The following is a 144,179-nucleotide window of genomic DNA, read 5'->3' on the forward strand; positions in this document are numbered from 1 at the left end:
CCAAGGCCACACAGCTGGGTCATTAAGTGTCTGAGGCCGGATTTGAACCCAGGTCCTCCTGACTCCCGGGCCGGTGCTCGCAGGGGTCCAGGGGGAGGGGGCGGGGCAAGGTCAGGGGTGGCCCGGAGGGCCTCGGGCCGGGGCGGCACGTGGGACGCGTGAGCACGTGCGCCGCCTCCCTTCCTCTCCCTCCCTCCTAGACCCCGGGCCCCGCCTCCTCCTCCATGCTCTCTGCGCACGCGCGCCCGCCCCCGGCCCCTCCCCCGGCCCCTCCCGCCCCTCCCCCTCCCCGTGCGGCGCCGCCGAAGTGGCTTCCGGCCACCAAGGGGCGGGGCCGGGCCCGGAAGTGGCGGCGGCGGCGGCGGCGGCGCTGAGCGAGGATCCGGGAGCCCAGGGGCGTCTGTGTGGCGGGCACCGGGGAGACATGGCCGTGAACCTGAGTCGGAACGGGCCGGCGCTGCAGGAGGCCTACCGGCAAGTGGTCACCGAGAAGTCACCCACTGACTGGTGAGGGGGCGCCGGGGGGCCGGGGCGGGTGCCCGCGGGGTGCGGCCCCTTCCTGGGCGCGGGCCTGGGGGAGGGGAGGGGGCGCCTGGCAGCTCGGCCCCTCCTCCTGGGCCTCTTCCCTGCCCCCACCCTCCAGCCCTCGAGGGCCCCGCACCTGCGCCCACCTGCGGGCAGGAAGGAGCCGGGGCTCCCGCCCCGGGACTTGCCTCCTCCGGCCCCGCAGACCCCCAGACCCCGGCCCGGGCAGGAGCCGCCGCGCCCTGCAGACGAACCGAGGGGGCAGCCGAGGCCGCGACCCCGGTGCCCCCCAGCCGGGACCCGGCCCAGGGTGCGCGGCCTCGGCCGGCGGCCTGTGGGGCCCGGGCGCCGGGAAAGGCCAAGGAGGCCCGCGCTGTGGCACACTTGGGCCGGCCCTGCCGCTCCGCCCAGGGCAGCCGCGGCCGCCTCCTCTCTGCCGCTGTCACTGCGGCCGTGCGACGCTTTCCGCCCCTGCCTCTTTGCCCACATTGTTTCCATTGGCCTGTCTGGAGTATTTCCTGTTGTTGGTAAGAAGCTGGGCAGAAGGGCAGCCAGGTGCCCAGTGCATAGAGCCCCGGGCCTGGAGTCAGGAGGGCCTGGGTTCAGATCTGACCTCTGACACTTAATAAGTACCTAGCAGTGTGGCCTTGGGCAAGCCACTGAACCCCATTGCCTTGAAAAGAAAAACCTAAAAAAAAGAAGCCCCTCAGAGAATATTAAGGTTGACTGCCTTGGGGGATACGAATAGGGCCTTAGTAACTGTTTAGAAGAACGCTGGGCTCAGCCGGAAAATCTGGGTTCAGCTCCTACCTGCTACCTCACCAGTTCTCTGATCTTAAAGTCCTTTAGCCTCACAGGCCCTCCCAGTTGCCTCTATCTGATGGCTTTCCAGTTCTGACTTTCTGTGATTCTGCCTCCACGCTATCCTGGCTGTATCAGCAATCAGTAAACTTTTATTAAGCTCCTTCCATAGACCTGGCACTCTCCTAAGCCTTTTGGATAGTCCCTGGCCTCAGGGAGCTCACACTTTAATGGGGTATGGTGGAGGGGAGGGGTCAGAGAAGTCTCCCAGGAGACATCTGAACTGAGACCTCCATTTTGAGGTGCAGATGATTATGGTGAGTTAAGGATTGTAGACGATCATGAGATGAACCGGGCTTGAAGGGAAGACCCCAAGTATAACACCTAAATGGAACTGAGAGTATTTGTAAGACTTGTGTGCAGACACTGGAAGGTTTACAAAGAGAAATACATGGAGGTTTTTATTTGATCCTCACAGCAAAATGCAAAATAGAGATATCCATAAATCTTTGGTTTCCCAATTTAATTCCACAGAAGAGACAAAGCATTTCTCTGCAGGATGTAGTGCTCTCTTCCAGACAGAAATGCCAGGGACTGCCTGATCTGACAGGAGCCACCAGATTGTAAGCAGAACTCATGGATAAGATATTGAGATGAGGAAACAACTAGGAAGTTTCTGAAGCAGGATTAGAACTCAGGGCTGCTTAGAGCCGGGTGTAATACCACCAAACTGCTTGTCATATTCGGACAGGCTGAGGGTTTTTTCCCTTTTTTTGTAACCCAGGCATAGTACAGTGCCTGACCCATAGTAGATGTTTAATAAAGAAATGCTTGTTAACTTGACTTGATGGGACCCAAGTCGAGGCAGAAGGTCTTGGAAGGGACATAAATAGTCTTTTTATTTGGAAAATAATTTCACAAATTACAGCACAGGTAACTATTCAGACTGAGTTCTTAAAAGGTCGTCCTGCTCTGCCCAGAGTTGAATCACTAAGGATGTAGTTGTGTTGCTAGGACACCAGTGTCTTTAGTTATTATTTCCCGCTCATCAACGTCTTGTGGTTGATGGTTTCTTAATGAATCTGAATTTCTTCAGGGCTTGTCAGAATATGATGTCAGATTGCTCAGCTCAAAGGATACTTTTTGAACCCAGAGTCCTTCCAGGGAAAAGAACAATTTTTCTCCACCTTGATGTCAGACTACTTTAGGTTGGAGCCTAAGAGAATATAGACCCCCGGAAAGCTAATATAGTTACTGAGAGTGGTAGTTAAAAAGCAGAAAATGAGCCTCCCATTCTTCCCTCACCTCCTTCCAATTTAACTTTCTCTAGGTATCTGGATTGAAACCATGGTTTGGAGATGGCATGGGGGGGGTTAAGGCAGGTATACCCACCAGCAGCTGTTGCAGTAATCTATACTTGGGGTGGTAGTGGTGTCAGAGGGGTTTGGCATGGCAGGGCATGAAAAAATCTTAATTTGGGAAGACATAGTTTAAACTTAAATGTTTCTCAGTCTGGAAGGCTTCTGTTGTTTCAGTCATGTCTAACTCACTGTGACCCTCTTTGGACTTTTCTTGGCCAAGTGGTTTCACCATTTGCTTCCCAACCCTGAGGCAAACAAGTAAAGTGACTTGCTCAGGGTCACTCAGCTAGTGTTTGACAGCTAGGTGGGACAGTGGATAGAATGAGAGACCTGAGGTCAGGAAGACATCTCTTTGTGAGTTCAAATCTGTCCTCCAAGAAGGCTGGAGAAGGAAAGGCAAACTATTCGAATAGCTTTGCTAAGAAAACCCCCCTCTATGGGGCTGCATCTGACACAGGGAGTCAGATGCACCTGAACAACAACAATTGAGGAAGGAAATTTTGCAATCTACTTTAGGGATCTTACTTTGTCTTTTATTCTCTCTCACTTCTCTGCTATTGATACAGAAGGGATTTCATCACTTTTCATATCCTGAATCTGCACATCTAGCCTTCATCTTTTTTCTGAGCTCCAGTCCAGTCTCTCAGACATGGCTGACCACCTACCTGTACATCTCTTAAGAACCTGAAACTCAGTATATCCAACAAAAATCATTTCCTTTAACCCTAGACCTGCACCTTTTTCTTAGCTTCTCATTCCTGTTGAGGACGCCACTATCTTTGAAACCTCACAGTCCTCCCTGACTCTCCACTCCAAATTCTAGTCATTTACCAAGACTTGGAGTATGACTTTCTCTTTCTACTCCCCCCCCCCCCCCACACACATCATGCTCTTTACCTTTTACTCCGTTGTGGTCCAGTAGCCTCCTCAATTGCACTCTCTCCTTCCCCTCCCTCCTCCTCCCTTCTTCCTAGCTAACATTCAGTGACTCTCTGTGGTCTCTAGGATAAAATATGAACCAGCATTTAAAACAGTTTATGGCTATGCCCTGGCTTCCTTTTCCAGATTTCTTGCACATCACTGCTCCACATGCCAGCTTTTTCTGATACCTAGTATTTCCTCTTGTGTCTCCACACCCTTACACAAACTCCCCCCACCTCCACACTGAGGTAGGAGGATCACTGCATCTGTTGCTTGCACATTCAGTCTTGAAAGCTGTTGTGCTTTGGAACTTTGTCCAAACCCCCATTTCTCTCCCCTCTTCCATCAGTCAACATTCATTCAGTCTAGGGACTGTGCCAAGGACTGGGAATATAAAGGGAGGCAATAGACAGACCCCGACCTCACAGCCTGGTGGAAGAGACAACAAGCACTCCAGGAGAAGCTGGGAAGGCACTAAAGTTAGAGGGAAACCAGGAGGGAGAACTTGGAGCAGTGTGGTGCTGAGGTTAAGGTGTGAGAAGTTGGAGGGAGTCAAGGTTATGAAAGTTTGAACACTGTTTGATCCTAGAGGCAGTAAAGAGCCACAAGAGTTTGTTGAGTAAAAAAGGTAATACGGTCAGATCTGTGCTTTAGGGAAATCACTTGAGTGGTTGAATAGAGAATGGATTGGAGTTGGGGGAAACTTGAGGCAGGTATACCCACCAGCAACTGGTCGTAATCCAGACTTGGGATGGTGGTGTCAGAGGAAAGGAGAGGAGAGGTTGTATTCTAGAGCTATTACAAAGGTGAATGGAGAGGCATCAGCAACAATTTGGATATATGGAGGATGAGAGGGTAAGGAATCCAGAATGGCTTCTGTGTTCTGAGTCTGAGGATCTGGGAGGATGGCATTGCCCTTTACAGTTAAAGGGAAGGTGATATGGGGGTGGTTTAGGAGAAAAGGTAATTAATAAAATTTTGAACATGTTGTGTTTATGATGTCTGTTGCTCATCTAGTTTGAGAAGCAGGTGGAAATGAAATTGGAAATCAGCAAAGAGGCTGGGTAGGATGGGCAGATTTGAGAATCGTTAGCGTAGAGATGTTCATTAAAATCCATGGGAGCTTATGAAATTTCCAAGTGAAGTGAAGGAAAAGAGAAGAAGATCCAGGGCAGAACCTTGAGGAACACCTGTGATTAGAGAATGTGATCTGGAGGAGGGTCCAGCAAAGGAGACTTAAGGAGAAGTCAGTCAGGTAGGAAGAAAACCAGGAGAGAGAGGGGAATCCTGTAAATGGAAAGAAAGGAAAATATCCAAGAGGAGAGTGATGGACTGGTCATAGGCCACAGAGAAGTCAAGGAGAAGGAGGATACAAAAAAGGTTACTGGCAGCTGGATTGGCAGGGCCTAGGAAGAGAGTGAGAGGAAAGTAAAGCTTGAAGTGTTTGTCCAAAAGGAAGAAGAGCTAGCAGACATTAATGATCAAGAATGTAAGGATTCATTGAGGGGCTTTTAAAGGTGAGGGAAGCAGACGGAAATAAACCAATAGAGATGAAGAGATGGAAAATAGGTGAGAGTGAAGGTGGCAGTTTTTTGGAGGAGATGGCATAGGGTTAGTGTTGGTAAGTGGTAAGATCATCTCATCATTAGACAGAGGTGAAGGGGAACAATGACAGAAGGCACCTGAGTGATAGGAGCTGGGGAAGAGGAGAACAGAGGAAATTTCAAGCAAAGGACTTCAATCTTTTTTGTTAACTATGAGACAGGGTTTCCTGCTGAGAGAGTTGGGCAGAAGGGAACCCGGGAGGTTTGAAGAGGTTTGGAAGAGCCACTGTGGAGAGTGGGACAATGAGTTGATGAGGGAGACTTAGTGGAATTGCTGAACAGCAGTGAGGATATGTAACAGTGGACTTAGTCAAAATGATTGTGATTTTTTTTTGGCACCTTTGTTCAGCAGTGCCTTTGTAGGAAAAAGTCAGTGGGATGGTAGGAGTGATCAAAGACTGAGTCTTGAGGGGGTCTATTCGGCAAAATAGACTGATTAGGGATTCAAAAGAACTGTGTAGAGTTGAATTAGTTCACAAAGGAGTCAAGATGAGAGAAGAAGAGAGGGGCTGATGCAGGAAACTTGATTTGGGAGGGCTTTGAGGGTTCATGGGTTTAGAGGTCAAGCGTGGTTTTGTAAAGGAAGGCAGAGGGAGAGGTGAAAAGTCAAAAGATTATGGCCAGATATGGGGATTTCCGGATTCTTGAAAATGGAGGTGGCAAGTGTGGGTGATAAGAGCAAAGTTATGATTTGATGTGAGAAAGTTGTATGGAAGGTACCATTCTACTTCCCAAAGGAGGCTGGAGACATGAGGAGCCTGAGATGGAGGGCAAAGATGGTTATCTCTGCTTCACCCCTCTTCCCTCTGAAGGGCTGGAGATTAGTGAGAAAAGAACTGAAGAGAAGATGGAAATTGGATCTGCCCAGCAGGAGGTAGAAGGCCCACTCCCAACTGCTGGTTCCTCCTCTTCCCTAAGGACACAGCAGGAGAAGGGAGACCTGAGGTCAGAAGGAAGGTTGGGAAACCAGGCTAGCAGCAGGAGATGGAAGGGCTGCTCAGTCCTCTTCCCTGAGGCTGAGATGAGGGGGCTCAGTGGAAGTAGAAGTCTTCCTCTGTCATCTCCCTGGGGATCCTGGTTCTCTTCCTCTCCAGTCTCTGCCACTCAGATGTACTCTGTAGTGCAAGCATCTCCATGTGGCTGGCTGTGTCCTGGCCTTCTCATTATAAGGCCTGCTTTGGCCATCCTCTTTTTTGTTGGGTGATTTCTATCCCTGACATCTCCTAACTGGACAAAATCCCTTAGGTCTGACACCTTGTTTTCAATGCCCTATCGAACATTTTCTTCTGAACAACTTTGTTTGTACCTCAACATGGTTTGTCAGCAAAGTTCACCTAAAATAGGACTTCTCAAATTAGCCCTTAGTTCCTCTTTTTGACTTCCCTGTTTCTACTGCTCTTAAGCCCTGTTACCTGCAGGTCTTGAAGTCTGGAGGCATTTTGACTTCTTTCTGTTCCCTTACTTCCCTCTGTTGTCAGTCATAAAGACTTACTGATTCTTCCTTTATAATATTTCACTGCTTCCATCCTAGTAGGAAAAGTGGGTAAAATAATGGTGAGAGCTCTGGATTTGGAGTCAGGTGAGACTTGGGTTTGATTCCTCCTCTGACACTAATTGTGAGAACATGGAAAAATTGCAAAACCTTCAAATCTATTTCCTCATCTGAAAAACAGGAACCCTACTCATAGTGCTTCTCCTCCCAGGGTTGGTAAGAGGATCTACAGTGAAGCAAATGGATGTAAGATGCTTTTCAAACCCTAACTGTAGAAGTCCTTATTCCCACTGATTTCTGCATGTCCAGATTACCATAATTGCCTCCCAATTGGTTTTCCTGCATCAAATCCCTTCCTATTTCAGTCCTGCAGGCTGCTACCAGATCTGCCTTGTTTAAAATGCTGTTTTGACCAGGTCATTCTTCTGCTCAGAACCGTCCGTTGTGTCCGAAAGCTCAGATTTAAGATGCCATAATCTGGCTTCAGTCTGTCTCTTCAGCCTCTTAAACTGGGTACCCCTCCTGCCTCCTTTCTCACACTCTTTGGTTTATCTGCTACCCTTGGGCATGACTTTGACTGTCATGTCCTCTCTGACTTCCACTTTTCTCCCTTGGTGCTTTTATTATCTCCTGATCCCAATTTACAGATCTCTCCTCCTTATAATTCCTATTCCTGCTTCAGGACTATCTGCTCTGAACTTTTCTAGATCCTTCCAGCTCACTGTGGACTGGTCATTGATTGTCAAAACTGATCAGTATATATTTGTCATGTTTAAGTTTATATGTCCTCTGTCCCCAAGCAAACGATAAGCTTCTTGAGGACTGGTATATTTTTTATATTTACATAGAATGTTCTGTTGCTGGGAGTAAGAAAAGTAGTTTAGCTGGAGCAGGAAAGTTATGGGAAGCCAGAGAGATAGTTCATAGATCTATCCTGAGCTGAAGCCTTGCTCTCTTAAGCTTTGAGAGCCCAGCTACTCCGTGGCTAGTAGACCTTTAGCCATCTGCATATTTGACTGTAGCAGCAGCGCTGAATCAGTGGTATGGTCAGTGATAGGCTGGTTAAGACAGCTTTTCATAGTTCTTTTGGGTCACTCTATTCCCATCTGTGTTTCTGAGAGTCTTTTGCATTTTGTTTCATTCCTTTCAAAAGCACTGCTTCATTCTTTGCTGTTTCCTCATTAACTTGATCCACTGCATCCTGCCTGGGTTTGCTTTCCCTCTTTCATCCTTTTCATTTCACCAATATCTCTGCTTGGTGATCTTCACATGCCTCTGATTGAAGCCTTTGAAACAATGGGATCTTGTCTTTAGCTTTGTTTCTTTATACAGCATTTACACCCCCACCCCCTTCCTATCAGACTTGGAATTCTAAGTGAATTTTATCCCAGAGTGGTAACCATGAGTTCTAAAAGGAATTTTACTTCTCATTTATTGTATGATGGAGTTCAGTTTTTCAGATCTTTTTCTAATACACAGGTTTTCAATCTGAGACCTGCTGGTGGCCATGAATTCCATGTGTAGATTTCACGGGGGGGGGGGGGTGGTGTTTGTGAATTAGTTTTAAAAATATTTTGACAGCTATTTCAGTATAACTGATTTGCTTTGTAATTTTATGTACATTTTTTTGTACATTAAAAAGATTCTTCTGAGAAGAGATTAGTACATTTTATCAGTCTGCCAAAAGAATCTGTGATACCAATGAAGGTTAAAAACTTCTGATTGGGGGCGGCTAGGTGGCGCAGTGGATAGAGCACCACCCCTGGAGTCAGGAGTACCTGAGTTCAAATCCGGCCTCAGACACTTAATAATTACCTAGCTGTGTGGCCTTGGGCAAGCCACTTAACCCCATTTGCCTTGCAAAAAAACCCTAAAAAAAACCAAAACAAAAAAAAAACCCCTTCTGATTGAATGTAAAATGTAAAATTTAAAATGATGGATGTGATTGCCAGGTTTGTCGTGGGAGTTTTCACTCAGCTTTCTGGAAAGGAAAGGAAATTGCAGTAGTTTGTTAGTTTGCTCTCTGTAAAGTGACTATCTGACAAGTCATAACTGACTTCCCCTAAGTAGCTCTGAATTCATTTATTAGCCCATATGTTTTCATGGACATTGTGGTTATTAGTTGTTTGCGTAGCATTCCCTGGAAGGAAATACAGATGTTTTTTAAAAAAGAAAAACAAAAAAATAAGGCGCTACTTTTTTTTTTTTGCAAGGCAAATGGGGTTAAGTGGCTTGCCCAAGGCCACACAGCTAGGTAATTATTAAGTGTCTGAGGCCGGATTTGAACCCAGGTACTCCTGACACCAGGGCTGGTGCTTTATCCACTACGCCACCTAGCCGCCCCTAAGGCTCTACTTTTGTGTGAAGAAACTAAAGAAATATCTGGAGACAGTAATTTGTCCCAGGCCAGCAAGAATGAAGTTAACACAATATGTTTAGCACCAGGGATGCCGGGACCAGGGAATGAGAAGTCTAAAATATCTAAATGACTACCCTCGCATCAAGACTCAGAGAGTCATCTCAGTCTAGGCAGTTATATTAGTCACAAATACCCAGGAGTCCACACAAAGGGAGTTAGATGCAACGGCCCTGTGGCTAATTTTGTATCTTTCTCCTCCCTGATCTTCTCAGCTTTGCTTAGTTTGCTTTGGAATTGGGTGCATGAAGGGATCTCTCCCTTTGTCTTTTAGCTTCATTTGTAACCTTAGTTGCTTAGTGATTCTTGCTTGTTAATATAAACAACAATGATCTTTCTGATTTTTTTTATTTTCTTGCTTGTGAATTCTTTTGCGTAACCAAGGAAGCTGTCTGTAGAATCTTAATGACCTCTGTTGAAAATTATAGTATATTATTTAAAGGTTTTTTTTTTTTGAAGAATCCTAGTATTCTGGTATTAGAGAGGCAGATGGGTATAATGAAAAGAACACTGAATTTGAAGTGATTTCCTATACCTTGGATTCAGGATCTCCTCTGCCACTGATTAGTTGTTAAAAGGCATTGGCCACCTCTCATCTTTAGTTTCCATGTCTCTGAAATGGGGATAATTATAGTCTGATCTCAGGATAGGATTTTTTTAAACTATAAAGTGTTTATACAAATTGAGCTGATATCATTTGTGAGGCCTCTGATTCATGTGGGCTTCTGTTGTACTACAGGATGAGGGGAGTACTGGAACACTTGATTGAATAGTCTGTGCTTTCTTTCAGGGCTTTGTTTACTTATGAAGGCAACAGCAATGACATTCGTGTGGCCGGCACTGGAGGTGAGTGAATGTGGGGAGAAGTAAGTGGAAGTGATTTGCTTGATGGGGGGGGACAAGGGCAGCCCTTGATGGACCATGAAAGAGACTACTCTCCACTTAAAGAAGCTGCATCCTAGGAGTTCTCCCTCTGTGGTGAAATGCCAGATGGTTTGCAGAATGCAGGACTGCCTGGGCACTTTTTTCTTCCTTTGCTCTCCGTTCCCCTCTTTTCTTGTTTATTCTTCCATTTGTTTTACTTTGACCTTTCCTGGGACAGACTTTGTTGAGATTAGTCACATACTCCCAACATAGGAACTGGTCAGTGGGTCCTCAGAGTAAGTCCTACCACCACCTCTTGCTTCCAATTTGAATTTCTTTCCTTGCCTGACTGATGCAGGGAAGTTGACCTCACAACTTTTCTAACTTCCTGTTCCCAAAGCATCCTATAGGGGTTTTTATTGCTGGTTGCTAATTGTGAGAACATGGAAAAATTGCAAAACCTTCAAATCTATTTCCTCATCTGAAAAACAGGAACCCTACTCATAGTGCTTCTCCTCCCAGGGTTGGTAAGAGGATCTACAGTGAAGCAAATGGATGTAAGATGCTTTTCAAACCCTAACTGTAGAAGTCCTTATTCCCACTGATTTCTGCATGTCCAGATTACCATAATTGCCTCCCATTGGTTTTCCTGCATCAAATCCCTTCCTATTTCAGTCCTGCAGGCTGCTACCAGATCTGCCTTGTTTAAAATGCTGTTTTGACCAGGTCATTCTTCTGCTCAGAACCGTCCGTTGTGTCCGAAAGCTCAGATTTAAGATGCCATAATCTGGCTTCAGTCTGTCTCTTCAGCCTCTTAAACTGGGTACCCCTCCTGCCTCCTTTCTCACACTCTTTGGTTTATCTGCTACCCTTGGGCATGACTTTGACTGTCATGTCCTCTCTGACTTCCACTTTTCTCCCTTGGTGCTTTTATTATCTCCTGATCCCAATTTACAGATCTCTCCTCCTTATAAATTCCTATTCCTGCTTCAGGACTATCTGCTCTGAACTTTTCTAGATCCTTCCAGCTCACTGTGGACTGGTCATTGATTGTCAAAACTGATCAGTATATATTTGTCATGTTTAAGTTTATATGTCCTCTGTCCCCAAGCAAACGATAAGCTTCTTGAGGACTGGTATATTTTTTATATTTACATAGAATGTTCTGTTGCTGGGAGTAAGAAAAGTAGTTTAGCTGGAGCAGGAAAGTTATGGGAAGCCAGAGAGATAGTTCATAGATCTATCCTGAGCTGAAGCCTTGCTCTCTTAAGCTTTGAGAGCCCAGCTACTCCGTGGCTAGTAGACCTTTAGCCATCTGCATATTTGACTGTAGCAGCAGCGCTGAATCAGTGGTATGGTCAGTGATAGGCTGGTTAAGACAGCTTTTCATAGTTCTTTTGGGTCACTCTATTCCCATCTGTGTTTCTGAGAGTCTTTTGCATTTTGTTTCATTCCTTTCAAAAGCACCCACCAGCAACTGGTCGTAATCCAGACTTGGGATGGTGGTGTCAGAGGAAAGGAGAGGAGAGGTTGTATTCTAGAGCTATTACAAAGGTGAATGGAGAGGCATCAGCAACAATTTGGATATATGGAGGATGAGAGGGTAAGGAATCCAGAATGGCTTCTGTGTTCTGAGTCTGAGGATCTGGGAGGATGGCATTGCCCTTTACAGTTAAAGGGAAGGTGATATGGGGGTGGTTTAGGAGAAAAGGTAATTAATAAAATTTTGAACATGTTGTGTTTATGATGTCTGTTGCTCATCTAGTTTGAGAAGCAGGTGGAAATGAAATTGGAAATCAGCAAAGAGGCTGGGTAGGATGGGCAGATTTGAGAATCGTTAGCGTAGAGATGTTCATTAAAATCCATGGGAGCTTATGAAATTTCCAAGTGAAGTGAAGGAAAAGAGAAGAAGATCCAGGGCAGAACCTTGAGGAACACCTGTGATTAGAGAATGTGATCTGGAGGAGGGTCCAGCAAAGGAGACTTAAGGAGAAGTCAGTCAGGTAGGAAGAAAACCAGGAGAGAGAGGGGAATCCTGTAAATGGAAAGAAAGGAAAATATCCAAGAGGAGAGTGATGGACTGGTCATAGGCCACAGAGAAGTCAAGGAGAAGGAGGATACAAAAAAGGTTACTGGCAGCTGGATTGGCAGGGCCTAGGAAGAGAGTGAGAGGAAAGTAAAGCTTGAAGTGTTTGTCCAAAAGGAAGAAGAGCTAGCAGACATTAATGATCAAGAATGTAAGGATTCATTGAGGGGCTTTTAAAGGTGAGGGAAGCAGATGGAAATAAACCAATAGAGATGAAGAGATGGAAAATAGGTGAGAGTGAAGGTGGCAGTTTTTTGGAGGAGATGGCATAGGGTTAGTGTTGGTAAGTGGTAAGATCATCTCATCATTAGACAGAGGTGAAGGGGAACAATGACAGAAGGCACCTGAGTGATAGGAGCTGGGGAAGAGGAGAACAGAGGAAATTTCAAGCAAAGGACTTCAATCTTTTTTGTTAACTATGAGACAGGGTTTCCTGCTGAGAGAGTTGGGCAGAAGGGAACCCGGGAGGTTTGAAGAGGTTTGGAAGAGCCACTGTGGAGAGTGGGACAATGAGTTGATGAGGGAGACTTAGTGGAATTGCTGAACAGCAGTGAGGATATGTAACAGTGGACTTAGTCAAAATGATTGTGATTTTTTTTTGGCACCTTTGTTCAGCAGTGCCTTTGTAGGAAAAAGTCAGTGGGATGGTAGGAGTGATCAAAGACTGAGTCTTGAGGGGGTCTATTCGGCAAAATAGACTGATTAGGGATTCAAAAGAACTGTGTAGAGTTGAATTAGTTCACAAAGGAGTCAAGATGAGAGAAGAAGAGAGGGGCTGATGCAGGAAACTTGATTTGGGAGGGCTTTGAGGGTTCATGGGTTTAGAGGTCAAGCATGGTTTTGTAAAGGAAGGCAGAGGGAGAGGTGAAAAGTCAAAAGATTATGGCCAGATATGGGGATTTCCGGATTCTTGAAAATGGAGGTGGCAAGTGTGGGTGATAAGAGCAAAGTTATGATTTGATGTGAGAAAGTTGTATGGAAGGTACCATTCTACTTCCCAAAGGAGGCTGGAGACATGAGGAGCCTGAGATGGAGGGCAAAGATGGTTATCTCTGCTTCACCCCTCTTCCCTCTGAAGGGCTGGAGATTAGTGAGAAAAGAACTGAAGAGAAGATGGAAATTGGATCTGCCCAGCAGGAGGTAGAAGGCCCACTCCCAACTGCTGGTTCCTCCTCTTCCCTAAGGACACAGCAGGAGAAGGGAGACCTGAGGTCAGAAGGAAGGTTGGGAAACCAGGCTAGCAGCAGGAGATGGAAGGGCTGCTCAGTCCTCTTCCCTGAGGCTGAGATGAGGGGGCTCAGTGGAAGTAGAAGTCTTCCTCTGTCATCTCCCTGGGGATCCTGGTTCTCTTCCTCTCCAGTCTCTGCCACTCAGATGTACTCTGTAGTGCAAGCATCTCCATGTGGCTGGCTGTGTCCTGGCCTTCTCATTATAAGGCCTGCTTTGGCCATCCTCATTTTTTGTTGGGTGATTTCTATCCCTGACATCTCCTAACTGGACAAAATCCCTTAGGTCTGACACCTTGTTTTCAATGCCCTATCGAACATTTTCTTCTGAACAACTTTGTTTGTACCTCAACATGGTTTGTCAGCAAAGTTCACCTAAAATAGGACTTCTCAAATTAGCCCTTAGTTCCTCTTTTTGACTTCCCTGTTTCTACTGCTCTTAAGCCCTGTTACCTGCAGGTCTTGAAGTCTGGAGGCATTTTGACTTCTTTCTGTTCCCTTACTTCCCTCTGTTGTCAGTCATAAAGACTTACTGATTCTTCCTTTATAATATTTCACTGCTTCCATCCTAGTAGGAAAAGTGGGTAAAATAATGGTGAGAGCTCTGGATTTGGAGTCAGGTGAGACTTGGGTTTGATTCCTCCTCTGACACTAATTGTGAGAACATGGAAAAATTGCAAAACCTTCAAATCTATTTCCTCATCTGAAAAACAGGAACCCTACTCATAGTGCTTCTCCTCCCAGGGTTGGTAAGAGGATCTACAGTGAAGCAAATGGATGTAAGATGCTTTTCAAACCCTAACTGTAGAAGTCCTTATTCCCACTGATTTCTGCATGTCCAGATTACCATAATTGCCTCCCGATTGGTTTTCCTGCATCAAATCCCTTCCTATTTCAGTCCTGCAGGCTGCTACCAGATCTGCCTTGTTTAAAATGCTGTTTTGACCAGGTCATTCTTCTGCTCAGAACCGTCCGTTGTGTCCGAAAGCTCAGATTTAAGATGCCATAATCTGGCTTCAGTCTGTCTCTTCAGCCTCTTAAACTGGGTACCCCTCCTGCCTCCTTTCTCACACTCTTTGGTTTATCTGCTACCCTTGGGCATGACTTTGACTGTCATGTCCTCTCTGACTTCCACTTTTCTCCCTTGGTGCTTTTATTATCTCCTGATCCCAATTTACAGATCTCTCCTCCTTATAAATCCTATTCCTGCTTCAGGACTATCTGCTCTGAACTTTTCTAGATCCTTCCAGCTCACTGTGGACTGGTCATTGATTGTCAAAACTGATCAGTATATATTTGTCATGTTTAAGTTTATATGTCCTCTGTCCCCAAGCAAACGATAAGCTTCTTGAGGACTGGTATATTTTTTATATTTACATAGAATGTTCTGTTGCTGGGAGTAAGAAAAGTAGTTTAGCTGGAGCAGGAAAGTTATGGGAAGCCAGAGAGATAGTTCATAGATCTATCCTGAGCTGAAGCCTTGCTCTCTTAAGCTTTGAGAGCCCAGCTACTCCGTGGCTAGTAGACCTTTAGCCATCTGCATATTTGACTGTAGCAGCAGCGCTGAATCAGTGGTATGGTCAGTGATAGGCTGGTTAAGACAGCTTTTCATAGTTCTTTTGGGTCACTCTATTCCCATCTGTGTTTCTGAGAGTCTTTTGCATTTTGTTTCATTCCTTTCAAAAGCACTGCTTCATTCTTTGCTGTTTCCTCATTAACTTGATCCACTGCATCCTGCCTGGGTTTGCTTTCCCTCTTTCATCCTTTTCATTTCACCAATATCTCTGCTTGGTGATCTCCACATGCCTCTGATTGAAGCCTTTGAAACAATGGGATCTTGTCTTTAGCTTTGTTTCTTTATACAGCATTTACACCCCCACCCCCTTCCTATCAGACTTGGAATTCTAAGTGAATTTTATCCCAGAGTGGTAACCATGAGTTCTAAAAGGAATTTTACTTCTCATTTATTGTATGATGGAGTTCAGTTTTTCAGATCTTTTTCTAATACACAGGTTTTCAATCTGAGACCTGCTGGTGGCCATGAATTCCATGTGTAGATTTCACGGGGGGGGGGGGGGGGTGGTGTTTGTGAATTAGTTTTAAAAATATTTTGACAGCTATTTCAGTATAACTGATTTGCTTTGTAATTTTATGTACATTTTTTTTGTACATTAAAAAGATTCTTCTGAGAAGAGATTAGTACATTTTATCAGTCTGCCAAAAGAATCTGTGATACCAATGAAGGTTAAAAACTTCTGATTGGGGGCGGCTAGGTGGCGCAGTGGATAGAGCACCACCCCTGGAGTCAGGAGTACCTGAGTTCAAATCCGGCCTCAGACACTTAATAATTACCTAGCTGTGTGGCCTTGGGCAAGCCACTTAACCCCATTTGCCTTGCAAAAAAACCCTAAAAAAAAACCAAAACAAAAAAAAAAACCCCTTCTGATTGAATGTAAAATGTAAAATTTAAAATGATGGATGTGATTGCCAGGTTTGTCGTGGGAGTTTTCACTCAGCTTTCTGGAAAGGAAAGGAAATTGCAGTAGTTTGTTAGTTTGCTCTCTGTAAAGTGACTGTCTGACAAGTCATAACTGTGACTTCCCCTAAGTAGCTCTGAATTCATTTATTAGCCCATATGTTTTCATGGACATTGTAGTTATTAGTTGTTTGCGTAGCATTCCCTGGAAGGAAATACAGATGTTTTTAAAAAAGAAAAACAAAAAAATAAGGCTCTACTTTTTTTTTTTGCAAGCCACTTAACCCCATTTGCCTTGCAAAATAACCCTAAAAAAAAACCAAAACAAAAAAAAACCCCTTCTGATTGAATGTAAAATGTAAAATTTAAAATGATGGATGTGATTGCCAGGTTTGTCGTGGGAGTTTTCACTCAGCTTTCTGGAAAGCAAAGGAAATTGCAGTAGTTTGTTAGTTTGCTCTCTGTAAAGTGACTATCTGACAAGTCATAACTGACTTCCCCTAAGTAGCTCTGAATTCATTTATTAGCCCATATGTTTTCATGGACATTGTGGTTATTAGTTGTTTGCGTAGCATTCCCTGGAAGGAAATACAGATGTTTTTAAAAAAGAAAAACAAAAAAATAAGGCGCTACTTTTTTTTTTTTTGCAAGGCAAATGGGGTTAAGTGGCTTGCCCAAGGCCACACAGCTAGGTAATTATTAAGTGTCTGAGGCCGGATTTGAACCCAGGTACTCCTGACACCAGGGCTGGTGCTTTATCCACTACGCCACCTAGCCGCCCCTAAGGCTCTACTTTTGTGTGAAGAAACTAAAGAAATATCTGGAGACAGTAATTTGTCCCAGGCCAGCAAGAATGAAGTTAACACAATATGTTTAGCACCAGGGATGCCGGGACCAGGGAATGAGAAGTCTAAAATATCTAAATGACTACCCTCGCATCAAGACTCAGAGAGTCATCTCAGTCTAGGCAGTTATATTAGTCACAAATACCCAGGAGTCCACACAAAGGGAGTTAGATGCAACGGCCCTGTGGCTAATTTTGTATCTTTCTCCTCCCTGATCTTCTCAGCTTTGCTTAGTTTGCTTTGGAATTGGGTGCATGAAGGGATCTCTCCCTTTGTCTTTTAGCTTCATTTGTAACCTTAGTTGCTTAGTGATTCTTGCTTGTTAATATAAACAACAATGATCTTTCTGATTTTTTTTATTTTCTTGCTTGTGAATTCTTTTGCGTAACCAAGGAAGCTGTCTGTAGAATCTTAATGACCTCTGTTGAAAATTATAGTATATTATTTAAAGGTTTTTTTTTTTTGAAGAATCCTAGTATTCTGGTATTAGAGAGGCAGATGGGTATAATGAAAAGAACACTGAATTTGAAGTGATTTCCTATACCTTGGATTCAGGATCTCCTCTGCCACTGATTAGTTGTTAAAAGGCATTGGCCACCTCTCATCTTTAGTTTCCATGTCTCTGAAATGGGGATAATTATAGTCTGATCTCAGGATAGGATTTTTTTAAACTATAAAGTGTTTATACAAATTGAGCTGATATCATTTGTGAGGCCTCTGATTCATGTGGGCTTCTGTTGTACTACAGGATGAGGGGAGTACTGGAACACTTGATTGAATAGTCTGTGGTTTCTTTCAGGGCTTTGTTTACTTATGAAGGCAACAGCAATGACATTCGTGTGGCCGGCACTGGAGGTAAGTGAATGTGGGGAGAAGTAAGTGGAAGTGATTTGCTTGATGGGGGGGGACAAGGGCAGCCCTTGATGGACCATGAAAGAGACTACTCTCCACTTAAGGAAGCTGCATCCTAGGAGTTCTCCCTCTGTGGTGAAATGCCAGATGGTTTGCAGAATGCAGGACTGCCTGGGCACTTTTTTCTTCCTTTGCTCTCCGTTCCCCTCTTTTCTTGTTTATTCTTCCATTTGTTTTACTTTGACCTTTCCTGGGACAGACTTTGTTGAGATTAGTCACATACTCCCAACATAGGAACTGGTCAGTGGGTCCTCAGAGTAAGTCCTACCACCACCTCTTGCTTCCAATTTGAATTTCTTTCCTTGCCTGACTGATGCAGGGAAGTTGACCTCACAACTTTTCTAACTTCCTGTTCCCAAAGCATCCTATAGGGGTTTTTATTGCTGGTTGCAACAGGAAATTGGGATGAGAGTCCCTTCCGTGGCCCTGTTCTTTTCCCATTTAGACTTTTTAAGGTAAGAAAGTGATACCTAGGGTCTTTGGGCCCACAAAAGTGTGAAATAATAACCCTCAGAGTTTCACAGAAATGAGTCCAGAGCTTCATTGAGTCTTCTGGGTGTTGACTTGAGTAACTGAATTTGTAGAGGGAGCCTGAAGGATGAGGAGATGCTGTTCACCCTTGCTAGAGCAGTGTTGAGGTGTGGCATGGCAGTGGTTGTTGAGATAGTCCAGCCTTCCACCAGGGACTGCTTAGAATGGGTACAGGGGAGACACTGCTCCAGGCAAGTGTCTAACTTGTAGTAGGTTCCTACCCTAATTAATGTTTCTTGACTTATCTTGGTGATTGTATTGCCAACAACTTGAGAAATTGGAGACATTCCTTCATTTACTTCATGTTTCTTTGTCTATCCCCTGATGTGTCAGCCTGGGTCCACCTGCTGTTGCCTCAGCAGCGACACTTGTGAAGATGTTGTTCCTCTCTGGTTCTTTACTGTCTTGCCCTGCTGCATTCTGTTAAGCCATCTGGATGCTGTGACTACTCTTGGGGCGTGTGGTCTGACAAAGGCCTAAGTTGGAGGGTTCTTTCTGGAGAAGGAAAGAGCAGCCACCCCAGGGAAGTAACATGTCTTTTAAACTTTTGAAAGAACTACTAAATAAATTCCCCTGAAGCACTCATATGGTCTGGGTAGGAGTTCTAACTCCACACTGCTCATCTAACCACTTAAACTTGTGCTGTCCTGCTGTATCTTTTTCATGGGCTGATCACACATACATCCACATAGTGGCATTGGTGACATACTTGGTACCAGCACAGGACTGATTTCAGTGATGGCTGAAAATAATGGGACTTAGACTGAATATGGAATTTATTTTGTCTTTAATGGAGTTCTCCCCAGCCTATTTCAATAAGGATTAAAAACTCAATGATATAGATCTTTTGTCTGCCTTGTTCCTTCTAGGGACATGACTGGTGCTCCAGCCCTATCTTAAGGACAAGGAAGCAGAGCTTGAGAATGAGGGGGCTCCCCTCCCCTAGATCATAGGAGGTAGAGCTGGGAAGGACCTTGGAAGTCATCTAGTTTAAAATCCCTTTTTGCAAATGAGAAAACTGAGGCCAGAGAGTAATTTTTTCCAAGATCATATAAGCTAGGAAGTAATAGAACTGAGCATTGGGATGTTGGGGGTATTTTGACCAAATCATGGTGTTTTTTCTGCTTGGATCTAATTCTTTCAAGCCCATACCAAATACTAATGCTTAATTCCTTAGTCCCTTTGAGAGACGGAGGGTAATAAATGTGTGGGTGAGGATATACGTCAGAACATCTATTCTGCACCATGTAGGCCCACTGGTGCAAGAGAGAGGTGAAACTCCCAGCTCTGGTTATGGGATAGTTCTCTTTTTAAAGAATTCTTTTTATCATTATTTTTATATCAACTATATTTCTCAAAATGCCCCTTTACCCCTACTTGAGTTATGCCTTATAAAAAGAGGAAAAACTATTTTAGCCAAATTAACCATTCCTTTGAAAAAATCTGATGTGAGAGTCACCTCCTGGTTCTGCTCACTTCACTTTGCATCAGTTCATATAAGTCTTCCAGATTCTTCTGAAACCATCCTGATCTTTATTTCTTATGGCATGATAACATTCCATTACAATCATTTGCCACAACTTGTTCAGCCATTCTCCAGTCTGTGGGGAATTCCATAGACTCAATTCCAGTTCTTTGCCAGCACAAAAAGTTACTAAAAATATTTTTGTATGACTACGTCCTTTTCTGTTTTTCTTTGATCTCTTTGGAATATAACCCTTATAGTGTGATGTTGTTGGTCAGAGAGTAGGCACGGTTTTGTTACCCTTTGGGCATAGTGAGGAGGAAAATTTGTAACTTAGAAGTTATTTACAATAACATTTGTAAAGAAAAACTATCTTAAGACTCTGGTCATTAGTGTCCAGTTGGAAGTGATGGACTGGAGGCAGTTGGAAACAAGGGGTTTTTAATCCATAGCCATTTGGATTTATTTTGCTTGATTGTTATAAGGGAAGACTTTTTTTTGAATTGGAAGGGGAATCTAGAGTTAGTAATGCCCCAAAAAGAAGGAGGAAAATATCACTGAAGCACTTTTTGTAATAATGCAAATTTAAAGAACACAAATGAGAACAACTTTGAAACCATTGGACTGAATTTTTCCTGTATTAGGATAAAACAAGTTATATGGAATAGTAGTCACAGGGAGTCTTTTTAGTTCTTTGCTTATGAAAATGTTCATGGTCATTTGTGGTGGTGCTTGTCTCATTCAGGATAACATAAAGTAAATTTAAAAAAAACCCAAAGCTTGCTTTTATTGTTATTATTTGTTGTCTTAAGTTCACCTCAGTTTCTCTAGGGTTTTTCCTTATGCTTTCCTGACTTCCTTTCTTGCTACTTTGTACTACAGAGGGTGGCCTGGAAGAGATGGTGGAGGAGCTAAATAGTGGCAAGGTGATGTACGCTTTCTGTAGAGTGAAGGACCCGAACTCTGGCCTACCCAAATTTGTCCTTGTCAACTGGGTACGTAGAGCTTTTCTTTCTAGTTTCCCTTCAGAATTAACTCTTGCTTGACTTCCAGGATTGACGCATTTTTTTTAAAATGCAGATTTTAAAAAGAAACTGGCTTTTGTATAATCCCTAAGATTGATAATTTGAGGATTTTTCAATTTCTTTTTTTTTTTAGTATTTTATTTTTTCCCAGATACATGTAAAACAATTTAACATTCATTTCTAAAATTTTGAGTTTCAAATTTTTTCCCATTCTTCCACCCCACTCACCCTTATTGAGAAAGCAAGCAATTCGATATAGGTTACAAATAATGTTGTTATGAAGGACATTTCCATAATAGTCATGTTGTGAAAAAAACATAATCTCTTCCCCTCCCAAGAAAAAAGAAAGCTCAAGAAAAAGTAAAGTTAAAAAAAAAATATGCTTCAGTCTGTGTTCAGTCAACATGAGTTTTACCCTGGGCTTGGATAGCATTCTTCATCATAAGTTCCTTAAGAGTTGTCGAGGGAGGATTCTAGTTACTAGAGGTGTTGAGCCAGAGCCTGGATGCCTACTCATCAGACATGTTGGGGAGGGCCTTCACCTGATGGATAGAATTGGGCCAGATACTTCCTGAAGTCCTTTAAAGCTCTTGGATTTTTTAGAAGGGCAGAGGTGTGGTGGGGGGCACATTTCCATTGAATCCCACTCCTTTCCTGTACAGATGAGGAAAAAGGAAACTCCCAGGTCACTAGGTAAAAAGGAGCAGAGCAAGGACTCCTGCCCTTTTTCACTCTGCTCCAATTGATGAGAAATTTCCCTTTGAGCTTTTACAGAGAAGAACCAAGAGAACGGTGGCTCATTTGATTTTTGTCCTTTTCTGCTTCTGCTTTGGGACTCCACCCTGTGGTGGGATCACTCTGGGAGCAGGCAGAGGTCAGATCCAAAGATGAAGCCATTGCTCCTTGTGTTGCAGACAGGTGAAGGTGTGAATGATGTCCGGAAGGGGGCCTGCGCCAACCACGTCAGCACGATGGCCAGCTTCTTGAAGGTAAAGGGATCCCACTAGAGGGTGCTTGGAAGGAATCTCCCTTTCCTGTCAGCCTCCTGGGCTCACCAAACACCTCCCTCCCTTATGCCTTCACAGCACCAATTGCTGCTAGGGTCTTTCAGCTCTAACTCTGAAATGATTCTTACATCTTTTCCTTATTTCAAGTCAAGTCAAGAAGTGTTTTTAAAGTGCTTTCTCTGAGCCAGGTTGGTGCTGAACTCTGTCCCTTTTCTCCAGGAGCTTGGTCCTTGTAGGGAGACAGCAGGCAGATAGCTCTGTACCACTAAGATAAGCTTGGAGGGCAGGCCCTACCCTGGCTGAGGGTTAGCAAAGCTTGGGACAGTCCGAAGAACTGCTTGGCACTGGAAGAAGGAGGAACAGTCAGAGGCCAGTGTCACCAGGTCACTGAGTGCCAGTAGGAGGAGGGAGGTCATTTCTGTTTTCACTTTCAAAAATCGCATGGCAAGCCTACTCCCCATTAACTAATGACTAACCTCCAGGCACCATTGCCTCATCTTGTCTAACTCTCCCAATACCCTCCTGTGTTAACATCCATGATGACTCTCACATGCACTGGGAGACTTTGGAAGCTGTATTTGCAGATAAGAAAATTGATAAACTGTTTTGTTTACCTTAAATGGTAAGTAAGGAATTGTAAAAGGAAGTTTGGTATGATGTATGGAGAGTTGGCCTTGGCTGAACAAACACAGGCTTCAGACTTTGGGACCCATGCAGATGATTGGTAGAGTTGGTCCTCATTGTCAGTGACACTTAGCTGGCATCCATACCATAATCCACAGAGCATTTGTAAACTATGTTTATTTTAACTTGTCTATTATATTTGCTACATATGAGACCTTGAGTTCTCAAAAAATTCAACAAAACCAATGGTTGGGAGTCTCCCAGCATTCTTCATGCATTATTAACTTAAACATGGATGTGTCACCATGCTGAGAACACTCTGACCAGGTCAGCACTTGGCTTGCCATTCCCCAGATTCCTCCTGTGCTTCAATTCTGCCCTGCTTGTGCTGTCCTCAATCTTTCCTCTCTGAAGACTTCTATTAATGCCTTCCTTCTGGTAATCCCTTCCTTCCCCTCCCTCCTTTTTCTGGCTAGTTTTGGTACTTCTCTGCTGCTTATTCTTCCTGCTGTCATCAGCCCTTTGGGGGCTGGGATTGACCTCTTCTTTGGGGCCCTGCACCCAGAGGCCCAAGTAGTGTTGAGTGAATAGAGAGGCCATGTGGTGGGGTTGGAGATACAAGGAGAGGCAGATAGGAACTATCTGACACCCCCCCCCCAGCTCCCAGTCTGATGGGGGAGACATATAAATCAGCTGCACAGAAGCATAAATAGGGATGACCTTAAGAGGAATTGAGAGACTTTCTGTAGAATGGATAACGGGGACCCAAAGGAAGACAGGTGGAGATGAGGGAGAGTGGACCAGGCATGGGGTCCAGAAAAAAAGCCTGCATTTGGGGTATGGAGTCTTAGTGGATAGATCCCGGCCTTGAAACTAAGAAGTCTGAGGATCAAATCAAATCCTGACAATGGCCTATACTGGTTGAGTGACCCTGGATAAATTCCTGCAGTCAGGGTCTTAGGTAGCTCAGCAGATTATCACATGGAGATAGACTTGACTAAACTAGGAGAAAGAGAGTTTCCTTCCCAGCCCTGGTGTTCTCTTCAGTTTCCCATCAGCCACAGGCTTTTTGTTGACCATATTCTAACAAAGACACCCTCTGGAAAAGCCCCTGCCAAGCCTTGTTAACTGGTCAGTTGTTTATGAATTCATGGTAATGTTGGCATAGCTGCACAGAGCTCAAGAGGGCAGATGTCCTTGATTGTGTTGCCAGCAAGGCTTGTCCTTCACCTTCACTCTGTCCCTTAGTGGTACTATCTCTGAGGGGGGGAAAACAGTAAGAAAGTAGACACAGGAAGGGGGATGTAAGTGGTTCACTTTAATTCTCCAGGACATCTTTTAGAGTTAATTTCCTTATATTGGAAGGCCTTTGAGCATGTTTGTTGTCATCTGCTCTCCTACATCCTATCCTGGGACATCATTGCAGTACCTATCCCAGTGTTCTAGAGGCAGGAAAATGAGGGCACTCCTCCCTCAGAGTGCCATCGATGCAGTTTTCACTGGAATCGTGGAGCATCTTGGTAGGTGGAAGGATTGGCTGTCAACTGGCAAGCTTTTCTGAATTTATGGAAACATCTAAGAGATACCAGGATTGGGCCAGTTGTTTGGGGGAGAGGCCACAAAGGCTAGAGATAAGGCAGGAGAAAGGGAGAGAAGTGGTTACATGTGAGAGATTTTAGTGTTAAAAATGAAGGAATTAGTAGCTGTTGGGATTGTGGTGTACAAGGTCAAAGAGAAGGCTGCATTTGCCTGGTAACCAAGAGGGATACCTTGAAAACCCCCTCTTTCCCATCCATTGCCCAATCATATAGTCTTGTCATGTGTCTTTGTTGTATAAAATTGGATTCTTCTCTGGGAAATAGGTGGAGCAGCATTGGCTGTTAGATCTGTATATTGTGAGATGGGGTGAATAAATGCCCTCTGTCCACTTGGTGGCTTGGCATTTGTTTCTCCAAGTTGTGCATTTGCCTGCAGGGGGCTCATGTCACCATCAATGCTCGGGCCGAGGAGGATGTTGAACCAGAATCCATCATGCAGAAGGTTGCCAAAGCTTCAGGGGCAAACTACAACTTCCACAAGGAGAGTAGCCGCTTCCAAGATTCGGGTCCCCAGGCCCCAGTGGTGAGTTCTTGCTCCAGGGCCAGAACTTGGTATTATCCTTGCCAGGGGATTTACTGCATGAAGAGAAGCAAGGAGGAGGAGGGATACCAGATGATTAGCTGTCCTGGTTCCTGCTTTTGGATGTCTTTTGTTCAGAAGTAGCAGGATTGAACCTTCAAGCCCCATTTAGGACAGACCTTGTTCAGCTCTTCTTGAAGGCTGATTTGATGTTAGAACCTTAAAGACTGATGAGATCTGCTGCTTCAGGGGTTCTAGATGTTAAGGTCTTGGCCTTCATAACCACAACGTGGTACAGGATTTCCAAACTGAGGAAATAGTGACCTTGTCAGTGTGACAGATTCTAAGATGAAAGTCAGGGAGAGTTAGGATGATAGGGGTCCCTGCTATATCTCCTGAATGAGGTTACTTGTTTTTGGAGGCTTTATTCTGGATTTGCTAGGGTTTCCAAACCCCAGAGAATACTTGGAATTTACTATAGCATTTGAGTCAGATGCTTGCTGGCAATAATTTTTCCATTGCTGAGCAACTGAAACTTCTGTAGTAGTTGCTTTGGGTGGAGATAAGGTATGGGCTAAGATGCTCTGAAGAAGCCCTACCTCCTGGAAGCAAATGATACCTCAAGATCCAGCTGGCTCTGCTATGTGGATAAGCCCCAGGTGTCCCTTGTACTCTGACTATTGTGGAGCCCCCCTGTTCTGCTGCATACAGTTTTGACTGTTAGTGGTCACCACGTGGTTGTGGTAAGCTTGGCTTATAGAGCTAACTGAGGAGTAGCCTGGTAAGGACGCCATCTGATGATCCTTTGACAGAACTGAGCCAAAGGGTGACTTTGTATAGGACTAAAATCACAGTGGGCACGTCAGAAGGTCTGCTCTCCTTTAGAAGTACAAAAGAGCTTGGTGTACCGAGTAAGACCCGGACCTATTGATTGACGGAGTTTCTAGAAGTGAGGACATTAGGATTTTTGTCTGCTGTCAGTTCCCATGTCCAACAGGCCTTGGAGGCCTAGTTTTCTTCAAGGTTCAGGTCATCAGTGAAAATTGTATCTTTCTCTCCATAGGGCTCTGTGTACCAAAAAACCAATGCTGTGTCTGAAATCAAAAGGGTTGGTAAAGACAGCTTCTGGGCCAAAGCAGAGGTGAGCATTTGGAGTAAGGATTGGGATAGCAGCACTCTTTCTGTTCTGCATGATAGTGAGCAGGAAAATGGAGGGATTGGTTGATAAGTCTTATCTGAGGGTGGTTGGGTATATCTGTGAGCTTGCTGTTGCTGGTGACCTTTGTGTGGAGAGAGGACAATGAGACAGGGAGCGGGAACTGACAGACACCTAAAGAACATCTGCATCTGCAGAAAGATGAGGAGAATCGGCGGCTGGAGGAGAAGCGACGGGCTGAGGAGGAGCGCCAGCGATTGGAGCAGGAGCGCAGGGAGCGTGAGCTGCAGGAGGCAGCCAACCGAGAGCGTCGCTATCAGGAGCAGGCCCATGAGATTGAAGCCCAGAGGTGAAGGCCCAAAGTCTTCTTTTTTATTTTTCAATTGAGTCCTTCCTTTAGTTAACAAAAGTTTTTTTCCCTTTTTTCCTCCTCACCTTTTCCCACCACCTCCATCACTGGGAAACTAGAAAAACAAAACCTTTGTAACAAATAAACTTAGTGAGATAGAGTACATCCCCACATTGGCGGTATCCAGAAAGTCTGTGTCCCTGTCTGCACCTGAGGCCATCTTGGCTAGGAGGTGGACAGCATGTTCCATCCTGGAACTCCTTGCTCATGTGTCCTGTCACCACAGTAGCATTCTGTGACATTCACAGCCCATCTCTCTTCTGTCTTCAGAGAGGATGGCAGGCCCTCTACTTGAAACCCAGTTCTCTCAGGGTCATCACCAGCTCCTTAGTGTTTTGACAGTACATTTGAGCAAAGAGGTAGCTTCAGAGAAACTTGGGGAGAACTGCAGCAACCGAGGACTAGTGAAGGAAGCAGAACCAGGAGAACAAAGCTGAGGGGAGTTTCTCAAACAAGGCCGTCTTGTTGGGAGGGTGGGTAGGGTTAGACACAAGTATTAGATCTGACACTAACATTACTTATTCCTCTCACTCAATTCACCTGATAGGAAGTATGAGCAGGAACAAGAAAAGCTCTCAAAGGAACAACAGGTGAGGATGAGCCTGCCTTTGGCATTTGGACCATTTCTGCCACCTTGAGCTTGAATGAGTGGGGTGGAAGGCCCTGAGTGAGGTACTCAGGCCTTGGAACTTGAGGAGCATCCATCGAGAGGCAGAATGTTGGGCTATGTTCTCCTAGGCAGACCCTTGATCTTGCTCTTGTTTAGTTTCCTCATTCATAAATGGGTGATATTTGTATGCCTCAAAGAGTCGGGTTCCGTAATCCAACCCAGTCTAACCCCAGTACCATGATAGAGATCAGGTAGAGATGAGGGACAAATAGCCCCTGCCCAGAAGCCACTGACCCTTTCCTGGGGCTAGGGAAGGAGTTGGGACCCCAGGCACCTCCCAGAGGGTAAAGGGGGCTTGCAAGTAGGGATGGCAGGAGAAACTTGAATAGGAGAGCCAGACTGGAAGCAAATGAGGAGATGGGGGTGGAGTGGCCAGTGGCACTTGAGCTGCACAGAAGCACCGAGGGAGCGGGGCACCTAGGTCAGACTCTGAATGAAGGCCAGCGCTTCTTCAGTTATGGCCTAGAGTCGTTGATCTCTTTTCTTCCTCCTCTGAGGAAGAGACTGTTGATCCAGAGGCTCCAGGGACCCCTCTGTTTTCTCGGTTGAGAGTCCAAAACTACAAGGGGGTTGTAATGAGCCTTGGCAGCTTTGGGGAGTTGTGATGCCTGGAGAGATCCCTTGACATCAGACAAAAGAGTTTAAGCTTGGGGCCCAGCATCATGGTTACTGACTTTGTTGAAGGAGCCCTATCACCTCACTGTTAAATGGGGGTGATAGAATATGGATTGGCCACTCCTCAGGAGCCTTGTGGGAAGGCACATGGTGAATTAGACAGGGCTATGCAAATGTGCCAGGCAGTTTGTGTCTCATGGACATTCTCTCCTTCCCAGGAAGCAACATCTCCCCGACCGATAAACCCACGGGATATTTTTAAGCAGAAGGAGAGAGCAATGTCCACGACCTCCATCCTGGGCTCTCAGCCAGGTAAGAAGGGCCTGACCGGGTATTTTAGTCTGAATGTTGTCAGGGAAGGTCTCCAGGCCCAAGTTCATGTCATGGCGGGGTCAGAGAGGAGCTTGGGGTGGCTCATCCTCCTCTAGACCAGGGCCGTCAGAACCCTGGGAGAAATGGGGCTCACACGGGCTCATCTTCTGTGACCTGTCTTACTGTTTCGTTAAATATTTCCTAAATCATGATCTGGTTCAATCTGTACTCAGGAGTGTTGGGCCCAGTAGGCCATGGAGCTAGGTGTTTGACACCCCTGTTTTAGAACTGACACTATGAAGCTGCTCTAGGGATAATTGACTCTGCCACAGTCCTTCCTGGCTTCCATGCAGCCAAATCTTGATGAGATGAGAAGAGTTCGACCCCACAGAGAGCCCCTAGACTTGACAAACTGGTGCTTTTTAGCTGCCTCCTGGGGTAGTAAGTTCCCCAGCACTGAAGGTGTTCAAGCAGAGGCTTAGTGACCACTTATTTTGTTTGTTGTGGGAAGAATTAATGACATTAATGAGGGGATCAGATCAGATCTAAGATCCCATCCAACTCTGAGGATTTCTTGTTACAAGTAGGGATGTGCCTGAGTGTCTTCAGAGACCCTTCTGTCTGTGCTGTGCTGTTCCCCTTTCTCTGGGCTCCTCGCCCCATCCCCTGAGCCCGTCACACCTTTCCAGACTGCGGGGGTGGGGTGGGGTGTTGGTAACAATGTGCTTGGGTAGACTTGGGAATCGATGCTCCCTGTTGTTAGATCAGGATAGAGGGGACCCCCAAGTCTCACTTTTCTGTGGCATAATTCTTCAGCAGTGTGCAGGGTAGGGCCTTGGGCCTGCAACCTCTTTCATCCTCCAATTCTCCACTCCCTTCTCCCACCCCAAACCACATTTGCTGACCCTGATGGGACTTTCAGGAAACTACAGGGAGAAGGGAGTGAGATCTCATCTCAGAATGAGAGTTTGACCACGGATCCAGGGCCCTGGGCTTCTTCTGGTCCTGACCATCACTTCCTGGTGTCTGTGTACATGCATAAAACTGTTCATTCAGCAAACTTTTATTTGTACCTGCTGGTGCAGACCCTGGTTGAGGGAGAGGCAGTTTAGGTGAGATGTAACCCCTGTCCCTGAAATTCATAGGCTGATGAGGGACGTAATTTGGATTCAGACAAGACAGATGTGCTAGACGAATCCATTGTGGCTTGAAAAGGGCCTGAGAGAGGACAAAAGAAAGGTCTGAGAGGAAAGTCCATTGCTAACTGGGGGTTCAGGACAGTATTCCTGGAGGAGGGTTTCATTTGAGTTGAACTATAAAGGAAGGATAAGAATTTCATATGTGGGCAGGGTCCCAGGATGAGTTCAGGACACATCCAGGAGGCCAAGAGGAGACTGGCTTGAGAGTGGTGATTGTTTGGAGGGAAGAATATGAGAAAAGAATGGCACTGGGTTGTGGAGGTCCTCAAAGCCAGCAGGAGAGTCTGCTCTTTGGAAACAGTGATGTCCTAGTGGAGGAATGATACATTCATATCTTCAACTTGTATGAGAATAGAAGTTTGTTTGAAGGTGGTGGACCATGGTAAGTGAAAAGAGAGAACAGACCCCCCAAAATGGGATGTTGACTCATTCTTCCTCTTCCATCTCGCCCTTCTAAAGATAACCTTAGGACTTTCACTATGGGAGTTGGTCATTGTGGTGTCACAAACATAAATTGTGATATCAGAAGAGAGTAGATTTAGGAGGAAAGCTGAGTGTGTGACTGGAGAAGCGACCTGACCCTCAGAAAAGAGGACAGATGTGGAAGTCAAAAGCTGATCAAGGCCAAGTGAAAGACTGCCACAGGGGAGAATCTAGAGAAGCACATGAAGAGTTTGGGAGGAGGAGTCTTCCAAGAAGCTAAGGAGAAGAGTGTTCAAGATGGAATAAGGGACTCCCAAAGCTTGCAACCTGGGCCAAGGCTTGTGGAGTCTGTGGTTAGGAGGTCTGTCACTGGTGGCCTCTTAAGAGGCCAAGGAGAGAGGGAAGGATAGATGAATGAACGGATTAGGAGGGGGAAGAAGGGCAGGAAGATGACCTTAGAGGCAGTGAGGAAGCTGGAAAGGATTAATTAAGGAGAGTGGGAGAAATGTGCTTTAGAAAGGAGTAAGAATAGGTCTTGAATGGTTCTACTGAAGGAGCTAGATGGCACAGTGGATAGAGCACTGACTTTGGAGTCAGGACAGGAGTTTGAATCCAGCCTCAGACACTTGACTCTTACTAGCTCTGTGATATTGGGCAAGTCACTTAACCCTGATTGCCCTGTATCCAGGTCCATCTCTAGTCATCCTACTTCATATCTGGTCACTGTACCTAGATGATCTTGGAGGAGAAAGTGAGGCTCCTCTCACTCAAATCCAATTCATGAGCTTGTCATGGCATCAGCTCCCTGATGTCATGTTCTACTTTGAGAATGAAGGACAAACATTAGTGAAGGAGGAGAGAATGAGGGATGATCCAGAGAGGCTCTCCTGGAGGAGAGCTGCTGATTGTGGACAGGATCGTCCCAGTGGAGTTTGGAATGGGAACATGGGGGCAAGAGGACAATGAAGAGCTGGCCGGGCAGCATCAGCATTAATTAGCAGTGACCTGGGCATGTGAACTGCTGTATGTGCAGTAGTAGCTAATAGGATCATCTGTTTAGAACTGGATCCCTCCTTTTACAGAGGAAGAAACTGGGCCACAGGGTTGATTTGCTTAGGGTCACCCAATCGGGTTTTGGAGGTAGGATCTGAACCTAGGACTTCCTTTCTTTTGAGTCAGCTTCCTGTTGGTTTTGCCACCCTGCTTTCTAAAAAAAAAAAAAAGAAGAAGAGATAATGAGGCCTCAGGCTATTTGAGCTTCCTTTCCAAATACTCATTTGATCTGATGTGTCTCTCCTAGGCAAGGTTCGGAGCCCTTTCCTGCAGAGGCAGCACACCCAGCCAGAAGTTTCTTTCACCAGAGAAGCCAGCCCAGTTTCCCCAGCACCTGCAACAAGTAACTCCCTTGGTTTTTTGTGGAAGGGTGGTTGGGGATTGGGGGAGAGAGGGGGAGAAGCAGCTCCTGGGTGAAAATGGCCTCACACACATACTTTGTTCTCAGATCTCCAAATGCAGCAGGGAGGGCAGGTGGAAGAAGAAAGCCTGTATGAGAAGCCTCCAGAGCAAGATAATCTCTATGAGGAGCCCCCACAGGTCGATGCTTCAGCATTTTCCTTTGGGAATCACTGTCAAAACTTGTGTACAATTGTAACCCCACCGAGACTGTCAGAGCTGTCAGCATTGCTTTGCTAGTCTGACCTCAAGGAACTTAGCAGGCAGGGGGATGGCAGTGGGAGTGATCTAGGATCTGACATTTGGGGTGGGCTGCAGAGGAAGGAAGGGGGGGGGAGAACAGCAGCTCCCCAACCCTTGGAAGACTTGTTCTGTTAACCTGGACCTTTCCTTATATGTGGATGCTGCTCCCCCTCCAACTTAGAAGTCTTTCTTGGGACAGCCACTAGGAGAGAGGTGAGGGTGGGCAGGTAATGGGCCCAAAGAAGAAGACAACAGAAGAGAAATCATCCTTCTCTTTTCTCCTTCCCTGGACAGGTAGAGGAAGAGGCTACTTATGAATATACTGATCACTACAAGCCAGGACCAGAGCTGGGCCAGAAGGGACTTTGTGCCAGGGCCCTGTATGACTACCAGGCTGGTAAGGCCTGCATGGGGGCTGACTGCCTGGCTGGGCAGGGCAGGAGCACAGTGAGAGCCCCCTGCAGCTCCCAGAAGAGAGCTCTGGGGTAGGGGCAGGAGGAGGAATGGCAACCTTTGCCATCTATGACTACTTTTGAGGCAGGCTGGGGTCAGTGTGAATATGTGGGCTTTGCAAAGGAGAACCTGAGACTCCTAGCACTGAGCTGCTCATTGTCACTTGGTGTCAGGCAGGATTCCAATTCCACTTTCCCTGACTCCATTGGAGAAAATCCAGGGCCTGGTGTTGGGCAGAGACAGTGGTTCTGTCGAGGATCTTAGACTGGCCCTTTGTCCCTTCTTTAAAGGTCTTTGATTTCACTTTGGTGGGTTCCCCCCATGAACATCATGGGAGCCTCTCAGTTCTGCCATCTTTGGAACCCCCTCAGTACCCTGGTCTTCAGCTTGACTGAGCTTCTCAGTGGAGCTTCCCTGGGACCTAGAGGACAGTCTGCTGCCAACGCTGGGCTCGGTGTTTCCCCAACTTGGTCAGAGTCCCAGTGAGACCCAGGGGACAGCCAGCCCTAGCGGCAGGGGGCTTGCAGATCCTTCTGTCTCTCAGTCTGCCATCCCAGGACCTGAAAATCACCCCAGGAACCAGGCAGTTGCAGAGGAGGGGCCAGCTCTTGAGGTGTCCCCTAAGTTTTTCCTCATGAGTGTTTTTGCTCTGCTCTCTTCTTCAGCTGATGACACAGAGATCTCCTTTGACCCTGAAAACCTCATCACAGGAATTGAAGTGATCGACGAGGGCTGGTGGCGTGGCTACGGCCCCGACGGCCACTTTGGCATGTTTCCTGCCAACTATGTGGAGCTTATTGAGTGAGGGCTTCCCAGCACTGGGGTTCTGGGTTTTTCAGGTCATTCCTTCCCTCACTGATGCAGCTTGTTACTTGCCCTGGAGGTTGGGGGCTAGGGTGGCCCTGCTGCTTGCCTGAGACCCATTGGGCTGGGGGGAGTGGGAGGCCTGTGAACCCCCACCCCTGCAAGACTTTTTTTTTTCCTAAAGTGGTGAAGGACCCTTTTCAGTGCTTTTCCAGGCTTTGGGGGTCCCTTCTGCTGGCCTCTAAGTTTGTCTCCTCAATCACAGCAATAACCTGGTGATTCCACACCCTCAGAGGGATGCCTGGGCCCTTCTGATCTGCCAGTGTTCCCTAAACTTCTAGCCTGTTGGTGATTAAGCAAAGCCCCCTTCCCCTTCCCAGCCTCAGCCTTCCTGGCTTTGTAGGCACCGGGGAGCCCTGGGGAGATTGGACTCCACGGGGCACAACCGCATCTGGGCCCCTCTTCATTCTCCTCTTGCTTTGAAGGGGTGATGGCTGCAGCGCTTACTAGAGACCTTTGGGTTGAATGAATTGAGGGAGTATTTTTATTTTTGTATGTGACCAAAACCAGCCTGGGTTACCATGGTTTGGAGGCAGATTGGGATTTTGTTTTGGGCTTGTTTTTTTTTTCCCATCTGCCACTCTCTCCATTCCACTCCTATTCCCTTGGCCCCAGTGTGTGTGGGCCGGGGCTGATGACCTGCACGATGGAGCACACGCATTAGACGTGTGACAGTGTCTGCAAACATGATGCGCCCTTCAATGTGATTATGTCTCTGTGTCTTGTCCCAAGGACCTCTTCTCCAGGGAAGCTCTGGCTGCTCTCCTCTCCCTATTAGCTTTTTGTAACAATGCTGGGGTCCCTGCTAGGGAAAGGGAGCAGTGGGATGGCCTGCATGAGGTTCTAGAACCACACCCTTGGGGGTGGGCACATCCCTGGGCACCCCTCAGATGGGGAGCAGAGTGTCACCACTTTTTGGGATCTTGCTGTATTCAGCTATCAGATGATAGAGGAGCCAACCAATCCCAAGGTGGGGGAGGGGTCCAGGGAGGGCTGGGTCAAAGAAGGGCAAGAGAATCATGAGCAGGGATGGTTTTAGTATGTAGGGATTTACCAGGAGCAGAATGGAGAGTTACATCTTAGCATCCTTTCTACCACCTAACTCCTGAGAGCCTTGTCCTCATGCACCAGCCTCCTAGTGCACAGGACTGTTCCACAAGTGTCATGGGTCAGACACCTGTCAGTCAACAGTGGAGTGGGTGAAGGTGACTTTATTGCACAGTTTGCTTCCAGGCTATTACTTGGCTTTGCCCTGGGCAGCCACAGCCTCCATGGCCTTCCGGACGGTTTCCTCATCCCCGAGGAACTGCATGGGCTTGATGGGCTTCAGGTGGTCATCTAGTTCATACACGATGGGGATTCCAGTGGGCAAGTTGAGTTCCATAATGGCCTCATCTGACATGCCTGTGAATAGCAGAAGAATCAACAGTGAGCCCAGTGCTTTGTCCTCAACTTCCTCCTGGAAATTGCCCAGGAAGTAGAACTGCGGGTCAAGTCAGGAGCAGTGATTGGGCCCCGTGGAGTGGGACAGTGATAACCTCCTTGGCATTCCAGTGACCTTTATAGCCTGGGCCAATTGGCCCTAAAGCAAATCCCTGCTCAACAGCAAATTCCAAAAAGTCAGTGAAGAAAGGTCATGCTGAAGGCTAGCACCAAGTACTACATGTGTTGGGGGCAGGGGTGACATGGGTCCTCGCTACCTGTGCAGCCCTCTCTGAGCTGGTCTGAAAATCCAGGAGAGGCCTCTTGCCTCTCCCTATGTGAGTCCCAGCAGTAGAGTTGGAGGGGACATGAGGAAACTGAGGGGGCTTGGAGCCCAGTTCAGAAGGGATGAGACTGGGAGGAGAGTGGCTTCTCCCCCGGCATGGGAAGGGCAAGAAACTGCTGGTGGAAACCTGACCCTATCTGGGCTCAGGCTCTCGTGGTGCCTGGAATAGCAACATGACCTTTAGCATCCTCCCCAGCTGTGGGCATCCCTTAGTGTGTTCAACTGGACACAGTTCTTGGGTGGAAAAATACAAGGTTGGAATCCCAAGACACCTGAAACTGTCAGGCATCAAGCACAAAATGTGCAGGATACTCATCCCCAGCCATAACCCCTTTTGAGTTTAGACCCTGGAAATACAAAACATCATCATGGCGGGGTGTCTCAGTGGTAAAGTCAAGAGTCAATCTTGGTCCCTGTGATGTCAAGTTAATGAATGGGATCTCCAGGCTAAGATATCCAAACACTCCATACAAAGGACAAGGGAATGAGAGGAAAAGCTCAGAAAAATGGAGATCAAGTGGGGCTGGAGTGTGGAAGGGCTTAGATGTGGGGTGAAGGCTAGAATGGCTATGAATCGGTGACCAAGCATACTGGAATTGTCCCTAGCCTTATTAACATGTTTATTGTTGCCTTTTGGTGACAGGAGCCTGAAGTTTGGGGAAATATGGGTTCCCTGCACAAACCTCCATAGGCTTAAGCACCAAGAGCACATTTTGACCAGGGTTCTTGTTCCAGCATTTTCCCTACCACACCCCTCTGGACACATTGGTGTGTGAAACAACTATTTGTATTGAAATGCCCCCAAGCTCCTTACCAGCGACTGGGACCTTTTTATAACTCTGGGCCTGAAATGTGGTACTCATTTGTTCAGAACCTGTGTTTCTCATCATCGAAAGCTTCAGGAATTGTTTCGTACAAGCTTCTTTGCTATCTGCCTCGTATTCCCAGAGCAAAAAAGAAGCAATTCACACTATTTAACCATGAAAAGTTAAAAACATTAACTTGGGGTATTCTTCACTAGAAGGGTTCATTTCCCACTCCTCATAGTTGCTTCTGATTCTTTTAATAGTTTACCAACTCCAAGTGTAAAGGTGGCATGACAATTGCAGTCTTAGGGGTATTGATAGTGTAGTGCAGTTTGGCTGTTGGGAAGGATTTGCTGTGTTCATACACTATCCATAAAATTGCTTGCAGTGCATTTTCAGGAAACTAGCCAGATATATACACCTTACCTTCCGAAAGGCTTACTGGAATTCACCTGGTTAAGTTCTGAGTTACTATACACTGCTTTGCTGGGACCCCACTTTGGGTTCTCAGACACTTGGATTTGAACACAATAAGGAAAAAGGCCAACATGCCGCCTTATTTGCTCCATTCTGATGGTCCTAGGAGCAATGGGAAAGACTCATCTTGAGGTGTGGAACAAGAAACCTTGCTGGAGAAAGGAAAGCAACACTTCAGGGTACAAATAACTTGGAGAACAGAATGATCCTAAAAAACCCGAATTTCTAATGGCAGCATTGTTTCTCTATTTCCTCAACCTTTCACCAGAGTAACCACCCAAGTCTTTTCCTGTGCTGTTCTCGGCATCTTTTTTTTCCTTTCCTTCAGTGTCTTAGCTTATCAAAATTACCTTTTCAGTTCTTAGTTTGCTTCATCTATAAAGCCTTATTGATTTGAAGTTGGAGGCAAGGAGCCTTCGTGGCTCTAGACTAGAGGGTTTCAGAGGTCTGTTTCCTGGGAGCTTATACCTGGAATTAGTTGAAAAATTTATGAAAAGTGACAGCTGGAGAGTAGTGTTGCTTCACATTATTGTCCATCCCCACTGCTGTAGGGACAGAAGATTGTCATCTTCCTTTCGAAGTGCACTTACGGCTTATTGCTATTATAAGCTCCAGTCGGTCTTGCCTGCTGCCCCCTATGTTTTATTTGCCAAGTGAAGTCTTGAACTGGAATGCCAGTCTGTTAACCCCCTAAAAGGGTTGTTTTTTTTTTTGGCCCAGAGGGTGAACGAACTACCCATGGATTTGTAAACTCATCGAATCAAAGGGAAGTGTGCATAAAGACCACAGCTGACCAGAGCTGGGGCTGCCCGCAGACTGGCCACAGGGTAACCTGAGCTGCCTTGATTTTGCCCTATCAGCTTTTCCTACAGCTCGCCAGCTGCTTCTATATTTCATCTGTTTTATTTGCGGGTTTAAAACCCCACCCTGCAAGAAGGACCACAACCCACTTTTTTGGGGGGGGAGGCTGGAACATTTATGCCAGTCTCCAATTCTGACACGCCCATGGAATTCTTTGACTTTGAACTTGAAAATCCCCATCCTACTAATAGATGTCGCCACTCAGGAACCTCAGTTATCCCGCTTTGAATAAACTTATTTACCTGGGGGGGGGGGGGGCGACCAATAAGATTCCACCTGGAAGGTTTTCCATTTTTTTCAGAAGTTGGCTGGAAGGGACTGAGAAGTCCTAAATCCATCACCGCTCATTTCCCAGGTGAGGAATCCAAGAAGCAAACAAAGCAGAGCTACCTCAGAGCTCTCACTAAAATGGCAAATCAAAATATACCACCTATTGTTTCAATTAAAACTTAAAAGTGAGGTTCAACAGCCCTGATGGAGGATTTGCCTGAGGTCACACAAGTATTAAAAGCACCAGACTGGACTCAACCAGGTGCTTTGATTCCAAGTGTAGCCCCCTTCTCAATGTACCACACTGCCTCAGAAGATGGTCCGTTTTAGCAGACCTTTAGACTTTGTCGCACATGTACTGATTACTTTTTTTTAAGTGATAAAACCCACCCAGCAGGGTGGCCATATTGACAAATCGGTGAAAGTCTTTTAAGTATTTAGAATGGATCAGATTAGCATTTCAGAAAAAAAAGGCAAAGGTCATAGGACCCTAGATTTAGGGCTGGAATAAACACCTAAAGCCACCTCCTTCAGCTGGCTAGGGACTGGGGAAGCTGCTTTTTAGAGGATCCTCTAAGCCACAGGTCGTTTTTGTGCAATCCACTCCTCTCCTGCACCTATCTCAAACCCAGCGCCAAGAGCAGCAGCCGCCTCTGCCTACCTGTGGGTTTTTCCATCTAAAAAATGAGAAAATTGTACTGTTTTGCTCAGTTACATAAACATTAGAGCTGGAGGACACCTGAGTTTGTAAGAGACCAAGAGAAGCTAGCTACAGCTAGGAATCAGGAGAGTCTCCTCCTTGGTCACCTACTTAAGAAGTGGCCTCCCCTTGTGGTCACTTGATGAATTGGCTGGACAACAGGATCCAGTCTGGCTTTGGCCCCCCATATCCTAACTGGGGAGGGGCCTGGTGGGGAGCATATAAGAAAATATAATTCCTTGGGGGGTTGTGAATGGGAATCTCCTGGGAGTCCACCCAAGTCTCCTTGTCTTGAGATTTCTTTGCCTCTGGGTGGGGCTATGGAAATAAATGTCACCAAAGTTGCTTGCTTGCTTCTCTTCTTCCCCAAAGGTCATGGAGTAGGTGACAGCTGGACCCTGAGGCTCCTTGCTGAAGAGTTAGGGCAGGGCAAAACTGGTGTGCTCTGTCATCGTGAGCATCCCTACGTGAGGAACATGGGGGCACCGGAGAAGGCAATGGAGGGCTGTGGGGAACAGTCTGTTTTTAGTCCCTGCGCTGGATATATTTAGCAAGTGTGCCTGCCATTTAGGCTTCTCTTAGGTCTTTACCCTTCCCCACACGCCATCTTAAATCCTTTTTCTTTTCCCAAACCCCTCCTTGGGAACTAGTTACTGCCCAGTTTGGTGGTGGTCTGCAAATGGGTTCCATGAGGCAGGAAGTCTTGAGAAACCCAGGAAGGAAGACAATGAAAGGCCTACCTCCTGGTTTCCAGGCTGGCGGCCCCCAATCTGTTAAAGCAAAATAAACCGCCCATCCTACAGCTGGCCCTGCCACCCCCACCTCTCAAGCCAGACCACAACCTAATGTGCTCCCAAGGGGACCAGACTTCCTAGGCACTTGCTCCTTTTAGTCCCATTTAGGGGCTCTGGGGCAAACCAGGCTTTTGCAGTCTAGGGCACTAGATGCCTGTCCCTGGCTGCTGGTTTCTGATACCAGCAGCTGGTGCTTGCTTCAGTGACCAACCACCATCCAACCGACCTTCTGCTCTCCCCTCTTCTCAGGAGACTGGGTTCTGATCGTCATCTTTGAAGCTTTAGGTAGGGCCTAGAGGCAAGCTGTTCTTATTCCTTATTTACACCAACCACTCTGGGTCATTTCCATTTTGGTGTTACTGCCCTGTCCTCTTTCTTCCACGTATATGGACATGTCCATTGCTTCCCTCCCCACTCCTCTCGTGGAGGTGAGCTCAGCTCAGCTTGGGTGATGGTCACCGAAGGCTGGCCTGGGGGGACTAGTGACTGTTGGCTCTGGCAAAATCTTTATTGGAGTGTTGAGAAGAGAAATAAGGAAGCAGAGAGCCTCAGAATTCCGGAGCAAAGGAATGCTCACCCTAGGAGAAACTTGCAGGATTATTTAAGAATAGCCAGTATTTAGAAAGCATTGTAAAGTTTGCTTTATACTTTTCAAACTCACAATAATCATAGTATTTGTATGGACTTTGCAAAGTGCTTTGCAAATATCTCTTGATCCATACATCCTCCCGGGGAGATGGCTCCTATTCTCTCCAATTTATTGATGAAGAAACTGAGACAGGAGGAATTTAAGTGATGTCCCCAGAGTCCCAGCTAGATTGGTGCTCAGATCTTCCTAACTGCAAGCTTGGCATTCTGTCCACTGTGTCATCTAGTCTAAACCTCACATTTCACACAAGAGGAAGCGGGGCTTGTTCCAGTATGGAACATCTGCTGATAGAATTAGGGGATAAAACTGAATCCTAAGTCAGGGGTTTTCCCTCTATATCACTCCCTTAGGAGGCTAGGGTGTCCCAGCCTGAAGCGAAAGGGACTTTGGAGCCCAACCCCATCATTTCATAATTGGAGTCATCTCCCAGTCTAGTCATCCATTCTCTCCCTCCTTGAGGGGGACCTTCCCTGAACCTTGAGGTCCCGGTTCGGCTGACTTAAGGAAAAGTGTCACAAGGAGTATTTAGCAGCAACAGGTGCTGATGACTCCTCTAGTCTGCTATGAACTTTTCGGTCTCCTAGCCAGGGCAGGAGCCCCATCAAGCTGGACTGTCTGAGAGGGGGAGACCCAAGTCCAGTTATCCCAACCCCCCTGTAACTGCTTATATGGGATCCTGGCTTTGGTGTATCACCCCAAAGCTAGCTGGTGCAGGTGAAGGCATTCCCCCCAGAGGGACACATTACATCCTGGCTAATCTCCAAGAGAGATCAAGAGAAATCTGGAAGACTGATTCAAAATTGAGGATTTGGAGCGGGGACTAAGTTCTCTGCATGGCCCTAGCTCTATGGCAGTGATCCTATTTGGGAGGGGGTGGCAATCAGATCAGAGCCCTGCACGGTTTGGGATGAGTGGAAATGGCAGGGGTACCATGGGATGCAGCCACAAGAGAGCTTACCTTCTAGGTGCTTGACTATGCCTCGTAAGCTGTTACCGTGGGCAGCAATGAGCACTCTCTTCCCTGCCTTGATCTGGGGAGCAATCTGCTCATTCCAGAAGGGCAGAGCCCGGGCAATGGTATCCTTCAGGCTTTCACAGGTGGGCAGCTCCCCAGGTTTCAGACCAGCATAGCGCCGCGCCTGTCAAGGGCAGTAGAGATGATGCCCAGTGTGGATCTCTAACCAGGGACCGATGTTTTCTTTTCCCAAACCATTCTCCACCCTACCTCATGCTCCAGCCCTCCCTCCATTCCCTGGACCAGAGGAAGTCCATGTATTCCCCCCCTCACCTTGCTGATGACTGCATGGTAAGGGTGTGCCTCATCCATGGGTGGGGGTGGGATGTCAAAGGAACGTCTCCAGATCTTGACCTGTGCCTCCCCGTGCTTGGCAGCTGTCTCTGCTTTGTTGAGGCCCGTGAGACCCCCATAGTGACGCTCGTTCAGGCGCCAAGTCCGCACCACAGGTACCCACATCTGGTCCACACCATCCAGGATGAACCAGAGGGTGCGGATGGCCCGCTTCAACACTGAGGTGTAGCAGATGTCAAACTCCAGGCCAGCTTCCTTGATGGCCTGGGCCCCACGTTTGGCCTCTTCCATCCCCTTCTCGCTCAGTTCTGCGTCGAACCAGCCACAGAAACGGTTTTCCTGGTTCCAGGTGCTCTCGCCATGGCGGACAATCACCAGTCGGTGGGTGGGCATGATGATGGCAGTGGCAGGCAGAACCGGGGGGGATGTGAGCAGCAGAGAAGACCCGGAACTGCAGCGGAGCACAGCCCATCGGCCAGGGGTTCCTGGCTTTATGATGCTCTGATGTCACCCCTCCCCCCCAACTAATTGCCAGCTGGCATTCTGGACCCGAGGGAGGAGGATGGACTGTGGCAGGTGGTTCGTCGCCTTGTGGAAAGGCGGAGCCCCAGACTGGCAGAAGGGAGTCAACCTCAAAATAACTCTTGGCAGTCAACTCCAGGGACTGATTGTCCAAAATAAGTCCTGGGCTTGGTCTCTTGCCCAGGGACACTCTTAGCAGGGGCCAGGATCTGGGGACCTGGGGCCTGGTGCTGTGCGGCAGGATGATCCAAGTTTGGGCATAAAGATGAGAGGGGCCATCTGAGGGAATGATGGATCCCAGGGGGCCATCTTGTCTCCTACCCCCAGAGCCCTAAAGTGTTGGGGGAATGCCAGGAGGTCTGATCAAAGAGTAACTTAGGGGTTCTAGGTGTATCAAGCTTTCCAGGGCCGAAGCTGCTCACTTGGGACTGACATGTACCGTGATGGAAAGTAGTGTGAGCCTTCTAGGGGGTCTGGAAAAGCAGAGATCTCCCCCACCAGGGCACCCAGGAGGCTGGGTTGGGGAAGGGGTTCTGGAGAACACAGGTGGAGATGGATAAAGAGATGGTACTGTTACCATGGTAACTCCCAGTTGTGGGGGAGGGGTAGTTGGAGTGAGAAGCCCCCCCTCCTTGGTTTGTAGAAAAGGGCCTTAGGTTTTGGAGATCTCACCTGCCTCAAAGCTCTGCCAGCTCAAATGGAAGAGCTTGAGGAGTTAGTACTTGAAAGCTGAATTTTGCCTCTCCCCTCCATGCCTCCCCCATTATGGCCAGTGGCCATGCCTCAGCAGTCTCTCTTTTCTCATACTAGCCCTGGCCCAGTCCTACCAACCAGTCCTGCGCATGTGCTCCCTAAATCACTCGGTGATCTCATCAGCTCCCATGGAGTTAATGACCCAATTTTGTGCTGATGATTCTTAAATCTATTGATCCTGTCCCAGGTTCCCTTCTGATCTCCAACAGCTTTCCAGATAGCTTGAGCTGGATGTCCAATAGACACCTTATACTCAATATACCTGAGACAGAAGTCATTCTTTCCCTCTCAACCCTCTGCCTGGTTTCCTCATCTGCCTTGTTACTGTAGAGGGTAACACCATCCTACCACTTCCCTCAGGCTTAGAACCCGGGTGTCATCCTGGCCTCCTTACTCTCTCACCTCCCTCATCCTCCATATCCCAAATGGCACCTTTGTAGCATCTCCAAATAGTCCTCCTCTCTCCTCTGCCTCTGACATCATCCTGCTGCAGGCCTGCAGCCCCTGGACTGATGTTAAAAGCTCTCCCAGAGGTGGGGGGCAGTCTGCCTACCTCCCTCCAGTTCCTCCCCACTTCAAAATCCATCCTCCGTTCAGTCACCAAAGGGATGTGGCTGACATGCAGGTGTGAGCAGATCACTCTCCTACTCAAACTCCAGTGCCTCCCTATTACTTTGGAAATCAAATATAAAATCCTTTGGCATTCGTAACCCTCCAACCTACACTTGTTCTGAAAATAGGGAGGAGAGAGCACCAAGGAGACAACTGATGGGTGGCAAAGCTGGGATTTGAACCCAGAACTCCCTGACTGAAGCCAGCCATCCTCCACACCTTTCTAATCCTTTCTTACATGTGAAAATCATCCCATTCCCATTCTTTCCCACTTGGGTTGCAAGCTCTTTGAAGGTATGAATCTTGACCTTCCCACCAGGCCTTGCAATTCCTACTATGCACAAGCACCTACTATGTTCAAGGCCTGGTGTTGAGAAATGAAGACAGGAGCTACATCCTTCCTTTGAGGCAGAGAAGTGCATTTACAAGGTAGTCTGAAGAAGGTGGGTGGACCACCAATATGGGTTTGTGGGAGTGGCAGTGGAGGGGGAGGGGAGGAGGAGGAGGGGAGGGGGAGAGGAGGAGGGGAGGGGGAGGAGGAGGAGGGCAGAAAGCTTGCTGTAGGTGCTGACTTCATTCTTGAGGGAAGCAGCAGATTCTAGGAGGCAAGGATGAAGAGGAGGTTCACCCCTCAGGAAGGGGGTGAAGTTGGGAGATGCGACTGAGTCTGGGGGAGCACCAGCCAGCTAGTGGGTGGGGGGCAGGGAAGGGGAGCAGCATGGCACAGGGGAGGGGCACTCTCAAAGAAGACCTGTGTTTGAGTCCCACTAGATACTTTCTGTGTGACCCTGGGCAAGTCACTTCATTTCTTTGCCTCAGTTTCCTCAACTGTAAAATGGGGATAATAACAGTCCCAGTTGTTGTGAAGATTAAATGAGACAAGATTTATAAAGTACTTGGCATGGTGTCTGAATCTTTTGTACTAAATAAAGGCTTTTTCATCCATTCATTCCAATGTTTTCCCATAGTTGCAAGAGAAGTTCTTAGAAGGTGAGGACTCCTCATTTTGGGCCTGTCAGCCCTGGGGCAATGCACTGTAAATCCCAGGAGGCTCAGTTAGCCCCTTTACTTGCACCAGGCACCAGAAGAAAGCAAAAAAAAGCCAGAGGTTCCTTGCAAAAAATAGACAGCACTTTAATCATATACATATATATATATATGTATACACACACACACACACACACACACACACATATATTTTTTGCATTTACCCAGAGACCCAGGCCAAGAGGGTGAAAAAAGGCTCTAAATTTCTAAAGGGCCTTTACCGACTCAACATTCTATTCTCCCCAAAGCTTCATCTGGGTAAGAGTATGGGGCTGGAAACCCATTCTCTGTCACACAGGGCGAGATCCTAGGACTTTCACATTCTCTGGACTCCTCTTAAATACTTTGACCTTGTCAGGACTCAGGATGGGGAAGGCTGGACACAAGGAAGCCCAGGCTTCTCCCAGATGAGCTTCCCAGGGCCAGTGCTCTGGGGAGGGGAGCCAGGTGGAAGTCACCCGACAAATCTGTGGCAGGGGTAGGCCCCTCCTGCCCTACCCAGTCCCTGCCTGAGGCAGCGGGCATCATGGCTGTCCACAAATAGACCACGGTGGTCAAGCATTCCTCTGTTCTGGTGTGATGTACTGCAGGCCCAGGTGAGAGAAGATGTCTTCCTCTGATGTTGCTGGTAAGGATTCCTTCTGAAAGAGGCAAATGGGGACAAAAAGGAGCCATCAGGGTCTGAGGACTGACTTTATCCCCACAGGGGAGGAAGATGATGATGATGATGTTTGTTCTTTGTTCTCAAAGAAGACCATAACATCAGGGAGGTGACACCAAGACAAGCATATGAATTGGATTTAAGTGAGGGGGGGGGCTATGCTAAGTCACCAGTCTTACTTTCTCCTCCAAAGCCAACTGGGTCCAATGGCTAGATATGAATCAGGACAACTAGAGACGGGCCCTGGATGTGAGGCAGGCAGGGTTAAGTGATTTGTCCAAGGTCACATTGCTAACAAGCGTCTGAGGCGGATTTGACTCCAGGGCTGGTGCTCTATCCACTGTGCCACCTAACTGCCTGAAGCAGAACATTTAAAATTTTTCTTGTATAGGATTGTTTTCCAACTACTACAAGATAGAAAAGAGATAGATAGACAGATGATAGAATAGAAGGAAGGAGCCAGACAGACAGACGGCTAAGTAGGAAGATAGGTGATAGGACAGAGAGAGAGATGGCTGGATTGTTGGAAAGATACCTAGGACAGTCAGAGATGGATATTGGGACGGATAGAAGGAGATAGATAAATGAATGGATCCACAGATAAGACAGAAGGAGGGAGAGAGATGGGTAGATGCAGAGGAAGGAAACAGATAGACGGATATATGACAGTTATCTTCCAGATTAAATACCCAGAATTCCTTCACCTGCCTCTCCCTATCCCAGCTGAAATCCTCTCTGCTGTCCTGGATGCCCAGGGCCCGGCTTAAGACTGGTTCTTGCTTCAATGCAGGATTGGAGAGGGCATGGATGCCATAAAGGGAAAGGGCTCGCGGAGGATTAGGCACCCTAGCTAAAGCCCTATACTCTGAGGACGAGGACCAGAGGCCCTTCCCTCCCTCTGCCTTGGCTCCTACCTTTTCTGGGTCGTAGAGCCCATGGCTATTCAGCAGCAGCTTCTTCTCTGCCCGGCTGAACCTTCGAAGCTCCCTCTCAAAATGCTGTGGAAGGGGGTGAGATGCCAGTCAGTGGACACGCAATTATTAAGCACTCACTGTGCTAGTGGGCAGTGTGCTGGTAGCAGGGATAGAAATAAAAAAAGCCAAAGATGGTTCCTGCTCTCAAGGAGCTTTCAGTCTAAGGGGGAAGGCAACGTGCCAATAACTCTGTGCCAATGAACCAAGCCCAGGGTAAGGAGGAAGGACCCAACAGGGTAGGCTTGAACATAAAGAGGGCTGGAGAAGCCTTCCAGAAAAAGATGGAATTTTTAGTTGGAACTTAAAGGAAGCTGAGGAGTTCAGGAGGTGTTGCAGAGGAGGGAGAGTGTCCTGGTATGGGCATTGGTCAGGCCAAGACATGGAGGGTCTTATTGGAAGAACAGCCAGGGGGTCAGGGTAGGGGGGTGGTGGTGGACCTCAGAGCAAAATGGAGGGAATAAGCATTTATTAAGCACGTTCAAATTCAGCTTTAGATAATTGCTAGCTGTGTGACCTTGGGAAAGTCACTTCATCCCAGTTGCCTCAGTTTCCATGGGAAGTCTAGACTCCATGGCCTCTGAGGTCCCTTTCAGCTCCAAAACTATGACTCCATGATATTTAAGCACAATCTATGTCCAGGAAGGAAGATGTCACAAAAATCACACACATTCCCAGCCACCAAGTTCAGGGCAGCTAAGTGGCTTCAGTCCTGGAGTCAAGAAGACTCATCTTCTCGAGTTCAAATCTGGTCTCAGACTCTGAGAAGCTGTGCCTCAATTCACCCTGTGTGCCCAGTTTCCTCATTTGTAACATGAGCTGGAGAAGGGAATGAAAAACAGGTGTCTTTGCCTAGAAAACTCCCAATGGGCTCACAGCAAGTCAGATGTGACTGAAATGACTGAACAAAAGGATAGTTTATGTACCAGGTCCCAGCTCTTTGAAAATATTATTTGATCCAAAAACCACCCTGAAAGGTTAATAAGTATATTGAGGCAGAGTATAAGTATAATGAGGCAGAAATGAACTGATCCACCCAGGGTCACATGGCTAATAAGTTTTAGAGGCTGAATCTGAACTCAGTCCATCCTGATGTGGGTCCAGGGCTCCTGGCTGCCTTGGATTATGTGATGGGGAGATGGTAGAGGAGTCTGGAAAGGCTAGAGAAGTCCTGATTCCTGAAGTGGACTTCAATGTCAGAGGATTTTCTCTTTGTTCCTGAAGGCCATAGGGAGCAGTTGATTGGAAAGGGGTGAAGGACATGGTCAGACTTTGGTGCTGCTGAGGTGAGAACAGCTTGGTTATGGGAGCCAAGGCCATGGAGAGGGATCCAGGATTGCTCTGAGGCTGTGAGACTAAGAATGGTGTTGCCTTCCACAGTAATAGAGAAGTATGGTGTTGGGGGAAGGCTTAGGGAAAAGCTAATGACTTCTGTTTTGGACCTTTGGAGGTTAAGATGTCTCCTGAATATCCTCTGTGAGATGTGTGAAAGGCAGTTGGAATGTAAAACCTGTAGTTCAGTCAGGAGTGAGGTCAGGGCTGGATAAATCAATCAGAATCATCAGCACAGAGATCTTGGCAATTGAATCCAATGGAGTTAATGAGATCTCCAAAGAAAGTCATATAGTGGGAGAAGAGAAGAGGTCCCAGGACAGGACCCTGAGGGACACTTATGGTTAAGAGGAAGGGGCTGGATAAGGGTCTAGCACTGGACACAGAGAAGGAGTGATAAGAGAGGGAGAAGGAGAACCAGCAGAGAGGGGTGTCCTGAAAAACCTGAAGAGAAGAAAGTATCAAGGAGAGAGTAATCAGAGAGGTAAAAAAGGAGGAGGATTATTAGAAATGACTACCAATGATTGGTCATTTTGGGGGTAAGGAGACACAATCATTTGCCCCAGAATCCTAGGTTTAGAGACAGAAAGGACTGCAGAGGCCAGTTAGTCCAGACTTCTCATTTTAAGATGAAGAAACTGAGGTCCAGGGACTGAAGTGACCTCCCTGAAGTCCTTTAGTGTCTTCTTGCCAATACTTCCAAAAACTCATTATTACCTGGGAGCCAGTCCAGCCAAGTAGGGCAAAGGCAAACTGACTGATAGGGGCTACCACAAGGTCCACTCTCACTGCTTTGCCATCCCTGATGGGTTCTTTGGGACCCTCTCCAGACTTCTGATAGAAGGATGGAGATGGCTTTGGGAGCCAGAGAATGGAGAAGCAGCTCTCGTAGGCATCCATGCAAGTATTCCGGGAAGCCATGTGGTCAAGGTCCTTGGTGTCTTGGTAATGGTTGTTTCTAGTGTGTTGGTACCGAACGAGACCCTGGGAGGAGTGGGCATCAGAGTCTTAGTAATTCTCTAGTCAGAGGAATCAGAGCCCAGAGAGAGGATACTCAAGGTCCCACCAAATCCAGGGCTCAACCCAACCAAGCAGACCGTGCAGGCAATGGTCCCTCAGGGGCCTAGGGAAGGAGGGAGACTCCACAGTGTTTACAGGGTCCATTCACACCCGGACAGCTGCCATGTCTGTCTGCAGGTCTCAAGTCATCTTGGGAACTGGAAATAATTCCATTTACTATTCCAAAAGGGCTTTCACATCAAAAGGGTCTAACTTGGGGCCTGGCTCATAGCTTAATCAGAACTTAATCAGTTCTCATTGAATGTCTGATAATAGTCCCATTTCACAGATGTGGAAGTTCCATGAGGTCAAGTGACTTACTAAAGTCATACAACCAGTCTGCAGCAGAGATAGAATCTGAATCCAGACTTTTTGACCCCAAGATCTTTGCTCTTTGTACTAAATCATAGCCACCTCTCCATCCTGCTGCCCTAGGCCCCAGGAGAGGTCTTTTGGCAGGTGGGTGGGGGAGTGAGAGAGAGACTGGCAAGTCCAGATGACTGGTTAATCCTTCTCCCCCCCTCCCCCATAAAACAAACACACCCAGTTACGTGTGGTGGGTACTCCAGGGATCACTTTCTGTAGGAAAAGTCTAAGAAAACCAGAGCTGATCAAAGGGAGACAATGGAGGGTCTTTGGACCCTTCCTCTTACCTGAAAAAAATCTCAGTTTGAGGAAGGGGTCCTTACAAGGAGGAGGAGGATACCCCAGCCTCTCTCACCTGGCTCTCCAGATGGCCCATCACCTTGGGTAGCAGTCCTGCTTCCTGTCCTTCAACAGGGTGAGTGATAAGGAAGTCGACATCATGACCTTGCAGCTTTCCTCTAAAGAGAAAGGCAGATGGAATCTTCTTCCAATTCAAAGATCCTCCCTGGATTGGACCCACAGTTGTAGCTTCCTAATAATTTAGGGGAAGGAAGCACTACTCCCAATTTTGGCCTACAGAGTAGTGGGGACAACTACTGAGGTGGTTGCCCCGGGGTTCACTTTCACCGAGGAAAAGTCTGGGAACTCCTGAGCTAGTCAAAGGGAGGAAGGGCAGAATACTGGAATGGGGCCTGGAGACACTTCCTCTTACCTGCGAAAGCCGCCAGTCATGGTCACGGTGGCACCAGGAAGCACTTGCCAAACGGCCTCCTCCACGATCCGTTGGATGGCATCTGCCTCATGACGCCAGACTGGGGTGCTAAGATCCTCAAAATGGCGGATCCCTGCAGATCCAAGCCCGGATCATCATGGAGCCCTTTCCAGCAGAGGCCACCCAAAGTATGTGTGTCCCATCTCAGGGGCTAGAGAGCCCCCTTCCTCAGAAACTATCAACAAAGATACTTGGACTTAGGGAGTATGATTAGCTTTGAGCCCAGACTCATTGAGGCTCTGGGCAAATTATTAATGCTGTATGCCTCTTTTCTATAAAAAGACCAAAGGGTCCTGGGCCCCTCAGTGGAGGAGAGTGGGGTGTTTAGGTTACTAAACCATCAATGATGCCTTTTGGTACCATTTGTTTTTCTCATTTTCTCTTGACCAGCCATGAAATCAGCTACCATTCTCCACTGACCTAGGTGGGGTGAGTAAGGGCCATCCAGGTGGACTCCCTTCCCCTTTGTCTTGCTCAGCCACCAAGGAAAGGCCTTTGAAATAAACACCTGCCACTCACTGTCTACTCACCACCCTCAGGAGCTCAGAGAGACGGTAGTGGGCACTCAAGCCATGACAAAGGACAAGAGTCCTCTTCACAGGAGAGGGAATAGGAAAAGATAGTTAGGAGGGGAAGGATGGAAGAGGGAGGTCACAGGGTAAGACGCACTGCCACAGTTGGACCACCACCCAACAGAATGGAAGTCTCCTCCAGAACCAGGCCCTCTGTGGTCACTGCCCTCATCCTTCTGTACAGAGATCCTTTCTGCTAAGGGAGCAAAAGTTTCCTGGATGCAGTGGATAGACCTTTGGATTTGGGGTCAAATCCTGTCTCTCTGACTTATTATCTGTGAGACTTGGGACAAGTCCCTGAACCTCTCTGGGCCTCAGTTTATTCATTTGTAAAATGGGAAGTCTGGATTCATGGCCTCTGAGGTCCTTTCCAACTATGATTTTATGCTATCCAGAACCTATGCCCAGGACTGAAGATGTCACAAAAATCACACACATTCTCAGTCATTCAGTCCAGGGTAGTTAGGTAGCAACAAGACTGAAGTCAAGAAGACTCATCCTTCCAAGTTCAAATCCAGCCTCAGGCACTTCCTAGTCATGTGACTCCAGGCAAGTCACTTCGCCTGTTTGCCTCATTTTCCTCATCTGTAAAATGAGCTGGAGAAGGAAATGTGTCCACTCCAGTCTCTCTGCCAAGAGAACCCCAAATAGGGTTCATGAAGAGTTGGACACAACTGAAATGACTGGACAATGATAATGATAATAATAACAGATAGCAGATTATATTGTACCTTAAGGTTTGCAAAGCAAACATCTCATTTAGTCCTCACCTATGCGACGCAGGTGTTAGTAATCCCCATTTTACAGATGAAGAAAATGAGGGTTGGGAGAAGTGACTTCCTTCTGCCCATACCAAGCTCTCCTTTCCCTTTTCCCTTGTGCATCCAGCCATGCTGAAACAGAGTAGAAGCTGCTCATTTTTTCTTTGTTGGGTGGTTCCTGTTGGTCTCCCCAGGTAGATCAGGTCCCCCCGCCCCCATGTCTGTAGCCTAGGCCTGGGCTTATGCTCTCCTATATCCTGGAGATAGCATTTAGCTTGTGATTAATAAACCAACAAGAAATGTTACAGGATATTGACTGTTGGATTCCCCTCTCTCTGAACGCCTCCCCCCCCCCCCCCCCCCCCCCCCCCCCCGGTAGCCCGGTAATTAGGAATTCTAAATTGAAGTCTTCCTCTGGCAAGTAGCTAAGGACCCTCTCTGTCCCTTCTCAGTGCCATCCTCAGGTCCTAGGGCTTCAATGACCTCTCTGCGGAGGATTCCCTTTCCCATCTCCCCATCCCTAGTTTCTGTCCAGGCGCCAGGCCTAGCACCAACTGCCCATCAGACATTTCCTAGTGGATTTCTCAGAAACAACCCCCATATACATCACACAGTCACTGCCCACTGTCCTCCCCCGACAGCTGCAAACTCTTTGCCTAGCTCCCTTGTTTCTGTCAAAGGTCCCAGCATCTTTTGGGTCATCCAGGTGTGCAATCTTGGAGTCCTGCTCCTGCCCACCCTCTCCCCCCCACCCCCAGATCCAACAGGATGGGGACACCTTGGAGGCAGAAGCACCTTTGTTTTGGGTTTATGTCTCCAATGATAGGCACCCACCAAGGCCAGTCAGGAGAGATAGACTGACTTTCTGAGAAAAATCTGGATATTGCAGGTGAAGATTCTGAGGGCAAGTCACTAGGACCTCTCTGTCTAAGGGAAAGGCCAGCACCCCCTCAAGAAGTGCTGAAGCATAGACAAGTGGAAGGAAGGAAATTATATATATATATATATATATATATATATATATATCTTACTGTGCTAAGCACTTTACAACTGTTATCTCATTTAATCTGCACAGCCACCCTGAGAGACAGGGTCTGTAATTTTACAAAAGAGGAAACTGAGGCAAATTTGTTAAATGACTTGCTCAATCACCCAGCTTCCTGATCCAGGCTCCTGGTTTTGGAGCCAGAGAAATTGAATCCCACCTGTCTATCATTATCTAGCTGTGTGTCCTTGATGTGGTGGGGGGAAGGTTTGGACTAGATGTTTTTAGATTCCTGGTGACACTAACTTTATAATCCCACGATCCTCACCTGCCTCCTGCTGCCTGCTCAGTTTTCTGGTCTGTCCTTGGAGATCATCCAGGGTCCAGAGACCCTCACGGTACCACCTGTCAGCAGTCTTCACCCCAACTCCAAAGATCTGAGTGAAAAGCTAATGGGAGAACAAAGAAGATCTTAGAAAATAAACAGAACAGTTCACTGGATATGTATGCTTGTATATTATATAAACACATATAAACACATGTATGTAGCTTGGTGGTACATTGGAGCACCAGTACTGGAGTCAGGAGGAACTGAGTTCAAGTCCATCCTTAGCACTAACTAGCCATGTGACCTTGGGCAAATCATTTAATCCTGATTGCTTTCCCTCCAGGGTCATATCTGACCACTAGACCCACATAGCTCCAGAGGAGAAAGGGAGACTAGGACCTTAGCACAGTCCCCCCACCCCCATCAAATCCAGTTCATTTGCTTGTCATGATATCATCTCCCTAATGTCATGGTCCATATTTATGTATATGTAGATTATGTATATGTATATTTATCTACATACACACACATGCAGGGTATCCCAAAAAATCTTTGCAAATTTTTAAGCTTTCCTAAGTTTAAGTAATATCTAATAATAATGAATAGCTATTAGAGCTTAGATTTTGTTTTTAAGTTACTAAAGTGTTAAAAGTACAGTATGACTTTTGGGACACCATGGGGTGTTTGTGAATGAGTGGGACTTATGTATATGGCATAAAGAACAGATGAGGAAGCCTGCTATTTGGAAAGGGGCAGTGCTTTTGTCCCTGGGAGCTCCCTCCTCCACAGTTAACTAAGTAGATCAGTCCCAGGTAGACAAAGGGAGGGTGAGTCACCTGGTTCAGAAACAAGTTGGCCAACATAGATTCGGAGCTTAATCTATATAGGGAGGGAAAAGTGCAAAGCAGTGGAGATAAAATAAAAGGGCAAAACCAGCCCCAGCCCAAAGAGCTCACACTCAAAGGCAGAGGTCACATGCAAGCAGCCAGCTTTATACACATAAATCTCAGCAGGTGAGTTCAGAGACAGGTACTAACTGGCATTGGCAGGGAAAGAGAAAAGACTTCCTGCAGTCAGGAAGTCTCAGAGGGGGAAGAATTTGAATCCAGGTTTTCTCTGTCCCATAGTCCAGCATTTGATTCACTATATCATCTACCCTGTCTTTGTGAATTTATCAAAAATTATCAAATTATTAAAATGAATTCATTTGTTAAAGGAGTTTTAGTTCATAACAACTGAGAAGAAAAGAGAAACTATTAGGTAAGTGCTAGTAGAATGGAAGTAAAATACAGGATAAGATCTGCTGACCTGGAAAAGTATTCAAAGTAGGATGTGGTCCTTAAAGAATAAAGTCCAGAGGGCAGCTAGGTGGCACAGTGGATAGAACTAGCTGTGTGACCTTGGGCAAGTCACTTAACCCCATTGCCAAAAAATCCAATAAATACATATATACTTAGAGTCTAGAAGCTCACTCAATGAAAAGCTGTAGGACAGTAAACTGGGGTGATTTATAAAAATATCAGGGCAAGAGGCAAGTCAGTTGATAAATCTCTAGGAAGTACCTACTCTGTGTCTTAACTGGGTTAAGCTCTAGGGGATACAAGAGCCAGTGGGAAGATGATGGCAAAGGAAAGGCACTGTCTACTTTATTTGGATCACACTTTTTTTCTCTGCCAAGATCAGTGAGTTATTTCAACTGATGGGACTCACCTAACGGCTCAAGACCCATCATAAAAGCTCAAAGGAAACATGACATCTGTAACTTTACAGTACCCACCCTAGGGGTTCACATGGACTATTTGTGTCCAACCTGTGGTAGAGCATTCCAAGCTCCTATTGGTCTGATCAGCCAGTCGGAAACACTGTGATTTGTCTCAAAAATAGTGATGGCATTTTGGTCTTCTTCAATAATGAAGGACAAGAACCAGTCAATGGCTCAAGATACTACTGATGTATGAATTATGAAAAGTGAGGCTATGGGATGACCTAAGTCATCCCATTGTTGTTATCAATATTGTCATCTTGAATTCATTTTTTTGATGGGGTTCAGTAGAAGTGGTCCCAGGATGAGTCATCATCAACATTATTATTATATAAGTATTATTCCTTTATATTTTCCATGCATGATTGCCTTAGTGGATGAAATAACCATTTTTTTTGTAGTTGGACAACAATATTAGGAGAGAGGTTAATTCTCTGCCTAATTTCTTTCTTTCTTCCCACTCTCTTACTCTCCCTCTCTCCCTCCCTCCTTTCCTTCCCTTGAAGGCAAGTTTGGAAAAGAAGCACATGATGTTGTTGATCTCAAACTGGAGAAAGCCATTCAGGAAGCCAATGGTTAGAATCCCACCTTAGTGAAATACTAGTTAGGTGACTTTGGGCAAGTCCCTCTCTGGGTCTCAGTTTCCTCATCTGTAAAATGAAGAGTTTGGATTCAGTGACATCCAAAGTCCCTTCTGACTCTAAAGCTGTGATAGTAACAAGTCAAGATTATTCTCATGAAAATTATTACCATCCAAGCTGAACAAATGCTAACCACCACATCTCAAGATCATCACATGTATATCATTCTTCAGTTGGTTAACTGAGAGAATCAAACCATCACAGATTGCCCTCCAGTAAACAAGACTATGTATCTAAGCTGGCTAAGGGTCTTGGATGTAGCCTAAGGCCAAGTTACCCCAAAGACCAATCATGGGCATGTGTACCAAACAACCCATGGACTCAGACATGTGAATTCTGGCCAATCAGTGTCCTTCATATCCAAGGACTCTTGAAAAGTGGAACTGAGAAGCTCAGTTTTTTCTCTATAGGAGAACAATCCAGTCTCAGATTGCATTGTTGCCATGAGAATAAATTCTATAAATAATTCAGGAAGAATAATCACTGATCTGAAGAGGATAGGGGAAAAGTGGTTAATAGGGAGATAGGAGATGAGATATTAAGAAAGCACACTACTGACCCCAGGATAAGATGAACATATCCTAGGATATGAGAAGAGCTGGCAGATATGGTTACTGAGACCCTGCCAATGTTCTTTGAAAGCTCATGGAGACCAGAGGTGCCACAGGGACAAATGCCCAAATTAAAAAAAAAAGTAGAATCTGTAAACTTAAAATTCTGGGAACTTGACTTTGAGTGCTGGCAAAATTCTAGAATGTATCAATAAAGGGAGGATTTGCTATCATCCAGAAAAGGATGTCGTAATCAGAAATAGTCATTATGGTTTCATCAAGAATAGATCTTTTGTTCATTTCTTCCTTCCATCCTTCCTCTCTTCCTCCCTCTCTTTCCTTGTTCCTTTGTGGCTTCCTTTTTTCCTTCTTTCATTTCTTTCTCCCTCCTTCCCTTCCTTCTTTTCTTTCCTCCTCAGGGTTATTAGACTAGCAGTTCAGGGAAATACTCTCCTAGAATATTTAATAACTTCTTTCATGTTATTTTTTTTTTTTTTAGGTTTTTGCAAGGCAAATGGGGTTAAGTGGCTTGCCCAAGGCCACACGGCTAGGTAATTATTAAGTGTCCAAGGCCAGATTTGAACTCCGGTCCTCCGGATTCCAGGGCCAATGCTCTATCCACGGCACCACCTAGCCGCCCCCTTGCATGTTATTCTTGAGGAAAAGTTGGGAAATATGGGATTGCTAGCACTGAGTTGTCTCAAGAATTGGTTGAATGAGCAGATCCAAAGTGCCGTCACTATTAATGGGTTGATGTTTGTGTGGAGAATTGCAGCAGAGAACTCTAGGGTTCTGTCCTTGCCTGTGTTTTAAGAAATTCTTATCAATTATTTATTTAAAGACCCAGATGGTTTGCAAATGAAAATAGGTGGCATAGTTAATCTGTTGGATACTAGAATCAGGTGCCAGAAATATCTTGCTAGACTAGAATGGTATGCTAATTTAAGAATAAATTTATACATGTTTAATAAATAAAATTTACAAATAAAAATAAAATCCTATGCTTGAGTTAATAATAATAGACAGCATTTATATAGCATTTTATAAATATTACCCCATTTGGTCATCAAAGCAACCCTGAGAGGTAGGTGATATTATTTTCCATATTATAAAGATGAAGAAATGAAGGCACACAGAGTTTCCAGTATTTCATTGCTGGAAAGTATCTGAGGCTTGATTTGAATTCAGGTTTTCCTGACTCAACTTCAATACTTTATCTACTGCACCATTTAAAAAGTTAAAAAAAAAATCAATCTCCCAAGTGTAAATTGCAGGGGATGGTGGGTAGGAGGTGGGTAGATATGTTTGTCTGAAAAAGAGCAGAGGATTTTAATGAACAGCATTTGTTGCTTCAAGAAGTCAACAAACAAAAATAGTTAGGACCTTAAGGAGATTACATTCTAAGGAACTGCTGCCTCAATCCCAGTTAATGGCATAACAAAACAGCCAAGAAAGGAATGCCTTCCTCATCTAGAAGAGGCTTGGAGCCAGAAAGGAAAGGGGATGGTCCCACTCTCCTCTGCCATGGTCTCAACAAGACTGCAATCTTATAAGGAATTCTAGGCATCTTATATATTGATAAACCAGAACACTTGTCTTTTGTCTGTCTTTGTATCCCAGAGCTTCACACAGTGCTTGCCTGAAACAAATGGTTAAATAAATGTTTATTGGTTGTGAGACCTTCAGATGATAGTAAAGGGCCCGAAGACCTGAGCTCTCTCTTCACTCTCCTTACCTTCATTGTCTGGTACCTCTCTGATTGCTTCACTCTTTCAACTTCTCTAGAAACTCCATGTTCCAACACTTCCTGTTGAAATGAAAAGGACCAACTAGTGAGAGGCTGCTAACTGAAAAGTTGGATGACAAACGATGGGATCAGGAAATGAGTTCAGTCCTCTCATTTCACAGATAAGGAAACCGAGGCAGAGGTACAATCAGTCATTTGCCTGGGGTCACACAGCTAGTAAGCGTATGAGGCAGAATTAGAATTAGGGTCTTCCTGACTTCATATCTAGGGCTGATACCTCTCAGGAGCCTGAGAATGCTCAGAACACAAGCTAAGGGGGGTCCATTAGCCAGGAGATCTATCCTTCCTCTCCCCATATTTCTAGAAGTTGGACCTAGGTTCAGGTGCCATCTTCTAATAATACATTTTTTTGGATTTTTGCAAGGCAATAGGGTTAAGTGACTTGCCCAAGGTCACATAGCTAAGTACATATTAAATGTCTTGAGGCCGGATTTGAACTGAGGACCTCCTGACTTCAGGGTTGATGCTCTATCCACTGAGTCATCCAGCTGCCCCTTTGGGTACCATCTAGACTGATGCCTCTGGGTTCCCTAAAACCCACATCTCTTCCTTCTACTTCTGCAGCCTAGGTGTACCTCTGATTTGTCCAATGTTTCAGAATCCTGGGGGATAACTTAGGAAATAAAGACAGGTAAGAATGGTGAATAATAGCTCAAAGGTGTGTGTGTGGGAGTCAAGATTACCTGGACAATTCTGGAAGAATGGTCTCCAAAATGGGGAAGCCCTTGCAACTGGCTCATGCTGGTGATGGGGCCAGGCAGGGCTCTAAGAACAGAGGCAGCCCGGCGGAAGGAGAGGGAACGGCCCTGGCTCTCCTCAAAACCTGCAGCCTCTGCCAGAGTCTCCAGGGCCTCCTGAAAGGATGACACCCATGTCAAAGAGGGTCAGCAGTCTTGTGGTCTCTCAAGGATTATATCAATCCAAACAACCATGGGAGCTAGCCAAACACAGAATGGACAGCTTGAGGAGAAGTAGATTTCTGGTCATTTTTGTTGTTCAGTCATTTCTGTTGTGTTTGACTCTTCAGGACCCCATTTGAAGTTTTCTTGGCAAAGATTCTGGAGTGGTTTACATTTCCATTTCATTTTACAGATGAGGAAACTGAGGCAAACAGGGTTAAGTAACTTGCCAAGGATCACACAGCTAGTCTGAGGCTAGATTTGAAATCATGAAATAGTGGCTAAGTAGCCACACATCTATAACGAGAAACCTCTCTAGAGTATGGGTTGTACTACAAGGATGTTATAGTTATAGGTTCCTAAATTTGGGGTAAAAAGGGAACCTCTAAGGCCATTTAGTATCCCCTACAACTTTTATTTTCAGTTCCAAATTCTCTCCCTCCTCCCTAGGAAGAAGACATCCCCTTTGTAAAATTGGGAAAACAGAAAGTGAGACAAGGGGAGTAGCCTGTCCCATGAATAGAGGATCTGAACACAAATCTACTGAAGGTGTGAACATTGGGTTGCTGCCTCTTAACCTCTCCTTCAAAAACTCTTAATTCTGACTCTAATTTTGAAATCTTATAAATACCAGGAGATATTTTAGATTGTGAGCTCCTTGAGGGCAGGGATTATCTTTGGTCTTTCTTTTTATCCCCAGTGTTGAGCACAGTGCAGGGATACAGCAGGCACTTAACAAATAATATTTATTGACTATTGATTATTCCTAAACCTAAGCAACCAGCCACCAAGGCAGAGAAAATCAAATCAGGGGAGCAATAACATTTGCATGGGAAGCAATTCCTGCCTTCAGTATGCTTAGGGTCTAGCAGAAATGTGTGACAACAGGTCAGAAGACTTGGATGCACAATAACCCAAAGTCATATAAGAAAAGTTCTAATGTAAGTGCTAAGAAAGGTCTGGGCACTGGTTTTTGTGGGAAATGGGGTACAGAAATCGAAATTTTCATGGAAGAAAATTTGAATTGTTCCTCAAAGGACTTATCACCAAACAAACAAAAAGGGGGGGGAAGGGAGGGTACTTCTGGCATGGGGAATAGCATGGACAAAGGCTGGGGGGGGTAGCAGAGTCAAAGTCATCTTTCAGAATTTGTCTGGGGAGTACAGAATGTCTTGAGAGGGATAATCTGAGATATAAAGCTGTTGGAATAAGGTAGGGGCTGTTAGTTATTGAAGTAGTGGCAGAAAGGTAGTGTGGTAGCAGATGGTAGAGAGCCAGGAAAGGATCATAATCATAGATCCTGGAAGAGACCTAGAAAGTCAGGTCCATTGGTCTCATCAGATCAATGAGGAAACTGAGGGACAGACGTGACTTTGGAACTGGAAGAAACCTCTGAGGTCAAGTCCAACCCTCTTATCATAACAGGGTCAGAAAGGTCCAGGTCTGAGGGCCTTATCATTGGGTCTGCCACTGCCATGGCAGCTGCATGTTGGAGACTCAACATTCAATAAATCTAGGAGATTTTAAGGGTGAATTAATAAAATGTTTGACCAAACAGAGCAGGTTAATTTTTAAGTTGCTAATTCTATATGACCCTCAAATGAGGTGATAAATATCCAAATGACGTTTGGCAGAAAAAATGATTCTCCACCCTTGCATTATACCAATGGAGGAGGAAGAAATTGAGGCACAGAGAAGTTGTGTGACCCTGAGCAAGTCATTTAATTTCTGTTTGCCTCAGTTTCCTTAATTGCAAAACAGGAATACCAACAGCACCTACCCAACAGTTGTTGTGAAGATTGTAGAGCACTGTATGTAGTAGGTGCTAAATAAATGCTTATTCCCAAGTTGGGTCACTCAGTTAATAAGTATTTGAAGCAGGATTTGAACTTGTATCTTTCTGATTGCAGGTGCAGCAATTTATCAGCTGCCTTATTTAGCAGGTTCACATGAGGGAGTTTAGTTTGGCAGCAGCACCAAGGATGGATTGGAGGGGATGTGTCCATACTGTGAGCCTGGTCTCGGCCCTCTATGGCCCTAGTCTTTACCGTAAAGCACAGATTGTGATGGTCAAGGGGAGTGTGTCGTTGACATGCGTAGGTTGGCAAAGATGCCGAATCTACCTGGCTTTTCGTGGCTAAGGGGACCTGTGAAAAGACAGAGGAAGGGTGACTGAAGGTAAGCAGAATCATCTTCCTTTGCTCCAAGTTCATTCCCATCCAAGAAGACCCTGAAAACAAAGTCAGAAACATCATCTTCATGTCTGTGGCTCCCCCAGATCCTGTGATTCCTTCTCTTCCTTCTGCCAGCCCCCTACCCTGGCCACAGCCAGGCTGGATTTGTTCCCTAAAAACATCAAAGAAAGAGGGAAAAGATCCATGTGCATAGAACTATTCATAGCAGCTCTTTCTGGGGTAGCAAAAAATTCAAAACAAAGGGAGATACCCAACCATTGGGGAATGAATGGCTGGATACACATGAATGTGGTAGAATGCTATTGGGCTGTAAGAAATGATGGATGAACAGAACCAGAAACATGGGGGTGATGATCAACCTCAATGAACCTGCTCATTCCATCAATGCAATCATCCAGGACAATTTTAGGGCATCTGCGATAGAGAATACCATCTGTATCCAAAGAAAGAACTGTGGAGTTTGAACAAAGACCAAACATTATTACCTTCAATTTGAAAGGAAAAACAGTTGTCTTATATATTATGTAATTTTGCTAGCTCTTATGTTCTATTTTTTCCTTAAGGATATGATTTTTCTCTCAGCACATTCAATTTTGATTAACATATAGAATGGAAACAAAGTAAAGATTATCAGACTTCCTTTTGTGGGGGGGCAGGGGGAAGGAAGGGACTATGGGGAAAAATTGTAAAATTCAAAACATTACAAAAATGATATGTAGAAACTACTATTGTATATAATTGGAAAACAAATAAAATATTTATATTAAAAAACCAAATGATGAATGGAGGGTTTCTGAGAAAATTGAGAACTCATATGAACTGATGCATGAAGAAGTGAGCAGAACTGGAAGAACAATTTATATAACATTTTAAAGACAAATAACCTTGAAAGACAAGCACTCTGATTGATATGATGACCAATACAATATGACGACCAATCCAGAGGATTAATGATAAACTCTGATCCTCCCCCATGGTCAGTCTCCCCCACCCCTCAAGGAGTGACAATGAGACCTCCATTTTGAACACGGTCAATGTTTGACTAGTCCAGGTATACATACACAATACATACATGCACACACACGTACATATATGTGTATATACATGTATATATGCACATATATGCATATATGTACACACACACATATATATAAATATATCTGTTTTGTTTTTGTGAGGTTAAGTGACTTGCTTGAGGTCACAAGGCTAGTAAGTATCAAGTGTCTGAATCTGGAGTTGGAATTCAGGTCCTCCTGACTCCTGGGCAGCCACCTAGCTGCCCACTCAATACATTCTTGATGGATTGAATAAATTATAACCACTAAGATCCATTTTGATTTTAAGGAAGGTGCCAGTTGATTATTTCTTATTTATCTTGAATATGTCTTATTTTTACATAGCTATTTCCACATTGTTTGCTCTAATACATTGTGAGCTCCTTGAGGGTAGAGGACTGTCTTTTTGTCTTTCTTTAACTCTCCCAGCACTTAATGTTTATTGATCAAATAAATTCAATTTACACTTATTAAATACATAAAAATAGTAATTACATAGTTTTTGGCCTCAAGGAGCTTCCATTCTACCAAAGGGAAAAAATGCAGATATGTAAATAGATACTAAAGAAATGGAAAAAGCAGTGAGGGTTTGAAGTGAGACAAGAGACCTCTCAGAGGTAGAGGCTTTTAAGATGAGTTTTTGAAGCCTGGTGGCTAGATGGTGCAGTGGATAGAGCACTGGCCCTGGAGTCAGGAGGACCAGAGTTCAAATCTGGCCTCAGACACTTAATAATGAATGACCTAGCTGTGTGGCCTTGGGCAAGCCACTTAACCCTATTGCCTTGCCAAAAAAAAAAACAAACAAAAAACGAGTTTGTGAAGAGAGCTGGGGGTTCCAGAAAGAGGGTGAGCATTCCAGGGTGGGAGGGGGCAGACAGACTGTTCCTTGAGATGGGGAAGGGCAAGGAGATTCCTTTGGCTGCGGTGTTCTGGGTTGGGAACATGGGCTGGATGGAAGGGCTTTATATGACAGAGATGTGTGTTTTGTGCTCATTCTTCCTGGGCTTCTGCTAGCCATGGGCTCTCCAGCCCAGGCCAAAGCCCACAGTCCCACGTCCCCTTCTCTAAGGAAGGTCCTTATTCTGAAGGGGCTTCGGCAGCCCTCCCCATCCTCTCCCAGGGCCCGGCTCACCCCCAGGCAGTGTCGACCCTCCACGGGCACAGGTTCCCCTCGGCCCATGCTCTCCGTGAACCAGCTGATGTCCAACAGCAGAGGCCTCTGAGGGGCCCCCGAGGGCCCCAGCACGCGGTCCAGCCAGCTAGAAGCTTCTGCGGCCGAGCACCCCTCCATCACCACATGGGTCACCTCTGGGCTGGGCTCCCGGAAAACGAGAGAGAGAAGCCGGTCATTAGGGGTCCCCCCCACCAAACCAGCTCCAAGTGCGGCCGGGCAAGCCGCTGTACCCCGGGGAACCGGCACCCTTGCCCCCTCCTCCCACGGCCCCCTCTGCTATTTTTTTCTGGGTTTTCTGCCAGCAAAACGGGGCTCCGAGGAACTCCCCGAGCAGGATGCCGGCCAGACCCCCCCCCCCAGGCCCCCTGCCCCAGCCCGGCCCCGCAGGATTCCGTCTCGGCCCTCCTGCGGGCATTTCCCACCCTCGGGGGACGGGGTCAGTTAGGAGTCAGTGATGGGGGACACGGGGGGCAGGGGCAGGTCACGGGGGGTAGGGGCAGGGCACGAGGGCAGGGCAGGGCCTCCTTTCCCCTCTGCGCCCCCGGCCCCCGGCCCCGGGCCCCGCGGCCGTCACCTGTAGGCCTGGTCCACGCGGAAGCCCTTGGCCCGGGCCAGGCCGGTGAGGAAGGCGCGGCGGCTCCGGCCCAGGCGCCGCTCGGCCAGGTAGAGGATGAGCCCGGGGAAGCGCAGCGGGGCCGGGGCCGGGCCCGGGGCGCCCCCCGCCGCCTCCTCCGCCCGGCCCGGGCCCCGCCGCCTCCTGGGGACCCCCGAGGCCATGCCGGCGGCGGGGCGGGGCGGAGGGAAGGGGGAAAGGCGGGAGGAAGCGGGAGCCGGGCTGCGGGGAGGGAGGAAGCCCGGGAGGCCCCGCCCCGCCCGGCCCCGCCCCTCCGAGGCCACGCCCCCTCCCGGGACCGCCCCCGAGCAGAGGGGGGCGGTGGGCAGGGCCCCCAGAGCCCGGACCCGAGTGGACCGTGGACCTCGGGGCGGGGGGGGTGGAGCGGCCCACTCCCCGCGTGTCTGCGCCCCGGGCCTCAGCGCCCCGAGCCTCAGCTCCAGCCCCGCCCGCTCCTGATGCACCCTCCCCCTCCTGATTGGAAGAGCCTCCGGGCCTCGCGGCCTATCAGGGGCCGGAGCGCCGGCCCCGCCCCCGCCCCGCCCCCTCCCCGCCCCGCCCGGCTCCCCATTCCGCGCTCTGCATCCTCGCATAGCGGATCCTGCACGGGGCGGGGCGGGGCGGGGCGGGGCGGGGGCGGGGCCTCAGCTTCCAGCCCGACACTGCCCTCCCCGGGGCCAGCGCCTGCTTCCTCTCGTAGTAACAAGGGGGGGGGGGGTGTTGCCAAGACACCTTTCAAGTCCTGGGTGCGGGGGGGCCCCGGACCCCATCGCAAAAGCGAGGGTGAGCGGCCGCACCTTTCTCTTGTTCGGCGGGGACGACTTTACTCTCACTTCTTCCCCCTGGATCATCCCCCAAGCCAACGTGACCCTCCCTCCCTGCCTGCCTTTCCTCCTTCCTCCCTTCCTCTTCTCCTTCTTTCCTCCTCCTCCTCCTCCTTCTCCTCCTTCTTCTCCTCCTCCTCCTCCTCCTTCTTCTCCTTCTCCTCCTCCTCCTCCTCCTTCTTCTTCTTCTCCTCCTCCTCCTCCTTCTTCTTCTTCTTCCCTCCTCCCTTCCTCCCTGCTCTCTCCCTCTCTGTCTCCATCTCTTACTTTCTCTACTACAGTGGGGAGGAGATGACTTGCCCTGAATTGAAAATGAGGTTAACAGTCAAACCAAGGGGAAGCATGGCAGGGATCCCTGGAATGTAGGAAGGGTGAGGATGAAGGGGGCATTAGGATCCAGAATGTTAGAATGAAAAACACAAACGCCCAAAGTTAGGGGGAACTTTAACAAAAACAACACCAAAGCTGGTGAGGATCTTAGAACATAGGCTAGGAAATGGCATGACTATTGTTGGTCCTTTTTGCAAAGCAATGGGATTAAGTGACTTGCCAAAAGTCACACAGCTAGGCAATTATTAAGTGTCTGAGGTCATTTTTGAAGTCGGATCTTCCCGACTCAGGGCTGGTGCTCTAGCCACTGAGTCGCTTAGCTGCCCCTGCTGGTCTTTTCTTTTCGAAGATGATCAGTGACATCACTCGGGATGTCTTGCCTTGCGAATAAATTAGATTTAATGAGGCAGAATTGCACAGAATTGTTAGCCTCACCTCCTTTTAGAGTCATTGAGGTCAAGAGATGAAGACAAAAGTCAAGACATCTGGTGAGACCCCAGGGTGCTTGGAATGACCTTGGTGTCTTTGATGCTTGATTTAAGTGTTCCCCAGCATCTGCCTTGACCATTGGAGCAAATTGTTCTCACCTGATCATTTCATTGAAGAAAAGTCTTCTCAGGCTCATGTATACACCCCCTAACTCACCAATTGTTTTGTGGCCCACTAATTAATCTCAACCTGGTTTAACCCATCAGCTGATCTGGTTTATATGGGCGGGGCACATACTACAGACCTTGGAGCCACAGGTAAGTGTTGGGTGAAGGTGAATGAATAGCTCTGAATTAGTTTTAGCAAGCTCTGTCACTGGAAGGGCTAGTCCTGGAATACTGATACATATACATGATCCTTGCTAACACATTTCTAACAGGTGGCCACTAAGCCTCTGCTTAACTTCTGGCAATGGTGAACTGATTACTTCTTTTTTGAGGGGGGACAATTTATTATTTATTAGTTTAAAATTTGTTGAGTTCCAAGTTATCTTTCCCCTCCCATTGAGAAGGCAAGCAACATGAAATCAAATATATATGTGAAATCATTCAAAACTTATTTCCATATTATTCATGTTGCAAAAAAGAAGTTTTAAAAAGTGTTCTTCCATTTGCATTTAGCCTCCATCAGTTTGAGGAACATAGTATTCTTTTATCATGGGTTCTTTGGAATTACCTTGGATGGACTGCTTACATCTTGAAGGTTAACACATCTAGTTCATTGTTAGACAGACATGAGTTTTAGAAAGTTCTTTATTGTGATCAATTATCTACTTCCTAAAACTTTCACCTATTGGTTCTACTTTTATGATCAAGGAAAAATGGGAGGATAAAATCAATTGATAGAAGGGATTAGTAGGTGGGACAAATTTATAAAATGTTGGTGGAAGTTATGATATGGCTATGGAGTTGTCGAGAACAAGAAAAAAAGATGAATAGGGCTAATTATCATTTGAAAAATTTTAACAAAGAGCTTAGGGTTATGGTTCAAATGTTTACAAGTAATTAAAAATCAAAAACCAAGACTGAAAATTCTTTGTTTTTTGTCAAGGGTTAAGTGACTTGCCCAAGGTCACATAGCTAGGTAATTATATTAAGTGTCTGAGGTTGCATTTGAACTCAAGTCCTCCTGACTCCAGCCTGGTGCTCTAGCCACTGAGCCACCTAGCTGTCCCCCAAGACTGAAAATTCTTAACCAATGGAGGAGAGCTGGGGAAAATGTGCAATGATTTGCATTGAACATTTGATGTTTGTATTTCTGTAGCAATTGAGCTCCTAGTGTAGGCTGATTTCTCTCTAGGAGGGAACAGATTTGAGGAATGCTTCTTTATAATCCACCTTATTAAGGACCTGGAAGTATTCCTAAAGGAACCAAATCTGATTTTAATGCTTGGTTGGACAATCAACATTTCTTAATCCCCATACTGTACTAAACAATTATGAAAAAAGAAAGATAGACCCCACCTTTAGGAGTTTAGGAGCTCCTTATAACAGTATGGTGTGAGAATCAAAAAAATGATTGCAATGTTGAAGCAGAACATCTAGGAATGTGAAGGTCCCATTGTCCTCTGTCCTGGTCAACCTATAGCTGGAGATTTAAGAAGCACATTGATAAGATGGAGATGTCCAGAGGAGGCATCCAGAGGATGATGAAGGCCTTGAAGTCATGGTCCATGAGGATGGGTTGAAGAATGATTACCCTGGAGAAAACTGTGGGGGAGGGATATGATAACTATCTTTAGATATTTTAAGAGATATCATGTGAAGTCAGTCAGTCAAAAAGTATGCATTAAGCTCTTACTATGTGCTATGCAATGTGCAAAGCACTGGGCAAAAAGATAGTCCCTGTCCACAGGAGCTTGCAATCTAATGGAAAAAGGGATAGACTTGTTTTTGTTCCAGAGGAAAGAATACGGAGCTATGGATGGAATATAATTCAGGTTCTGACATCAGGAAAAACCCTACAATCAGAGAAGACCTAAATGAGAATGGATTGCCCTGAGAGGTGGTGAGGTCCCTTTCCTTGAAAGTTTTCAGGTAAAGACTAGATGGCTTCTAGTTGAGGATATCATAGTGGGTGTTGCTTTGTGTTAAAACCTGATGACTTCTGATGTCCCTTCTAGTTCTCCAATTCTGCAATCCCTTTTGGAGATTTATAGAATAATTGTACCTTCTTTTCTATGGAAGACTTTGACTTATGTGAAAGCAGGTATTTCCTATGTCTGTCCAATCCCCTCATCAGCCTCAGTCTCTTCTCACATCTTTTTATGGGATGGCTTTCAGTTTCTTCACTATCATAGTCTCTCTTGCATGTGATCCAATGGGCCAATATTTCTATTGAAATATGACACAGAACTGGACACAGGGTTCCAGAGGGGGTCTGACTGTATCTATTAAAATAATGTTGTTTTTAAAATGGAAGCCCACTTTCCCTTCTGTGGTTCTCGACTCTCTTCTTCTCTCTGACACTCATTGCCTACAGGGTCCTGGTCTTTTCTCTTTTCCCTGAAGCACCAGAAGAGAGGTCTCAATTTTATCCTACCCAGTTTGGTTCTACAGGAGACACAGAATAGTCTTTTTGCTCTCAGTGTTTCAGGGACTACATTTTTGATACCTTCTGCTTGAACCACAATGTGTTCTGTTATGGACTGAGAAGACGGGATCCTGGAGCTAACTAGCTAACTACGTTCCAAGGGGATCTTAACTGGCATAGAATGACCATGGCGGAGAAGCTATTGGTGTAGATGACAGACTGTACAGTTCCATGGGGAGGTGGACACTTTATTTCAGGGACTTGAAAGGAAGATTAATACCAGGTGGAGAATATAGGACTGAGAATTTGTGGAGAGAGACAAAGAGAGTACAGATAGGAGGAGGAGAGGTAATAGTTTCTGCAGTGAGCACAAGGTAGAGGCATGGAGAATCAGGGACTGGTGTGGAAGGCTGCAGGTTAAACCCTCTGGAAGTCAGGCAAGACTGGGTTCTGACTGACAGTAGATGGTTTCTTCTCTTTAGCCTAGAAAACAAAGAATCCCATCTTTTTCTCATCATCAGATTTGCTCACCTTTCTTCCCATACACCTTTCCTAGAAGACCACCTCTCTCCACAGTATCCCTCCACCTCAGGGGGTAAACCAGACAAAAAGATTTGAGGGAGTGAATTCCCTTCCTTTCCTGGGACCTCTGGATCTCTCTAGTTAGGGAGAAGGATATGTGGACTCAAGTATCACATGGACAGTCCCTAGAGAAGACCCACTCTGACCTTTGCCCCTTCCAAAGAGTCCCCATTCTCAAGATCTATGAGTATTATTGGCCCATTCTGGGGTTCCAGATTTTCTCTCATCACCTGGAGAGAAGACAGTCATGAAGTCCAAGGTGAAGTCAAACCATATGGAAGAGAACTCTGAGTTGGGGAATAGGGAATTCTCCCCAGCCCTGAACATAGAGTCATTTATATAAATGGCAACCCCATACACATCCCCTCACCATTCCCAAGGTCAGCAAAGAAAAAAAATAGTTGATGTTGCTAAAGTTTGTGGTTCCCTCCTTCCTGTCCCCTTTCCCCTGCCCAGTTCCTGACTTGCCCCTTGAGCTTAGTGACCTCAGTCAACCCTCTGGCTGCCTAAAACTTCTGCTTCCTCAGTGTACTGCCCTAGGCTCTCCATCTAGCATCTTGATTTCCACTTTTTAACCCCAGCTCCTCAGTGGATCTATGAATGCATGGAACCAGAGGCAGTGGAGAGTGTGGCTGCCCTGAACCCTGGAAGTCTTACCCCAGGAGATGCATTTTCCAACACACTGAATCTTAGAGTAGAAGTTGTTGCTGTTGCCCCCGCAGCCTCCATAGATGAAGGGTTCACACTTTTGGGATTTGTTATTATAGAACCAACGCAGGAAGTAGCCCCGACAGTAGCCTTGATCCTCCTCCCCTCTGCATACATCTGATGGGAGACCAGGGAGGGAAGGGGACCATGGAGATGGCAGATGAAGCATCTTTAGATGACACTTCATATGACTTAGAGCTGGAAGTGATCATCTAACTTAACCTACTAATTTTGAGAGATAAAGAAATAGAGGCTCAGAAAGGATAAGAGTTTTCAAGACCATCTAGCTTCCAAGTGACAGGGCCAGATGGGATTGGAACCCAAGTGCTCTGTTTCCCCAATCAGAGGGTCTCAAGTCTTCTATTTCAAGTATTTACCCAGCCTCAACCTGGTCACTTCAGGTGCCCCTCTTCTATAAGGAATACATATTTATGGGATTGGCCTACAATTCCCACAAGCCATTGATCCCTGATGACTGGTTGCTAATTCCTACTAAGGGATAAGAGTCCATTCTTAGCAGGTTGCATTTTTGGTGAACTTTGGGAAATGGAAATTTTGTAGATACGGAGGTTGTTACCATGAGATGGGAAGGATGAACATAGAATGTCAAAAAAAGAGGAAAAAGGAATGTTAGAGCTGGAAGGAATCTTAGAAGTCAAGTAGTCAAAAATTGATTTTACAGATTAGGATAACTGTGGCCCAGGCTACAAAAGTTAGGTCCAGAGCTGGGACTTAAATTCCATTCCTTGGCAGCTTCTCGTCCAGAGCTCTTTTTCTGGCATTTTGCTATCCTGGGGTGACCCTCCAAAGGACACACTTCAGACTGCATGACAAGCATTGGGGGGGATTACTTGGGCTTAAGGCTCAGCATCCCTTATATCAGAAGCATTAACTGGATGAGCCCTGTTCTCTTGAGTGCAGCCAAAAAGTAGATCAAATTTTAAAAAAGCAAACAAATATATTCATAATATATAATCAATATACAATATAAATACAATAATATAAATATTATGCAATAAAGAAATATAATATAAATATATTTATATATGTCACATAGAATACAGAAAATAAGTAAATAAAAATGTAATACTGTATAGATCCTTTGTGATTTTTCCAAATCACTTTGTGACCTGCAGGGATATGTTCTATTTAGCTTACATAATACTAATAATAATAAATGCCATTTACATAGCAGTTAAAGGTTTACAAATGACATTAAATATATAATCTCAGGTAACTCTCAAAATAGTACTGAGGGAGATTATAGAAATTATTGTATCCATGGATATTATATTCTTTTCAAAGGAAGAAACTGAGTTCAGGTTAAATAACTTACCTGTGGTCAAAACAACTCACAAATCTCAGAAGTGGCATTTAAATTGAGGTGTTTCTGGACTCTAAGGTCATCATTCTTACATGCTAAGATTCTGCATCTTTTGTTAAGATTGAGTGATTTTTTTTTGGAGAGGGTTTGGGTTGAGAAGATGGAATGTGGAAAGGGGGGGTGCAGGGAAGGAATATTTGGAGAAATACCAATTCTTTATAGATTACTGGAAAGTCAGAACTGACAAAACAGAACTTTTGGAAATCATTTGGTCTAACTCATTCATTGTATAAAGGGGGAAACTGAGGTACAAAGAGAAGTGACATGCCTGCCAAAGACACATAGGAACCACAATCTGGATTTTGAATCTAGGTTGTCTGCGTCTTTTTCTGCAGAACCACAAGTTCATTAGGGAAGTAGATGAGGTTTGAAACTTTTTTCTTTTTTGTCTTCTTATAGACAATTTCATTCCTAAGGCCCCAGAAATTATAGCTGTCCATGCATGTTACATATGTCATACAATGGTTCTTTAGTGTGTGAACCAAGGGCCCTGGAACCAAGCTACTTATTATTCATGATGCCTTGGATATAGCCCTGCTCCTCAAGTCCAAGGTTTGGTGGGCATGGTCCAATATGGAGATCCTAGAGCTCCCAGGAGGGTGGGAAGGGGCAGAGGTCAAGAATGAGAGGTTTTTTTTTTTTGTCAGAGGAATGAAAGCTAATCAGGATCCACAATATCTCTCTTGTCCTTGGACCGTGGTCCTTCCTGAGTCCCTAGACAGTTCTTTTAGGAGAATTACTCTTGAGATTTCAGTATTACACAGAGGCCAAAAGACCACCCATCCTACCTCTTCCAAGATATCAAATTAGAGCCAATATGAAGATAGCTTGGAGATGGATCCAGTTTCCACTGGAAAATAACTCAATGACTTTTTTTTTAAGTTTTGGCAAGGCAAATGGGGTTAAGTGGCTTGCCCAAGGCCACACAGACATTATTAAGTGTCTGAGCCCAGATTTGAACCCAGTTACTCCTAACTCCAGGGCGGTGCTTTATCCACTGCACCACCTAGCCATCCCTTATTGTGACCTTTTCTTGATTTTTTCCAATATAGCCCATTTTGGGTTTTTAAATTGCAGAGGAGGCATATTGGGTGAACTGGGCAAAAATGTTGACCCTCATTCCACTCTCTTGACTGCCTTGCTCTAAGGGACTTGGGTGTGGGAAAGGATTATTTTTGGTGATGCTGGTGAGGAAGGTGATAACTCCTTCCTTTCACTCATTCCTTACTCACTTTGCTTCCCTTAGGCAAAGATTTTAAGATTCAGTCTGTGAAGATGGGCTGCCTGGATTGCTCAGTTCTAGGATGGGGTGGGGAGAAAGAGTTTGATGGGGTGATTGAATCCCCTGATGGGAGTCCAACCTCTAGAATCACTCAGGTCCCCACCCTTGTCCAATCTCATCAGGTGTATATTTCCCACACTCACCTGATAAAGCCTTCAGCTCTGACCAGAGGATGAAGAGCAGCACCAGGAGGGTGAGAGATGTCCAGGGTTTCATGATGTCACTTTATGGGAAAGTATAACCTGGGGAGGGTATTTATACCCTCCCATGAGGCTTATGAAGATGAGGCTGGGAGAGAGGAGGATCTCAGAAGAACATGGGGGTCTTGACTCATAGCCAACCCCACAATGATCTATCTCCCTGACACTGCCCCAGGGTCGGAACCTCCAGGGAGCACATGAAGAAACACTGAGTTCTCTGGAACAGGCTGTTTATCTATCAGAGTCATGCTCTTGTTTATCCCCTTTGGAGCTTTATCTGATCTTGGATCCCAGCCTTGGCTACCATAAGGATCTGGGACTCCCACCCTGGACCCTAAACATACTAATTCAATAAATATCAATTGAATTAATAGATCAACAATGGCAATATTTTCACAACTCCATTATCTTCATAATAAATGAAAAGAAATGAAAAAGCGTTTATTAATCGCTCACATATTCTAGGAACTATGTTACACATGGAAGAAACAAAGAGAAATGAGTGAGGCTCTCTTTGATCCTGAAGAGAGTATAAAGCATTCTTATAGGGTAAGACAACCCCGTGGGGGGGGGGGGGGAAGGCGGTGATTTCAAGGAGGAGGATTGAAGTCACCAGACAAAATGATTGACTTAGTCTTTTTTACAAAGGATAGTCATGATTTGGCTGTGATCTCTGAACTAGAATCAGAAAGGAGAATGAGAGAGATGAGGGGAAGTAGTGACTGGTTTGAGATGGGCAAGATAATAATAATAATCATACTGATAGATCAGGGCCCAGAGGCACAGGAATGTGAACTTTACTAAAGATTTAATTTGAGTTCCATCCCATCCCCTTCCCTTCTCTTCCATTTTGTTTATCCCCATTCCATTCTGTTGCTATTGTTCAAGAAATAACACATGCAGGTTAATTCTAAAAAGGGGATGGATGCACCTCAAACTGTTGGAGGGGTCAGAGAAAACTGTTGACTCTTCCAAAACTACTATAACTTTAAAGACAGTTCAGCTGAGTCCACAGGAAGAAGCTGAAATGGGAACATGCATTCAGTTTATTCACCAAATATTTATTAGACTCCCATTGATTGCAGAAGCAGTCATTATTTTAAAATAGATTTAAAAAAATCACTATAGCTTCTAAGTAACTTTCTCTCATAGATTTCTCCCTTGGATATGTAAAAGGCTTGCCTTTTTGTGTCCAGATCTCCTATTATGGAAATGCCTGGCGTCCCTGAGTTCTTTACTATATAGAGAGGAGTGGCCTATTGTTATTATGAAGCCAATTGTCTATTCTCTTTTATATGATATAGGAACTCAGGGACACCAGGTACCTCGATAGTCAGAGAACTAGGAATGAATAGGCAAGTTCCCTTACTTATATGAGAAATTAAACTGAGCAAAACAAACCTTGCAGTCAACATATATTGACATGTTGACAACCCATATCTGATTCAGTACATGTGGTCCCCTACTTCTCTCCTGGGGTGGGGCAAGGGTGTCATCAATCCTCTGGAATTAAGATTTGCCATTGTATTCATCTGAGTTTTGATGCCTTTTAGTGACAGTTTCCTTTCTCTTTTTAAGATCCATTGTGTATATTGTCCTGCTTCTGCATCAGTTCCTACAAATCATCTCAGGTTTCTCTGAATTTCTCTATCATTTCTTGCATTCATGTAAAACAATTTGTTCACTCATTCCTGAACTGATAGGTATTCTTGCTTTGCTTCCAACTCATTAAAGATCTTATAAAACAGATCAAGAAGGATGGAGAAGAGGAAAAATTCAGGTTGCAAAGGTGGTGGACTTGGCTATGGTTTTTAGATGAAGGAGTATTTTCTATGTAGAGATGATCTAAGTTGGGCCAGCTTGGATTCTGACTCTGCTATATACCTATCATTTCCCTTTTGACCTGGTGATGACTACAGTGAAATATAGACTAAACTTATAATGAATTCAATTATTCCATTTCAGGGTAACTGAGTCAAGAATGTGATGTTTCTGGTTCATTAAGATAAACTGAGGGTGGGTGTGTGTCTTTTAGGTCTAGTCTTCCATGAAGGAGGCTCAAGCCCTTGGTCAGTCAAGACCCTAAGGGGCAAAAGCAGGAGCATGACCTATGATGGATGACTGCCCTGTTCCCCGGGGACTTTTTGTCTCTTTTTATGTGCTACCTTGGACTGTCCCCCTTAGGCAATTGCAGAAGTCAAGTACTTTGCCAAGAAAGCAGGCCTTCAAGGGGTTGTGAGGCAAGATGTCTTCCTCTACCTTTGCTCTTCTTTTCCCTATCCCAAGTAGATCTACATGGACTAAGGGTATAACTATCTTCTCCAGGCTGGCCCTTTCTATAGAAAGGCATCCATCATGATATTTGGGAATTTCCTCATCTTCTTGGTGCTCTTCCTTCTCAGAGATGAAGGGGTTTTCATTAAAGAAAGGTGGATACAGAGAATATGTGTTTTAGGAGGAGGCTGGGCACCAAGGGGGAGAGGAATGGTTGGGTAAACCTAGAGGCTGGACTACTAGGACGACAAGAGGACCTGATTTTCCAGAAGAGTCCATTATCCCCAGAAAATTCTCTTTCACTCTCTGCCCTGTTACTGATCAGACAACTCCCTGAGGATGCTGGACTTTAGATTCTTTGGGGGCAGGTGGTGCCCCATGGGAGGAAAGAGAAAATGATTCTATCACCTTTGCCAATTAACCCATCTCAGAAGAACTCTTTCTGTGCCTAAGTTCCTTAGATCCAGACATTAGTGGATTATCTGCATTCCTGTATGGAGTTTCTAATCTACAATCACAATATGTAACTGGGCCTATCACAATATTGGCTTTATGGAGAGATACTTAATATCTTCTTGTGTAATAGAATAAAAAGAACCGAATGAACTGGGATAAAATTAATGCTAATGGAATGTTGTTCAGTTTTGTTTGACTTTTCATGATACTGTATACCCTATTGTCCATGGGGTTTTCTTTGCAAAGGTACAGAAGTGGATTGCCATTCCCTTTCCATCCTTGCCACATTGCTCTGACTTCTAGAATCAAACAGGATACTTCAGATGTGAGCTTTCCTAGGACCAAATATAATATTACTGCTACTTCCCTCATTCTTAAGTCAACATGGTCTCAACACTGCCCTGGAAGACTTGTTTACTCAGAGCTCCAAATGATCTTGTCGTCTAAGTCCAGAGATCCTTCCTACCACCCCTCCTAATTCTGGGTCTTAGGAAAGATACTACTTGATTCCTTTCATGATCATCACTTTTCTTTTAACATTTTATTTGTTTTCCAATTATATACAATAGTAATATGTACCCATCATTTTTTTTAGGTTTTTGCAAGGCAATGGGGTTAAGTGGCTTATCTAAGGCCACACAGTTAGGTCATTATTAAATGTCTGAGGCCGGATTTGAAATCAGGTACTCCTGACTCCAGGGCTGGTGCTCTATTCACTGCTCCACCTAGCTGCCCCCTGTACCCATAATTTTTTTGCAAGGCTCTGAATTCTACAATTTCTCCCCCTCCTCCCTTCCCTCCTCCCCCAGAAGGCTGTCTGACAGTCTCTACATTGTTTCCATGCCATACATTGATGTAAATTGAATGTTATAAGAGTAAACATAAGAATAAACATAAACTCCCCTTCCCCGCAAGAAGATGAGGAACCTCAAGAATAGAGAGAGAGAGAAAAAAAATATCCTTCAGTCTGTGTTCAGATTCCAATGGCTCTGTCTCTGGGGTGAGTTGTCTTCCCCACCATAAATCCTCCAGAGAAGCCGCCCCAACACTCTTCTCTCAGTTGCTATTACTAGCTGTATCTCCACTCTATTTCTCCCCACTCTCATTTATTCCATCCTCTCCTTTCATCCTGGCCCTGTCCAAAAGTGTGTTGAATCTGAGTACCCTCTCCCTTGATCTTTCCTCTCTTCTATCACCCATTCCCCCTTCCCTCCCCCCATTCCCACTCATCCTGTCCCCCTTCCTCCCATCCCTCTCCAGGGCTGGACAGACTTCCTCACCCTATTAAATGTGTGTCATTCTTTCTGAATCTTGCTAACCAAGACTATGGACTTTTTTGACCACATCTTACCCTGTTGATTCATAAAGAGCTTGCAGTCCATTAAAACTCTTAGATTTTTTTTTTAAATAGAAACACTTAAGAAGTTGATTTATTTTTGCCTACGTTACTCTTTACATTTAGTCCTATTAAATTCCTTCCGATTCGATTCGATCCTTCATTCTATTTTGTAGAAATATTTTGGCTCCTAGATGTTATTTTGTTAGTTGTCTCTTTTGGATTCACATCATCAGGAAATTTGGTAATCATACCATCTCTATTGACGTCTATATTGATAAGAAATTCGAGCCATCCAGGGCCAAAGGACTGATTTCCTGGAACATTCCACTAAAGACTTTCAAAGACCACTGAGAGAGAATCAGAGCACTGGGAAGCTTGATGGCCCTATCCTCAGGAGTGGCCAACACAGGCAAGGGATATTATGCCTAACTTAGGTGATACATTGGGCAGCTAGGTGGCACAATTGATAGAGCACTGAACTTGGAATTAGGAAGACTCATCTAGGTGAGTTCAAATCTGACTTTGGATATGTACTAGCTGTGTGATCCTGGGCAAGTCACTTAATCCTATTTGTCATAGATATCTATCTAGATAGAGATCAAAAATAGGACACAAATATTTGTTGGAAATTCTTTTTCTAATTCAAGTGAGTGCCCAAATCTTCCCCTTTTTAACATGGAGATGACAATCCACTGGGGATGAATACATCTATCATAAAGAATTCACCAAGTCATATCAGAAAATAAACTTTTTCAATAGAAACTTGCTCTTGGGTTATGAATATATCATCAATAATGTTGTCAGCACAGAACCTATCATTAAACAGGAAATAAAGACACCTTCTCTGGGTAGCATGGGCTATTGATCAGCAATATCTCCTAATTTTCATTTGGCTTGTAACCCTATCTCCTCCACAACCTAAAGACAGTCTCCTTAATAGTGTCTTTAAAATCAAACCCATATAATGTTCATAAACCTAAATGTGGCTTGCAATATTTCCCTCATTTACTTAGGTAAGTAGGATCCTATGGTCCTCAGCAATGCAGGACCCAGACCTCTACTCTATGTTCAAACATTATATCGTGGGTTAGTTGGGGGTCACAATATTCTAGGAAAAATGTAGCAAGCCTGTTATTAAAGTGCTCACTACACTCTCAATTTATGCCCTGGAAGACCTGTTTACTCAGCTTTCCTGCCTCCATCCCGCCATCTTGGCTCTGCCTTTTTTACTCAGATTTCCAAATGATATTGTTGTCTAAGAGCAGAGATCCTTCCTCTCACAATCCGATCTGGATCTTGGGGAAGATGCTACTTGATACCTTCCATGAATATCACTTCTTTCTGAATCTTGCTAATCCAAACCTTTATCTTTGTCACATAGTTGGGGGTGGTGTTATGCCCTACCCAAACTACTTAATGTTTTGCTAAACTTGACTTGTTTTTGGTTGGGTCACACTATCCAATGGGGAAATAAAATTTGAAGATGGTTATTATTTCCTGGCAAACTTTGGGGCAGTCTACCCTTGTACCTCTCAATATGATGGCTTCCAGAGAGGAAAAAAAAACCAGTGTACTTATCTATTGAAATTATTCATTGGACTGTCAATGAACTGTACTTCCTCTAGCAATTTTGCTGCTTCATTTGGGGGTTATCATTCAACAATCTTTGGAATGGTGTTCCCCCACAGTCAACCCAGTGGTCTAGGGTTCAGGACACACATCAGGTTCACCCACGTCAACAAATGACTCTCAAAGCTTTCAGTTGTCTGTGGTGTGTAGCAGAGGGCCCGAAGATAACAGATAACCTGCAAATTAAAACAGAAGACAGCAGAATTTTCTACCCTTGTACACCATTACTGTGGGCTCAGGGATGTTTGTTATAGTAGCAGTATGATTCATCATAAAACATCGTCGGTACTTCATGGACAGAAAGGAGGAAGAGAGATGGGGGTCTAATAATGGCAAAACTCTTGCGTCTCTCATCAATTGGACAAAACTCCTTCAGGTCTCTTTGGCTGCAGGTAAAAGATATAAATACTTCTTGGAATAGCCAACTGATGGATCAAAACTATACATATTCAAAGGTTATCATAGCAGGGTGTGTGATTGAAACTGTAAATTAAGTACAATGGGAAAACAAAGGCACTTTTCATTACCATGATAAAGCCAATCTCAATTTTTCCCAGTAACTACATTCACCTGGCTGGTTAGATAATATATTGGTTCATCTGGGTGGCACAATGAGTAGAGTATAAGACTTAGAGTCAGGAAAATCTGACTTTGTATCCTGTCCTAAAACACTTATTAACTCTGTGACCCTGCATTCCCCAATTGATAAATGGTCAAAGGATATAAACAAACAGTTTTCAAATGAAGAAATTAAAGCTATATATATATATATATATATTCATATGAAAAATGTTCCAAATTACTATTGATTAGAGAAATGCAAATTAAAACAACAATTAGGTATCATCTCACAACTATTTGATTAGCCAAGATGAGAAAAAGGGAAAATGATAAATGTTGGAGAGGTTGTGGGAGGATTGGGACACTGATGCATTGCTGGTGGAATTGTGAACAGATCCAACCATTCTGAAGAGCAATAGGGAACTATGTCCAAAGAGCAAAAAAACTGTTCATACCCTTTGACCCAGTAATTCCAATTCTAGGTCTATATTCAGAAGAAATTATAAAATATAGAAAAAAGTCCTACATGTTCCAGTTCTTTTTGTAGTGGCAAAGAATTGGAAATTGAGTGGATGCCCATCAATTGGGGTATGGCTAAACAAGTTATGGTACATGAATACTATGGAATACTATTGTTCTGTAAGAAACCATAAATGGTTGGACTCTAAAGAGGCATGGAATGACTTAAGGGATCTAATGCTGAATGCAGGGAGTAGAACCAAGAGATCAATGTACACATGAACAACAACATTATGAGATGAACAGCCTTGATGGAAGCGGCTCCTCTCTGAAGTCCAGAGAGCTAGGACAACTGTATTGGACTGGCTATGGACTATATTATCCCCATCCAAAGAAAGAACAATAAAACGAAACAAAACATACACAAATAAAAAAAAGAGCCATTCTGAATCTGTTGAACACTTTATAAGAATTATCTCATGTATCTCTTTTGCTTAATCCTAATTCCTCATGCTGAAAGTTATTAATTTGGAAACATGCTTAAGAAAATATGTATGTAAAATGTTAACCTGACTATTCCCTGCTGAGGGGAGGGGGGTGGAAAGGGAGTATGGAGGGAAATTTTGTCACTTGGAAATATATATGTATGCACATGAATGAAAATAAATAAATTTGAAAAAATAAATAAAAAACTCTGTGACTCTGGCAAATCACTTAAACTCTCCACCCTAGTTTCTTCAACTGTAAAATGGGGGCCACAATAGTCCCTACTTCTCAGGATTCTTGTGAGGCTCATATTTTAAGGTACTCTATGAATACTAACTATTGTTGTCATCATCATCTGGAGGAATAAAGAAAGATGGAAAGGTCTTATCTTCCACCTGTATGATGGATTATTGAAACTCTTTTATGTAGATTCAAACTCAGATCAATTCTGTCAGTCTCATCTGGTTCTATGTCAACCAGGAGGTGATCCTGCTTGTAATTTTAAGTATTAAACAGTTAGTTGTTATGTTAACAGTAATATAAATCCTTTCACTGTTGAGGACTTGATTATATATGACAGTAATTTGAAATATCCATATTTCATATCCATTAAGTTAATGACGATCTTTAAAAATTTTCAGTTTTTCTTTTTGTCTTTCTAGTGTAACAAGCACAATAGGAAGTTATACTCCCACAGAGAACAGCATGTGAAGAATGCAAGATCTGGGATCTGGCCATATTCACTTATAGGCCACTTAATCTCAGCCTGCCATTTCTCTTGTTTTGTTTTTTTGTTTTATTTTTAGGTTGCAAGGCAATGGGGTTAAGTGGCTTGCCCAGGACCACACAGCTAGGTAATTATTTAGTGTCTGAGCTCAGATTTGAACTCAGGTACTCCTGACTCCAGGACTGGTGCTCTATCCACTGTGCCACCTAACTGCCCCACCTGACATTTCTCTTATTGCTATTTCCTTTATTTGCATTCTTCCAACCTCTATAGCAATGTGGGAGGTGTGAAGTAGTGATTTATTTCCTATTCATATACTTTCACTTTCTTATTAAAAGATTAATCAATGAACTGGGGAAGCCTCCTATAATAGTTCATCATGAGCTCTCTCTTCCTCATTTCTTATCATTCTGGAGCCCTCTGCCACTCTCTGCTCTTTCACCCCTGTCTCCCATGATGAGGTGGCCTTACTTCTCACCAAGGCTAATCTTTCTACTTGTTCAAGTGATCCCACTCACATCCTCCAACAGATTGTTTCCTCTGGCATTCTCACTCTTTCACTTATTTTCAATCTCTCTCCATTGGCTCTTTCCCTATTGTCTACAAGCATGCTATCTCCCCCATCCTGAAAAAACTCCTTCCTTGATCCCTGCTAACTCATCTTGTGTCACTTCTGTCTTTTGTATCTAAGTTCCTCAAAAAGGCTATCCACAATAGGTACCTCTTCTCTTTTTCTTCTCTCACTCTATTATGAACGCCTTACAATCCTGCTTTCAGTCTTATCATTCCAAAATTACCAGTGATCTTTAATTACCAAATCCAGTGGTCCTTTTTGGCCTTTATTCCCCTTGACTTCTCTGCAGTCTCTGACATTATTGATCATCCTTCTCTTTGATCCTCTTTTTTCTGACTAGGTTTTGAGGACACCACTCTATTTATCTCTTGGTTCTCTTCCTACCTATGTGATTGCTCCTTTTATATCTGCTTTGCTGGATCCTTCTCCAGATTGCATCTTCTTACCACAGGTATCCCTCAGGGATATATCCTAGGCCCTCCTCTTCTCTTCACTTTATACTTTTTTACTTAGCAGTCTCAACAGCTCCATGAATTTAATGATCATCTCTCTGCTAGTGGTTGTCAAATCTACTTATCCTGCCCCAGTGTCTCCACTTATCTCTAATATTGCATCTCTAACCACCTTTTAGATATCTTTGTTTTTCATGGGTGGATCGCATTCTTTATGGTAAGTGCATTGCAAAAGTTACTTCCATATTTTTCCAACATTGCTGTTGCTGATCGCAAATCCCTCCTTTCTTATTTCTCCACTACTATGTACTATATTTTCTCTCTCCTTTCACTCTGACTCTGATGTAGGGTTGCTGAGTGGCACAGCAGACAGATCCCTGGTCCTGGGGCCAAGAAGCCCTGAGCCCCCATACCACTCCTTAGGCCCAGAATCCACCTGGCCCTATGGTCCTGGACAGGCCTTCCAATCCCAGCCCCTTGCAAGAAGTAAAAAAGAAAATGTGTTATATCTGACCACTCTCCCCCCCATGGTCCATCATCTCCTCCTTTATTCACATCTCCTCCCCTTCCCCCTGCTTCCCCCTCCTTCTTACTCCAGATGTCTATACCCCATTGAGTATATTTGCTGTTCCCTCTCCTAGACACCTCTGATGAGAGCAAAGGTTCCCTCATTCCCCCTTGCCTCCCCCTTCCATATCATTGCAATAGCTCATTGTAATAAAAAAATCTTATTATATGAAATATCTTGGCTTATTCTCCCTCTCCTTTTTCTTTCTCCCATTACATTTCCCTTTTTTTCTACCGACTCCATTTTTACACCATATTTTATCTTCAAATTCAGCTTTCTCCTGTGCTTCAACTATAAAAGCTCCCTCTACCTGCTCTATTAACTAAGAAGGTTCATATGAGTATTATCAGTGTCATTTTTCTATGCAGGAATACATGCAGTTCATCATCATTAAGTCCCTCATATTTCCCCCCTTTCCTCCAATCTCCATGCTTCACCTGAGTCCTGGATCTGAAGATCAAACCTTCTGTTCAGCTCTGGCCATTCCAACAGGAACATTTAAAATTCCCCTGGTTCATTGAAAGTCCATCTTTTTCCCTAGAAGAGGACAGCCTTGCTGCATAGTTCATTCTTGGCTGCATTCTAAGCTCTTTTGCCTTCCAGAATATTATATTCCAAGCCCTATGAGTTTCCAATGTAGTTGCTGCTAAGTCCTGTGTGATCCTGATTGCAGCTCCGTTATATTTGAACTGTGTCCTTCTGGCTGCTTGTAATATTTTCTCTTTGACTTGGGAGTTCTGGAACTTGGCTATAATATTCCTAGGGGTTGGTTTTGGGATCTCTTTCTTGGGGGGATCTGTGGATTCTCTCCATTTCTATTTTGCCCTCTGCTTCTAGAATATCAGGTCAATTTTCCTGTAGTAATTCTTTGAAAATGATGTCAAGGCTCTTTTCCTGATCATGACTTTCAGGTATTCCAATAATTTTTAAATTATCTTTCCTAAGTCTGTTTTCCATATCAGTTGTTTTTTCAATGAGATATTTCACATTTTCTTCTAATTTTTCATTTTTTTGTTTTGAAGTATTGATTCTTGATTTCTGGCAAATTCATCAATCTCCCTGAATTCTATTCTTTGTCAGAAGGATTTGTTCTCCTCAGAGAGTTTTCTTATCTCTTTTTCCATCTGGCCAATTTTGCTTTTTAAAGCATTCTTCTCCTCAATAACTTTTTGAACTGTTTTATCCATTTGACCTAAGCTGGTTTTTAGCATGCTATTTTCTTCAGCATTTTTTTGGATTTCCTTGGCTAAGTTGCTGACTTCATTTTCATGTTTTTCCTGCATTTCTCTCCTTTCTTTTCCCAGTTTTTCCTTCCAACTCCCTCATTTGATTTTCAAAGTCTTTTTTGAGCTCTGTCATGGCCTGAGTCCAATTTCTGTTTTTCTTGGAGTCTTTAGATGCAGGAGCTTGTGCTTCCTCATCTTCAGACTGAGTGTTTTGATCCTTCTTGGGCTCATATGCAAAATATTTCTCAATGGTCTTCCTCTTGTTTCTCTGCTTGCTCATTTTCCCAGCCTGAGCCTGGTTTTGGGGTGCTTCCTGAGCTTTTGGGGCACTCCCACAAGGGTCTCAGTGTGTGAGGCTCTGTCCTCCCTCCTGGTCTGTGAATGATCATGTGTGCCCCCCTCTGCCACGGGGCTGAGGTGGGGGGGCCCTTCTGTTCTATGGGGGGGCCTAGACTGTGATCAGGATCTGAATGTGGTCAGAGCCCCAGAGTCCTGTTCCAGGGACAGAGGACAGAGCTCGGCAGTCTCTCTCCCTCAGCTCAATGGGCTCATGCCCTGGGGGCTCCTGCTTACCGGCTCTGCCTGCTTCTGTTCCTGGCTCTGGGCTGCTGAAAGACCATGCTGCTCACTGTGTGCCCTGAGGGCTGGGCTCCACATGCTCGCTCTGGCAGAGTTCCTCCGCTGTTCCCCCACTTTGTGCCCGGTGCTCCCTGGGGTGCAGCTCAGGAGACTCCCCCACTGCTGCTGTGAGCTGGCTCCCAGTGCCCTGGGGCTGCCTCCGGGAGGCTGAAGTTCTTTCTCTCTGGTGGGCCACCCCTCAGGTGGGCCACCCCTCTGACCCTGGGGAGCAGAGCCTTTCTGCTCTTTTCCAGGTTACCTTGAGTAGGAGAACTGCCTCACTGGGTCCCTTTGTGGGTTCTGTCTCTCGAAAGTTTAGAGTCCTTAGTTTCGAAGTTTTATCAGAGAGCGCCTAAGACAGGATCCCTTCTTGTCGGCCATCTTGGCTCCGCCCCCACCTTTTAGATATCTTGAACTGAATATACAGCATACACCTTAAAAATCAATATGTCCAAAAGAGAACTCATTATTTCCTACTCCCCCACAAATCTCCCTCCACACCTAACTTCTCTATGACTGTAGAGGATACATTCCCTGTCCCTCAGATTTACAACCTAGGAGTAATCCTGGACCTCCTCATTATCTCTCATCCCTTATGTCTAAACTGTTTGTCAAGGTGTTGATTCACCTTTGCAGCATCTCCCCCAAATGTCCCCTTCTCCCCTCTGATACTCCCCCCTCTCTATTGCAGACCTTCATCATCTCATGCCTGGATTATTGCAGTAATACTGGTGAGTCTACCTGTTTCAAGTCTCTACTCCATTCCATCCTCCATTCACTCACTAAAGTGAGTTTCCTAATATCCATTCCTGGAAAATGGTCTGAATCTGGGAAGACCAGAAATAGATTCTCAGCTTCTCCCTGACCCTGTGAACTTGTCTGGTGGAGGGAGGAAATTTGAGTTCAGACCCATACACTAACGATCCAGGGAGGTTCTTTTCTTCTTGCTTCTGTTCCATGACTTTCAGATGCTTGGGGAATTGGGGGTTTGGGTTTGGAAAATATTTACTTTGGAATCTCTATCTCATATTCCAACCTCTTTCTGGGCAAAAGGTCTCCCTTTGGCTCTATGTCCATTCTGCCAAAGAAAAAGGTGATTGCCTAATTGGATGGTATTATAATGGAATGACCCCGCAATGTGAGGTGTTTCTCTATGGGTCTGTGGAACAGACTGGCAACTGGTAAACTGTGATAACAGACCAGTAACAATTTTGCCAGCAAGAAACAAAGTCAACAGATGTTCAAGAAGAATGCTAAGGATGTGAACTAAAGCTATAATCAGTACTCACCAATCCTGGGACAATCCTGTCACATCATTAGGAGACAAGATCCCTCATGCCTTTGTGGGACCTTCCTTTCAGATCCACATCCTTCTAGGTTGAGCAAGCCTATGGGGTTAATTGGAGGTTCCAGGGTGAGAAAGTATCAGGTGCTGAAGGAATTCTAGAACCAGATTGCAACTGATACTTGTTTTTTTAGTCCAGAAGTCAGGAACAGGACAGTGAAGGTAATGCAGAGCAGCCTGGCTCCCCTCCCTTTCTCAAATGACTCTGGAATAAAGTGGAGCTGGTCAGAAAAACCAGTGGAGTCAGATTTATTAAGAAAGCAGGGCAGAACCAGACCAGATTGTAGCTCACTTTACCCTAGATTTGAGACCTTGAGATCCCACTTCCAAAGTCTTAACTTTCATTGAAAATGAGTAGATTTTTCTGTCAATCCCTTGTGATTAGTGGTTGGATGTATTCATGCTGGAGAAGGCATAGCTGGTCCCTAATGAAGTATGGGTCACTCTCCAACCTCCAACACTATCAACAACCATACATGAGTAACAACCAGCAACCCCATCCATGGAGGTGGAGATAGGGGAAAGACATGAATGTCTACTCTTATCCAGTATATATCACTAGACTGTGCAGAACACAGGTTAAGGAGTGAACCACTGGATATAGGATAGGGATGGTAGCCGGGTTCAATGAAGACTCTGGGGAAGTTGTTACAGATGCTGATCAGTGACCCAGAGGATGATTTGTGGGTGATAGTAAGGCAGTCCCCTTGGTTTGTGGCCCCAATCCTCAATGCTCCTCTTTGAACTCCAGTTTCTTTTGCTGCAAGATTTGTGTATAAGTAAGAATGTTTTTTGAAATGTTCTACCAGAATCAGTATGGTAGAGAAAGTAGTATGAGGGGTGTTTAATGAAGTTAGGACCAAGCAGGAAGAAACCCTACTTATATTAGATGAATTGTTTTAGAAATAGAAAGTCAATTCTTTTGAGGATCTGGCAGTTTTTATACCTGAGGTCAGTAACTGTATTATCTGACCATCATCTGAGCTTACAAGTGGCACTCATAACTTTCCATACGTGGGTCAAAGCTTTGCTTGCCTTGCCCTAGTTCTAGCTCTGCTGATATACATTATACCATCCTAGCCACAGCCCTCTTCAGGACTAGCATCAACCCCACCTCGCTCCTTTTGTATGCTTCTTTTTGTCACAGTTTTTTGGGATTCCACTGATAGTCCAGATTTTCTTGGTTTTACAAGATCTCTTTTGAAAATAAAAATACTGTGGAAAAGATCAGGTTTATCAAAACATTCTCCCTTGGAGTTTTGATGAGGGAAAGGGGAAGATGTATATAATCTGGGAGTCTGGGGGTATTCTGGAACATCAACTGTATTTCTTTGGAGTTTCCAAGGTATCCTTAAGGGTACCGCAAGGGAACAATTTGGAAGAGGAATAGTATAGAAAGGTCTGAGATATGAGGGAGTTTTGAGGCTATTTTGTATTCACAAAATAAAGGGTTATCTCAATACTGGATGCATTAACAAGAAACAAGGTCCCTCATGCCTCTGGGGACCTTTTCTGGGAGATTCACATCCTTCTAGGATGAAAAAGCCTACAGAAGTGATTGGAGGTTCTAGGTGCTGAAGGAACTTCCAAGATGATATGGCAGCAGACACCACCTTCTGTCTTGCAGAAGAATCAAGAACTATTTGAATTGAGCTGATTTATAGGAGAAGGGGGAATTTCACACGTGGTTAAAAATCTGTTGCATCTATCTTGAACTTAATTTGGGTCCTTTGTGTATGATTATGTTTTCTGGGGAGCGAAAGAATGAGTCTTGTTCCCTTTCTAGGAGATGGGTCTTCATATACTTTCATGCAGAGTGAGTCAATTGGCCAAAGAAGGGGCTCCAGTGGAATGAGCTCTTATTGACTGCTGTGGGACATTCACCCCTAAAAGTCTCCTTTTCTCCCTATCCCAGACAAATGGCTTGAAATTTAACCATTCAATATTCATTTCTTTGAGTTAATATTAATATTGCCACGTGTTATTTTCCTGTTCTAAGGTCAATAGTTATTAGTCATTAGACCCACTTCACAGGTACCAGAGTAATTGTGTTGCCCGATCTGGGGGGAGGTAGTTCAGGCAACACGAGAGGCGTGATCAGGACTGGAGAAGGTAGTCAGGAATTCAGTGTCTTCTGGAAAAAGCTAGTTTCCCATCAGCAAAAGAAGATGTCTAGGACAAAGAGAAGTTTCCAGAGGTCATAATAGAAAGGGAGAGTAGAGGGGGCTAGAGATTGGGGAGATGGAGGAATAATGGGTAGAGATGAGAGAGTGAGGAGTGGAAGTTAAGGAAGGGAGTCTTCTCCTTTTTAGGCTTTTCTATTCTCTGCTTCACATATTCCCCCCCCCCCCCCTTGGTGGAATGAAAATGCTCCATGTCTTTTATGGACAATTTTTGTGTCCTGCTATCCAGCTTCTATTCTTAAGGGTGGTTCATTATCCTGAGACTTTCTCTTTTTCTGAAAGAATTCAATATTATTTTATCCCCACCAATCCCAAATGGATACAGTAAATAGCCTTAGCTGTTCTCTACCAGAGGGTTTTAAGCAGAAAATCAAGTAAGCAAGCTTGGTATGGTAAGCAAGCTTGCCATAGTGAGGGTAAGTATTGTTACCTCTTCTGACTCAGGGGGTCTGGGTGGGAATTAAGGAGGCCCTGTCTCCCGGATCTGGTCTTAGGCAAGAACCCCAGGTCCTGGGACTGTGGCAACAAAAGCACAAGTTGAGATCAGATAAAGATCCCCAGAAGATAGAGAGAATCTGGCCTGTGATGCATAGCCTGTTCTAGGGAACTTGCTGTGCCTTCCTGAATGTGCTCCTGTGGAATCTTGTATCTAAGAAAGTAATGGGGGGGGTAGGGCCCCTCCCAAAAAGGGAAAATCCTCAAGGGAACTTGGTGAGGCAAAGTCCCATTCTTGGTCTTTATTCTTCTTAGAGCCTGTCCTATCCCCACATTACCAGGCTAATTCTCCTGGAACTCTGAGGCTATCTGTCCCTTCTCTAGTCTGGCCTCTCTTGCTGAGCATTACCACGAGAAGCTGGGCTCCATTCCCCATCTTGTTGCTGCTCATTCTCTGCTCAGAGAAGAAGGCTGTGGCAAAAAAAGGTGGGTACAAGGGATTGGTGTCTGAGGAAGAGATTGAACCAGGGGGAAAGGCCTGGTTTCACCTTAAAGCTGGAATCCCGGAAGAATTCTCTTCCTAGATAGGGAATTCTCCTTCCCACCCAGCCTTGATTCTGACCTGACCCAATCCTATGGCTATGGTCTGGGCGAGGGGGAGGGGAGTAAGGAGTTCTAGGGATAACAATCTCCAGATGATATTTCATCTCTGAAGAGTAGGATCAGATTGCCCCATCCCAGTCTTATATCACTATCATTGATTTCTTTCCTTGTATTCATCTTTATTTTCTTTGGAAGGAGCAGATGAATATTCAAGAGAGGAATCATAGTGGGATACTTGGCAAGGGAAACCAAGCCTCAGTGTGAATGTGAACAGGATGACCTAAGCCTCAGAGGGGAGGTCACAGAATTGAATAAGAAGCTCAATCTGACAAAATGTTGGCAAGAAACATGTGAAACACAAAGATTGTAGAATTAAAATGAAGACTTGGAGTAGAATTGCTTAAATTGCAGGTGAAGGGTGACTTGGAAGTCAATAGATGATAGCAGTAAGGACCTAGAAAGGAGATTTCTGAGTGATGGTGGTAGGGGCAGATGCTTACTCTTTCTCTTTCCCGATCTGGGGGGAGGTAGTTCAGGCAACACGAGAGGCGTGATCAGGACTGGAGAAGGTAGTCAGGAATTCAGTGTCTTCTGGAAAGAGCTAGTTTCCCATCAGCAAAAGAAGATGTCTAGGACAAAGAGAAGTTTCCAGAGGTCATAATAGAAAGGGAGAGTAGAGGGGGCTAGAGACTGGGGAGATGGAGGAGTAAGGGGTAGAGATGAGAGAGTGAGGAGTGGAAGTTAAGGAAGGGAGTCTTCTCCTTTTTAGGCTTTTCTATTCTCTCTGCTTCACATATCCCCCCCCCCCCCCTTGGTGGAATGAAAATGCTCCATGTCTTTTATGGACAATTTTTGTGTCCTGCTATCCAGCTTCTTTTCTTAAGGGTGGTTCATTATCCTGAGCCTTTCTCTTTTTTCTGAAAGAATTCAATATTATTTTATCCCCACTAATCCCAAATGGATACAGTAAATAGCCTTAGCTGTTCTCTACCAGAGGGTTTTAAGCAGAAAATCAAAGATTTTCAAATGAATTATATCAAAATTTTACTTTGTTCTTTTCTCTATCTCACCTTGCTCCTGCTTAATGGGCTCTCTGTCCTCAATAAGGAAGGAGCTTCATTTTTTATCAGTCCCCTGTAGGGTTACCATGTTGTTCATTGTTGGACCTAGAACCCAAGGCTAAAGCTTCACATCTGGTCCAGAAATCATAAATTGCCAGCCAGTGTGTTCATTGGATCCTTTCACTCAGATCCATTGCAAGAGATCCTCAGCAGGATATTTATCACACAGGTACTATAGCTACAATATTTAGGATGCTGAAAATGAAGCAAATCATATTTGGGAAGACTGGATATGGATTCCTATCTGACCACCAATCCCACCCTTCCACTCCTCACTTTGATCAATAAACCTGGCTCCTAAAATGATCTCTGTCACTATTGGACTCTGAACTCAAGGACAGGAGTGTCCAACCTTTTGGCTCTTCTGGGCTGCATCACTCAATAAAAACATGTCAAGGACCATATATAGAATTTAATATTTCTTTATGAAGCCTTCAAGTTATTCATGAAGTCATTGTTGGGTGATGAGTCCCAGAAGAGCTAAAAGTTTTGGCACCCTTGCTCTAGGAGTTCACTCTCCTTTTCTGAGTCTCCCTTCCATAGCTTTCAGGGCTTTGGTGAATATTTGCTCTGGGAATCCTTGTTTCTCTTGTGTTTCTCTTTAGAATTTTGTAAGGAGGCTGAAGAACAAGGCCCCTGCCGAGCTCTTGTCCCTAGGTGGCATTATGACTTTAAGACTAATATATGCCAGCTGTTTAGCTATGGGGGTTGTGGCGGAAACAACAACAACTTCAGAAGCAAAAATGATTGTTTGCGGACCTGCGTGGAATAAAGTAAGACTGAGAAGTTCCTTTCTAACTGGACCCAGCCCTCCCCAAACCAAGGGGCAATTTGACCTATTACCCAAGGGAAATCTTTGTTACTTTGTCCAACATCCCTCACATATTCCCATTTTGTTAGACTTCTCAAGCTACCTTTAAAAACTGCAGATGCCCTAGGAAGGCCAAAGCTGCTCCTGGAGTTCACGTGTTAGAGTGTAAAATTCTTTTCATCAGAGATTCTTCTCCTCCCCAAAAGACAAAGGTGGATGAAGGTGGGGAGAAGGGGGTGATTTACATCTCTGGATGTAAGGCTTTAGTCCCGAGTGTAGATTTATAGTGAAGCCTTTGAGGAGCCAGAAATGTTCCAGAGAGCAACAAGAGAGGGCAACACTAGAAGGTTGAATAGAGTCATAGAAACAGATCCTGGATCAATTTTGAAGACCTCAGCTCTGAAAGGATTTGTTGATACTTTCTGTGTATTAGTTATTCCATGAGAGCCCCTCAGGAGTAGAGCTATAGATGGCTTCCATATGGATCACAGGAACTGGATGGGGGCTATAGGGGAAGTTTCTGAGTGAAGATGAAAGAGAATATACCTATTTTTCTTTTTATTTCCCCAGTGTCAGAGGTAGAGAATAGGGACAGTGATACAGCATGAGAGGAGAAGTCAGTCCTAGATAAGGTGGTCAAGGATTTAGTGCTGTCTAGAGGGAGATAGTTGCCTACTGACTTAAGAAGAATTCTACTTGGCTTAGGGACCGTGGGAGGTCCCTGTTTTCCCAGTCAAGGATGTTCCCTTACATTTTGACCCATTGTCTCTTTTTTGTCTTTTGTTTTTTTTTTCTCCCCAATGTGGACCCTGTCTGATGACAGGGTTGAAGTCATCAGCAATACCCAGGGACCTTGGAGTAGGAGCTATTTGGGGTGGTGCTGGTGGACCAGAGGTCTAAGGAGTGGACTTCTGGGTTGCTTTGTGCCATTTCAATGGGCAGAGACAAAATAAAGGACATCTTACTCTTCCTTGGGATTTGTCCATACTATGGAGTCTTCTGTTTGTTTTCCAGGTTAAGGAGAAGAAATGGAATTCACTCAATTCCATGACTTCCCAATGCCATCCATGGGCAATGATTTCCCCAACCTGTGGTTCTTACTGGACATTATTTCCTCCCAGCTTCTGATCCTGTCGATCTCCCTTTGTCTGCTCCCTCTCTCTACAAGGCTTCCTGAAATAAAGTGATTTCTTGCTTGTCATGTATCTTGTGAGTTAATTCATCAGTAATAATTCACCAGACTCTGAATCTATGGAGGATCCCACAATGAGTGCTGGCAAGTCCATCTCTCACCTGAACAAGAAAAACTACTTACCACATTGCCATCCAGTTTTTGCTTGAAGAACTCTGATAAGAGAAAACTCACAAATAATAGAGAACATTTATATAATAATAGATCACACTGTGTTAAACCCTTTATAATTATTATCTCATTTCATCTTCACAATAACCTTGGGGGGGGCAGGTGCAATTTTTATTTCCACTCAGGGTTACACAGCTAGTAAATGTCTGAGGTCATATTTGAACTTAGGTCATTCTGACTCCAGAGTCAGAGTTCTATCCACTACTCCACTTAGCTGATTCTACTTTTGGATAACCATAATTGTCCTGAAGTTTTCCCTTAGTACTTTATGTAACCTTTGATGAGCCTTTGTCTAATTCCTCCTCTCATAGATGAGTCTAGAGCAAACCTCAAGGATCTAGAATTACCCAGGAAAGGTTACTTAAAATATTTTTTTTTTTAGGAAAGATTATTTCCTAATGCCCTTGGTTTGAGCCCCCAGCAGTGTGCTTCCTTCCAAGATTATCACTAGACAAACGATTTAGCCTGCCAGACTTAAGTAACCTTTAGAAAGGAATATAAGCTAAGGTATATGGCAAGAACAATTGGTAAGAAGTCACTTCTATCCTGTTACACACTTTCCCCCAAGTACATATAAAATCCAAGGAAAAGTGGGCTCAAGTTTAGAGAGCTTATGTGGAAACTCATAGTTCTTGCTCACTAGAAGTCTTTTTTTCCCCCTATTTGCATAGCGCTTAGTAAGATCTGGTAGACTTGGTGTTTAAGGCTTCCAAATGGTGAGTTGAGAACTCTCCCTAGTTAATCTATCTAGGTTGATGTGGTATGAAGTAATTTTGATTCCATTCTTACATACACATCAAATTAAATCTGAATCTTTGCAACTTCTTCCCATTCCTTCTAGATTTGCTTTCAGGGTCCAATCAAAACAAGTCTATTCTTCCTTCCATAACACAGGACCTCAAATACTTGTAGATTTAAATATTGACCCCAAATTCATAATGCAAAGTAGTCATGATGATGATGTCAGTTAGGTGGCCCCAATCGGATGGCAATGTGGTAAGCCAAAGGTGGGCTCTCTGACTAAAATTTTCTCCTTGCCTCAATTCAGGCATAGACTTGAAATTCAACTATTCAACATTCATTTCTTTGAATTAATGTTACTTTATCTGTCAGCAGTCAATAGGACAAATGTTATTACACAAAACATAGTTGAGAAAATGAAGGTTTAGAGAAAGAAATAGGCATCACTTTACAGATGGACAAATTGATACCACAAAGGTGACTTGTCCTTGGTAGACTGTAACCCAAGTCTTAAGACTCTAGGGCCAATGTTCTTGCTCATTGCTCTAGGCTGCTTCTCATAACAGTTGGGAATAAAAACAAAAGAAATTGCCATTGGAATATCCTCTTTTAAAATGCAAATATTCCTAGAAGAATTCTATATTAAGCTTTAATCAGTCATTAACTGATTAGTGTGATTTCTACCTTTTTTGTGCTAATTTAAACATATGTGACTGTTGATAAGTTTCCTTTACTTACAGGTGCACACGAAAAGAAAGGGCTAACAAAAATATTCCAAACTATGAAAACTGACTTTTCAAAATTGATTCCAGCCTGCTTCCCTGGGCTCATCACACTAGGCCTGGTGACTTGATTTCTACTTTTGTTTTCTAACTGGTATCTGGAGATCTAATTCAATGTAATTGAATTCAGCAAGGATTCATTAAATACTTATTCTATGAAAGGCACTGGACTAAACACTGGCGATCTGGAAAATAAACTGAAATAAGCCCAGCCCTCAAGGAGCTTATGTTTTATTGGGGAAATCAACATAAATAGACTGGATAAGGGTATGAGTACTCATCAATAAAAGTGTAAGAGGAGCTAGGATTTACCAAGGAAAACTCAATCTCTGTGAGTAAGTACAGCATACTTGGTTGATGTAATTCCAGAATTGTTTTCAGAGCAAAAATATAGTTATTTTTTCTGGTTTAGAATGAAGAAAACAGACCTTTGGTTGAACTTTTGTGGAGAGAAGTCTCAGGCCTTCATCCCCACCAGGGTAACCAAACCATGGCTATGACTATGGTACCTGTTTATTTATTTGCCTTTGTTCTTTACTGATTTTAAGTGAGTCTGAGACTTGGGAACTTTGAGAAGTTGGAGGAAAAGAAGGAGAGAAGGAGAAGGAGAGAACAGTGAGCTGCCATACCAGCCTTGGGAAACAGCTGAACCCAGGAAGCTTTCCTTTTCTAGTATAGAAGTGGATCAAAGATAGGGGTGGGGGTATGGGTATGCAAAAGCTACTTTAAGTTTGAGCCCACTCTGTCACCAAGTTCACCTGTGAATGGTGGAAGTTGAACCTACTTCTCCTGATTCACAGTTCTGTTCACTACAATAACCTCTATTGGATTGAATTATGAAAGGAGGAGGTGGGGGTTGCTACACCCTCAGAAGCAGTTAACAGGTCACATCTTTGAGGGGGTGGGGTTTCCAGACATGCTAGCTGGAAGCAGGACCTGTGATCTGATGGGGGTAGGGAATCCGGTCATTGGTGACGAATGATTAGCGTTTTGTGGAGGTGGTGTATTTGACTCAATCCTGCACGTCCCCCCTCCCCAACCCCCTTCCAAGTGTCTTCCTACTTTTAGATATCAGTGACTCATGTCCCAGTTCCATATGACAACTTAACCTCAAATAGCTTTCACAAAAGGATGTTGGCTTTGAGATAAAGCAATAACAAATAAAAGGGCTTCTATAAGTGATGCTGTGGATAGAGCACTGGGCTCAGGATCAGGAAAACTCATCTTCCTGAGTTCAGATCTGACCTCAGATACTTAAACTAGTGTACTACACTTAGATTTACTAGCTGTGTGATCCCATTTCCTCAGTTTCCTTATCTGTATATGAACTAAAAAAGGAAATGGAAAACCACTCCAGTATCTTTGCCAAGAAAACCTCAATTGGGATCATAAAGGGCTGGAGACAAATGAAAAATGACTTATTATACATAGCAATAACAAAAATACAAACATTTCTCAATAACATCTTGAGGGTACAGGCTTACCTTTTCCCCCTTGGCTTCTAGAGTGGTCCAAGGTTTAGTACAGTTTCTACAAAGCATTGGTCCCACCAAGTTTATGTCCAAATGTAGCATTATGTCCTTGTCTCAGCTACCATTGGGCTGAATCTCAAAGATCACTCCCAACTCTTTTTATTTCTCAAAACATTGATGATGGCTGTTTCCAACTCTGAGATTTCTGGATTCTTGGAGTATTAAACACCAGATTCTTAGATTTCTAGACTCTTGGATTTCTGGAGGCTCACTCTTCTTTCGAAATTCATAAGGTCAGAACTTCCATATTCATCTCCCTCACCTAAAATAGAAGAAATGACAAGGCCAAGGACCAAGGTCCATTTTTGTGGGGCTCCATGTTGGCTTTTGAGGATAAAAGACCCAACACCTCTCCCCCTTTATTATCTTTGAACAAATGCCATTACTGAAGGTTTTTAACCAACAGGGGGAGAACAACTGAAGATTATGGTAAGGCTCTAGTTGGTTGATGCTTTTTGAAGTCACTCCTCATTCTAGGGATGTAGCCATCCAACAGCCTTCCATTCATCATATGGTTAGTCTTCTGGAACTAGGTACAGAAAGGCATATGTCATCACAACTCTCCAAAGCAGAGTTAGATGTATTCTGCATGTTTCAGACCCTCATGAATGAGCCTCAGTTTCCTTAACTGTAAAATGAGGATGATTATAGCAGTTATCTAATAACAACCTAATAGCATTGTTTGAATATCAACTACCCAAAAAAACACTTTTCACATAGTTGGCATTTAATAAAAACTTATTCTGTCTCTCTTCCCTTCATTAAGTTTGTAGAAATGATCTTTTTAAAAACTTAATTTATTTTTTAAAGTTCAGCCTTATTATTATTTTTTAGTTCCAAATTCTCTCTTCCCCTCCCTTACTCAATGAGATGATGAGAAAACAAAACCCATTACAAATATGCACAGTCATGCAAAGCAAATTTACATGTAAGTCAAGTTCCCCAAAAAGAAAAAAAAGAAAAAGAAAAAAAGATTCTTCATTTTGCACTTTGAATCCATTAACTTTCTGTCCAAAGTTGGATGGCATGTTTCATTATGAGTCCTTTGAAATTATTGGGTACATCACTGATCAGAGTTAATAAGTCTTTCACAACTGATTTTTTAAAAAAAATGCTATATTGCTGTTCCCCTGCATCTACCCACTTCATTTTGCATCAGTTCATACAGGTCTTTCCAGATTTTTCTGAAATATTCCCTTCATCATTTCTTATAGTTCAATAGTATTCCATCACAATCATATACTGCAACTTATTCAGCCATTCAGTTGAGGGATATTCCCTTGGTTTCTAATTATTTGACACCTTAATTATAATTGTGTCATAGGATGCCTTTGTGTGTCTTGGTAGGTAAATTTCCAAGTTAATATACTGTTTGTAGTTATTTTAAATGGAATTTCTCTTTCTATTTCTTTTGGTTGGATTTGGTTGGTAAATAAATATCAATGATGTGTGAAGATTATCATTTTGAACCCATGTAACATTTTTCCATTTAATTAGATCCAGGACAATGTTCTCAGCTGTCAAGATGTTTTAGGCTCACAGGCTTATTTCATATTTTATCTATTCTTTTTTTTAAGGCTTTTGCAAGGCAAATAGGGTTAAGTGGCTTGCCCAAAGTCACACAGCTAGGTAATTATTAAGTGTCTGAGGCCGGATTTGAACTCAGGTACTCCTGACTCCAGGGCTGGTGCTCTATCCACTGCACCACCTAGGTGCCCCCATAATTTATCTATCCTCATTCTATTTTTTCCCATTTCATTCTGGTTCATTCTACCCCATATTTCCTTTCCAATCCAACCTGTTCTACAACATATTTCATTTTAATAATTTTATTCTTGAACCATTGATTAGGCTATATCAGACACTGGTGGTCACTGAACAGGGAGATGATTAAAGTTTAACCTGAGGGCAGGAGTAAGGACTGGTGAATTCTTCTCTGGAAGGTAGTTGATTCTTCCTAAATAAAAAGCAGAAGCAGCAGACTTAAGGAATTCATTGTTTAATAAGTATTTTTCAACCCAAGTTCAAAAATTTGTTTAATTTAATATTATTTGCTTTGGTCTATTAAAGTTTTGGATTCTGACTTTTTCATTCATATCTCTGTGTTATTCCAATTATGAGAAGGTTTGGAGAGGAGCTATTCAGAAATTGGGCATTATGGATCCAGCAGAGGCACTGGAAATTTGTAGTTTAATCCTGTAGAACCTTGAATAACTCCTTACCTTAAGCCATGTGACACTATGTTGTTGGCTAATTGGAAAAAGGCAATGCGGTGCAGTGGATAACTCACTAGACTTGGGGTCAAGGAATACATGGATTTGGATATTTACTATGTCATTATGTGATCCACTTGGGCTCTCTTTGCCTCAGTTTCCTGTTCTATAAAATGAGGAGTTTGGACTTTCTCCAAAGTCCCTTCTGGCTTTAAATCAATGATCCTATAATTATTTTTGCTTTAGGATGGAAAGGCATGTTTCCATTATGCCAGACTATATAGAATAAGAGAAGAAAAGGATCCGCCTCCCCTCTCCAAAAAAGCCTACCAGAAAAATGGATTTCTACGTGGACCTCACCCAAATTGGCTTCATCTAGACCCTGAAACTGTTCTAGACTCCTTACTTAGCTATGCCGCCATATTCTATGGGAATATGGACTTAATCTGTGGAAAAATAATGTTATTGCTCTAAAGGTAACTGAGCCAAGAGTATGTTGCCAGAGGACCTGGATGGAGATTCAGATTTTGTCTCCCAGATCTAACTCCATGCAGGAGTCCCAAGCTCTTGGAATGTGGCAACAAATGCATAATTTTGGATCAGATAAATACCCCAAGGAGGTAGATAGATAATGTCCTCTGATACTTGACCTGTTCCAAGGGACTGTATGTTCTCTTTCATGCACTTCTGGGTAGGGAGGGGAGGGTCTTGTTCTCTGGGAATCAGTAAGGGAACAAGGCCCTTTGCCAAGAAGGAAAGTGATGGTTGATGACACAAAGTCTCATTTTTTGTCTTCACTTCTAAAGTCTCTCCCTTCCCCTGACTGCCTGTCAGATTACTCGTTGGACTGAAGATATAAGTATTTTCTCAGACTAGGCTCTTACTGAGAAGCACCATGAGACTCTGGGCTTCCTTTACCTTCTCCTTGGTGTTTCTCATCCACTGCTCAAGACTGAGAGCTGCTACAACAAATACAGGTAGGTATAGGAAACTGGTGTCTGAGAAGGAGATTGGGTAGGGGAGCCTGGGATTATAGAAGGACCCTTAGAAGGATTTCTCTCTCTATATGAAGCATTGAGGACAGCTGGGTGGCACAGTAAATCGAGTATCTGATCTGGAGTCAGGGAGACTGATCTTCCTGAGTACTAATTTGACCTTAGACACTTGCTAGCTATATGACCCAGGACTTAATCCTATTTACCTCAGTTTCCTTATCTGTAAAGAAATGGAAAACAACCAGAGAACCTTTGCCAAGAAAACCCCAGATGGGGTCACAAAGACCCCATGACTGAAAATGATTGAGCAACAACAAAGAATTCTCCAGTCACCCTGCTCAAGTGCTACACTGATTAGTCAGCTCTGTATAGAAGTAGCAGAGGAGTAGGGATGAGGGAAAAGAGAAGAAGAAAAAACATTTCTCATCTTGAGCATCTTTAGCATCAACCACTGGAAGAAAGTCCTTCCCATGCCCGAAGTCTTCAGGTCTGTATATTAGACATAGGACTGCCTGACTTTGGTTGATGAAGTCTTTGGTTTCTAACAGTTGGGAGGCTGAGCACTCATCTACTGTCCAAGATGAGTATTATTACAGTTGCAGTACTGTATTACATGAAAGATCCTCAATATTTCCTGTGGCATAAAGGAGAAGGTGGAATAGAATAAATGCTATGGAATAGAACAACTCAGCAATTAACACTGATAGTCGCCCTCTTGTGGTCCTAGGTTACCATCCTTTGGCTCTAGTTAGGTCTATATGAAAAGATGAATGTGGTTCGTGGTCAACCCATTGATGAGTCTGGGATATCATATGGGGAGGGAAGGAGGGATAGAATAAGATTTTATTTGACATCAGTATGTGACAAGTTCCATACTAAGCATTTTTTTCTTTACAAATATTATCTCATTTAATCTTTGCAATGACCTTACAACAACAACCTTGCTATTATTATCATCACCATTTTACAGTTGAGGAAACTGAGGCAGACATAAGTGGCTTGCCTTGGGTCATGAAGCTTATAACTGTCTAAGGTCAAATTTGAACTCAAGTCTTCCTGACTCCAGGTCCAGGGTCTTATCCACTGTCTACCAGTTATACCCCATTATATGACTATGGGAGAATTTTTCCTTTAGGTCTCTGATACCGTCCTCTTCTTATCATTCATTCCTTGTTGGGTCTGAACATGACTTGGTTATTCCCCACCCCATAGAATCAGAGTGTCTGAACTGGAAGGACATCACTAAGTCAATGGGGATTTAGTTAATGATTACTAAATTATAGAAGGACTCTTAGAAGGATTTCCTCTCTATATGAAGCATTGAGTACAACTAGGTGGCACAGTAAATCGAGTATCTGATTTGGAGTCAGGAAGACTGACCTTCCTGAATACAAATTTGATATAAATAGATATAATAAAATATAAATAGATATAATAAATAATAGATATAATAAAAATAAATATAATATAATAATAAAATATAATATATAGATATAATAATAAGTAGATATAATAAAAAGCTACTAAAACCATGTGCTAAAATACATATAGAAACTTTGGAAATACATATAGAAGCAGGAAGGCAATTCTTACCCTCAAGGAACTTATATTTTAAAAAGGGGAAGATAGCTTATAAGAGGAAGACTAGAGGAGGTGAAGGGAAGACTTCAGGATGGGGCACTGAATAGAAAATCTGGAGTCAGGAGCATAGGCTGGAGAGAAAAGAAGACATGTATAACCTGGGCATCCTCCTTAAAAAGGAAATTGAGAGAGGAACCAGTTAATCATAAGGGGAGGTCATAGGACTAGAGGGTATGAGAAGCCCAAGGAGGAAGTGATCTTCCAGGGTGAAGAGACTTCAGTGGCATAGAGAATATTCAGTATTCTTCTTGTGTAACTGATCCTGGGACAAGAATGATTTCTGTGACTTCCCTGGACTAATGACCATTTATTTTCCTCTGGAAGACCTCTGTGGAGGGGGTAATTCACAATCTCCTCAGGAAGCTCATAGTAAGAACTATACTGATGTCATTATTATATTAATATTATTTACTATTATTATTCTATTCCAGAACCAATGTAGTCAGCACTCTACCAAACTGTCTTTGGGTTTGCTCTTTTGCACTAATTTGTTGGGATTTTTCTTTTTCATCCTTACTATCTGTGTCAGTTATCCCTCCTAGACTCACATCATCTCACAATTTGTCAAGCATGACAATTATGTTACTGTTCATGTAAGTGATTAAAATATTTTTTTTTGTTTACAAAGACCTTATGTTTATTAGAATTGTTTTTTGACAATTTCTGTACATTATTCAGAAGTTCCCCAATTTATGTGAAAATGTATTTCCATGTTTGTACTTACTTTTATAAAGAAATAAAACACATTCAGTGACACACAGTTATTTGTTCACAATTATGATTTTGTGTCACATTTTCTTATTTTATCCACTGGTCAGAAATATATTTTCAGATCAAAAATATTAAGACAATAACCACAGCATAATAACAACCCTCAAATCTTTAGCAGTTGAAGTTCTGCTAGGCTTCAGTCTTTCTCTAAGCCAGATATGGTCTCACAAAACCACCAACAAAGTTGGGTGCCTGAAAAGTCAAGGAAGACACACAGTGCCGCCTTATTTACAGCACGCCATCCAATAAACATGGGCCTAATGTTCTCTATTCCCTCCTTCTCCTTCAGACACTGGAGTCAAGAAATGGGAGATAGGGAAACCAGAGTTTTTTTGTTGTTGAGTAAAAAGAAAATCCAAACAATTTTGTTAAGAAAATTTTTTTTTCTGAAGAATTTGAATTATTGTGGGCTCTTTAGAATAGCACTCTGGTCTACACTGTCCTTTCCAGGAGGTGTTGACTGTTTTGTGTTAATAGGCCGGGAGCAAGGCTCCTAATTCAATCTATGTTGCTATCACTGAGCACAACTATTATAAACATGGAAATTAGCTCTGGTGGGCGTGGCTGTTAGAACAGGAAAGAGATAGGAGGAGGGATAGGGAAAAATGGAGATTTAAAAAAAAAAAACCCTCTTAAAAATAAAAAAAAATACAAAAGCATTCAAAATCAGTGACCAGAACTGCTAGCTTAAATGACCATATCCTAGTTTAAACATTTTTCTTTGGAAAAAAATGTACTTCTCCTAACGGAGTAATTGCTTCCCTACATCTTCCTCAGTGATTAAAATATTGAACAAAATGAGGACAGAGTCCTTTGGCTCTTGAATACAGATTTCCCATCAAGTCAATATCAATTCAATAATGACTAGTCATTGAGCCCACAAGTTCAACCAATTCCAATTTCACATAAATATTTGTATCACTTATTCATCTAATAATAACATTTATATGGTATTTTAAAGATTGCAACGAACTTTATGAATTCTTTTTCTTTGGTCCTCATAACAACCCTGTGAAGTAATTATTATTATTATGATTATTATGATTATTTTCATTTTGCAAATGAGGAAATTGAGGTAGTTATTAGTATTCCCATTTTGCTAATGAGGAAACTGAGGCACAAAGGGGTTAAATGACTTGACTGGGACCATACAACTAGGAAGGATCTGAGGGTAGATTTGAATTCCAGACTTGCTGATTCCAAGTCTAGTATTATCCACGGAGCCTGTCTGAAAGAATAGGCATTATGAAATACTTGATTTTAATTTTTCAATCTAGTAGCTGTCTACAAGGGAAATCAAGTCAGCCTGGTATAATGGATTCCCAATGAAACTATACTGTCTCTAAGAGATCATCATCATCTTTTCCAAGTGCTCCAGGATTTTGCCAGAAATTGAAGGCAAACCCAGTGACTTGATGGTGTATAGAATGAACCCTTTTATCTGTTTTGAAAACCATGACCTTTGTACTTCCTTAGTCTTGCAGCACCTCTGATACTTCCTCCATTCTTGGGGATATTTCAATGATAGTAGACAATGTCTTGATAAATTACAAGCCAATTCCTGAGCACTTGGAAATGTTGTCTTTCTATATCTGATGATTGAAACTTATAATTACTTTGTGGCATTTAAAAAGGTTTCGGAGACATAATTTTGGGGTAATTTAATCATTTTATTAATAACGTCAGCGTTTTAGTAAAAGAATGATCTCTCTCTTAGAACAAAAGGTGATCATGGTGATGGCTCAGGACTCATATAACCTTTGGAAGAGGGAGCTTCCCAAGAGTGGCAATCAATTCTGATTGATTAGCAATTAATGAAAGAATGAATATTACAATGAGGGCTAAACTTGAACTTTGATTATGTCATTTGCTTCTTAAGTTCTGCCAGCACTGGGAAAAAACTATTCAGTTATCTCCACTCAAACTTGAGTTTCCCTCCTGGGTCAGGTCTGGATAAAGGAGAAGGTCAGCTTAATCTTCAGAGGGTCTTACAATGAGGATAAAAGAAATAGGAGGAAATCTGAATGTTTCCATATCATTGGTCATTAGTGATAATTACTCTTAGTTTATTATTGATTGAGGGCAGTTAGTAGTTCTATTAATCCATTTCCTTATTTCTTTGAGATGCCAATTCATTGATGTTTGTTTTTATTCAATTATTCCCTGTCCTTAGACAACCTGTAGGTTCTTGCTCTGATACAGGTTGATCTAGAATAACCTAGAGGTTATTCTAAATGTTATATTCTATGGTCCTGATTAAATTAAAAATCAAGAGGGAAATTTCAGAGTTTGGAGTCTTCATCTTCAGGAGGCACAGTTATGTTGATGAGATCAAAGACATTGTCATTTCTGTGGCTGTCTGAGAAGGAGCCATGGTAAAACTCAAGGGATAATCAAAATTCTCAGTGTGTGGTACCTACAATTTCAAAGGAAACAAACTATATTGAAATGTTCAAATATAATCAAAATATTAAAAACAAATTTTCAGATCTCAGATTAAGAATCCATGTTCTAGTGGGAAAAAATCAGCAAATCACTCTATCTAAGCTCAATCACTGTTGGATTCTGGGATTCTGATCCTCCTCAATGGCTCTCAGGTTCTAGAGAATGTAAATTTGGCTTTGGCCATTATTTACCTTGAGGTCTCTTATTTTGGAGGTTGCCAGGGGACAAAGTATATAGAGTATTGGACTGGAGTCAGGATAGAACTGAGTTTAAATTTGGCTTTAGACACCTGCTTGTTGCAAGTCACTTAACTTTTGTCTTTCTTGAGTTCAACATCTATAAAATGGGGACAATATTAGCCATCACCTCTCAAAATTGTTTTGAGGATTAAATGAGATATTTATAAAGTGTCGTGCAAATAAATGCTAGTGATTATTATTAACTACAATTCCCATATTCCCTATATCTCTCTTTAGCCAAATGCCAGTGGCCTGAAGAACATGGTCCCTGCAGATCTTATTTCACTAGGTGGTATTTCAACATGATCTCCCTCAAGTGTGAGCCTTTTATCTATGGAGGCTGCAAAGGCAATGAGAACAACTTCAAAACCAAATTCCAATGTATGCAAGTCTGCGGTACTCTAGGTAAGGCTGAGAAGAATTTTGGCATCTGGATCTAGTCCTCCCCAGGGCTAGGGGCAACCTTAGAGATTTCTCTAGTAATATTTTGTTTTGCCTCAAATTCTTCCAAAGTCCCCAGTTCACTGGATTTCCCAAACTATGTTTTGAGAATGCAAGTGCCTAGGGGTAGAGAAATGAGTTGGTGGTAGTGAAGCTAGTAGTCATTCACACCTTAGTGTGAATTTCTTTCAGAGATTGTCCCCTACCAGTCTAATAGAATTGGTCTCCTTACAAAAGATCTTTGTGTGGAAGCAGGAGAGAAGGGTGTGTATGTGCAATTTTAAAATCTGGGGAGCTTTAGCTTTTAAGTGAAAGTTCATCATATGACTTTAAAAGAACCAGAGTTGTCCAGGAGGGACAGGCCTGAGGGAACAGGGTAGGTAATAGGAGGTGGTGATAGGATGATGCTTGGTTGGCTCTTGTCCTTTAATATCAAAGAAGACCAAAAAAGACATCATTCTGTTTGAGACAAATTATAGTGAGGCTGACCAGACCAGTAGGAGCTTGGAAGGTTCTCCCAGAAGTTGGGCACAAATAGTAGATAGAATGATAGAAAGGAAAGTGAGAGTGGGCTCAAGACAATTTTTGTCTCCCTCACATCGGAAAGGACTTGTTGATACAAGGCAGTGGGTGTCCCACTTTGTTCCAGAGAACAGAACTGTGAATGACTTCCATGCTGGACATAGGAATGCCATGTTGTGTCCTGTTGACAACTGACTTGGGTGCCGTGATAGGCTCCTAAGCAGCACCCCCACTTTCCAGATCTGAGATATCCTCTTGCCTATTGTCCATCCAACTTTTTAGCTAGGGCAGTTTTAGGTTTGACTATTCTCGAATCTGTTTATCTAACCCTAAGATCTCTGCTAACCTCCAGTCTCACCTCTCCAAATGCCTATTGGTTACTTCAGACTGAAATTCCCATAGACATCTTAAATATGACATGTTCAAAAGTGAACTCACTATCTCTCCCCCCCACCCACAACCTCCTTTCTTCCCAACTTTCCCTTTATTGTCCAAGGTACCACCATCCTTCAGTCATACTTGCAACCTAGATGTAGTTCTCAACTCTTTATTCTGTTTCCTCACCATGAGGGAAGATTTGTAGGCCCTATTATGGCAAGCAATAGCCTATTTCCCCTGGAGTAGATTTTGGAAGGATCTGCAGGGCTATAGAGGGATCTGTCTTGTCTCATATGAAAGTGAACCTTCTGAGTTTGCTTCTTCTTAGGACTGGATAGAGAGAGCAGGTGGTATTTGACAGGGACTTCTGTGTTTCCAATCTTATACCAGCAGGCAAAGCATTACAAGGCAGGATATCCATCACCTTTCTTGGATCTACCAGAGAGAAATCCATCCATTTAGACTGGGGAGTCCCACTATCTACAAACATGATCATGTCTCCCCCATCCCCTTCACTTGCTCCAGCTAGTCTTACTAGTTATTCTCTCATGTCTCTTGTTTGACTAATCTCCTTGACAAGTCCTTCTACCATACTGTTTCCTCTCACTCTCTTCTTAATTCTCTATAGTCTGGCTTCTGTCTTCGCCATTCAACCCGAAGTGCTCTCTCCAAGGTTACTAATGAGCTTATAATTGTCAAATCTAATAGTCTATCATTAATCCTCATCCTTCCTGATCTCTACTCTCCTTAATATTCTCTCCTCTCTAAATTTTGGTGAAGATACTCTCTCTTGGCTTATATCCTGCCTATTTAACCACTCTTTAGTTTTCTTTGTTTGGATCTTCATCCACATCATGCCTGCTAACTATGGGTGTTCCTAAGTTTTTCTCTCTTCTTCCTTGATGCTATTTACCTGGGATTCAGTTATTTCTACTCTGACTATTCTCGTATTTATTTATCTAACCCTAAGATCTCTGTTAACCTCCAGTCTCACATCTCCAAATGCTTATTGGTTACCTCAAATTGAAATTCACATAGACATCTTAAACATAACATGTTCAAAAGTGAACTCACCATCTTCCCGCCCCCTTCTTCCCAACTTTCCCTTTATTGTCCAAGGTACCACCATCCTTCAGTCATACTTGCAACCTAGATGTAGTTCTCAAGTCTTCATTCTCTTGTCTCCCCACCTTGTACCCCAATCTACCTGCCATATTGCCAGTGCTGTTTATTTTACCTTTGTAGTATCTCTTACATACATCTCTTTCTCTCTTCTGACATTGCCACCATCTTTGTATAAGTTTTTATCATCTTATCTTTGGGTAATTGCAATGGCCTTCTAATTGGGCCCTTTGCCCCAAGTCTCTCCCCATTCCAGTCTGTCCTCTCCTTGGCTACCACTCTACTCATAAATTTTAGTGATTAGTGATTTAGATTCCATATAAAATGCTCTATTTGGTGTTCATATACCTCAATAGCTTGCTCTTCCTTCTCCTTTGCAGTCTCTTATAACTTAGGCCCACCCTTTACATGAGGAGGCCAGCTGTGGATTTCATGCTCTTAAAGGGCACTCAGGCTCCCTATGGCCTTTGCTTCTGATATGATTGATCATTCTGTTTTGATTTAAACTTGATCACCTTTTTTGGAAGTGCTAGTACACCTGGATTGAACCATAAAAGTAGGCTTTTAAGAAATTGGGGAGGGGTGGTTAGGTGGCTCAATGGATAGAGCACCGGCCCTGGAGTCAGGAGGACCTGAGTTCAAATCCAACCTCAGACACTTAATGATTACCTAGCTGTGTGGCCTTGGGCAAGTCACTTAACCCCATTGGCTTGAAAAAAACCTAAACCCCCCCCCCCCAAAACAAAAAGAAATTGGGGAAGCCCTGGGACTGAGCAAGAAGAAGCTCTCCAAAAGACTTCAGTCTTCCAAAATATGATCATGCTGTGTTTATCAGGATTGGTACTTTTACTATGGAGCTCCCAGTCTCCTGCCTTGGGATTCTCTCCTTTTCTTTCTTCTTTATTATTATATATTTTAAATGATAATTGTCTCTGGTTGGAGCAGATGTTTTCAAGTACTAAGGTAGATGGAAACCTATGAGAATTTTGTAAATGTGATTATATTGGATTTGTATAGGGTTAAGAATAATCTCCAAACCACTGAGGTACATTTGGACTCACAAGAGACTGCTGATTTTCAGATTGTCCAAGAACTATGTGACAGACTTTGTTGAAGACTTTTTAGTACACATCCTGAGAAGGCATTCAAAAGGACAGTATTCGAACCTCCTCATGACATCCTTAGTTAGGAATATGAACAAATATGCCCAACACACACTAGTTAATTTGCTGGGGACAATACATATTTAATTGGAGGTGGAGGGGTAGGAAATTGTAAAAGAACTTTGAAGAATTTTCCTATGATTCTTTAACAAGGTGTGAAGAGCCTGGGGTACTACTCTTAGATAATAATTGTAGCATAAATTATATGGGAGGGAAGAAGGATTAGAGAATCTGGTAAAATCATTGTTAGATGGAACAGGAAAACCCAGGAAACTTGGTTGGCTTTATTGTTTCTCTAGTATTCAATGTTTTCCTTGGAAAGTCTGAAATATTAGTCTATACTATGTTATCTGATGTATTAATTGTATAATACACAAAGGGCTAAGGTGTTATGTCATTAAGTCAGCAGTAGATGTGGCCTTGAGATAACCTTAGCACTTATTCTTTTGAGTTTGCTTGGGGCAAAGACTTAGAACCGGTAGTTACTGAATCCTGACTGAAGGTGAGTCTTCTTATAAACCCTGTTTGTGATTTGCTGTGTATCTCTGTTACTCTTGGGTGATGTTACTTATAGAACCAATATTTTCCTTTTTACTCATTATTCTATCTTTTCCCATTTGACATGACTAATGAGGAAGGAGCCCATACCTAGGGTCAGAAGTTGTGTGTAGGGTGGTGTGGTGAGGAGGAGAGACTGATAATTTGCCAATTCCTGATTCTTTTGTGAGAGATAGGGAAATGGCAAAAAAGATTTCACTCTCAAAGTGGGAAGCTCTTGGAACTGACCTTAAGGAAATATTTGTCAATAGCAGTATCCATGAGTCCTGAGGAGTAATGCTCACAAGAATCCCATTGCATTTCCCATTTGAATAAGTCAAATGGGTACCAAGTGACTTTCCTCAAATAGAGGAATGCTGCTCTCTCTAGACCAACTTGTAGTCTAGAGGAAAGATCACTAAATCATACTATCATGAATTTAGAACTGGAAGAACTTTCTACAGTGATGGAACCCAATCCTCTCATCTTAAAAATAAAGAAAATAAGGTTCTAGAAATTGACATGATCTCCAAATGGTGTTCCTGACACATTTTAAAGCTTAATCTATGTTATTATATATTCCCCATCCTTTTCTAGACTTTAACAAAGTAATAAATAAAGCTTTTATTTGTAGCACTGGCCAGATTTCAAGGTCTTTTGTTCTGTTGTTCATACTAAAAATTTAACAGATATCTTTTTTTTTTTTTTGCAGGGCAAATGGGGTTAAGTGGCATGCCCAAGGCCACACAGCTAGGTAATTATCAAGTGTCTGAGACCGGATTTGAACCCAGGTACTCCTGACTCCAGGGCCGGTGCTTTATCTACTACGCCACCTAGCTGCCACCTAGCTGCCCCCTACAGATATCTTTTGCAAGTAGGTTAGACATAGTTCTAGTACACTTCTGCCTCTAAGGCTCCTGGTCTCTCCCTGCTTCTTCTTCCTTTTCCTAATCTGCCCTCTAACACCACCACTGTTACTGCTAATCCTTCAGTATTGAAGAGGACCACACCAAACTACCAAGTGATTGGTGGTGTGAGGTGCAAAATTATGTCACCTCTTCTCTATGCCCCAGGCTATGGTTCTCTTAGGACCCAACTACAGTTTCTTTTCACCATCTCTGAGAGCCTTAGTCTGTCTCCCCATTAAACCAAATTCTGCTTTATCTTGACCATACATTGAACTTCCTGAGTGACTTGCACCTGTTATGTTGTAGACAACCTACAAAGACAGAAGATCCCTTTCTCTTCTCCCCTACTTACTCTAAGTACTTCTTTCCCCAAGAAATTCAGCTTGTTCAGGGACTTTTCACAGAATTGTTAGATGAGACTTGTTTTCAACTCCCTAAGGAATCAGATCATCTTCTTGATTACTTTAAAAGGGAGGGGGACTTGATTGATTAATTGGAGAAAGAATTCGAGGGACACAATGATCCTTCTGAGGTCAGAAGACAGAAAAATCCTTAATGATTAGAAGAATCAGTGAAAGGTTCCTGGAAGACATAGGAGTTGGGGAATGGTAGAACTTTTCAAAAAAGAGTAGAAATTCAAAAGTCTATGGGGAGGGGGCAGCTAGGTGGCGTAGTGGATAAAGCACCAGCCTTAGAGTCAGGAGTACCTGGGTTCAAATCCGGTCTCAGACACTTAATAATTACCTAGCTGTGTGGCCTTGGGCAAGCAACTTAACCCCATTTGTCTTGCAAAAAAAACCCAAAAAAAAAGTCTATGGGGAAGGAGATATACCATTCTAGGCATAGGGGAGAGGGATAGCTATGGGTGTGTTGGGGATGTTGGAGCAAATAGCTATCCAGTTTATCTGATGCATATAATACATGGGCAGCTAGGTGGCACATTGGAGAAAGTGCCAGATCTGGACTCAGGAAGATCTGAGTTCAAATCCAGTCTCAGTCACTTATTAGCTGGGTGACCCTGATTCACTTAATCCAGTTCCCTCAACTGGGAGAAGGAAATGCCAAATCATTTCAATAGCTTTGCAAAAAAAAAAATCCCAAGTGGGGTCAGAAAGAGCTAGACTTTACTGAAGTGACTCAGAAACAATATGATACATGGAGGGGAATGATGTGATAAATGCTGGAAGACAAGGAAGAAGCAGTCTCAAAGAGTCTTGAAGGCCAGGAAGAATTATTGGTATTTTACTTAGCAGATACGAATGAGTCATTGAAGGGTTTTGAGCAAAGGAGGATGGTGATCAAATCTGTGAATAAGAAAGATCATTTAGATACTGGCATGAAGGTCAGATTAGGAGAGACCAAGAGTAGAGGTGGGTAAACTATCTTTGGCAATCATCTCAACTTGGACTTAAGGGATGGCAGTGAGAAAAAAAAGGAAGACAGATATGAGAAGTGTTGTGCATTTGGGAAACCAAATTGATATGCCAGGCAAAGAAGAGGGAAAAGATAATGCCAAAGTCACAAATTTGGAAGAATTAATGGTGGTACCATAGGTAATAAGTAAAGTTAGAGGCAAGAATAGGTTTAGGGGAGAATCCAAGTCTGAGATATGACGAGTTTGAGGAGCTAGTGGAACTTCATGTGGAAATGTTCTATAGGCAGTTGGGTATATGGGTCCAGAGCTTAGAAGGGAGTCAGAAATTGAAATAAAGATTCCAATGTCATCTACATAGAGGTGGAGTTGAAGGCATGAAGGTGAGAAGTCTAATAGAGGAAGGAGAGAGAAGATGACAAAGGAGAGATTCTTTGAAATGTGAATAATTGTTTGCATTAAGGAGTCAGGAAGAGGACAAAGAAACAATAAAGAGAATCCTTAAAGATATAGGAAGAGAACAGGGGAAGGATAGTGTTTAGGAAGCCAAAGAAGGAGAGAATTTCTTAAAGATAGAGTAGTATCACATTCTTCAGTGAAGTCAAAGGGGATAGAGACAGAGAATAGATCATTGGATTTCTTCATCAGGAAATCATTGTTGGATTTCAAAGACACTTATATAGATTAATGAAAGTGATGGCTGAGTAGGCACCTAGCTGTTGTGGGTAATGGTTTTAAGAAATGTGAAAATTAGAGGGAAGAGAGTGATAGAAATTGGAATTTCTTGTTTCACCTAATGGGAGTGAGACTTATTGGCATACTCACACACATCCCACATGCATGCACAGATGACTCTCTTTGGATCTTACTTCTATAGTAACTTTGCATTAAGAAAATTTTTATGTTTTTTTGTTTTTTTTTGTGGATTGGGAGGAAGGAAGAGGTAATTTGGGACCCTTGGTGCTGCCTGCAATGGGATCAAACCTGGGACATTATGTTGAGGTCTTTGGAAAGACTAAGAGTATTAGGCTGGAGCTAGGATGAGGAATATTGTACAATGGGAAGTAGGGAGGGTATATTTGAATGATCTGGATTTGAGTTTAGTGAACATTGATGTTGGGCTCAGACACCTGCCATAACTGAGGTCTCCTTTTAGTTCCATGCACTCACCCCAAAGATGGCGGCTCATGCAAGACCTTTCGACAGCGATGGTTTTACAACTCAACCTCCAAAAGCTGTGAATCATTTAAATATGGAGGCTGTGGAGGCAACATTAACAACTTCCACTCCAAGAAAGAGTGTGTGTCAATTTGTAATGGCCAAGGTAAGATGGAGAATTCTTACAGGGTCTAACCACAGTTCTTGATCCTCTCCAATGACTGGTACTAGTCTTAAATGATTGAATTTTTCTGAATTTTCCTAGTAACTATTTTTTCCATGATTAAAAAATCCATCAGTATTCCATTTTAATTGAGTTTCATAAGTTTCCCAATGAAAATGCAAACAGGGTGGGAGAGTTAGATCTCTCAGACATGCATGTGATTTCCAGGAATTTATTTAATCACCTGCTTCCTAAAGTGAGGAATTGGGATTTTGGTAGGGGTTGGAGGTGATAAGATTTTATGAACTCATTTGGAATTCTATGTTATACCTTGTGAAATCCTGTCTGGGACCCTGTAGTGAGGTTTTTGGAAGACCAGAGAGCTTTCTAATGTTACCACATTTGAGAGGCAGGGTGGATAGGGAAATAGAAACACATATCCTGTTTCCTCCCTCAGGGTACAGAAAGGAAAATGGGAGAATCTCAAAGAGGACTTAGTTGCTCCATCTTTGAAAACATTTGTTAATGCCATTGTGAGTGTCCCAATTTTGCAATTGTTTGTCCCTACAAATGACAAAAATATGACCTCCACACTAGACCCTGGAGTGTAGGGTCTGTGACCCCTATCATTTCAATTTGGATCCTTTGTGTATTCAGGGATAGGGCTTTGGGGATACCTTTCATCCAGGAGTTCCAAATCACTATCATTGATCCCCCATCTGGTAATGTTTCCTAATACCTAGATCCATTACATCATTAGTCTTTTCCCATATGGACTGTCTCAGTCCTCAGGTTTCAATTTTGTCTCCTTACTCTAGAGCAGCAAAGTCAGATATATGGCTCTGATTAGGTCCAACAATTTCCCAGGACTGCCAGGGCACCACAGGGTTGGAAGTCCTGTGGAGGGACTGAGTCTTTGCTGACATATTCTCATTTGAATATTCTAGATGTATGTGTAGACACATTCTTCCTCTTTGGGTGGGATTAAAGACCCCAGAAAGGAGATCCTAAGGACTCATAGTTCTTTTTTTGGATATGTCTAAAATAGATGATCCATAACCACACCAACTGGGAGGAATGAAGTATGAATGGAAAGTGAAAGGGGAAATTGCAAAATCTCAGTAACTTATAAAAGGATTGAAACTTTTGCTTTTTTTTCCAGACTGAAGAAGAGAAATTGTACACCTTGCCCTACCAAAGCCTGCTCTTCGAAGGGCTCAGCTTGAGGACCTGCTTGGCAGCTTCTGGGTCCTCATTTCCCCAACCATTGACTAGTTCTAAACACTTTGTTTCCCACTTCTCCCCTCCCCATTTATTGATTGCAGAAATTATTATAGCATTACATGCATGATTATATGCAGAAAAAAACTTTCACAAAGTACATTTATTTATGATAAAAAACCCTATAAATATAGACTTAGAAGGGGTTCTTTTAATATAGCAAAGAGATAAACCCAAAGATTCCAGCTTGTGGTATAAGAACTCATTCTTTGATAAAAGCTGCTGGGAAAACTGGAAGACCAAGATCTCACACCCCACACAAGGTCGAAACGGGTACAAAAGTTAGATGTAAAAGATGATATCATAAGACAGTTAGGAAAACAAGGAATAGTTTATCTGTCAGATCTATATGGTAGTACTTTATGACCAAAGAAAAGAAAGAGAATATTATAAAAGACAAAATGGATAATTTATTGAAACCTTTTTTTGCACAATTAAAACCAATGCAACCAAGATGAAAAAGAATGCAATAAGTTGGGAAACAAGTTTTACAACTAGTGTTTCTGATAAAGGACTCATTCCTAAGATATATAAAGAATTGAGTTAAATATATAAGAATAAAACTCATTCCCCAATTGATAACTGTAAAAAGTTCTGAAAAGGCAATTGTCAGATAAAGAAATTAAAGTTATCTATGGTCATATGAAAAAATAATCTGAATCATTATTGATTAGAGAAATGCAAATTAAAACAACTCTGAGGTACCACCTCACTAAAAAGGAAAATGACCAATGACTAGTATAGCATTTAAAGCCAGCTAGATGGTACAATGGATAGAATACTGGACTTGGAGTCAGGAAGACTCATCTTTGTGAGTCCAGGCTCAATCACTTAGTGTGTTTTCCTCAGTTTCCTCAACTGTAGAATGAATTGGAGTAGGAAATGGCAAGCCATTTCAATTTTTTTTTTTGCCAGAAAAATCAAAACAAAACCCAAAACTCAACTGGTATTACAAAGAATTGAACATCACTGAAATGACTGAACAACAAAACCCCAAAAATATATCTAAAATCAATAACTAGTTTTATATAAAATGGGAAAACATTACTTTTCTAATTAATACATGTAAATATACATGAGTTAAGCAAGGATATGTCTTCCCCCCACTATTATTTGACACATTTAAAGAATAGTTAGTGATAGCAATGACAAAAGAAAGGAATTAAGGATAATGGCACAAATATTTGTAATTAAGAGATGATCTATGTGCTAATGAACATGAGTTTATATAGAAAACCCTTGAGAATTAATAAGAAACTAATTGAGACAATTCTTTTATCAAAGTGATGGGATCAAAATAAATCCACAAAATGAATATTTTTAATAGCAATAAAAAAACAGGAGAAAAATGATGAAAAGGGAAATTACATTCAAATAAATATAAAACGCATAAAATTTCTGTAAGTCACCCTCTCAAGACACATTCAAGATTTACAAAAAATTTACTTACAAAACACTCTTTAAAGAAATAAAGAATGCCAAATAACTGGAAGGAAATTCTCTACTCCTAGTGAATGAGACATAGTATTATCATATCAAAGATGATATACTACCTAAATTGATTTATAGATTTACTCATACTAATCAAAGTAGGGGGTACTTTGGACAGTTCAATCATTCATTTGGAGAGACAAAAGGTCTCGAATCTCAAGGGAAATAATGAAAAAAATAGGCCTGAAAGTGAAGTATTACTTTCATATCTCGTATTATAAAGCAGTAAGGAGCAAAAATATATTTGATTTTGATTTAAACAATTGATGTAGAAACATTAGGAACAAGGGTCAGTCCTTGTTAGCAGTGTTTGATAAACATGAAAACCTAAATATTTTTTTTTGGGGGGAAGAACTCCCTATTTTGGGAAAACTGAAAAGCAGTTTGTTGGAAATTACATTTAGACCAGCATCTTATTCACTGTCCCATAATAAGAACACATCATAAACAAATGAGAAGTTATTGAAATAGGCAGAGGTCTTTGACTTGGGAGGTGGGGTGGCAAGTAGAAAGAAGGGGACAAATATGAGAATCCAAAATACTAAGCAGCTCACCCACCAAATAAGATGATATTTTTGAAATGCCCTGTACAATCTATGACACATAATAGGTAATTATTCCCTCCCTGGATTGGATGTAGAGTCTGAGATCCAAGTTGACTGTTACATTATAAACCTGTGTGATTGGAAGGATAAGTTTTTCAGGACAGGGATAGCTAGAGATAATATTTAATTTGAAATATATTGACTTTTAGATGTCTTTGAGACATCCAATAGAGATGGCTAATAGACAGTTGACAATCTAATTAAATTAGAATCAAACCTGTAAGTCATCTTCCAAGAGATAATTGGAGCTGATAAGATCATCAAAAAAGATGTGATATATATATATATATATATATGTAAACACACACACACACACACAGAGAGAGAGAGAGAGAGAGAGAGAGAGAGAGAGAGAGAGAGAGAGAGAGAGAGAGAGAGAGAAGTGAGCCAGAACAGAGCTTTGGGGCACTCATATTTGGGACTTGGGCCATGGATGATGATTTATATTGAAAAGCATACAAGAGCTAGCAAGTTTATGAAAAATTATGGAGAAAAGATCTATGGAGGAGGGGAAATAGTTCAAAATCAAAAGGGCAGTGAGTTCTAGAAGGATGAGGTTTGAGTTTATCAATAAAAGAATTCTTTGTAACATGGGAAAGAGCAATTTCAGTTGAAAGATCTGTTTGAAGCCAGATTTCAAGAGATTGAGAAGAAAGTGAGAAAAAAAGTGAAGGCAATACATTTAATTTTACAGTACATAGCTGAAAAGGGAAATATATAGGACCAGTTTCCCATTTTAATTACTTTTACTAAAGAGTTGAAAATAAATACAGATTATGGAGATCTGGAAGTGTCTGCACCTTCCTTTGCTCTCTACATACAGATACCACCTTGACATCCTGGGGTATCCATCTTCTGTCTTGGTCCAATAGTGGGTGAGTCTTGGCTTCATAAAGAGGTGCCTGTGTTTTTGTGTTTATGGAGGGGGTGAATAAAAAATCCCCTATACGCTGATCAGATAAGAGTTTTGGTAAGTCTTCCTCTACCCTCCTCCTTCTTTTGTTCCCCCTTCCCACCATGCATCTGTACCCATGGTGCTGGGTACTTGTCTCTTCCTGACCTTGGTACATACAGCCACAGGGTAGAGTCAGAGAGGGTGGGTCCCTCTAAAGCTGATAAGATCCATCACAAAAGGAAGGCAGATGGGTTCTCTGGTCTCATCCTAATGGCAATAGGTACTGGGTGTTTTGCTTTCTGGCCCTTATACCCTTACCAATGCCTACCAAGAGATTCCGAGTCCCTCATCTGACTTGGCAGAAGGGCTTTCTGCTTCTCCCCTGTACCCATCTTGTCTCTGACACAGATATTTAAAGATTGGGACATGCCACCCTAAACTCCATGCCAACCCCCCACAATATGTACTCTGAGTTGAATTTCAGGTACTAGAACTGGGTCCTCCTTCCTAGACTTTTGTGGACAAATGAAATTTGTTGAAGGATTCCTAGGGTTGGTGCTTCCTCCTCCCTCAATGTATGGACCTATAGTTCCTCTCTTCCCATTCATACTCTCAGTTTGACCATTTGGGGCATTCTAATTATAGCTCTGTGGGTCAAAGATAATCCAAGACTTGGAGATATTGAGGGTCATGCCAGTAGAACATAAAGTTCTACAGGTTCTATAGTTCAAGAGAAACCTCCTTAATTTCTTCATCCATAAGAAAAGGGGCTCAGACTCACTGGCCTCTGAGGTTTCTTTCAGTCCACAGAGGTTCATTTCTGGCTTGGCTGTAAGGTGGTAGTTGTTTTAACCAAAGAGGATTCCTGAGGCATGGAAGGGGTTTGCTCTGTGCCACTGGAGGTGAGGTGGGCAATAAACAAACTTTGGCATTAAGAAATCCTAGATCCTTGAAGTGTGGAAGTATGAATTTGAGTTGATCAGAGGCAGAATTTAATCCAGATCTTCTAGACTCCAGGGTCAATACTTTTCCCACTATCTTGTAGATAAGTCCCAAGACCTACAAGTCCATCTATTGAATAGTAGATTTATAAGAAAATATGGATAGTAATCATACAAGAAAAAGAAAAACTAAGTAAAAGTCTTTGTATATATATATATATACATATATATATATATATGTATATATATGTCTGTGTATGTGTATAAAATTGCCCCTATTTCACAATTGAGGAAACAGACACTAAGAGATTTAAACTGATCATGTCACTCAGGAAATGGGAACCTGAAGCAGTAAAGATCACTTTGGAGTCTGGATGACTATGAAGGTCATTGGGCAATGGAAGCAGAAGAAAGGCCCTTGCATCCAGTGAGAAAGGTGTGAGGGGAGCCAGGTCCCTCGAAAAGGAAGGAAAGTCAGGCTGTGCTTCATTATTTGGTGAATCTGAGATTTCACCACCAGCATGTACCCTCCACTGATATAGATACAGTCCTCCACATATCTGTTTGTGATTTCTGCCCAGGCTTTCTCATAAATCCTTTATGGAGCATTTCTCACATATAGACCCTAAACTCTAGCTTGAAAGGGCTACTACTTTCTCAGTCCCAGAAGATCTGGGTTCAAATATCGCCTTTGATCAGCTCAAATTTATATTTCCACATTTCAAGTATGTAGAATTTTAGTGTGAAAGTTTATTGTCTTTCTCTCCAGTGGCATATATTATGTATTACTTTAAGGTTTTCTTCATAAGAAGTCTCTGGGGTAGGTAATGCAGAGATTTTTGCCCCCATTTCCTAGGTGAGGAAAACTGAGGTCCAGAGACTTTAAATGATTTGTTTACAACCAGCTTGTTTGTGGAGGAGTCTGGAGCAGGATAGAGGGACTCAGAAATTGAGTTTCAAAGAAGTAGATTTTGACTGCATATTTGAACTGTATATTCAAGAACACACTATGCATCTTGTAAGGCCATAGATATTTTTGTATTTGCCTATCCCATTAGAATGTGAATTCTCTGAGTGTGGGGTCCATGTTTTTGCCTTTATGACTATCCTTAGCATGCACATATAAGCAGTGAACAAATGCTTGCTGATGAGCAACTGACCAATGAATAGGATGGAAATTTTGTAAGCTTATGAATTCTTTGTCCTGGAGATACTTAACAGGCTGGGTAAACCTCTGGTGTGGAAGATAATTTTTTTTCATCACATTGTATTCACTCTAACTAAATTTCAAATCCATGTCTTTGAACCTGGGAACCTGTTTTATAAAAGTCAGATGACAGAATAAGTTACCATGCTCTTCTCTTTGACGTATCCTCTTCCTGTTCATGTCCCATTGAACTTTTCAAGGGGAAATGGCTTTTTAAAGGAGGAGGCTTGAATCCCCAAGCAATCTCCAGTAATGCATACTGAATCTTAATAATGTGATGGATGAATTTTAGTCTGCAGGAGAGACCATTGAAGTCAACATTTTCATTTTTTGAGATGAGAAACCCTGGATCCAGAGAAGTAAGCGATGGAGCTGGGTATTCTTGATTGTAATCCTACCCTTTTAATATGGGCCGAGAAAGGCAGTAGGTGTAATGGGAGGGGGGAGAAATGGAGGCTCTGCTGTGCTATTTCTTCATTCATGAAGACCCTAGCAACTGGAATGGGGTTCAGGGCATGGGAATGACTTAATGAATGCTGATTAAGTGATCAGACTTTTTGATAGTAGGAACTGAGTTCATAATCTAGGAGATTGGAGTCGGATGGCAAAGAAATGGGGATGGAGAAGATCCTTCTGTAGGAGGGAAGGGAAATGGCTCAGTTGGTGGCATAATCTTATTCGGAAACAACAAAACATAAGAATGTGGATCATAATAGATTCTGTAAGGATTACTCCAACCCTTCCCAAATTCAGTCTGGTAGATCTCATAGATTACCCAGCTCATCTGCCTCCCAGTCCTTTGTTACTCTCCCTGACTCACCCACTCAATGAAGTTGTTTGACAGTCTTGCCCCATTATTCTATGTGGCTCTGAGGAGTGTTGGCCTTATTAGGAGCCATGGTATTCCAAAAGGTCCATCTAATGATGAATGTTCAGTTCAGACTCAGTCTTCAATATTCCTTCTCTCTTTGATCATTCTTGCAGTGAAAGCTTTGAGGAGTAGCCTGTATTCCTGGGGAGACCTCAGAGAAGAATGGAGAAGCCATTTTGGTTATCATCATCATCATCATCATCATCATCATCATCATCATTTTCATCATTATTTTTATTATTTTTGTGGAGGCAATCAATTAAGTGACTTGCCCAGGATCACAAAGCTAGTATTTGAGACCAAATTTGAACTCAGGTTCTCCTTACCATGGTGCCACCTTGTTGCCCTGATTACCATTATTATTATTTTGGATTTTTCAACAGCTTCTTACAGACCATTATTTTTCTTCTACCCCTACTCCTCACTCCCAAATACCAGCCTTCATTTTGCTGTCACAATAACTTTCTTTCTGCATCATCACTGATAATCACTCTTACTCATAAGTCTTCAGTGGATCCCTATTTTCTACTGAATACATGTCAAACTTCTTGAAATAGTAGCAATATAATATTACTCTATATTACTCTACCTTTCTATCTTTAGTCTATAATATTCCCTTTTTCCTCTTCCTAAATTTGCTTTGTGCTTTCCCAATTCTGTATCTTTCTCTGTATTTTCTTATGTCTGGGTGATCTCTTTTTTTCACCTGTCTTTCATCTTTCAATAATAGTATTATTGAGCATTATATGATATGATGATATATTATACTGAACATTATATACATTCAATATAACATATAATTGAATATTATATAATAATAATAATGTTCATTAGTATTTATGTAGCAAGTTAAAGTTGGCAAAGTGCTTCACAAATTCATTTACTTCTCATAACAATTCTAGGTGCCATTATTATTCCCATTTTAAAGATGAGGATCCTGAGATCAAAAGCAGTTAAAGGATTTGCTTAGGGTCACACAGTTCTGAAGTGTCTAAGGCAGAAAAAGCCAGATTCAAGACTCTAACCACTGTACAACCCTGCTGTCTATGAACTCATCCTGTCTATGAACTTAATCCTGCTCAAATGTTTGTTCCTACAGGAAGCCTTTCTTGATTTGCTCTGTTGGTAATAACCACCGCTCCATCCTTGGACTCCACATGGTTTTACCTCTAATGCCCTTATAATATTATATTGCCTATTATAGTTATTTGTGTTTGTATCTTATCAACTTATTAGAAATTTCAGGAGGGCATGGACTATTGCTTATTTATTTTGTATATTTCTAGGGCAAAATAACCCACTTAGTTTGCTAAATTGATTCTAATAATCATGTCATATTATGTATAATGGGAGATGAGAACTGGACCTGTAATATCATTAGTACCTGGAATTCTCACATGAGGAAATTCCTTCTTACCAATGTAGCTTATCACCTTCCCTCTTACAGTCTTAGAAAGCAGTCTGGGACTCTTACTCAGTAAGTGAGTTGCCCAGGGTCATATAGTCAGTATGCAACAGAGACAAGACTTGAACTCAGGTCTTCTTGGCTCCACCCACTATACCATGCTGCCTCTACTATAAAAGCTATCTTCTTTTGGTCTTATCCCTTTATTAGACAGCAAATGTCTTGAGGATAACCTCCCCAGTCCTTAACATCAGGTTCTATACATAAGAGATGATTTTGAAATTGATGTTGGCTGACTAGAATGGAGGAGAAAAGACCTCCCAGAGATGCCACTGGCATCTATCCACTGCTTACCCAACATGCAACTTCTCTGACACTGACTCATTTCTATGAAGTTGTTAAGGTTCCCATCGCAACCTGAGTAGAGGAACTCCCTGCGTTTTTTTTTAATACTTGTCATAATACCATCTCTTCTTTGGGGTGTCACAGGGTCCCACCTTGACAGGGAGCTTGCACAGATCTGAGGAAAGAGTTTGAGTCAGGTCTGTTCAGTTCAAGTCAACAAATATTTATTAAATGCCTATTGTCTACAAGTCACTTTACTAAGCACAGGGAGTTTTTAAGATATGGTCCCTGCCCATAGGGAGCAGAGAGTCAAGTAAGGCTAAGGGCACAAATTTCACTTATGATAAAATGTAAAATATATTAGAGAAAAAGAGATACACAGACAAAGGACTTTAGGATTTTGAATCTGCAGTCTGTGGACTGATTTTTTAAAAAAAAAATTATAGGGGCAGCTAGGTGGTACAGTGGTTAGAGTACTGGCCCTGGAATCAGAAGTACCTGAGTTCAAATCTGGCCTCAGACACTTAATAATTACCTAGCTGTGTGGCCTTGGGCAAGCCACTTAACTCCATTTGCCTTACCAAAAAAACCTACAAAAATTTATAATTACATTTCAATATAATTGTTTTTTGTAATCTTATATATTTTATTTTATGTGAACCAGGGCTTGTTCTTGGCATGCTCCAAAGGTTCCTTAGGATGCCTTCATATTAGGTAACTTCCAAAGACTCCTCAGGTCACCTTCATAGTCAGTGATCTCCACAAACCCCTCCAGGTGATCTGGACATGCTGAGAATATAGCCATTTTTTAAAATTTATTTTATGTTTTTTGTTTTGTTTTGCAAGGTAATGATGTTAAATGACTTGCCCAAAGTCACACAGTTAAGTAAGTATTAAGTGTCTGAGACTTCATTTGAATTCAGTCCTCCGGACTCCAGGGTCAGTGCTCTATCCACTGTGCCAACTTACTGCCCCAGGACTTAGGCATTTAAGGGATATGATAAAGGCAGAATCAACAGGACTTGGCAACAAGTTTATCACCTTTATCAACAAAAATTGATACCCATGATGTATACCTGTGTAACTGTTTGACAATCAGCTCTCAAAAATGTATCCATGATATGCTTTTAAATTTAATATGAATTTTAAACATTTTCTTTATCATATTCTTAAGTCTAGATAATAAAAAATCAGGGCTTGATTTGTAGCATCTGCACACTTCCAAGACATATATGCTTCTACTAAAAATTGAAAAAAATTGGTTCCTACAATTATGAGAGATGTTTCCAGTATATTCTTCGTTAGTAGGGTGGGGAGAAAGGGAAGGATTTTTGGACATGTTGAGTTTAAGATTCAGATCCTTTCCTGAGACAGAAGGGATTGAATTAGAGGGATTTGAGATGAGATGAGAAAGTTTGGAATTGCCAATATCGGGAAGGTGATAGAGTTAATCAAGTAAGAATAAAAAATTGCCATGCAGTAGTGAGGGCACAGTAAAAGAGAGATAATATAAATTTGTAGTGGAATTAGAATAGTAACATACTTTTAACCATTCAGAAGTGCATAAGTTGTGGTAAAGGCTCTTGGTAAGAATAATCCAGGGTTGGGAGTTAGTAAGGCATGAGCAGATATAGGACAAGAGAGCAAAGGATTCAAGGAATGGTAGAATTGGTCAAATATCTAGTCAAAACCAAATAGAGGAAAGTATAAATAAAGCAAAGGGGATGAAATGGGAGAATTAAAAAAAAGATGGAGTCACTAAAGGTTATGGTAAGAAGGAAGAGTGTGTTTAGGAGGAGTTACAGAGAAAAATGGAAGGATAGGAGACTTTAATCAGGGAGATGAACTTCAGAGTTTAAGATCATAGAAGACAGTTTTAAGTGATGTTTATAATTCAAGATTTGGCCATCCCTCTGGATTTCTGAGTTAGTGTCATGGGAGGCTGATTAACTGGGAGTTCATAAAATTCTAGGGCATATTATTTTGTCTATTGAATTTGTTGACTATGAGAGCTTGTAAGCATTGAGGTTGGTAGAAAGACTAGGAGCCAGTTAATGAATTTCTTGAGAAAGGAGAATGCTCTAGAGGTTTGTAGATTGACTACATTAAGAATGTAGACACAGTTTCCATAGATACAGTGGGTGGGGTGGATTGATGGGTAGTGAAGTAGATGGATGGAATGAACCTTAAAGAAGATGATGGTACTGCAGATGATGGTAGGCTGATGGTGTAGAAATAGTAATGAAATTCAAGGGATATCTCAACTCTTCCTCTATGTCCAGTGGGTTTGGGAGCATTGGAAAAGAAGCATCTATTCCTGGATAAGTTGACTCGGGGATCCAGTATTTTCTAGAGGAAACCAGATTGCTAATTCTAGTTGGAGATATTGAAGAAGAAAGGGAGTTTATTTCCAATAGTGCAAGAGTTCCAGGGAGCACAGTGAAACTGCTAGAGAAGGATACAAACTATGGGGATGCCAGACTGATGTGTATAGTAGTGAGACCACCAGGAAAGTTCTCATTTTTGCCCCTGTAAAGGGATACTCTGAATTATAAAGATAAAGGGAATCTTGAAGTTTGTTATTCATGGGACGAGGGAAAAAAACATTTGGATGCCACCTTTCAGGGTCCTTTGCTGATTGATCCCTCCAAACACAAGGACCTGACTGGGAAGAGGGCAGTGGAAGATGAAGTTAATAGAGAATTTTGCCTGCATACCTGAGTTTATCTAGGTACTTGAGTCTCAAGCTGGACTGAACTTCCACTACAGCTAGGTCAATATGGTGGGGAGGGGGTTGAAAGCACAAGCAGAAAATATCCTCCATGGGAACTTGGTTTCCAATTTCAGAGTCTGCATTTACACAAACCCTCTAGTACCAGGATTTCTTATGAGTCTGATTAGGATGGTGGAGGACTGAGAGGTCTTCCATTGCCTCTAACTCCCTGGAGCTTAGAATCTTATAGCTCTGAGACCTAAATAGCAATAGATGAAGACCACAGATGGTGAATAGGTCCCTGTGGGACTTGACCTTTTCAGTAACCTTATTCTAAGAGGGTGAAGGTTGAGTACCGAGAAGTCATTCCAGTTAGCATTAAGCTTCCAATCTCTGAGGCCCTCAATCAACCCTCTCTTTTTTGGTGCTCTGAGGCCTAGAATTCTGAGGGATTCATTCAGGATCTAAGATAGGTGGTCTAATGTGGTTTAATGGCTCCCAACTTGTGAGTTATAGACTCCCAAAGCATCTCCATATTATGATAAGAATTCACTAGGCAGTCAAACATTGTTATTGTATCATTATATATTTTTTCATGTGGCAAGACAGATGGAATAACCAAAGTGCAGCCCATGTGTTCCATTATTACAATTATAATATCAAGAGATGGAATAGGAGGACCCTTGATTGAATGTTGGATAGACTCCATTTGGAGCATTTTGGGGACAACCAAGTCATATGGGATAAGAAGGTATAGAAGGATCATGATCAACACCATTGAAGGGAGTACCTACATTGATGAAGTCACAGATTCATAGGTTGAAATATGTATTTTTTCAATCAATGGATGCTGATAGTATAAGTCCCCTCACTTAGGAGCATAATAAAACAAGACATTAATAAAATGTCCCCTTATTTTGAAAAGTCTTAGAGTGTGCTACCCCCATATTGCCCTCCTTACCTCTGATCCCTTCCAATAACCCATAGATTCAGAAGCACTCAATGTCCCCAATGCCTTTTTTTAGCTTTTATTTTTTGCAAGGCAAATGGAGTTAAGTGGCTTGCCCAAGGCCACACAGCTAGGTAATTATTAAGTGTCTGAGGCTGGATTTGAACTCAGGTACTCCTGACTCCAGAGCAGGTGCTCTATTCACTGCATCACCTAGTCACCCCCCACCAATGCCTTTCAATCCTACATGGAGCTTCACAGGTTTTTTAGCACTGCCTTCTGGTGTTAAACCTGTTGCTACTGTCTCCACATCCTCCATAGATAAACATCTTACATGTTCCAGACTCGGGGTGGTAATACCCCTGGGTATATAGGTGAGACATTCTCCTTGATCCTGAGCCAAGTAACAGATATCTGGAAAAGCTAAGTAAAATGGATTCAGAAAGAGAGACCCTGAACTGGACCAATAGAGAAATATTGGATCTTAAGCAGCCCTGAACCTAGTCAATTCCATCTAAATTTCTGAATAACATCATTTGTCTCAGCTGCTGTGGCTTTAAGGAAATTTCCTCTCTGCTCATATCCAACTTGGATTCTTCTAGTTACCCCAACCAAGGAGGTATCTCTGAAGGTTTCCAGATAAAGAGAGGTTGATAAACTGAGAACAATGAACCTTCCTTCATTCAAATTTCCTCCCTTCTTTGCTCCCTAAAGGCCTTCTTGGAACATTCAACTTTTAGCTAAGGTTGAATTAGGGGAAGGCAGATTTTAGACTATATATAGGCCAGGAAATTCTGAGGGAATCTGGGGAAAAGTGAGAGTCATCAATTCAGTTAGCAGAATTCCAATGAGAAGGTAAAGGATGAACTTGACATGAGTGTTCAAAGATGAGGGGTTACAAAAATGCAATATGTATCTACCTACTATCCCCAGGACTACCTGAGAATCCTAGGTAACCATTAATATTTGTGTGTGTGTGTGTGTGTGTGTGTGTGTGTGTGTGTGTGTGTGTGTGTACTGTTTTGTTTTTTGCCTCAGTAGAAAATTAGCTACTAATGTTTGTAGCCATCTTTGCCTCAAAGTTTTCAGAGACCCAGGGCCTCTCTGAGGGAAGCTTTGTTGTCAATAGAGAACTATAGCCTAGTGGATTCTTTTGAATGGTGTTTTATGACTCCAGTTTACACCAAATTTGGGCCCTATTCATCATTCTCAAGACCTCGAGTGACTTAGAATGTATAATGTCAGAGCTGGAATGGATCTTAGAACACAATTATTTAATACCTTCTCTAGTGTCCTGGGGTATCCAATTCACTATTGGAAGGCAGCTACTAGCCTCAGGTTCAAAGTCATCTTTAGGTCTATACTCTGAAAACTATAGATGATGAGCCCCTAAGGGAGAACTTACCTTCTTTGACTGTCCCTAGGACTATAAAGCCATCAGAGACGTGGCCAAATTTTGTCCAGACAATGGAAACATGCCCTTCTGATTCTATCAGGGAAATTTCTCCATCTTCCACAAAGGAATGAAAAGTTCTAGAGTTTGTCTTGTTCTTTGGCTCCCTTAACACTCGTTCCCTCTATTTTCTTGCCCTTATTTTCTGTGATTATATCACCTAGACTATGGGTGTATCTAAATCAAAGTTCCCTCATTATGTTTTCCACCCAGTTAAAAATTTGCAGTCCCCAGCAAACAAATAAGGGATGTTTTTCGCACATTTATTCATATTACATGTTCTAAATAGTCTCTCATGACTTGAAGAGGTCAAGCACTGTTCTTTGAAGTGTTTTCTTCAGTGCCTTGTGATGAGGAGTCTCAGCAAAGCCCATTTGGTTGAGCTCTTAATTAATTCAGAAATTAATATTCTTTCATGAAGATCTGGGCTTATTATAGTTAGGAGTTCTGGAAATTAACTTTCACCCTTCAATTTTATGGTTTTATACAACTTGATAGACATCATTCTACAAAATTTTCATAGAGTATTACTCATTTTAGTGCTTGCAAACCTGCCCCAAATCAAAGACAGTAAAGAAAAGAAGCAGGGGGTGGGTGCAAAGAAAACCAAAAGTTTCTAATAGGGATAAACGTTGACTCAAGTTCACCAAAGGGTTCAAATTGTTCTAGGTCCCCAAATTTCTCCAAGGATGAAACACAAAGGACATTCCAAATGGAGGTCCAAATTCATTCTACTCCAGGATAGGAAAGACAATGCAGAAAGATCCCCCAAAGTATAAGGCTCTCAAAAAGGGATTTAGCACTTGGTGTTCATCACACACTCAGAGTGTCTAAATCTTCAGGCAAGGTTTTGTCTTATGATCTGAAGTCCATAATGATCACAGACAAGATGAATTCATGTCATAGGAAGGCAAGTAGCCTAGATATGTTCACAAGTAAAATTTTAAAAAATGAACAAAGATGAGGTACCACAGTATGAACAAGGGGCATTGTTGAGCATCAATATCCTAAGGAGACAATATCTTATTCTATTCATATCACCTTTTCTCCTTGAAATGGAAAGGATAATACACTACTTATACTTATAATACATAAATACACATCCATATACACCCACATATATGTACATCTATACTTAACCCATATAAATACACACACATACATCTGTTTTATATCTGTAGCTTTGTGTATATCTATGTTTTATACACAGACACACACACACTGTGCTTGGGGGTTTAGAGTCTCTAAGGTAAATAACTTACTCAGAGTCTGAGGGTAAATTTGAACTCAAGTTTTTTCACACACACACACATACACACACACACATAGACTTAAGTCTTAACCATGTCTAAAAGAAAATTTTCTGACTTAAAAATGAATCTTATCAGAAAACTGACTGTCCAACTAGGGTCTAAAAGAAAAGAAGTTAATTTTTTTTTAGCGAATCCTTGCAAAACTAGTGCACTTTGGAGAGTACAGGATGGAAAACATCTCACCAGTGGGTCCCTTCCAATGGGTAGGGCACTAGATACATTCCATTTAAAGTCCATATAAAGTCACCTTCCTAACTGAGCACTCACAGGTTTGCAGGTTAACCAATCAGTCAGTTAATCAATCAAAATATATTAGTCACCAGGTTGAGTTCTCTATCTCTTCTATCCCGGGTTCAAGGGCATTTGTGGGAGTCTATATTCCTAAAACTGTAACTCATGAGTTCCAACCACTGGGCCTAACCTTAATAACCACTAGATATTTTAGCTCAAAGCAAATGCTTTAGATGAGAACAGAAATTACAGCCCCCCCTTACAAACACTCTGCCAGAAATACACACAGCATCAGTGGAAAGCATCACTTTGAGATCACATGATGTGGAAAGCATCACATGAGAAGGGGTTGGAGGAAAGGGAAAGAGTATTTATTGGGTTTCTACTATGTAACAGGTATTACTAGGTGCTTTTTTTTTTTTTTTACAAATTATCTCATTTAATTTTCACAACTATGGAAAATAAGGAAACTGAGGTACAGAGAAGTTAAGTAACTTGCTTTGAGACACACAGGTAAGTGTCAAATCCTGATTCCAGGACCAGTGCTCTATCCATTGTGCCATCCTGCTACCTCTCCATGGAGAGACAAACATAGGAAACATGTGGCCATACTAACACAGTTCAGGCATAGTAGCCAACTGGCTGGAAAATTTCTGCTGGGCAGGTGGCTCAGAGCCACTGTCTCTGAAGCTTTGGTCACATCTGCTATTCATCAAGTCACTCTCTATCAGCCTCAATTTACTTATCTGTAAGTAAAGGAGCTGGACTTGTCCATTTTCTCTGGCTACCTCTCATGCTTGGAAAACTCTCTCTCCTCATCTTTCCCTCCCTTCCCATCCCCTCCCCTCCCTAGGAATTGTCTCTCTGACCCCTACTTTTTTTTTTTTGCTGATACAAGCAGGTTTTAAATCCCAATGAAAATCCCATCTTTTACAGAAAGTCTTTCCCAACTCTTCCTTCAATTCGAATGCCTTCCTTCTCTTATTTCCTATTTATCATCTATATTTCTTTCCTATTAGATGGTGGTGCAGTGGATAAAGCTCTGATCTTGGAGTCAAGAGGATGGGAGTTCCAATCCAGGCTCAGACATTTGCCACTTACTAGCTGTGTGACCTTGGGCAAGTCATTTAACCATGATTGCCTCACATTTAGGATTATCTTCAGTCATCCTGATTCATATCTGTCCACTGGACCCAGATGATTCTGGAGGAGAAAGGGAGACTGCTGACTTTTCAGGGCCCCCCTCACTCAAAATCCAGTTCATGTGCTTGTCATGGCATCACTTCTATGATGTCATGGTCTTCTTTGAGAAGGAAGGACAAAGCATTGAATTAAATTGAATTAGATTGTGGGTTTCTTGAGGGCATGGCCTGGCATTTGCCTCTTTATATTTTCCTAATAGTAGTTTTGGGCACATAATAGATATATTAAAAATTATTGATTAACAATTTATTGACTGATTGGCTTCCAGATTTAAGAATTTATGAATCGAAAGGAGAGAAGTCATAGTCTCAACTAAATATAATATAAAATAGAATATGAAATGTGCCTAAACTCCTGGAGGGTTAGATAAAGGCAATCTCTGGAGAGAGTGGGGAGCAGTAAAAGCTCCATAGAGGAAGACTTGATGTTTGCTCAGGAAGAACTTGATGAGCTATTCACTTCCCTTGGCTATATTCTGCATTTGTGTGACTTCTTCCCCCCCTTTGTCTTCCCCTTTTTGAACCTTTAAACAGAGTTTAGGATAAGTCTCCACACTTAATCCAGGCTCTTAATAGCCTATAATAGTGTTGAACCTACTGGATATTAAATCAGAGGAGTTAGGTTCAACACCCTCCTTTCTCCTCTCCCTCTCCCCCTCCCTCTCCCCTCCCCTCCCCCTCCCTTCCCCTCCCCCCTCTCCCCTCCCCTCCCCCTCCCCTCCCTCTCCCCTCCCCCTCTCCCCCTCCCTCTGTCTGCCTCTCTGTCTGTTTTTCTCCATCTCTGTCTCTCTCTCTGTCTCTATCTCTCTCCTCCCCTCTCTCCCCAACTCCGTTTCCCTCTTTTTGCTTCTCCCTCTCTTTTCCCTCCCCATTCCCTCCTCCTGCTCCTCTTCCTATTTTTCCTCTTTCTCCTCCTCCTCCTCCCCCCACAATCCTGGATAAATCATTAAATCCCCTTTGGTCTTCCTGACCTATGAGGTATTTTCCATATCTAGGATTATCCCTAAAGAGCCAGGGATCTTAGAGTCTCTAAGATTAAATAATTTGCCCAGAGTCTGAGAGTAGATTTGAACTTTAGATAGTTTGAATCAAGCTGAAACATTGGAAAATAATTGGATTTCCACCACTACCCTCCTCCATATTGTTCCCATATTCTACTCTCCCTTACCCATTCCTTGCCATTCCTTCCCCTGTACCTCTCTAGGAGGCACCTCTCCCTGGCACCTACTTTTATTGTTCTTTATTGTTCTTTTATTGTTCATACAAGTAGCAGATCTAAATAGGGAAGGATGAGAGGGAGGACTAAGAGGGCCACAGGGACCCCAGGAGCCATGCCCACTCTGCAGCATGTAGGCCCAGGCAGTAGGGATTTCTTTAGGAACCAGTCAACCAGCCAGGCAGGGAGGAAGCAAACGCAGAGGGAGGGACCAATCAGACCTTCTCAGAACTCTGAGCCTTTTGGGTTGACTGCTGCTTATCTGCCCAACTGCTCTTCCAATAAGTTGTATTGTGGGCAGGGTGCTTTTTGCCTAGAGGATGAATAGAACAAATTGAAAGTGAGCCAGGAAGGGAGAGTCAGGACCCTGAGGCCCCTGCTCCAGATGCTGTGGGAGACAGACCCAGGTTAAAACATTGGAGCAGTTCTGGAAGATCAGAGAGAGATGTTTGATATCTTAGAACCCAGAAGGGAACTTGCTCAGATTTTCATCTACAACAGCCCTCTGATCATTGTCAATCAGAATCTGCTAGAAAACCTTCATCCAGTGATAGGAAAGTCACTACCTGTCTAGGAAACTCATTTCATTATGGGGAGCTCTGATTTTTAGGAAGCTTTTCCTTTTTTAAAAAACATTTTTTTAAATTTAAGGCAATGGGGTTAAGTGATTTGCCCAAGGTCACATAGCTAGACAATTAAGTGTCTGAGGTCACATTTGAACTCCAGTCCTTTTGACTCCAAAGCTGGTGCTCTATCTACTGCGCCACCTAGCTGCCACCTAGCTTCCCCCAGGAAGCTTTTATTTAGATCTACATTCTGTTTCTCAGAATTGCTTCTTATTTTGCTCTCTGGGGTCAAAATAGATGGGAAACTCTTAGAACACAGATCTTTGAGCTTCCTGAGAACAGGGACTATCATTTGTTTTTCTTTGTATCCTTTGTCTCAGTTTCTTTAACTACAAAATGGACATAATAATAGTACCTACATCCTGGGTTAGACTGAGGATCCAATGAAATCATATTTATAAAAGCACTTAACACAGTGTATATATTTGGGGCTACATAAATGCTTAGAGTCCCTAATGCTTATCTCTTTCCCTTCTTTTTTATCAGCTCTGCACAGTGTCTGACCCTATCATCCTTCTCCTTTTGCCACATGATGAGCCTATCTATCCTCTTTGCCTATTGTAAGAGAACTGGTCCTGGAGAGCCCAGGACCAAATTGCAGAAAAGGATCCGAAAAGGAGATGCTCAACTACCTGCAAAAAACTCAACCACTTCGGGTGATCCTTTTGATGAGGATCCAATAAGTCCCTTGAATCTGAAGGCAGTAATGTCATTGGACAAACAATGATTGGGCATGCGCCAGGTGACTCTGAAGAGATATGGTCCAGCCAGAAGCTGTTGAGGTAGGAGCCAGCAGTAGGAAGGACCCAGTTCCTCATCTTTTGTAAGAGATGGTGCTACTCACAAGTGAGGATACAAATCATTGTTTGTAAAAATGAGAATTATTTATTAAAATAAAAACATTAAAAACTAAAATAAAAATATTTATTAAAATATTAAAATAGGAAACTAGTTTAATCAATCAACAAATAAGCATTTATTAAATATTTATTTTCTGCCAGAAGTTGGAGATACACATACTAAAGAATAAAAAATCCCTTTCCTTTCTTAATTTTTTTTTTCAATTATCAAGCATTCATTTTACTTCTAACCTCTTCCCACTCGCTATAAAGAAAACTAGAAAGGGGTCAAGAAAGGAAGAAAGAAGGGGTCAGCTAGGTAGCACAGTGGATAGAGTACTAACCTTGGAGTCAGGAGGACCTGAGTTCAATTCCAACTTCAAACACTTAATAATTACCTAGCTGTGCGACCTTGGGCAAGTCACTAAACTCCACTGCCTTGCCAAAATGGAAGAAAGAGAAAAAGGAAAGATTAAAAGAAGTAAGGAAGAAAGAAGAGGACAAAGACAGAAAAGAATGCTCAATCCCTATATTCAGGGATATGAAACAAATGTTTAACAATTAATTTTCTAAAAAAGGAATTTAATTTGCAGGGTTTTAAAATATTTCCTTCATCACTTTCTCATCTAGGCAATCAAGAAAGCAATAACTCAAGCCCTGATTTGTATCATTTGGTAATGTCTGAGGAGCAAATGCTCATACTGAAAATTTAGCAAAAGACACTCATGAACCTTTTATAACTCTCTCTAGCATAACCTGGCCTGTGTTATATAACCACAATCAAGAAAAATCTATTCTCTACTTTCAAAGAGTTTCAATTTTATAAGGTGCTTCCTTTGAATTCATAAAATATCTTAGACATTAAAACAATGCATCACACATACCTTAACTTTTAGAGAAGATGCTATATAGAAGGAAGACGAACAGGGTTAATATTCATGAGTATGAGAAAATATCCATCCATCTCTCCATACATACATGCAGAATGTCTTCACACACATGCTCACATACTTGTACACACATGCATGTATGCATAATATTCACACATGTGCATCTATCCATACAGCTATACATATATGATTTAATGCTTATATGCATTCATGAAATCTATACATACATATGGGGCATGGAAGCAGAGGTGGCAACTTGCAAGGAAAGCATTCTCTCTGGGAAGATTGTGTGACTCTTGAGTAGTGGGTGCCAGAGATCTTAGAATCTCCTAGAATCAATAGTTGCCTTCAGAGCTCAGCTCAAACACCACCTCCTCCACAAAGCCTTCTCTGATCTCCTCTCTCAGTTGCTAGAGTTTCCCCCCTACCTATCATTTATTTTGCATATTTTGTTTATTTGTACACGCTTACAGCACCTGGATACATGTCTTCTTCCTCAAAGCAATGCAAAAGTACTGTTTCATTTTTTTGTATCATGTAAGTGCTTTTTAGTTGAGTAATGTCCTAGGTTAGCTGCAAAAAGATCATTGAAGGGAGTTCAGCTATCTTTAAAAATACACACACACACACACACACACACACACACACACAAATGTAACGAGTTGTCTATAATAGAGTTGCCCGAGTTACATGAAATGTACATTTTTTTCCCTTCCCCTACTTTTCCATATTTATGGAGAAACACAATCAGTTAATTATGTAGTATATGACCTGGCCACCAGTTGATGCTCAAGCTCATCTATAAATAGCTTAGTCCTCATGAAACTCCTTGGGCTCTCTCTTCAATCTACCCTGTGTACTCTCAATCTACAGTACAATTTGGAATATATACCATCCCCATCATTTTTTATTTTTATTTATTTATTTATCTATCTATTTATTTATTCATTTATTCATTCATTCATTCATCTATTTATTTATTTACTCATCTAGCTATCTATTTATTTATTTATTTACCTATCTATCTATTTATTTATTTATTCATTCGTGCATTCATTCATTCATCTATTTATTTATTTATTTATTTTTAGGTTTTTGCAAGGCAAATGGGGTTAAGTGGCTTGCCCAAGGCCACACAGCTAGGTAATTATTAAGTGTCTGAGACCGGATTTGAACCCAGGTACTCCTGACTCCAGGGCTGGTGCTTTATCCACTGCGCCACCTAGCCCCCACCCCATCATTTTTTAAAAATTTATTTATTTATTTTCATCCATATGCACATGTATATTTTTAAGTTATAAAATTTCCTTCCACCCTCTCTTCCCACCCACCTCTCCTCAATGGTTAACAGTCAGGTATACATGGTACATACATATTTTTGATAAACATGTTTACAGATTAATTATTTTCAATATGAGGAATTAAGATTAAGGGAAAGAGATACATAAGAGAATTTTTATAAAGTGTTCATCAGATTCTGAAAGGTGTGTGTGTGTGTGTGTGTGTGTGTGTGTGTGTGTGTGTGTATGTGTTTTGTTTTCCTTCCTCTGGATGGGGATAACATTGTTCATAGCTGGGGTAATACAGTTGTCCTAAGTCTCTCAACTGTTGAGAGGAGCTGCTTCCATCAAGATCGTTCATCTCACAATGCTGTTGATGTGTACATTGTTCTCTTTCTTCTACCCCCACTCCCTTAGCATCAGATCCTGTAAGTCCTTCCATGCTTCTCTAGAGTCCAACCATTTATGGTTTCTTACAGAACAATAATATTCCATAGTATTCATGTACCATAACTTGTTTAGCCATTCCCCAATTGATGGGCATTGCCTCAATTTCCAATTCTTTGCCACTACAAAAAGAACTGCTGTGAATATTTTGGAACATGTGGAACTTCACTCCATCCCCCCTTCCCTTTTTTATAATTTCTTCTAGATATAGACCTAGAATTGGAATTGCTGGGTCAAAGGGTATGAACAGTTTTATTGCTCTTTGGGCATAGTTCCTTATTGCTCTTCAGAAAGGTTGGATCCACTCACAACAGCAATGCATCAATGTCTCAACTCTCCCACAACCTCTCCAACACTTTCTCTTTTTCTCATCTTTGCCAATCTGATAGGTGTGAGGTGATGCCTTATTGTTGTTTTAATTTGCATTTCTCTAGATTTGGGGCATTTTTATATGATTTTATATATATATATATATATATATATATATATAGTTTTAATTTCTTGATTTAAAAACTGTTCATATCCTTTGACCATTTATCAATTGGAGAATGACTTGTAACCTTATAAATTTGCTTTAGAAATGAGACCTTTGGGGCAGCTAGGTGGCGCAGTGGATAAAGCACCGGCCCTGGAGTCAGGAGTACCTGGGTTCAAATCAGGTCTCAGACACTTAATAATTACCTAGTTGTGTGGCCTTAACTGTTAAGCCACTTAACCCCATTTGCCTTGCAAAAACCTAAAAAAAAAAAAAAAAAGAAATGAGACCTTTATCAGAACTCCTAGTTGTGAAGATTGTTTCTCTGCTTTCCTTCTAATTTTGGCAGTATTGATTTTATTAGTGAAAAAACTTTTTAATTTAATTTAGTCAAAATCATTCATTCTGCAGTTTATAATGTGCTCTAATTCTTGTTTGGCCACACATTTATCCCCTTTCCATAGACCTGATAAATAAAGTATTCTTGGTCTATTAAAATTTATCTATGTAGTTACTCATTATGTCTAACCCCTGTATCCCTTTTGACCTTCTTTTGGTACAGGGTGTGAGATGTGGATCTATGTATCATTTTTGCCATATTTTTTTCTAGTTTTCCCAATAATTTTTGTCAAATAGTGACTTCTTATCCCATAAGCTGATGTCTTTGGGTTTGACAAATAGTAGATCGCTGTCATCATTTACTGTGGTTTCTTTTGAACTTATCCTACATCCCCAACATTTAAAAAATATTTTTTTAAATTTTCAACTTAAATGCAAAATGAGAAAAGAAAAAATCATTTCTATGTATACAGAAGACCATAGAAGCAGATTCAATATAAAACAAATTTCTATTTCAAGAAAACCTGTATAATAAAAGCTACATATTGTTTTCAAAGCTGCCCAGCTTTCCTTTGATTCCTTGTCAGTTTTATTTTATTCTTTTGGGTCCTTTTAAATTTATTTTTTCTCTTTTCCTCTTTCCACCCTAAAGAAGGTTAAAATTACGCATATATATATTCATAAATATTTTCACAAGACATATATAAAACACATTTACATATATGTAAAACCCCACTATGCTTATTTCTACCTGTCATCTGATTCTCTGAAGGTGGACATCATCTTCCTCCATAGGTCCAATTCTTTCCATGTTTTTCTGCATCAACCAGCTCATCATTTCTTACACCATCACAATATCCAATCCATTCACATGCTGTATGATATGTGACTATCTATGAAATTTCTTTCCTAATTTTCTGCATTCCTTCTATTTTTGGCTACATAGGTTTTATTTATACAAGAAAGTTTTAATTTAAAATAATGAAATTGTCCTTTTAACACTTCAACAATATTTTTTCCTTATAATATCATTTAAGGACTGATAACTACTGAATCTTCTTCTTTGATATATTTTTTCTTGGTTTCTTTGAAGTTTCTGGACTTTTACTTTTCCAAATGAATTTTGTTACTATTTTTTCCAACTCAGAAAATTTGTTTAGTAATTTAATTGGGATGATATTGAATAAATAGATTAGTTAAATAAAATTGTCATTTAAAAATTATATAGGCTCTATTTACCCATGAATAATAAATATTACTTCAATTATTTTGATCTTAACTTATCTGTGTAAGAAATATTTTATATTCATATAGTTTCTGTGTCTATTTTGCCAGATAAATGCTCAGGTATTTTACACTGCCTAGATATTTCAAAAGGTCCAAAACTATATTGAATGACATTGCTGATATTGAAATACAATATTAATATTTGTGTAACCCCTGTGTGAAAGGGGTCCTTGACACTTTTCTGGATCCTGAGAAGCTCCTCAGTAATACAATTTGACTGGCACCTTTGGGTCTGCGAATATCCTAACAGGACTCAAACAGTTGACCCTAGGGGTCATGAGATACACCATAAATTTTATCTGAAACTCACCAAATGTTCTTGTTAACCTAATCCTTTTGCTGTATCTGAAAATTCCCTGCTTCCTCCCCAAACTCCCTCCCCCTACCCAGATGCAGCCAGAGCTGTGAGATAGTAAACTTCTTAAGCCCCTGGGAATGTGACCACCTTATATCACAGGAAACATGTCAGACATAATAAGGCAGATCCTGACCCTCTTCCATCTTTTATTAACCTCCTATCTATACTATGCCACATGTGGCATGTTGGACAAGGGAATATATCTAACTGCTATCTCTGCTTCTGTACCCTGATTGCTCAAGAACTTCCCCCCCCCCCCAATTGTATAAAAACCTTGCTCATTCTGTTCTTGGGACTGCAATGATTTGGGTAATCCTAGCCCCATGCAGCCGCCAACCGGGGCAAATAAAAATCTGCTTCTTAATTTCTTTTGGTGTCTGACTAGCTTTTTGGGATACAACAATAACATAGTGCATTTTAAAAACATTTTCCACTTTTGAATAAATCTAATTTAACTTTAACTTTGAGATTATAATTACTTTCCCTGCTTTTTGTTAATGTTAATAAATTCTTCTCCTACCCTTTATTTTATCTTTGTGTGTATCTCTCATTTTTATAATGTTTCCTGAAAGCATCATTTTGTTGAATTAAAATTTTTATTCTGCTATCCATTTCCTCTTTATGGGTAAATTTGTTCAATTTACATTCTAAGCTACAATTATTTGTAATATATTTTTCTCCTTTCTATTTCTCCTATTTTCATACTTTATTCTATTTCTCCTTACTCCACTGCTTTATCTGTATCTACTACCTTGCCCTCCTATTCCTTGATCTACCCTCTAAAAATTCCTCCTTTATTCTCTCTCCCACCCTATCCCTTTGCCCTCCTATTTCCAAATTTAGAAGACTTTTGTACATGCACACACACACATACATATATATTTATGCATGTATATATGTATGTATATATTTAGGTGCATTTTCATCTTTAATTCTTTCCCAATAAGAATAAGCACTACTCAACTCTCCCCCTGATCTCTTCTTCTGTATTAAGTTTTCCTTTGTTGTATCATTTGTATGAGATAATTACTCCTTTTTATCTCTCCCTACACATTTTTTTTGGAATTACCCCATCACACTCTTCTCAGCCTAAGCCTTTCTTTCAAACTATGGTTCAAATCTTGGTAAATAATGATGACAGTCATAAAAGCACTGCTAATATTTTCATATATATGAAGTAAACAAATTGATCTTATTGAGTCCCTTATATTGTTTTTTAGTACCATTTATTTTTTAAAAAATTTATTCATTTATTTTGAATTTTACATTTTTTTCCCTAATCTCATTTCCCTCCCTCCACCCCACAGAAGGCAATTTGCCAGTCTTTACATTGTTTCCATGGTATACATTGATCTAAGTTGAATATGATGAGAGAGAAATATATCCTTATGGAAAAAATAAAGAATAAGAGATAGCAAAATTACTTAATAAGATAAAGTATTTTTTAAAAATTAAAAGTAATAGTCTTTGGTATTTGTTTAAAATCCATAATTATTTTTTCTGGATACAGATGGTATTCTCCATAGCAGATATCCCAGAATTGTGTCTGATTGTTGCACTGATGGAATGGGCAAGTCCATTAAGGTTGATCATCACCCCCATGTTGCTGTTAGGGTGTACAATGTTCTTCTGGTTCCCCTCATCTCTCTCAACATCAGTTCATACAAATCCTTCCAGGCTTCCCTGAATTCTCATCCCTCCTGGTTTCTAATAGAACAATAGTGTTCATATACATATACCATAGTTTAGTAAGTCATTCCCCAATAGATGGACATCCACTCAATTTCTAATTCTTTGTCCCCCACAAACAGGGCTGCTACGAATATTTTTGTACAGGTGATGTTTTTACCCTTTTTCATCATCTCTTCAGGTTATAGATCCAGTAGTGGTGTTGCTGAATCAAAGGGTATGCACATTTTTGTTGCCCTTTGGATGTAGTTCCAAATTGCTCTCCAGAAAGGTTGGATGAGTTCACAGCTCTACCAACAATGTATTAGTGTTCCAGATTTCCCACATCCCTTCCAACATTGATCATTGTCCTTTCTGGTCATATTGGCCAGTCTGAGAGGTGTGAGGTGGTACTCCAGAGATGCTTTAATTTGCATTTCTCTAATAATTAGTGATTTAGAGCAATTTTTCATATGACCATGGATCGCTTTGATTTCCTCATCTGTAAATTGCCTTTGCATATCCTTTGATCATTTATCAGTTGGGGAATGGCTTGCTTTTTTTTTTAATTTGACTCAGTTTTCTGTATATTTTACAAATGAGCCCTTTGTCAGAAATATTAGCTGTAAAAAATTGTTTCCCAATTTACTACATTTCTTTTGATCTTGGATACAGATCTTGTCTGTGCAAAAGCTTTTTAATTTAATGTAGTCAGAATTATCTAGTTTGTTTTTAATAATGCTCTCTATCTCTTCATTGGTCATAAACTGCTTCCCTTTCCATAGACCTGACAGGTAAACTAGCCCTTGATCTCCTAGTTTGCTTATAATATTGTTTTTTATGTCTGAATCCTGTATCCTTTTTGATCTTATCTTGGTAAAGGGTTTGAGGTCTTGGTCTAATCCAAGTTTCTGCCATGCTAACTTTCAATTTTCCCAACAGTTTTTATCAAAAAGAGAGTTTATATCCCAATAGCTGAACCACTCCAAGTGGGCTGGCCAGTAGGGGATGCTAGAGGCTTTATTCACTGATTATTATTTTTTTTAGCTTTTTTTTTCTTTCAAGGCAATGGGATTAAGTAGCTTGCCTAAGGCCCCACAGCTAGGTAATTATTAAGTGTCTGAGGCTGCACTTAGACTCAGGCACTCCTGACTCCAGGGCCAGTGCTCTATATACTGAGCCACCTAGCCACCCCCTTATTCACTGATTTTTCTTTCTCCAAGTGGGCTGGCCAGTAGGGGGTACTAGAGGCTTTGCTTACTGAGTTTAATAACTCCTTCAAATTTCTCCTACTTAACTGTCAGAACCCCACACTGTCTGAAAAATGAAATTTTCTAAAACTGAGGCTACCTCTCTATTCAACTGTCTCAGAGTTTATTTGTTGATGATGTTTATCCTTCATTCTTCTGTTTTTATTTGTTTTGTTTTTAGGTTTTTGCAAGGCTAATGGGGTTAAGTGGCTTGCCCAAGGCCACACATCTAGGTAATTATTAAGTGTCTGAGACCGGATTTGAACCCAGGTACTCCTGACGCCAAGGCCGGTGCTTTATCCACTACGCCACCTAGCTGCCCCCTATCCTTCATTCTTGAAGAAGAATACTCAAGGTGTAAATTTGAATAAGGGGGTACTGTGCTAAGTCATGAACCTCACTTTCTCCTCTGGAGTCATCTGGGGCCAGTGGCCAGATATGAATCAAGTAGACTGGAGATGGCCCTGGATGTGAGGCAGTCAGTTAAGTGACTTGCCCAAGGTCACATAGCTAGTAAGTGTCAAGCGTATGAGGTAAGATTTGAACTTAGGCCCTCCTGACTCCAGGATCTACTCACTGCACCACCAACCTGTAGAGTTGGCCTGGGCATGTTTACATTTCACTCAGGTCAAACCTTCACCCCTGGAATTTGGGTCTTTCTTGGAATCTTTTCAAATTGTGTTAGGAGGACAGCTGCTTTACCCTATGTTCATTTCTGTTGTTCTAAGGCTATGTTTGTCAATTTTTGAGGAGGAAATCTGGAGAGTTGAAAATTTTTTGACCTACTCCATCTTCCCAGAATCCTCTCCCATCCCCCCAACTTAAAATTTTTTTTCAACTTAAAACCTTTAACAGCAACAAGAAACCCTTCTTATTTTTGCCCTTCAAACCCTTATTACCAGATTGGATTCTTCTTTCCTTCCTCCTTCTTCATTCAGTTTCCTAGAATTCTTAACAATTGTACTTTCTCCAAATAACTCTGCTCCATTCTCCCCTTTCTTCAGTCTTTTCTAGCACAAGTTCACAGTTTACTCTTAAATGGCCACAGGACTTAATAAAACAATCCAGTAGCATAAGAGTTCATAAAACAGACTCTCTGATCTGTCTCACTTTGATTGATTTCCCCTTCCTTTCTGCGCCTTCTTCCAGTCAATAGCCATTGGACTCAGATGACACTGGAAGAGAGACCGAGGCTGGTGACTTTGCACAGCCCTGCCTCACTTAAATCCAATTCACTTACAAGTCAAGATGAAACAGGAGAATTCTGGGAACAGAGAAAATGTAATCTTTTTTTTTTTTTTTTTAACTTTTCTTTAGTGTAGGGGATGTTCATTCTGTCCTGCATACTGGAAAATACCTGGGACCAGCTGCTAAACCACTCCTCAACCACCCTTATCCCACCCACCACAGAAATGCATTTAAGTAAAGATCTGGCCAGAAGAAGCCCAGTTGGTCTGCTTCTTCTCTTCTCTAAGCTGGATCCACATGAACTGGTCCATGCTCCTGGAACAATATGGCCCCAGCTCCATGTGACTGGATCAATGTTAATCTAAACTTTTTTTTCTTTTCCCTTTATCCTTTTAATTTGACCATTCCTTTCTCAACTTATAACTATTCCCTTTGCTATTCTCTCTCAATCGACTCTTTTGCTTTATTATTATTATTATTATTATTATTATTATTATTATTATTATTATTAAGAAGCTACTATTAAGAAACTACGATCTTCTTTAACTCATTATAAAACTGCTTCTTCACAGGATCCAACTTGTGAACTTGTGTAGTAGTTTGTAGATTTTTTGTAGTAAGCTGTGAACTTTGTAGTAAATTGTAACTTTTGTGCAACCTGTGAATTAAAGTCTAAGCCTACCTTACCTCCCTGAATCAGAGATTGGTGAGTTCTTCACAAAAGTGACTCCCCATAGATGGATCTTTAAGCCCCCTTTGCCTGAAGTCTATTTCTTCCTATCTTCAAAGATGTTACTACAGATATCCTTTTCAAGATTGAGTGGCCAACAGCAATAAAAGGTGGAAAATAAAGAGGGAAAGATATAGCAAGTTTATTTGGAGATCCTTCAGCAACCACTCTGAGGAAACAGGAGGCAGAGAAAGCACTAGAGTTGGATTCCACTCAGGCATATACTGATGTGACCCTTGGACAAATTTCTTCACCCTGTTTGCCTTGTATCGAAGACCATCTCCAGTTGTCCTGATTCATATCTGACCATTGGACCCAGATGGCCCTGGAGGAGAAAGTGAAGCTGTTGTCTTAGCACAGCACCCCCTCACTTAAAATCCAATTCACATGCTTGTCATGGCCTTATCTCCCTGATATTTGTGGTCTTCTTTGAAATTGAAGGATAAATATTATCCTTATAAATGTTCTTTGGGTGGGAGTGTGGAGAGAAAGACATACTTATAAATTTCATCTTCATTATTTACATTTTCGTCATCATTTTTGTAAGTGCAAACAATCAAAGGCTGATTTATAGCATTTGTTCATTTCTAAGGTTAAGCTTCAGTACCACCCTGATTCCATGGTACTTCACTGGGGTGCCATGCTTCCTAGCTTGGCATCTTTGTTTCTCCCCTTAGTTTTAATTCCTCCCACTCTACTTCTTTTTTTTCCTTTCTTTTCTTTTTGGTTTTTGCATGGCAACCAGGATTAAGTGTCATATAACTAGATAATTATTATTAAGGTTGGATTTGAATTCAGGTCCTCTTGACTCCAGGGCCCATGCTCTATTCACTGCATAACCTAGGTGTCCCCTCCCACTCTATTCGAAGGACAATTCTGAAAGATTTGTGATGGAAAGTACCATCCACATACAGAGACAAAAACTATGGAGTCTGAATGCAGACCAAAGCATACTTTTACTTTTTAAAACTTGTGTTATCTTTTTTTCTCATTTTTCCACCCTTTAATTCTGATTCTTTTTTTTACAACATGATTAATATGGAAATATGTTTGACATGAGTCTACATGTATACCATAATCAGATTACTCGCTGCCATGGGGAGGGTGGAGGGAAGGGAAGAAGGTAGAAAAAAGTGGAACTTAAAAACTTACAAAATGGTGAATGTTGAAAACTTTTTGTAATTGAAAAAATAAAATATTGAAAAATGTAAGGAAAATAAATTTTTTATTAAAATAAATTGAAAATATATAAAAGAAATTTACACACCACATCAAAGGAAGAAGGGAAGGGATTATAGATAAAATATATGGTCTATTATAGATATAATTTATATATATGTGGGTATATACATATAAGTGTAGGTATTACATATAATATCAAGGAACTAGATACATATATATCAAGGAAAGAGGGAAAGGTTTTATGTATAAATTGTGTTTTATATTATAGATATAATTTTCTCTGTATATATATCTAAAGGATACTACTACATGATATATACATAGGCATGTGTGTTTAGTATTTCCTTTTTGCTTGATCACCTTAAGGGTCTGTGCCTTGAAACTGTATCACCAGATTAAAGAGAATATACAACTGAGTGATTTTTCTATTAGAATGACCAATTGTTTTTTAGAATGATTGGACTAAGAAAAGGTGCTGCTGGAGGAGTATTAGTATCCATCTTCTTGATGTCCTTGAACAGTTACCATTTTCAATTTTCCTCATCTTTGACAATCTGGTGAGGAGGTGAAACTTCAGAATTGTTTCCATGGGTATTTCTTTAATTATTAGTGATCTGAAACATTCTTTCATAGAGTTATTTTTAGTTTGTATTTCCCTCTTTGAAAAGTATCCTATTCATATCTTTAGATCACTTTAATAACTGGGGGGTAAATCATTCTAATATATTTATATCAATTGCCTATAGAGCTTGACTATTCATCTCTTAACAGAATTATTTGTTGTGAAGATTTTTTTCCAAACTAATTCTTTTTCTTCTTGGTCTAGTTGTATTGGTTTTGTTCAAGGGAAAAAATATTTTATAATTTAATTTGGTCAAAATTTTCTATTTCATCCTTTATTGTTTAGTTGAGAATTCTGCACCAACCATAGTCATTCAAGGTACTTCCTTCCATTTTTCCTTTAATATGTGTGTGTGTGTGTGTGTGTGTGTGTGTGTGTGTGTGTGTGTGTGTATGTGTATGTGTATTTATATAAGATCTTTTATCCATTTGATATCTTCCTCAAATGGCAGTTAGGTGACAAAGTGGATAGAGTACCATGCCTGAAATCAGAAAGATTCATATTCCTGGGTTCAACTCTGGCCTCAACCACTTACTACCCATGTGACCCTAGGAAATTCACTATTTGAGGAAACATCAGCTTCCTCATCTATAAAATGAACTGGAGAAGGAAATGGTAAACCACTTCAGCATCTTTGCCAAGAAAACCCCAAATGGGGTCATGAAGAGTCAGCCATGACTGAACAACAGCAAAACTTCAAGGATTATGTTTTGTTAGCCTGGGGATTTGAGATTCATTTTTCAAAAGTTTCTTTTTCTTTTCTGCCTCACCTTTCCTCTCCCTTGTCCCCCCGCCCATTGCCTGAGATGAATACTACTGCCTCTGAAGCTTAGAGGTAAACACTATCTAGAGAATAATTGAAAGGAATATGGTGGGTATGAGCAGGATGCCATATACAATTAATAAAGAACTAAGAAGAATGGGAACCAAAGACATCATAAAGGACAGAAAAGACGGGTTGGCTATGTATTAAGAGGGAGTGATGGCAGGTAGGTAGCCTTCTGGTGCTACCCCTGAGATGGAAACTGAGGCTTCCTGTGGGAGTAGTGAACTTGTATCCTTAGTCAGTCAGTCTGTCAATAAATATGTATCAAGAACTTAGTTGAGCCAAACACTGGGCTAAGGACTGGAATACTGTGGAAAGTAGTATGTTAAAGATATTTATGTATGAACTAAGTCAATAATTCTTTGGGATCAGATGGTTACTTCATCTAAGTGTCAGATTATAAGACCTTCAAAGTCCTTTCCATACAGTTGAGTCCCTCTGTGTGGACAAAGACAATTTCCCAAGGTCATACTAAGAATTTTTCCTTTCACTTAACCAGTCTTAGTCTGTGGTGTGGGGTAGGGTGGATGCCGAGGATCAAGCCAGATTCTGGGCTCTGTGGACTAGACTGTTTCCTTGGGATCTGAGGCAGAAGACGGGAGTCAAGGGCTTGTGACCCAGGCTGGGTCTATTGACTCATAAGAACTGATAATAGATCCAGGCTATTGTAGACCCACAACTCAACCAAACACAATCATAACCATAGTATTTTTTATTTCAGGGATTGGGGTATAGTTAACATCAACTTGTAGGTGATCTTAGGAAATCTGAATTCCTAACACAGTGGTGCAGGCAGAGTGGATGTATGGAGCAGAGAAGGTTGTCCTGGGGTTCAAGGAGGACACCATCCTTCTTGGACAGCCTTCTCTGGGTCGGGTTTCTTTTCAAATAAACTTAATCTTCTTCATCTAGAAAATAGACTTCGACAGGACAAGCAAATAGCATGATTCAGACATTGCTGATTAGGAGATTAAACCTCAGAGTCCAAGTGACTTGTTTGTTACCACCCAACTACTAAGAGTTGGGGGTTTGATTTAGGATGGGACTCTAGGATCTGTTGCCCAGTTATCACCTCTTCAACCTCCATCTTCCCAGGAAGTTTCTTAACCTCCAACCCCTTTTCTCTTTCTCTAAAGCCACCCATCCCTGTATCTTTCCCTTTTAACCTGTTGCCACATATTATCCCCCTTCCTTCCCACCTGGAATAGAACTGCCTATCTTGTAATTCAGTGGCTAGATATTCCTCCACAAATGAGGAGAATCTTATCCCATTCCCTGGTTACAGGCACCATCATTCTAGAAATCCATCTACAAGTAAACCCTGCCTTACCTTTAGACAATTCTGCTGGCAACCAAGCAGGGAAAAAAAGTTGTTGGCATTACCCCCACATTTGTGATAGTCGAAGGGCAAGCACTTATTTGTTTGCTTTTCGTAGTAAAATCGTGGAACACTGTTCTTGCACTTGCCCACATTAAGAGGTAGGGTGCAGATATCTGAAGGGGAGCCCCACCACCAGGAGACAGAAAATCCATTAGAGAATGTGCTAAGGAAAGGGCACCAAGGCTGACAAATCCTGAACAATGAAAGCTAACTTGAACCTATGTGGACTGCGAGTAACTATCAATCAATCAATCAATCAATGGATTTTTATTAATTGCCTATTAGTGTCAGAAAATGGGTTTGCAAAAACAATGAATGGAAGTTGGTAAACCATAAAAATTTAAAAAAGAGGTAGGAGCTAGGAGGATATGTGGAGAAAAACTAGCCTTGGAGTTAGAAAATCCTGACTCAGATACTAGTAGATATGAAACTTTGGGGAGGTAATTCTCAGCCTTGGTTTCTTTATCTGTAAAATGGGAAGCACCTACTTAGGGTTTTGGTGAGATATTATTTTGGTTAGCCGTCTGCAAACCTTCAAGTTATATAAATCCTTCTAGCCACCTAGCAGCCCCTGCTAGAGCATTTTAAAGAAAAGTGTAGTGATTTTACTTCTGTGAGAAATTGTGTAAAGATAGCATTTCCCTTTAGAAATAAGTTAGTAAGGGGGTGACTAGGTGGTGCAGTGGATAGAGCACTGACCCTGGAGTCAGGAGGACCTGAGCTCAAATCTGGCCTCAGACAATAATTACCTAGCTGTGTGGCCTTGGGCAAGCCACTTAATCCCATTTGCTTTGTAAAAACTAAAATAAAATAAGGAAATAAGTTAGTAAATCCAATTTAAACTTGGAAAAGGGATTTGAGATAAAAATATGCACAAAGTTTTTTAAAGCTATCCACATCTTGTTTTAGCAGAAAATTAATTCTCCTAGGGTCAAAAAGGCAGTGTGTGAACTATAGTTCACTGCATGGTTATTAAAGAGGAAAATATATTTTAAAAATTAAGTTGATTATAAATTGAAATTTGCTTTGATTTAGGCCAAATTTAAAACTGAAGGGAAAAGGAACAGGACTACCTAAATTAAAAAAAATTTATTAAGCTATATCATCTCTTTTAATTAGATAACTATATTATATGGCCTGATTTTCAGTGCAAGGCAATTTAAAAATGATTTAAATTAAATTAAGAAAATTTTAAGTTTTAAAATGTCTAACTCTGATCATGGCATTTTGCGTTGTTCTAAATGTTCTACTATTAAGGAATATTAGCAAATAAGCATAACAATAAGGATTATTAATAAGGATAGATTCTCTCACAAATTAAACATTTGGAAATTTAAAAATTATGCTGCTGGCAACAAACAGAATGAGAAATTTAAGAAAATTTTAAGTAAAATAAATCCCTTATATGTAATGCTAATATATTATTGCTTACTGTGTAACTCTTTTGTAATTAAAATAATAATTGTTTCTGGCCCTAAATTGTAATTAGTAACATTTTGCTGTGGGAATGTAAGTGACTTAATGTCACTGTATGTGTAATAATCATGGACAAGGGTTTTTTTCCCTCTTAATTAGAACCCTGTGTGCCAATTTCCCCTACTAAAAGAAACATTATAATGGTTTTTAAAAAAACCTGCCAATATTCTATCATCTATATTTCTATACAAAAGGAAACTTATTTAAGGTTTATTTTGGTTATGGTTTACAAAGTTCTTAAAATTATTAACTGAAGTACAAAGAAAATCTTGTAATTTTATAAAGGGGATTTGAAACCCTCCCAAAAATCTAGTTATAAATCCTTATCAATAATTTTCTGGGTTGAATCTTTATACAAAATTGGGATGTACTTCATAAATTTATTCTTACCAAAAGGTATATTTACATATATAAACCTGAAAAGCATATTCATATGTGAGTAAGTTTTGGAAATGTAGTTAATTTTGGAAAGGTAGTTAAAATGAATGCTAAATTTTGTGATAAGGGTAATTTAATTAGACTTAAGCAAACAAACCCTTGTCCTTTTGAAACACCTTTTTTAAAAAAATACCATTGTGTTTCTAAGGACCTTTTGAGTTTATGTATGATACTTAAAAATACTTTTCATCAATTTCGGTTTGATATGTTTAAATTTTAAAGATTTGATTTTGCTTTAAGGTCGAATAAAAATGATGAGATTTTTCCAAACTAGTTTAAGATAAGTTTTGTATATGATTTTGATGTTTCAAGCTATAAGCTAATTCAGTTTAATAATCTGATATTAATAACTATTTTGTACAACTTATTTAATTAAGTAGTTCTTGGGGACCCTGTATATTTGAAATTCCATTGTTAAATTTTACTATTTTGATGTAGATTTTTGGATCTGGAGATATTTATTAGAGACCAAATAATAAGACCTACCTCCACATTAGTAGAGATCTCTTAGTATAACTGATAGAGGACCCCAACTGAAGTTAATTGTTGATCATAATTTTTCTGCTCTCAGTAAATATGGCTCAAAACAACTTAGAATTCCATTTTTATCTAAACTACTGGAAGGAAATGAGACTTTGAATATTTTTCTTTTTAGTTTTTTTTTTCTTCAAGGCAATGGGGTTAAGTGGTTTGCCCAAGACAACACAGCTAGGTCATTATTAACTATCTGAAGCTAGATTTGAACTCAGGTACTCCTGACTCCAAGCCCGGTACTGTATCCACTGTGCCACCTAGCCATCCCTACTTTGAATATTTTTCTTTGAGTTTTCCTAGATCTTGTCCACCTGATTAGCCATGTTTCTGCATATAGTTCTCATAGAAAAGTTTCTATTTTTCAAGGTAGTAAA

At 42.3% G+C, this 144,179-nt stretch overlaps 3 protein-coding genes across 7 annotated transcripts; 1 reads left to right on the plus strand and 2 right to left on the minus strand.

The window, feature by feature from the left end:
• The first annotated feature begins 334 nt into the window (after nucleotides 1-334).
• Nucleotides 335-32,992, plus strand: DBNL (drebrin like). 2 transcript variants are annotated; one of them, XM_074198505.1, is made up of 13 exons: nucleotides 335-507; nucleotides 9,911-9,966; nucleotides 20,408-20,520; nucleotides 21,465-21,539; nucleotides 24,156-24,302; nucleotides 25,363-25,440; nucleotides 25,653-25,804; nucleotides 26,412-26,454; nucleotides 27,368-27,461; nucleotides 30,384-30,479; nucleotides 30,585-30,676; nucleotides 31,073-31,175; nucleotides 31,897-32,992. In XM_074198505.1, the coding sequence occupies exons 1-13, from the start codon at nucleotides 425-427 to the stop codon at nucleotides 32,034-32,036; spliced, it is 1,272 nt and encodes a 423-aa protein (XP_074054606.1). In that variant the 5' UTR covers nucleotides 335-424; the 3' UTR covers nucleotides 32,037-32,992. The 2 variants fall into 2 exon arrangements, with proteins under 2 accessions (XP_074054606.1, XP_074054595.1); XM_074198494.1 differs by lacking the exons at nucleotides 335-507; nucleotides 9,911-9,966 and adding an exon at nucleotides 17,091-17,472.
• On the minus strand, nucleotides 32,557-40,267 carry PGAM2 (phosphoglycerate mutase 2). 2 transcript variants are annotated; one of them, XM_074198519.1, is made up of 4 exons: nucleotides 39,709-40,267; nucleotides 39,379-39,559; nucleotides 34,678-34,794; nucleotides 32,557-33,499 (listed from the first exon to the last, which is right to left on the minus strand). In XM_074198519.1, exons 1-4 carry the CDS (start codon nucleotides 40,120-40,122, stop codon nucleotides 33,333-33,335), a joined length of 879 nt encoding a protein of 292 aa, XP_074054620.1. In that variant the 5' UTR covers nucleotides 40,123-40,267; the 3' UTR covers nucleotides 32,557-33,332. The 2 variants fall into 2 exon arrangements, with proteins under 2 accessions (XP_074054620.1, XP_074054630.1); XM_074198529.1 differs by lacking the exon at nucleotides 34,678-34,794 and having other exon boundaries at nucleotides 39,709-40,238.
• A 2,853-nt stretch (nucleotides 40,268-43,120) lies between these two features.
• On the minus strand, nucleotides 43,121-61,572 carry POLM (DNA polymerase mu). Of its 3 annotated transcripts, none has more exons than XM_074198472.1 (11): nucleotides 61,129-61,572; nucleotides 60,513-60,693; nucleotides 58,254-58,277; nucleotides 55,915-56,085; nucleotides 55,160-55,231; nucleotides 50,471-50,591; nucleotides 47,765-47,897; nucleotides 47,408-47,510; nucleotides 46,345-46,611; nucleotides 44,239-44,322; nucleotides 43,121-43,304 (listed from the first exon to the last, which is right to left on the minus strand). In XM_074198472.1, exons 1-11 carry the CDS (start codon nucleotides 61,329-61,331, stop codon nucleotides 43,218-43,220), a joined length of 1,446 nt encoding a protein of 481 aa, XP_074054573.1. In that variant the 5' UTR covers nucleotides 61,332-61,572; the 3' UTR covers nucleotides 43,121-43,217. The 3 variants fall into 3 exon arrangements, with proteins under 3 accessions (XP_074054573.1, XP_074054566.1, XP_074054583.1); XM_074198465.1 differs by having other exon boundaries at nucleotides 58,179-58,277; XM_074198482.1 differs by lacking the exon at nucleotides 58,254-58,277.
• Between the last annotated feature and the right edge of the window lie 82,607 nt (nucleotides 61,573-144,179).

The sequence above is a fragment of the Macrotis lagotis genome, chromosome 1 (assembly GCF_037893015.1).
Source record: "Macrotis lagotis isolate mMagLag1 chromosome 1, bilby.v1.9.chrom.fasta, whole genome shotgun sequence".
Taxonomy (NCBI): domain Eukaryota; kingdom Metazoa; phylum Chordata; class Mammalia; order Peramelemorphia; family Peramelidae; genus Macrotis; species Macrotis lagotis.

Bases quoted from the DNA above. Each gene is read 5' to 3' on its own strand.
- DBNL (XM_074198505.1), top strand. From the start codon at position 425: ATGGCCGTGAACCTGAGTCGGAACGGGCCGGCGCTGCAGGAGGCCTAC. The intron at 9,967-20,407 runs GTGAGTGAATGT...TTTGTACTACAG, and splicing joins TCGTGTGGCCGGCACTGGAG to AGGGTGGCCTGGAAGAGATG. The intron at 26,455-27,367 runs GTGAGGATGAGC...TCTCCTTCCCAG, and splicing joins AGCTCTCAAAGGAACAACAG to GAAGCAACATCTCCCCGACC.
- PGAM2 (XM_074198519.1), bottom strand. From the start codon at position 40,122: ATGCCCACCCACCGACTGGTGATTGTCCGCCATGGCGAGAGCACCTGG. The intron at 34,795-39,378 runs GTAAGCTCTCTT...AATACGAGGCAG, and splicing joins CATAGTCAAGCACCTAGAAG to ATAGCAAAGAAGCTTGTACG. The intron at 33,500-34,677 runs GTAAGGAGCTTG...TGCTATTCACAG, and splicing joins TAAAAAGGTCCCAGTCGCTG to GCATGTCAGATGAGGCCATT.
- POLM (XM_074198465.1), bottom strand. From the start codon at position 61,331: ATGGCCTCGGGGGTCCCCAGGAGGCGGCGGGGCCCGGGCCGGGCGGAG. The intron at 56,086-58,178 runs GTAAAGACTAGG...TCATCCTTTCAG, and splicing joins ATCACAATCTGTGCTTTACG to GAGGCCCTGGAGACTCTGGC. The intron at 50,592-55,159 runs GTAAGGAGAGTG...TTCTCCCATTAG, and splicing joins AGAGGTACCAGACAATGAAG to CTTTTCACTCAGATCTTTGG.